The following is a 144,179-nucleotide window of genomic DNA, read 5'->3' as shown; positions in this document are numbered from 1 at the left end:
GCACCAGAGAGAGCCAAAACCAAGTTGGGTTCACCTTGGGTGCCAGTTACAGCTTGTATGTACTGATCTTACACCCAAGATAAGTCACAACATCTTTAGACCAACTGTCTATGAGTCCCAGAGGGTGAGATAAGAATGAGGGAAGTGCAGATGTTCCTTCTCCTTCACACATCTTTTGCTGGGGGTGGACAGTGGATCATATAGAAGTTGGCAGGTCTTCATTGCAGCTGTCTGAGTTTGGCCATTCCCTTTCCCTCCACCCCCACCTCCTTCTCCTTCCAAGTAGCAAATGGAGCATCTCAGGGAAACAGCTGACCTGCAAAGTCCACATCAGGTACAGAGGCTTTCTACTGGGGCTGCTCATTCCTCTGCCTCCTTCATCTTTGCCAAATGAAATAACTCCTGTCACATCTGAATTCCTCTTCCAGTGCTGTCTTGGCATTGCTAGCCTCTTAACCACTTCTTTCAGCTGTGAGAGAATCAACCCAGCTTCTGAGATTCTCAGACTTGCTCCAGGTTTCTTTTAAAAAGGGACTGCTCTTGCAACTGCTGTTTCCAGGCAAGAAGAGGTAGTAAAGCCTATTCCTTGAGTTCACCCTAGGTCCTGGGCTGGCTCAGAAATGGAAGCAGGGAATTCAGTCCCATTGTGCTCACCAGCTGGCAGCAAGAACCGAATGCAGCTGTAGGGCTCCTCACAAACATTCCATCTCAGCAGCCCTGACCAGAAACCTGGAGAAGCCACCTCAGCTGCCAGGCTTCCTCAGAGGAAGACAGCATCCACAGGCTGAGCATGAGCCAACCACGCAGGTTTAAGGAGACTGGGCTTCTGTGGAAGGAAAGGGACGTAGAGGCAACTGCCAGAAAGTCATTGATGCCCCTCGGCAGCTTCCTGGGCACATTTGTGTTGGTGCTCCTTTCTCAGCTGTGCTTTGCAAGTGACTTCACTTCCAGGTGACTTCACCTTGTCCACTGGAAGTAAAAAGCTGGAGGTCTCTGTACAACTCACTTAGGTTAGGCTGCTGGATAGAGAGGCCTCATCCCAGCTGGACTTCATTTCAGTGTGAAATCTGGGCATAATTTTTCTTTCCTTTCCTAGCAAAGGTGGTTCTGTTGGTGCAGGTGGAGGCAGTGTGCATGCTCTGATGTAAAGGGAGGACAGTGTGGGCTGTAGTACCTGTCAGTTGACATTAAACATAAGAAGACAAGAAGTTTTCCATCTTCTTTAAACCTAGCCTGTACTCATTAGGCTACCTCTCCTCTTAGAAAAAAAGACATTAACATGGAAGGTTTTCAAATATCAAATGGAAACACTGACATGGTAAACACTATGCCACTCACCACAGTTTTTTCCAGAGCAGAACTGGCTTTTAATATCCCCATGCTTTGGCAGATTTTCAAAGCAAGCAGAAGAGAGAGTTAAGGGCCTTCCCTGGGACTCCTCGGACACCAAGTTGTGGACAGGTCCATTCCAAGCTGAAGGGGATCCCACCATGGCTCATAATGCAAAAGTCAAATTTGAAAAGCAGCCACTTAGTAGGAAGGGGCTCAATGGGGACATTTGGAAGAGTGAACTGCACAATTTAAAAAATAACCTTGCACTTTGGTGCTTAGAACTGACAACCAGTGTATAATATCCTACCAGCAGAATATGAAAGGAAAAATTCTTCTTTGGGTGGAATGTGTGGGAAGTTTATGCCTCTGATTTTGCCTCTGAATCTTGAATATTCATTCTCCCTGACCTTTCCACATCATGCATGTTCCACAATCTGGAATCCTCTTCCACATCAATCTACCTTTGAACAAAAATTAATTTGATAATTTTTTTAAGTAAGACTATTAACTTACAGTTTGGATTTTCTTCATAAAAGAAGAATTCACAAGTTATTTTTTTCAGGCTGACCTTTGGCTCTGGGCAGTGATGCAAATAACCTTCCTGCCAACTCACTGATGTAAAAGGGGAAAAAGTGTGGAGGGTGAGGGGGATGGAGTGTAATACTACCGTCCTAGGAATTGGATCCAGCTGGCCTCCACGAATACAGTCAGCCATGGGGGTAGAGTGGAATAAAATAAACCAAAACAAATTAAACACTTAATTTCAGAAGTTGCTGTGCACCTACAGCTTTTCTGCATTTGAGCTGAGTATTCTGCATATGTGGAAGTCAGTGCCAAGAGAGGAATTGTTCTTGTCAATAATATTACAGGACAAATATTCCTGATTCACTGGTTCATCCCCTCAAGTTTTTCATGTAATTCTAAAATTCTTTTAGGTCAGACTATAAGAGTTGTTTCCTTGAACCTTTCTTTCTCAAGCATGTCATCGCTATCACCTGTGTCAGAGGAGATTAAGGTTGGATACTAGGAAAAGGTTCATCACCCAGAGGGTTGGGCACTGGAACCGTCTCTCCAGAGAAGTGGTCACAGCACCAAGCCTGATGGAGTTCAAGGAGCATTTGGATAATTCTCTCAGGCACATGGTACAATGCTTGGGGTATTCTGTGCAAGGCCAGGAGTGGGACTTTATGATCCTTGTGTGTGCCTCACAACTCAGCATATTCTGTGATTCTATAAAACCCCCTTTCTCTCTTCTCTTCTTGTTCTCCCCTTCTTTGTTTCAGCTACTGTTCTGATACTTATGGGGAAAGTAAAATCTCAAAGTCTTGAGGTCCTGGATTTCCCAATACATAAATGAAACAACTCTGTGGCTTCAGGTAACTTTTTTATATGTGGTGTGATGGTTCTTGTTGTGGCAAAGACTTGCATACAGCCCATGGTATCAATCAATCAATCCAGGCTGAGGAATGAACAGATTGGAATCATTTGAATGAGCAGCCTTGGGGAAAAGGATTTGAGGGTGCAGGTGGATGAGAGGGTGGACATCAGTGAAGAACGTGTGCTTGCAGCCCAGGAAACCAATTGTATTCTGGGATGCCTTAAAGAATCATGGCCAGCAAGTCAAGTTCTGCCCCTCCACTCCACTCTGGTGAGATCACAGCTCCAGGGCTGTGTCCAGCTTGGGCTCCTCAGCACAGCATGGACACAGACCTGTTGGAGAGCCCAGAGGAGGCCAACAAGGTGATCAGAGGGATGAAGCACCTTTCCCATGAGGATAGGCTGAGAGATGTGGGATTGTTCAGCCTAGGAAAGACAAGGCTTTAGGGTGGTCTAATTGCAGCCTTCCAGTATCTGAAGGGAGCCCACAAGATAGATGGACAGAGACCATTTACAAAGGCATGTAGTGACAGGACACGAGGGAATGGTTTCAAACTGAAAGAGACTAGATTAAGTATTAGGAAAAACATTCTTTACTGTGTGGGAGGAAAGGCACTGGAACAGCTTGCACAGAGAAGTTTTGGATGCCCCATCCCAGCTAGGATGGATGAGGTTCTGAACCACCTGGTATAGTGGCATGTGTCCCTGCTCAAGGCAGCAGGACTGGAACAAGATGAGTTTTAAGGTCCCTTCCAACCCAAACCATCCTATGATTCTATGATTAGCTTAGTTGAGGGCACCAAGTTAATTTCATAAGTCCTACCCTAGGACAGCCATTGCTGGGAATTGTTACTAAGTCTCTTTTTTTGAGCTGGTCATCTAGATGTGAAAACTTTTCTTGTCTGACTTCACTTACCAGAATTTGTCTCTGAAGTATCCAGCAGCAGCATTTCTGCCTTGGCATCAGGTGGCAGGCACTGAGAGCCTAATCTGGGCAGAGAAAATCAAACAGCAGATGAGGCACATTTCTGCTGACTCAGATCATAGCTGCAGGCAGCCCGGGAGTTTCCAGCCCTGCTTGCGTGCTCTACAGCTCTGTGAGAGGTGGATTTGGTTGTGGGAAGGAGCCAGGGGCATGCCCAGAGCTGGCTGCTCTCAAAGGGATTGGGTTTGCAGAAGGGAGAAGTGCACATGGATACCGTGTGCTTCTCAGGACAGCTGCAAGGCTGCCACCCTAAGGCCAGAGGGATGCACTAAAGCGTCATTTTCCTTCTACAGGCTCACACGGTTTTCCAGCATGCCTTGATCTTAGCAGGATCATGGGTCTGACCAGCTTCTGCATTCATTCCCACAGCTGCCAGCCTTGCTGTTGCATTTTAGCAAAGAAAACGTGGCTGTAGCATTTGAAGGGGATCCAATGGGTGTAGAAATATGCTCCAAGGATTTACTGACTACCCAAAGTTTGAGTTCACCAATATGACCCACCCCAAGCTTTAAAAATCTTGGATATGTATTGGAAAAGTGATGAGGTTGAAATAAAATCATCAAATGTAAAGATAATAAGTGATTTTTTTCATTTTATTTCCTTCTGATATTGCCTCAGTACAGCTGATTTCCCATGTTTTATTTCACAGCTGTGTTTTCTCATCAGTTTTTCAGGACCCTTAAGAAAGAAACATGAAAATACTGAGCAATAGGAAAAAAGATCTGGAGTCACAGACTCAAAGGGTGTGAATCACATTGACGCTGATGACTTTAAGAAAGGCAAGAGCCAGAATGCCCAGCTCTTCCCTCTTCCAGATGCTCAGGTCTTGGATGAAAACAAAGGATTTGTGATGTGGAAAACCACTGAGACCTGTGGGTGAGGAGTGAATTCTGAGCCTCTCATTCAGCTCACGAGATCCATCTGCCATTGCCCGCTGCCTGGTGCAGCTGAGGGATGGATGCAGTGCCCAGTGGGATGTGCAGCTCGGGCAAAGCAGGGACCTGCCCCTCTGCAAGGAACCAGGGTCAGGCAAGCCATGGTAGATATTGGGAAGCACAAACATGTCACCTCTTAGAGCTGGGTAAACATAGGTTGGAATGCTGTAAAAAGTGTTTTGTCAAATCTCTGTTAAAGAGAAAATTTTTTTTCACAAGCTCTGATTTTAGGTCTCATTTGACATTTGCAGAAGGCAAAGGTTGATCTCCTACAGACTTTGGCCCCAATGTTTATTTGCTTCATAGCATGCTATCCACTATATTTTATCAGTTTGCTCCAAGTAGGCATGAAAGGGCCTGTGCTAGATTCCATCTTAGTCCTTATGGTACCATTTTGTTCTGCACAGGTCTGACCAAAATTGAAATCTGAATTTTTAATGTTATACAAAGCTTTTATTAACTAAGCTCCTTTTGAGGGCCCTGCTTCCTAAAACAGCCCAGAAAGAATGAAGATAAAATTATTATTTCAGGAGTGAGATGAGAGGAGAGATCCTGTCTTTCAAGTTTGGTTTCCTGGTGTTCCATAAAAATCAATCCTCACATCTTCAAGTTTTATTTAGCATATATTATTTTCACTGAGGGGGTCTCATCAAACCATTATTATGAATGAGTGAAGTCTTTATTTTGCTTCTCTGACCAGAGATGTAATACTCTTTCTTATTTTCTTTCTCTCATGAAAGCCCTTTAAGTGAAATGCTGAGCAGTTGGACTCTAACTGCAATTTAATGTAACACTTATCTGTGCTGCTGTTCACACTGTACAAGGTAATTTCCAAAGGTCAGAGCAGCTGGATTCCATTACAGAAATGCAGAGAACTCAAAATAGCCTTTGTAAATATATATTTTTTGAGGAATTCAAGCAGCTGCCTTCAACACCCCTGGGTCCTTATTGTTTCAGAATGCTTTAGTATCAGCCTGGGGTCAGAAATTACTAAATTTCTCCTCCTCCTCCCCTAGATAAGAAATTTCCTTTGGATAAACATTAAAAAATAGTCAAAAGCAGAGTTATTTCTGCTTTTGCATTCTTAATCATAAGTTTTATTGCAATAAGCACTAAATCAAGAAAACTTTCTTCCATATGTGTTCAAGAACCATTTCCACTCTTTTTTTTTCTACACATATGACATATGTTTTACAATGCTGCAGTTTACAAATCAAATAGTTTCTCACAGAGATAGTATGTTTTTATTTCATTTGTCCTTTTTCAAATAGTCCAAACGTCTGTGGTTTTGTCATTAAAAGTCCAATTGGCAGATATATACGGAAACTTTATGTTTTCCAGCTGGGCAACTACCAGTTACACACGCTCATTATTATTCATATTATCATTACAGTAACCATGGAGGATAATTCATGTGGCTTACTCAGTCAATATTCAGTGATCTACAGCAGATACTGTCCTGAAACTGTTGGAACTGAATTCTCCTTCAGCTGTGAGGACATTTTGATATGCATCTGAGCCTCCTGACTTGACCTTTCTTTCAGAATAAAACTAGGGATGCCTCTGACCCTGAATTCTGGAATTTGCTAGTGGTTTTAGATGCTTTACTTCAGCAGGAATACCCTCAGTTTGGAATATATTCTTGTTGAGAAGGAGTGCCTGGTGCTTGTTTCTTCCATAGTAGTTTTACCCACCTGTAATTTCACTGACTTGAAATAATTTTTGACCACCCTGTTGACAGAGGAGGGGGAGGATCTCAACCCCAGTGTGAATGTTTTAAATCATGCTGGTTTTTCAGTGGGGTTTTCAATTGCCGTGAAAAGTTCTAAATCCCCAAAGCTTTATTTTCCCCTCTCTCCGTAGCTGTGAATGGCCACACAAAGATGCTTGCTCTTGGACACAAGTGTTGTGTGCCATGCTGTAAATCACAGAATGAACGAGTCTGTCAGAGAGGATGAGCAGACTCTACGCCATAACCATCGTAGTGGGTGGTACCATTATCCTGGGCTAATTTATTGTAAAGCTTCAGCAGACAGGAGCAGATTTCTGTAGTCTGACAGAGAATAGTTTATGAAGGATGCCAGAACTTTTCTATTTAGTTACTTCTGTAGTATTCATATTACAACCCTATCCTATATGAAAAACATTATCATGCAATTTTTGAGGCATAACAACCTTAAGGCTCTAACATTTGTGGCTACTTTTACTTTTTTATTTACCATTGTGGAAAGAAAGGAGATTGATGGATGGACACCTAGAGAGGGTTTTATTATTGGAATAGCAAAAGCAACACCAAGTGCCATGAGACAACATGAAAGCAAACTCTTCTGTCCCACGTGTGCACAGGCTCCAGTTCCATCGGCTTTTGTGGAGATAAATACTTGGCTGGAATGACCTGCTATGTAGGAGAAAATGGTGTGGATGCAGATGTATTTTTCCCTTGTTTGCAGCCTGGGAGGCAAGCAGATACATCCAGCTGTTCTCCTGTCCCCCAGGAACTGGGGTTATGCAGGCTGAGAGCATTGCCTTTCTAGATATCCCAGGGCAAAAATGAACCCTGTGCAAACAGTGGGGAGTGAACAGAGCCCATCCCCCATCAGCTCTGAGGGCCAGCAGCAGGGCGGTTCAAGGAGCTTTCCTGGTGGTATTTGCATCCCACCTGCAGCTCACCTTGGCTTTCAAGGACAACATTTTGAAGAATTCATAGGGTTAACAACAAGGCTTGCCTCTCTTTAAACATTTTGCTTCCAGTTCAATGTGTTACCCTCCGTTAGGTCAATCTACTGCGGATGGTGTTCTCAACTAAGAAAAATGTAAAAGGCACGATTTTGATGGACTTCCTGGCAAATCCTTTGATTACATTCCCTGACACTCAACAGATGTCTGCAACCCACATGGCAAACATCCATAGAGGCAGTAGCTCACTCTGGCCCTTGGTATGAAGAAGTGATATATAGTATTTAAGAGAAATAATCTATTATGCATGTAACACTCCCATTTTTTCTGGATAATTTTTTCAGCCAATAATTGAAGAACTTAAATTACATTTTATTATAAATCTTATCCAAATGCTTGAAATTTCATTACTGGGGACCTTTGGACTTTGAGGAACCGTAAAATGAGTAAGACATGACTTTTAAGCTCATGTTTAAAGATAAAATTGAAAATTAAACAATTGTTCATTGCAGCTGAGCATTCCAGGCCATGAATATAACAGGGAAAGTAGAAAGAAAAAAAATCAAAGTGTTTTCTGAAATTTGAATTCAAAACTGTATTTGCAAGCATTTTTATTTCTTTTTAATGAGCATTGCCTAAAGTCCAATTTCTGTGCAGTATCCATAAAAAACTTCAGCTGCAAACATGATTATCAGATCTGCCCTGGACGTGTGCTCTTGTTGCTGTTGTGCCTCACATGCAACCATAAGATAGCTGGCTGCTGGCAACTGCTGACTTTTTTACTGGTGCTCCAGTAATGTTCAAACCATATCTGTCACACAGCCAATTCCTAAAATTTGGCTCCCTCTCCCAGAGGAAAGCAACATCATCAGTGAGATGCGTTTACTAAGGATTAAAGAAAAAATATTTTTAACTGATTTCTACATCTACGCCCTAAAAGTCTTTACATATATCTCTATGTGTTTCCATTTACAGCTGATAGTGAACAAGAACCTCAGATACAGATTTCAGCATCTATCTATCAGAAACAAACCTTATTATGTGTTAATGGCTTTGAGGTCTGTGCTAATAAATACCTCTTGATCATTGTATTTGCTATCTGCTGCAACCAATGAGCAATGTTGTGGTAAAAGAAATAAGATCAAGGATGGAAACTGAGTTAATATTTATTAATTCATATTTGAAGGTATTTTTGTTGTTCTCATTCTGAGGATGTAAAATATGGTATGCCTAGCTAGAAATATACTCTTAGGAGAGAGGTAGAGCTAACCTGCTTGACTATGAATTATGATCATTCTTTCTTCAATGTTGTACCCATACTGTATCATGGCACTTTATTGCTAGCATTATTATTACTATTATTCAGCAGATATAGTAATATTTTAGTATTAAATACCCTCTTTCAGTGTGAGAGTGGGTACCCTTATCTATGTAGTAGCTCTCCGTTTTTCATTTGGATTCACACAAGAATTGCTCAAACATTGTGGAAAGAGTTCACAAATGTTCTATTTACTCTGCATAATACCCAAAACTTTGAGGTGCTGTAATTTTCATGTATTAGGTTTAGAAACAATTTCTAAGCTGTTTTGCTGCAGTTGAAAGGTATTTATGCAAAATAATCAGGGTGTTTACATTCATTGCATATAGCATTTCTTTCATACGCTCTCAGAAGTCCCCAGTATGTAAATTCATTACACTAAGTAAGATTTTGTTTAACAGTGAGGAGAGGAAGAGTGTTATGAGGGCCCATTTATGAGGGTAATAGTTGTACATGAAGATCTGGGAGTCAGTAATAGGAAAACAACTGTTAGTTCCCTCTCACATCTCACAGAGAGTGTGATGCTAGTGCACTTTTTCTGCTGCTGAGACTTACAGAGACAGCCCTTCCTGATGTGCAAAGGAATAAATTCAGCTTGTCACAAAAGTTGCCTGTTTTGTGGGTAATATCTTACTGCTGATCATATTTATTAAAACCAGGTACCATGGAAATAAATTCATCACTCTGCCTGTCACAGCCTCATTGAAGAAAAATCTCTGCTTTACACACATCTTGCTTCTAGATGATTTTTTTTCCCTTGGTGTTTCAAAATGTTGTGAAAGGATTAGACCAGATGTGTGAGGAATTTTGTCACTACCAGCTGTTGCTCTTGATGAGCATTTGAAAATCACGTAGGCATTCTAATCAAGTATCTTTGCTGGAAGTCCACAAGGAATTCTTTGTTACTCACACTGTTTTCTTCAAAATTTAACAGATCCTCATGGAATAATATTTAGGCTTTTTTGTTGTGTAATGTTTGTAGTATTTGTTTTCATTCCCAGTCTTAGAAAAACTCTAGCTTGACCTTTTATCCTAGAGTTACTTGTTATACAATATTCTGCATCAGTTCAAAGTACTGTGGGATAAATTCATTTCAAGGGGGCAAATAGTTCACATGTGTTATTTGGATATGTAACACATGTTTACACCCTATTCATTATTAACAGAGAACAGTAATTATGTGCTTGACAGCACTGGCAAAGCCTCACAGAAGCATGGAAGTTGTATGTAAGAGAGACCACCATGCCCTTTTCATGTTCCTCATTTCACAGCAGTAATGAAAACTTCCCAAAAGGGATTGTTCCATCCCTCAACAGCAGAGCTCTGCACTGGTTGTATGGTACTAAATAACTGTCCTGATCCTGCAATGCTGAAGTCAATGGCCAGTTTGATTTCAGGGGAGGCAGAACAACAGATGACGGATTCCGTGTTTCTCCATGTTCCTTTGGTTTAGTAAGCATTGAGTGAGATGGAGTCCTACGAAGAAATCCCCAGATCTCTGTGCAGGATTCACCCCTGGCTCTGACTCTGCAGAGAGAAGTCTGCACCAGAGCTAGAGCACAAGTATGAGTTGGCTGGTCTTACTCTACATACAGTTAATGAAGACCCAATTTTGAACAGGGAAGAAGCCAGGCTCACTAGACTCTTGCAGGTGAATTCCTTACAGGAAAGAAAATTTATGAGGTCATTTGCTAGCAAGCAATTCCATTTCTACCTGCATTGCACCACAGATTTCTTGCACCAGCATCTGTGTTTATGGTTCTATTATTTGTGTGAATGGCTGCAATGTTTTCATTCACACACAGTCTGGTAGGTGTTATGAATTCTGGCACAGCTAATTGATAAAGAAAGTAAGATCATTGAAATTGCTCCTTACAGATCTGTGATATGGCCAGCACCAGTTTTTCTCTTGCCTGTACCATTTTTATATCTTCCTTACATTTTAGTATGGAACAAAGTCACAAGTAGATTCCTGTTTTCTAGACGTGAAAAACTCCAGATTTTCTCCTGGCACCTACTGGAACCTAACATTTTAGTACATGCCTCAGGCTGCTCTCTCTCCTCTTTGATTTCTGCAATTTGGAAGTTCTTCCAAGGTTGGAAGCTATTCTAATGATAATATGTAATCATGTGCCTATCCTGATAAAGACTGAGAAACAGCCATGCAGATCTCAGCCTGAATGACACTGCCAGTGTTCCACTCTATCCCCGCATGTTACAGTGCACTTTTAAGTGGATCAAAGTAGATATAAAAACGCTGTAGGCTGGGGTTTGGGCAGTTCAGAATCCAATTCAAAGGTCCTGGCAAAGACCCAGCAGCTTCAGCCACTTTTTCTCTGTCCAGTGTAACAACTGTGGTCCACAAAACTGCTCAGTGAGTACTAACAAGGGATCCCGGGGATCCCTGACTGTGGAGTTTGTACATGCTGGGAATAGGGCTGACATTTCCTTAAGGTTCCAATATAAGAAACAGTGCTGTGGGACTTCCTACTGGAGATGAGCTCTCCAAGCAAAGCTCTCTTTGAGGCAGACCAGCTGGGCCAGCATCTGTTATCCCTTTCCCTACGAGCTTCTCTAGTGGGAAAGAGTGAAGCCTGATGATGAATGAGGTGGAGTGGGAATCAGGTCTCCTGAGGACTCTTCCAACAGCAGGATGCATGTGGCATGTGAGCTGTTAACAGGTGCTCTCTGAACTGGAGATACAGATGGCTCCATCTGTGTTTATGAGGTCTCTGAGCTCTGCTTGTCTCTGTCACATGTATTTAATTTCCTGTACAGCACTCACTTTAAGCCGTAAAGGTTGTATCTCTGTTCTTTTGGGAAAACACACTTGACAGCACCTGGCAGACCACATTCCCTCACCAACAGCGCTCCTGTGTCCTGGCAGCTTCCTACTCAGGTGTTGCAGCTATGGCTTTTTCAAAATGCTAGGGACACAGCACCTCTTCAGCTTCCCCTAGTGCTGGGCTGTCTCTGCTGGCGCAGGAGTGCCAATGGAAGGGCTCCCCAGCAACTCTCAGCATGCAAGCTTGCTCCCATGAGCTGCTGCTCCTCCAAAAGAAGAGCTTGAGCATGAAAGTTGAGGCAGGCCAATAGCAGAAATCTGTCTAATAACCAGTCCCACATGAAACTTGGATAACGCTGGTCAATCTCAGTGTGATTTTTGCCAGTCGTTAATTATTTGAATATGGTACTCTGGCTTTAATCTCCAGCTCCAGAAGAGTGGTGGAGAGAGGAGAGAGAATGGGGATATTATATAAGAGCTGTTGATTTTGCATGTGTCATCCTGTAACCACTCACTTCACTTGCCACTGTCTTTGTGTTTCTGAACCAAAACCAAAAGTGAGATGAAGGCAACTCTACAGAAGGAGGGAAATCCTGTTCTGGACCATTCACAAGCAAGTGTATTTCTGAAAATCATTTCAAAATCTTGGAGCTTCTTAAATTCACATGGCTACTCCTCAGAAGAGCTGAATTCATGACAGCCACTCTGTACAGTGACTGCCCGACAGAAAAACTACAAACCGACAGACTGCCGAAAAACTGACAGACTGCTGACAAACCTACATCTCCATCACTGCTCAGTCTTTACATACAACTTCTGCCTGACCCACAATCTGCCTTTGACATCAGCTTTTCCCAGGACTAGACCTGGTCTGCTTTGCCCTGCACGCTTCAACAGTGGAGAGGCTTTTCCCACCTGGTTTCTTTATTCACAGTTATATGGCAGACAGAGGTTATGCCAAAGGAGCACCTTGGTGTCTGGTCAGAGTAACCTGAGCTGCAGAATCCAGATGACTTCAGTCAGACTTCCCTGCTCCTCAGTATCTATTGTTTATCCATCCTTTTGTCAAGCTTTTCCTTACTTCAGCCTCATGGCTACTGAAGTCAGAGATCATATTCAAGAGTTTCTGTAAGTGTCTGACAGCCCTAAATGACCTTGTAATGTAAGTGGAAACCAAGATCTTTCTCTCCAAAAAACAATGAAAACTCAGCTCAGGATCAGAGCAGCCCACCAGGCTTGCAGTTGTTATTGGAGAGTAAAACACAGAGTGCTACATCCCTAAAGGCAGGGCTTGTGCCTCTACCACTGCATGTGCATCCCTGGTAAATGAAGCAGTGAAGATTTGCTAGTTCTCCACCCTGAAAAAAGGTATGTTTTGATTCTGAACACAGTGATATGAAAAAGTACTTATAAAATATTTTTTAAATAATAATTTGTTATTCTCAACTTCCCAATTCGGAATTGGCACATTTATCAAACAAAGTGGGTTCAGTGACATGTTTCAGTATGCAGAGACCATTATGTCTTCCATCCAAATATCTTCTGAACCACTTCAACCTTTATCCTAGTTATTTGTGGAAGGACTGGAAAGTAGGTTAATTCCTTTGAAATGGACATTAAAAAAAAAAAAAAAAAGTGGATTTGTTTTGTATATTTGAGCTTAACTTAACCATTTTTTGTTTTTCCTACACTTCCAGGAAAATCTGAAATGTCAGTCTTTTAAATAATTATATCACTGCCATAAAAATAATTCAAACAGTCTTCAATTTATTTGATTGGCTTAGCTATGCTTTAATTCAGGGATTGAAAACTGAAGCTCCACAAAAAGCAATCCCAGATAACAAACCACAGGCCTTTAAAGTGACAATTGGCTTACAATTACAATTTTCTTAAGTACCTTGCTGTGTGATGTACTAACTCAATCCTGCTGAGATCTTCACATCTAAAATCTTTTCCAAAATCTAATATGGGGTTACTGGGCCTGCAATGAGGCATTTGTATGTTGAAAATATTATATCTAAAGGGAATCAGAAAGAACAGGATGAAGACAACACTAGAGGGGATAGAAAAAGAAAAATGTGTCTTTCCTTACTGCTCAACTTAAAAAGAAAAGGGAAAAAAAAAAAGACTGTTATTCAACCATGCCACTGGGATTCTTATTTTTCTTCTAGCTGGTTATTCTTTGGTGACCCCACACTGGTAATATGGCAGATAGAAAATAAGAGAACACTTTAAAAAATACCTGGTCTGTGCCCCTTAGGAAGCTAGCCCCTTTCTAACTGAATGAGTGCTACTAGGGCAATAAGTTAACTAATAAAAGTACATATTTTTTCTAGAATTTCAAAGAAACAAGACTGTATGGTGTCATATGTGTTCATATATGTTTACGACAGAGGTGGTGGTGAGGTCATCCTCTCTGGCTTGCACAGCACATGTCCTGTAATTTCTCTTCCTTTACCAAGCCAGGAGCTTGCATCTGACTGCAGGATGCCTCTCAAGAGAGCAATCAGTGCTGGCACAGAGACACTAAGGGAGGGAGAAAGCAGCCTGTCCCTTCTTCTTTGTTCTATTATTTAATCAGCTTCACTGTTAAAAAAAAAGTTTTGTGTCTAATTTGAATTTACTTAGCTTTAAGTTTCCAGCATAGGTTCTTGCTGAACTTTTCTCTATTAGTTTAACAGAACTTTTAATGCTTTCTTGCCTCTTCTGTCTGTGAGAGTACTCACATGCTGTAATCAAATATTTTCTCATCAGTAGGCTCTTATTTTTTTCAGCAAAAGCATATTTTTCTTGATATTCTTTTCACTAAAACAGCCTGTTACTAAAACACACTCAGCTACAGGCCATCAAAGAGCTGTCTAATTAAGGAATATTAGATCATTTATCATCAGTTATGATAAAACATGATCTGAATAAGTCTGCTGGGGAATCTAAAACTTCATCTTTGCATTTTCGAAGGCAATTGCTCTGCCATATGAGTTAATGGAATATTTTTCTGGGTCAGCCTGGAAGGAAGGCTTTATTCCTTTACCTCCATCTCCTCAGTGTTGCCTTTTACTCCCTTAAAAGGGGAATTCTCAGTGGGACCTTCCTCAAAACACTAACAATCTCCAAAACCTTCTCAGGAACATGATATGACCATAACTCACCACCAGCCTAGAAGCTGCCCAATAAATGTCTGCAAGCCTGCAGCAAACTCTGCTTCTAAAAGTGTGCTTCAGGCTGTGCTGGCAAAGGGCAGAGGAGATGGCAGGGGAGAGGGCTGTGCTCAGTCCTGGGCAGGGAGCCCAGCAGCACTGACTGTACCTGCAGCACCTGGTGCACTGCAGGTCACCCTGTCTCGCTTTTCCCTGCTGTCCCAGCCCTGAAGGGCTCACAGAGCACTGCCAGCACTCCATTCTTCAGCTGAGGTGGGGAGGTGCTCCAATTCTTTTCTTGTTCTTGATGAACTTCAAGCAAAGAGAGTTTGCTTCAAAGGTATGAGTGAATGTTACGGATCCTAAGAGCCCATAGGAATCCTTCCAGGTTGCTTCCAAGGGTTCTTTCGGGTATATAGCAAGTCTGTTATGAAGTCAACCTAAACACACCACAGGCCTGTGAGCTGACACTGCTCAAACTCAGCTGATGTCAGCAGCTCAGGAGAGGAGTCTTTCTCTGAAGAACTGGTAAGGTTCTTCATGGGCATTAAGGTTTAGCTACGTATTTCCCCATGTAGAATCAGCCTTTCTGTGATGACTGAGGCTCTTCTAACCATGAGTCAAGATTTACTATTTAGTTATTGGTAATTCACTATTTAGTTATTGGTGATATACTAGTTCCAAAGTAAAAAGCTCCTATAAAAAAGAAAACTCTTAAATATTAAAAAACCCCACAGCAAACAACCAAAATCAAATACACCCTTCCCAAACCAAAAGCCTGTAGAAAAGTAGAGGTCTAGAGTTCTTTCATCACTTGCTCTCTTACCAGACCATGTGGACACCACAGCTTAAGTTTCTTTCCATACAAAAATTCCAACCTCAGCCGAACTCTGTCTTCCTCTCATATAGTGATATAAAAATGTTTAACTAAGGCTGATTCATTTACAATACTTAAAATCTTGAACATTTCTAAGAAGCAGTCATTTAAGGGATCCTCCTGAGGTCCATTAAAGTATGGAAATATTATGACTATTTTGTAAATGGGGAACTAAAGCATTAGGAGTTAAAGTGATGAAAAAATATGCTCATAGAGAAATGAATATTTTGGAGCAGATTTTGTTAATCCGAGTCCAGCACCTCAAGCAAGAGAGCACCATTCTTAACTTGCTGCTTGGTGCTGAGATCCAAGTTGGTCTTTTTCATAAACCTGTCTACATCCTTAAAGAAAGGCATAGCAATAAAAAGTAGTTTCACAATATTTCTCCTTTATGCTGAGGCCAGCACATCTGAACTGATTTTAATTTGTTGAAAAATTAAAAATATAGTCTTCCTTCTATTCAGAAAAATGAAGCTTTGAAACTGAGACAGAAACTTGATCTTTTGAGCACGGCTATAATGCTTAGAAAAACATACCATACATGACTCAGTACAGTTTATCTCTGTATTCAAAGGTATGCACCAGTCAAACTCAAATGACTCTGCTTCACATTCATGCATGATAAGTTTCTGCTTCAGTAACCATGCTAAATAAGTTTAAGAAATGAGACTGCTGAGCATGGTTTTTAGTTTGCAAAAATACCCAAGAAGTGAGTCAGTGTGCTTTTCAAGAAATTTAAAATAGAGTTCACCCAGAAATGGCAATAGAATTTATCAATTAGAATTACTAGAAGAGAATTTTAATGTTGAATAAGCAATAAATATAAAGATTTCCAGAATTACGAAGGCCAAAGTTCAATATATATTCTCTTTAGAGCTAGCAACATTCATGGAAATGTACTTTCCAAGCAAAAGTATTTTGTTCTGAGTCTTTGGCAAATTTCTTTTTCTAATCATTACTGCGCCTACTCACAGCTGTAATCCTTTAAGATGTACCCTGAGAAGTAAATTCTCAAACTGGATTTAGGCACATAAGCTTGTCACTCAAGATGTAGATCTGCCCATTTCAATTGATGTATTTTTCTCAGTAAATATCCCAAATGTTTAATATGCTCCAAGTACCCTTAGTTTCATGTAAGCCACCCCTAGGAGGTGAAAGCAGCAGAAAACCACTCTGGTTTTCTGCCTTTTTCTGGTGGCTTGCTCATGTTGACTAGTCTCACCTCCACATCAGGCAGAGGATGAACCTGATCACCCATCCCAGGTAGGGACACAGGGCACTGGGCTCTTTGGGAAGCAGAAGACAATGGCAGGTACCACCACCTTCACTCCATCCAGTAGCCATGTGCAGTGACAGTCTGATACACCTTGATCTTCTTTTAGTGTTTATTTTCTTGAAGCTTTCTTAAGTTTTCTTAAGTTTTAAGGTTCATTTTCTTAAATCCTAAGGAAAGAGAGACAACTAAATCCCAATGAAAGACGAAGTTTCATTTAATAATTTTGTGTACCTTTATGTATTGTTAAAAGGTAAGACTGAGTGTTCCACCTTCCTTGTTGACTGCAGATGCTCTTTCCTTCCCACTTTTCCCATTTCAATCCATTATCTTGGGAAAATTGCCTGTATCAATATTAAGCCAGCAAGAAGAGGTAAATTTTCATCTCGAAAAAGGCTTTTAAGTGTTTATCAAGAGGTATCTTAACTGGTTTTGTCAGCAGAGGGGAGGTGGTGATGGAGGAAAGACAAGTGTTGCAGGGGGACTAGGGGTCTGATTGTGTGCTTGGGAGCAAAGCTTCCAATTCAGGCAGTCAGTGCATCCAGGGAAGGGTGGCCTCAGTGACACTTCACTTGTGAGCTTTTGCCACTAGACAGAGGATCCCTGGTTTTTGCAGAGCTTATATTTACGTGTCTTAGGGTGCATGAGTGAGTACAGACATTTATATGCCCACCCTGCCTAAGCTCCACAAAAGCTTGTGGAAGCCACAGAGTCATTTAATGTGATCTTAAGATTGCCCCTGCACCTCAAAAGCCTGATTTTGGTGGAGGACAACTGGGTGTGTTTTCATTTGGTAGTGAGAGATGAGGAATGAGGTGCTCAGAGTATGCAATAGCTGATTTAAAATATATTGGTGTTATACAAACTTTCTTTCCCTTAAAGAAAACCTCTCATTTACGGTGACCACAGAGCTGACAAGGAGAGGGCTTGCAGCCTCGTTTACCTTTTTGGAGGTTTTGTGTGCGTTCATATCCTGAGCCTCAGGGGTGGAAGTGGGCCTAGAATGCTTGTAAGGCCTTGTAATCCCTTTGCATCTTCCTCATAATGTCCTTGCTTGAAAGCCTCTTCTGTGCAGGAAGCCTGCACGGGTCTGTGCACAACTTAAATCCCACTTAAATTGCTATGGCTTAGAGTCCCACTAAAATAGCTCCTGGGCCTCCCCCACTCCATATGGTGATGAATTCCACACTTACAGAATTCCTAAGCATTTTCTCCCTTTAATACTCTTTTGCTTGCTGGCAGGGTAAATTAGCCTCTTCTAAGGACAATAGGATGGCATTTAGCCAGCACTAGTACCCAAGCTTGTTTCCCATTTTAACATGAAAAGCAATTGTTATTAAAATTGGTATGATTGAATGCAATAAAAACCTGCCTTGCTCTCGAGAGGACAAATCAGTGCTGTGATTCACTTCACTTACTGTAAGATGAATTACAAGTGACCATGACTACTAGGAAGAAGAACTTACCAGAAACTGAAGTTCTGCCTGTTACACTTTGGAAATAATTAATGCTGGAGGTAATTTGAGCTTGGCTGGACTCACTGGATGGAGAAGCTAAAGCATATTATTGTCAGAGTTCACAGAGTTTCAATCTTAGCCCATTGCTACCCTTGCACTGCATCATGTAACATATAGGAAACATGTATAAAAAAAGCCTGAATTCACATGCATATTTGTGTGAATGAGTCAACTAAGTATCACCTGTTCATTATTTTTCTGAAACACAGATCGTTAATTGTCATCTTTATTTTTCCTCTCCTCATGAGATGATCTCTGCAATTAGTAGGCCAATCAAACTAAGAAACAACAGTAAACATATGGATTTCTTTTTCTGTGGGTAAATTAATCCAGGGTTGCATTAATTTATTTTTAAGGTTTGAGATTTCCTTGAAATACTTCTTTTTTTCCAATGCATGGTAATTCACAAAGATAGTTTGATTTTCTAATGCAGACACAATCTTTTGAGCACCTGCATGCACAGATATTTTATATATGTTAGAACAGTCTCATTAGAAAAAATTTTAGAAAATCCTTTTCTTCTGTAAAAGTATTAGTAACTCAGTCACCTACTGATGTCCTGTGGCTCAGCTGACCAGTTTCAGACTACAGTTAATTAAAGTTAGAAACAGTTGCCTAAGCAGGTTCAAAAGTGTCTGGCAAACCTCTGGAGATGGTGCCAGGGAGCTTTACGTGCTATAGGAAGCACAGGAAAGAAGAAAAACTTTGGTTTGGGGGAGAACACATGAAAACCCCTTGGCACTGCTAGTCCTGCCTGAGCTTCACCAGCTTGTCCCTGTGCAGCACTCCATCACTGGGGCAGCTCCACAAATGGGATAAAAGAGAGGAAATCCAGCTGTCACCATGAAGTGATCAGAGCACACCAGGACTTTCACACACTTGACCTTCCCCAATGTTATTTTTAATGCTGGTTGAGGGTTTTTTTAGATCCCTTGGCCATTGAATATGTATTAACTGTTATACAACACTTACCAAGTTTGTTATGTAAAATTCTAGAGATAAAACCTCAATCCAGGGCCCCCCTCTAAGGATTTTTGAACTTCCCGAGGGCTCTGGGAGCACATCCAAGGATTTTTTATTGTTCCCAGAAGATATATAGAGATTATTTGTCATTTGAAGAATGTGTGTGAGAGTGTACTGGGGGCTCTACTGAGCACACTATTGTGTTGCCTTCCTGGGGAGAAGGTGGGATTCAAGGGTGACCTAAAACAGATGTTGATAAAAGAGGGAAAGGAAAAAAATCAAAGAAAGAAAAAAGAAAGAGAGAAAACCCTTGAGATCAGCTAAGGATTACCAACATCATTGTCTTTTTTATGAGGGTGCCTTCAATATTACTCATCTGCAATAAGCTCCCATAGACCTTATAGGATTTCTTTTATTTTTGTGTATTAGCAATACAGCAGCAAGGAGCTGACACTTGTTTTCCATATCAAGCAAAGTTTTATAAGTAATTTTTTCTGGCTATCACCTCAGCTCACATTTTACACTGAACAGTAATTCTATTTTTATGGACACTTTCAGATACTTTATTTTTATGGAGTTCCTCCTTAAAAAAAATAAAATCAGATATTTAAGGGTCTCTTGGTGACCAGTCTCATCTTGGACATTGAACCTATGGATTCACAGGTGCAGATATCTGCTGGAGCACTAAATGCCTCTGAAGAGTGAAATCTTGGCCATGCTGAAATCAGTGTGAGTTTTTATAGTGTGACCAGCATTTCACCCTGTGCATTCTATATTTACCTCATCCTCAGCTGCACCCACTAGCACTCTATGTTGACCCAAAAGGTCCACTGGTTTTCATACTTACCCCTGTCTGATATGCCCAGAAGAGCTGGTAACTAAGTAACATTTTCCTTTCTGGTGATTTTGCCTTTTTTTTTTTTTTCTTTTTTCATCTGGCAAACGCTAATTTTTCTATCTTATTTGCTGGCCTGGATTGTGAGCAACTGAAGTGGAGCCAAGGGGTATAATTCTGAAATATCAGCATATTGTCACAACATCCCTGAGAACTCAGGCTTTCTAACCACCTCTTTGGGTAATGGAATAACTATTTTGGGGACAACATGCTGAAATAATGCTGGAGTCAGTATAATAACAGACTTTCCAAGGCTTTAATAATCACATTGGTGGCACAATGGTAATTTGTATTTGCTGTGATATATTTAGAATCTGGAAGAGTATTATGAAACAAATTCCTATTTCAAGATATTTGGATAGAGCAGCCTGCTAACATCATTTTAAATCTTAAGTGCACAGTGCCACTGTTTCCTGAACTTACTGTGATTTGTTGCTACATATTTAAACAAAAGGCATTCAGTTTTACTGAAAGTGGAATCAGATCCTGGATGCTGGACTGAAGTCAACCATCCCAGGGTGACTCTTGAGATGTTAGATAAGCAGCTTTTTGGAAGGCAAGAAGAAACAAAGAGAAAATACTGGAGGTCAAAAAGTTATAAATGCTCATTTGAGGATATTTACATTAGCAATGTTCCTTTTGTGTATCTGCAGGAGGGCTGCTGTGTCACATCAGGACAAACATGACAAAATCTCTATCAGTTCAAGTCATAGCAGCATTTAGGGAGTTTAGAGGGATCTGTTTCATGTGAGGAGTGCTCTGAGCAACCATTGGCAGCTGGGCACATGCAGGGTGATACTCCTCTCAGGACACAAACTCATCCATAATCTCTGGTTCATACTGCATGAGGCCCTATTATCAAATGTGATGTAGGACTGCAGTGGGGCTCACAGCAGCAGCCTGCCCTCCAAATGTTGAGTAAAGAAGATGGTCTATGCTCCTCTTATCATGGAAAACTCCAGTTCCAGAGACAGCATGCCAAGACTCACTTTGAGTCTCAAAGGAGTGATACTGAAACTCTACTCTTGCAAATGGCAAAAGGCAATCATAGCAATTATGGCACTTATCTGAACTTCGACCGTTATCTTCTACCAGCTTCTAAGACAGATGATGACAGATTTTCACTTTTTACTTGAGAGTTTTTATTTTATTTCACTGCATTAATATTTTAAATATTTCTCAAGTGAGACTATACAAAATATTCTGGATACTCTTGCTAGAATGTTCTTTTTTTCTGTAGTTTGTAGAAATTCCTCATCAGAGAACTGTCTTTTGATCTTTCCTCATCAGCTTTTAACTCATTACCCCTTCTCTCATGTTTTTGGTGCACAAGTTGAAGTTATACATGCTACAATCCTTATCACAAGGAAAGTCTTTGTGCAGTATGCAGGGGTAGCAAAGCCACTTGCTTCTGGAGCTGATGTCTCACATGCCAGTTGTTGCAGTGCTCAGGGGAGGACATTAGTCATCTCTCCTGATCCAAATGCATTAAGCTTTTGGAGTTGTTTTTCCTCTACCTCAGCATGATTCTTCTCTATCCCCTTGTTTCTGTTAGCCATCTGGCATTGCTCTCTCCACCTCTTCTCTGTGAGTTTCCATTTCCTTAAGTCACAAGCTCCAGCAAGTGTTGAGATCCAGCGTGCTGAGCCTCCTCTGTGCTGATATTTGGGAATTCTGAGGCCCAGTTGACTTCATGTATTGGGTATATTAATGTCCTGAATTTTCTCTTCCTGAAATAAAGAAATCTTGGTTATGAGTCTGTTTGTTTCACTTTCTGTGTAATTTAAGCTGATGCAACTTGTGATCCATTTAATCCAGGGTTATTTTCTACGACTCGTGCTTTCATAATGTCACAACTGCTTGCAAAAACAGAGTGGCTTTTGTGCTCATCTCTTGACTTGTGCTGTATTTGCATTAAGGCCCTGTGCTCAGGCATCGGGGCTGGAACCCGTGAGCCTCTCCTTTGCTGTGGTCCCCTGTAATGTATAGCTGGGGCTCGTGCACTGCACGCTGCCCAGCAGAGCAGGGGAGGCTCAGCTCTCACAGCGGGCATCTGTCTGCTGCCTGGCAGGCACAGCCGCAGAAAGAATGCTGCTTCAGTTCTTCCCTGAAAGAGATAGCCTTCAAGTGGCAGCTAGATGCTTGTCTTGGCTACCTGATATCTAGGCTTTCACCCAACAGCTGACATCAGCTAGAGCATGGAAATTGCAGATTCAAATATCAATGCGTTCTTCCGAAAAGCTTCTTAGATCTGTCACTCACTTTTTCTCACTGGTCTGACAGAGCCTATTTGTTGACTCTGCAAGTTATAAAGAAAGGCCCACTTATTTTCTCTCACCATTATATACTGAATGCTTAATGTTGTTCAGTCATATTCATGCAATTAAAAAAAAACAAAAACACATTGGAGTGGTCCTCCATCATGCCTGGCAGAGCATATTATCACAGTAGGAGTCACCAACCAGTGCAGTAACATAAATGTCATGTAAATTGCCATTTTTCACTGAGCAGAAAAGTTTTTCAAATTTGAAGAAAATCTGCACCTAGTTTTTCTGTCCTCTGAATAAATCATTATATCCAAAGTTTTTGTTTTGCCATCCTTTGGCAAATAACAAGTTCTTTTTTCTTATTGAGCCTCTGTGATTGCATCTATGGCTAACAAATCAAGCAACAAGATGCTGCTTTCAGCTGCTCTGAATGCTGCTTTCCTGCATGCAGGGTTGTTATACTGCTCCATAGCACAATAGAGTCATCTCTGATTTTTTGGCCCAAGTTATTGAGCCGTCTCCCCCAATGAGATTTGGATGGGTGCTTTTCTCCCTCCTATTTGCCCATCAGGACTAAAATATATTTTGCAATTTGGAATATGCCAGCTTTATCCAGATTTGGTGACTAGTATGCCTTTTTGGCAACCAGTTGATAAGGATATACAGTTAGGATGCTGAGACCAGCGCTGGGAAGGAACTGGAGTAGAATCCTCAAAAACAAGGCTTAGGTGTTCATTAAATCCTACCAATATTATTGAAAATGTATCATTTGTAATAATGAAAGAGCTTATTACTATGAATATGAGCAATTCCATCACTTGAACCTTCATACTATGAACCTGAGAATGGACCTGAAGAAAGAGTAGACCTAGACATGTTTTGCATATGAAATATTCTTTTTAATGAGTTTTCAACATAAGTGATCTATTTCAGTTTCATAGCACTGTAAACTGCTTTATAACTTTGTCCTGTTATAAAATGATTTGTGAACACAGGGTACCAATGGGGATCTCTGATTGGCTGGCAGTGATGTCATGCATGTGTCAATATTTCTCATTAAAAGCACAGGTATGACCTTTTTACCTTGGAGTTTCCATACCATAATAGCTATAAGGCACTCATGGTTAATAGATTTCTGAGGGATTATTGCACTCTTTGAGTAGCTGAAGTCACTTGGCTTTTGGCTGCTGCCTCATGCTGCACCTGAGGTGTGTGATAATCCCTCAGAAATGCACTGCTTGTGGAATCTCAGGCCTTAATTATAAACATTAACTGAAGTCAGCTACACATTAACTAGCTTACCCAGATGTTTCTGTACCTGATGGATGGATGGATGTTATGGCTGATGGAAAGAAATCATGCAAAAAACGTTCTCTTCTGGTGGCTTCATCTCCCATGGAAAAAGGGAAGGAGAGCAAGGCTATTTCACTACTCACAAACAAGAAAATGGAGACTTCTTGACTACAGGAGGATGCCCAAGAAAATTAATTCCTCTTTCTTTTTTGGGGGAGAAAAGTCTGTGCTTGAAATCCTGAGGGTCATCACTGCTCCCTCCTTGCTCCCTCCTCCACATTGCACTCCACTTGGAGCTCCCCTCAATGCAGACCGTGGCCATGCTGCTGCCCTCTGTGCACTCCTGGGGCTGGGATCCTTTGGAAACAGCATCTTGGCAATGAGCTTCTGTGATCCAGCAGAGACAATTTCTTCCCCATCAAGGAAAATACATCCCTTCGGAACTTAACCCTCTTTTTTTCTGACTTGTTTTTTCTTCCCTCTGTGTTTTTAAGTACTAAAACTGCTCTAAGAGGTCTGTGATATATTTTTGATAGGTTGGCATTTATAAATTCTAATTTTCTTCATTGGTTTCTTTAATTCAAGCAGTAATGAAGAACAATGGGAATAACCCTCCCCTTATGTGTTTTGGGGGTTTTTTACAATATTTTCTTTTACAGTATTTACCCAGACTGTAAGATTCAGGCTAATTTTAATTTCTCCTAGAAATAAACTCCTAGAAAAATTATTCACAACAAGGAATATCTTGGACAGGGAAAAAATCTTAGAGTAGCCTTTCAGCTCCAGTCCAAACACTTGGCTGAAATTATTTGTAAACCCACTCTAAACTCCACACTAAGTAATTGATAGCTGCCCTAGTGTAATGATATCTGCAGTGCAATAAGATTCATGCACAAAAATTACAGGCAAACATTAACCTAACATCTGCATCTCTTACCAATAACTTGCAGAAATTAGGAGTAAAGGTTTTGCAGATTGCCAAGAATCCCTTGACATTAAGGAAAGCCTCAATGGCCCTGCTAGGGCACTTTTCCAGATGTTTTGCTTGGGAAGCATGATACATCTGTGTGAGGAACTGAGGTGTAGTTATTTGGTTTCAATCAGTATTTGTTTTCATGCCTAACTGAATGTTAGTTATAGGGTTGCTATCAATGCTTCCATAATATTAATAAAGTCATAGTTAAATGGGCTGCATTTCTAAATAGTAAGTCTTTGTGCTTCCAAGTATAATGTAGATTAATTTTCTTTTTTTTAATGAACTTGAAAACAAATATTCCCCTATAAGCATTTCAATGTATAATTGCCCTTACAGTTTTGCAAATACCCATAAAAGATTTGGAAGAAGATTTTTAATTCAATGAACCACTTGCTGAATTTTTATTAAATTTTATTTCTATGGGTAAACCTTAAAGGTGATTGACAAATGACAGCTTTGGTGTGATTTGCTCTGTGTGTCAGTCATTCCTGCAAATGCAGCATGTAAGGGCAATGTAAAGATGGATGTTTTAGTGGAGTTGTCCTGCTGATGCACTTTTACTTCTCAGTAAAAGGAGACAGGCTGTGTGATATCAAGAGAGACCATGGTGTGCAGAGAAGATGCTGCAGAGCTGATTTCTTTCATACATGGAGAAAGGGCTGCATAGGAAGGCAGTCCTGCTAGCTCCCTTCATCTTGGGAACTAGCTGCAGTGAGGGGAAGGAATGGATGGCACTAAAAATGAATGAAAGAAAAGGCATCTTCCTGTTTCTCATTCTGTGAGCAAACACAGGATTTCTAACCTCACTGACTGGAGACAGATTACATGGGCTGTGTCATTATCTTAATGGCAAGACAGCACTTTTTACTGCATATTCTTAGGTCCTTTTAGGCCACATGCACGTATGGACCCCATGGACAGGCAAATGAATTTCTCCTTTCTGGTCTTTGTCTTTGAACTTGGGCACTGACACATACTTGGAGAAATTGCTGTGCAGCAAGTTTTGCTCCCTAAGGCAGTTCATCTCCCATCAAAATCTATTAGTGGGGTGAACACACTTTCTTTTCTTCTGGACTTGCCATTTTTGGGGTTTTTTCAGTTTACTGTTTCACTGTAGTCTTCATCTGGGGATTTCGCAAAAGAGGAACCATTAAAGGAAGAATCAGGAATGTCTCTCTCTGATCTCAACATCTCCAGGTTCCAGGCAGGACAAGAGAGAGAGATAGGGTACACACATAGGGGTGTGCAGGGTCTCTGCTTTGTTACTGAAGCCCTGGTTCTCCTTTTTCAAGCAGCACTGCCTCATGTGGGCTGCATTAGCAAGTTTCCTACAGTGTATCCTTTTAGCAAGAAATCATACTCAAGTACTCAAGTTCTTTCTAATTGTTATGGAACACAATGATCATAATTTTAAAGAAAAAGTCATGCCCTGTTTTGTTATCCATTCTGTGCCCTCTTTCCTCCTGCCCATGGAATACACTGCCAACATTCTGCACAGAGTAAGATGCTTTAGCTGTCTCAGGGTCTGGGTGAAGAGCACTTGGCTGCAGCTGAATCCTTACAGGGATTTTGAATTGCTGGTGAGAAAAAGGGGATGCTTTAAAAACCACACTCAGTCTTCTCCATGTTGTTCTAAACTTCCTGGTCTCCTGGCAAGCCAGGGTACCAACAGTAGTGAAAATACCTCCATTCTTCTGTATGCAGTAGGACACCTCCTTTTTCCCTCCCAGCCAGGCACACTGACTAAAGCAAACTACTCTTCCACTTTGGTTTTTGTTTTTTTAAATCTGTCAAAAACATAAGGAATGGTGTGTCAGGCCAGCCCACAGGCCCAGCCAGCTCACCATGCTCTCTCCAAGAGTGATGGATAATAGGATGTTCAAGAAAAAGTCACAGAACAGCAGCCATACCAGGACATACATAATTCATAGTGCCTCAGGACACTCTCTCAGAAATTTGTGGCTCAGGGACTTGCTGAGCTGTTTCTAACTTCACTGTAACTTTTCATGAGGAGGACACAATGACCATGGTATTTACAATGAGGAAGAAGCATGGATTTTTACAGTGGCATAATGATGATTAATGTTTTCTATTTTTTCTTAATTATTCCTGGCCTTTCATTTGTTTTTCATTTTCTTCTGTTTGTTTTTTTTTTTACCATCATATGTTGAGGTAGAGTTTTGTAGATTTTTTAAGGAATTACTTGTTCCAAGGGATACTTTTCCTATGTACTTTACTTTACATTTCTCTAACCTGAATTTGATCTGCTTCTTTATCTGCTGGACACTTTTATTAATGCACTTTTGAAACTGTATCTTCCATATATTTCTATAAATATTATTGACTTAATCCTTGCAATGCTTATGTCAGTTAAAAGTGTAGTAAGAAATCTGTGAAGATCTGGACTCTGTGTTACCAAAATTCTCCTTGAAGTCATGTTTTACATAGACAAGGCAGCAGTAAGACTTTTGGCAGGCATCATTGGAATATTTTTAGAATTGAAGTGGTTATCTTACTTTTATAATTGGGAATCAGAGTCAGAGCATTAGGCAGAATTTGAGCAATTGAATATTATCCTAGGAATTCATTCCACTACTTCGATGTTTGAAAAAGGTCTCTTATGAGCCAGTTAGCAAAGTGTGATATTCTTACAGCAAGACACTGAAGAAATCACTCTAAGGCTATGAGCGAACACTAGAACAAAATACCACTTTACAGTCTCCTGCACCTTCTCATTATTTGGAAAGAAGAGCTAAGTAAATAAGTAAATAAATAAATCAACCAACACACCCATGAAATCATAGTAACAAATTTTTTTTAAAGTCCTCTGTTTTATAATTTTGTATTTGGCCTTCATTCTTTTCCCAGCCAGCTGCAGCATTTCATCTTCTGAAGAGCACAACTGCCATCCGAGAGCCGAGAGCCATTGTGCTAATGACTCCATAAACAACTGCACCAAGTCCTGTACGATAAATTTCCTCCTGATTAGTTAAACAGAAATTATATCATGCCAGCGGAAGGAGTTTTTGTTGACACAGCATGTCTGGAGACACTAGTATATTTTCTTTTATTTTCTTATAATCTCTGAATGCTTAGCAAGTGGACTAGTGAGAATGACACAAAATCGGTTGATATTATTCAGTCCTGATGATCTTTCTTACTTTTAGCTTTTGTCCTTTATATATATATATATATATATAATTTTTAAAATAAAACTTCTATTACACAGCCAGATTCACAGCCAGATTCTGTCTTGTAAAAAAAGAAATCGAGTTGAGTATTTGAAGGGCAGAATGTGAAAATACTATTAGATCCAATCACAATATGCTTTTTTTTAGTCCATGATCCATTAGAGCTACTTCTGTGTTTCAAAAAGGAAAAAAAAGAAAATTGTACTCATTTTAATATTGAGGTTATTTTATTTTTAGCCCTTGAGTTTTACAGTAAATGCACCGGTGGGTCACTTCTGTGTATTATTTTTATGCCTTTGTAGTAGTACAATTTCCATGAGCATGTTCATTTTATAGTGGAGTTTCCACTTAGGGCTGTTAGTAAATCTTCCCACAGAAGCCAGGCCTTGATAAATGACTATTGTTAAAGAAACGTTACTGGCTATGATGGGCACAATAAATGTGGGAGAGACCTGGCTTGTGGTTATTACTCCTGTATCAACTTTCCCGTCATGGCCGGAGGACAGGGCTAATTGTGTCCTCCCTTCCCCGCAGTCTCCACGCTTCCCTTTGGCTGGAGGTTTTCAGGGAGACACAAATGACACACAGAGGGGTGTAATCAGCTCAGACAGAAAATATGGACCCTTGGATAGACTGTCAGAATAGGATGATGCGTTCCAGATAAACAGCAATTTACTGTAACGAGAATACGAATCCAGCGTGCGGCGTTGTGGGCTCTGAAATAGTAATGGTTTTTCCATTACGTGTTTGGAACATTTCTGGTGTTAGCTAACTGCTGCAAGGAAAGTCCATGTATGTGAGCATCTGATCAACTGAATTTTACGGTCCTGTGTCATAGAGGGCTCTAATTACTGTGCTTTGAATATTAGGAAACTCAACACGCTTTTAATCAATCCCATGGGCTCTGCTATTTCCATTACTTAGTCTCAATCCCTGTTTAAAAAACTGGTACTGAGAATTTGTTTCACGTACTCAGAGAATCCCTAAGTGCACTGCTCCTGAAAGCAGAAACTCACACTAAATCTGGATAGTTTATATTCATTCTAAGTGAAAACAGCAGAACAGTGGGATGACTGTGAGAAATTATGACATAAAGCTGATTCAAGACCCGTTCAGACTCTCTCACTTCAGCTGAGGGCTAAAGGGCTTTTATTTATGTTCAAGTGTGTTATTTATGAAGGAGCAGACAGAGTCTATACATAACCCTCCACAAGGAGGAGTCAAGACTGTTTGAACATCTTCCAGTCCAACTCCCTTTCTGATCAATAGCCCTCTATTATCCTATTAAGCTATACTGTTAAAATATGTGTAAGCAGAGCTTAAATAATCATAACTGCTGTCTACTAAGCAAAAGGAAAGCTTTGGTAACTGACAATTAAGCAATTGGAGATTAAAACACAGGTAGAAGCAGAACTGTTAGAACAGTGGTGATGATTTGAGAGGAGGAAAGAAAAGGGAGGGATGCAAGAAGATTTGATGTCAGTGTGGAGCACCCTAATGTTTTCCGAGCTGTGTAAAATAAAATATGCTGAGTTTTTGTTCCCCTGTGATGATGATCCCCAGCTGCACCCAGGGACTTAGTAGTTCTGGGAAATTTCAATACTACTACAGAGTGTGACAGCAGACTAGGGATGGATTCAGCAAAGCAAATAACCTTGTGATATGGTCTTCCTTAATACAAAATAATATTTGAGTTTTGGAATAGCTGTCCTTGGGTGATGTGCTCATAATATGGTATAACATTTTGAGGTGGCTCTTTTCTTGTTCCAACATGAACACAGAAGTTTTATTTCATATTTTTATTTCGTGCCAATTCTTTAAGTAGTTATTCCTCAGCAGCTGGGTGTAGTTCATTAATTTTTGACTGGGTACTGCCTCATGTAGAAAGTTCTAAGAGCATCAGCCAGTTTCTAGAACCACTTCCAAAACTCAAGATATATTAGGAGAAAAATATCCAGGCATGTTCACTGCCTGTATGCTTGAAGCCACATCTCAGCTGCTTAGAAGAAGGCTGTAAGATGATTACCTCTGAGTGATCTTAAGGAATCATCACTAAAGGAGAAAAGAAAGGGACATTGCATTCAAATCCATGACCTCCCTGCTACGGGCAAGAGTTTTTACTAATATCTTTCCATATATTAAAACTTATCCATTAATACCCAGGCAATTCCCACCAAACCTGTCCAGAGTGACAATCAGAAACCAATCAGAGGCACATTGGGTTAACCTTTCTTAGATTTGACAAGTGAAAAAATGCATGGTGATGGGATTGTATGGGAATATTTGGGAAGTATACAAGCAGCTGCCTTCCAAATTCTTCCATTCCAGTGGGGGATTAGTTGACTTCTAGAATGCCAGGTTTGATGGTCAAAATCTTGTAGGACCAGATTCAAGAAAGAAGAAACCAGAAAGACCAGAAGCTTTCCTCTGGGTGATACTATTCCAACACTTTGGATGGTGCTCTGAAGAAGCTGGCCTAGTTGAAGATGTCTCTGCTCATTGCAGGGAGGTTGGACTAGAAGACTTAGCAGTCTCTTCCAACCCAATATATTTTATGTTTCTGTGACCCTCTGATTCTGTGGTTCTATGATTCTAAGTTTGTCCCCAGACACAATTTATACCTATTTGCCTATTTCAGGCTACAGAGAACAAGGGTGCTTGTCTCAGTCCAAAGCAGTAACCTAAATTTTCCTCATGGAATTTAAAGTTAAATTTCCATTTGACTTCTCTGAAGTATGAAGATCAAATGATGTGTGGGTGTCTTATTTGGAGAAAAGTTAGAAATTGTTGACCTGTTTGCAACAGATAAAGTTTTTTGGAGTAAATTACATGGAGGGAAGAGAACATGATTCCTACTGTCAGAAGCCCTACATGTTTTGTTCTTAATCAGATGCTTTTATGTATGAAATAGAATTGATGGACAGTTTTATTACTGCTGGTGTGTTTTCTTTGGAATATTTTTATGTAGGACTTGCAGAAGAGGCAAAGTACATTTAAATGTTGTCATCCATTTTAGAGCTTGCTGTCTCATTTCCTACTTTCTGAGTAAAAGCCCTAGTTGATTGACAGTAATGAAATTTTCAGAAGTTCTTATCTGAAATGAGTGTTTTGCTGTTGATAGCCATAAAACAGATAGATTATTTCTGGGAAGCATATTATCTTGGATATGTGGGCCTATTTCCTTCTGAAAGATGAATTCAGTACCGGTATCTGTCATTCTTGGCTCTGAAGTGCTGTCCTTCATTTATTTTATGAAGATGAATATTCTTCAGTGCACTCCATTTAGACACATAATATTTGTGAATCCATAGCCACCAGGGGATCTATTTGCCAAAATTAGGGATAATGAAAAGTAACAAGAGTAATTTGTAGAATTTCTGATTCAGAAATTTTCTCATTAAAAACGTCTTTGTTCATCCCTGGTTTTAATTTAAGTTCTAACTCACAGCTCATTAAGAGGAACAGAAAGGATTTCACTGAGCTTTGTGCTTGGTATTTATTGATCTTTAAGTGGGAAACAGAGGTCCTCAGGAAGCAAGTAGTGAAGCCAGGGAAAACATCTCTGTTTATTTGTATTCGTCAGCTGATCATTTTCACTTTCTCATTGCAATGCAGCTGATAGTCTTCCTATGAATATCAAGAAGTTTGCTTTTGAAAAAGCAAACGCTGGAATATATTCCATAAACATCATGTAAGTTCTTGTATAAAGTTACATTTTATAGGAAATTTTACTGGCCTTATATCCATTAGCCAAAAATCTCAGGTGCTTAAGTCTGTGGAAAAATAAGCTACTGTCTGTTGAAGTTTCGATAAAACAGTCCAAGAAGTTGATGTTAAAGAAAAACTTACAAGCAAAACTAATATTATTTTAAAGACTCAAAGGATTTTTTTTCTTTTTTTGGTTTATATTAGACACGTTAGAATTCTTCAAAAGTTTATTTCTTTCAAGATCCTAGATATTTTTTATATTAATTCTCACTTTGAAGTTCAACAAAAACCTTGGTTCAGAAAGCTGTCCTTTTTGTATTTGTTTTAAGGATAAGATTTTTTTCATGATTGTTTCTTGTTTTGTTTCTTTTTTCCCTAATATTTTCTCTAAATATGTGCCTCATAAATGGTGACACCCCCCTAGCCCCCACAAAAAGCCTGTTGAGATAGATAGATAGATAGATAGATAGATAGATAGATAGATAGATAGATAGATAGATAGATAGATGAAATCAAGATAAAAGATAAAATCAAATACTTTCAGGGATTAAATAGGGAAAATATTACAGATCACTGCTTTGGTATTTCTAGAACACATAACTGCTGAATGTTGATATCTGATCACTGAGAGCATTTCTAAAATATCTTTAAATCTGCTTGCTTTATTTAATTACAGTTCAACTCACTTAAGAATAGTAACAAAAATGGATATTGATACCAGTAATTTAGGTATCATTCATGGGTTGTGGAGTCAGTTTTTAGGATGCTATAAATAGCCACTGCTTGCAAAAGACAGTCTACACAAACAACTGTAAAATGGCTAGCACATAAACCTTCTGTATTATCATTCAGACCTCTTACACTGAAATTAGTAGAGAAAAATAAGAATTTTGGCAAACTTTTCCCTCTTGTAACAGGAAAGCCTTGTTTTCTGCCAGTGCCCTTGGCAGAAAACAGAAATCAAACAATAACGCAGGTTCTCTTCCCAAGCAGCATATTCCTGCTGTGGCAGCTCTGAGGGAAAGGGAGGGACAAAACACAATAAAAAATCCATTTTTTTGTCATTGCTTTTCCATTACTTCACATCAGGCTGACAGCATTCAGGGCTCAACAACCCTGATGCCATTTTACAGAGATCTCCATCCTCACCATGAACTGAGGGCACATATTGGCTTTTACATGTTGTAACATGAGTTGTCTCAAGCCATTACAGCATTACAGATTCAGCCTTTTCCTGTGTTCCCCAAAAACATTACTCCTAAGGCTGAGCATCTTTCCTCTTACTTGGTGCCACAGATCTTTTGCACAAGTGTTTTGGATATATTTTGCCAGGCTGGATTGTTGTCAGTTTTTGGTTTAATCAGGTGAAAACATTTGCCTTTGACTGCTCTCCCCAGTAGATCTTGCTGAACCAATTTTTTACTACATCATATTTATAACCTGCAACTAAAAGGTGGTGTTCACATTTGTGTTGCTAAAAGAGCATGAAAGCTAACATATGCATTTATCTTTTGCTATTGCAAATAATGGAAGTTTTTAAAAGCTAATAGAACAAGACTTATTTATACCAGCAAACTTGGGGTTTTATCCTGGTTCCCACATCCCTACAGCTCCCCTATCTTTATGTAATGTAGAATCAAATATTTTCATTGGGAATTATAAAATCTAAAATAATTTAAATTACACATGTAAAATAAAGGAAACGTAATTTAATGAGTTCCATCTTTGGGACCCATTAATGTGTTTCTTCATGTAAGACCCAATCGAAGACCACTGAAATTAATAGAAAGAGTCCCAGAGATTTCTATAGATTTCAGATCAGTCCCTTGTTAAGATTTCATTCCACACAGTTTAACTCAAATAAATCACATGTGGAACTGGTTGAGAGTGGGTTTTATTCCCTATGAAAAATTTCAGGCAAGAAAACATATGAAAGAAATGTATTTCCGTTTGCAGTGAAAGCACCTACTCACCCCAAACTTACTGTTTTGTCTGTGTCTTTGGCAACAAGGAAAATAGTTCTGGTATTTCTAGATATCTAGCAAATAATGTTATATTATAAAGCCATCTTAGAAAGCCCTAAAATGGTTGTGATAAATTTGTTAACACACTTAGATGAAAATATTCAAATATACTATTTCTTCTTAAAATTATTATCTCAATTTCAGTGTTCTTAGGTGTTAGTTTAAACTCAATACGTTTTTTCATGCTTTTCCTTCTTGTTTGTATGATTTCCACACTGATGTGCTCTGCATTAGCTCTCCCAAGTTTCCAGGTTAGTAGGCAAGATCCCTTATACTTTCACACGGACCACAGTGATGACAATTTCTTCCACATCTCAGTTGTGTACCTCAGTTACAAAATCAGAAAAAAACCACAAATCTCTACCTTTGAAACTTCTTGTCGCTCTATTGATGTCAAAGATTTACAATTTCACACTACAATGGAGTTTCTGTAGGTAAGCAAGACAGACAGGCTATGATGTTCTTTGGTGTTTCCTGTATTCAGAATTTAATGGTGAAAAGTTCTATCAGGCACAGGACAGAGTTCAAGAGCAGTTCACCATTATAAAGTATTAATGTAAAATTAATAAAAATGAAACACGGGATGCCTCATTTACAAACATATTGGCATTTCTTGTTATTCATGACTGTTTCAACTCGGCCAAGTCTGGATATTAAGCTGGGTTCTTTCTTGTTACCTTTCAAAACACTTAAAATCATGGACCAAAGAACTCCTTAAGCTATGCCATCACTGACAAATATTCAGTGGCTGTGATGTAGATCTGACTCATAAATACAATGGTACAATAGATAAGGTACAAGGATCTGGAATGTAAAAAGCAGTAATATTCTCTTATGTTATATTGCAGCAATATAACATAATTTAGCTCCTTGTTTCATCTCTGAAAATAAGGAACATGTGGAAAATATTTTCCTGTTGGTTCTTAGTCTCAGGTACTGATACGATTACTAATTATAATGGAAGAAATGGAACCATTTTCTCGTAAGCAATCATTAAGTGTTGAGAGCCATTAATATGGAGAAATATCTCAGCTCCTAATCTTTTACTGATATCTCGGATCAGAAAGGTGAAAGACATAGAATTAAATCCCATCTTTTAGTGCAGCCACCAGTAGAGCTAGTCAGTGTTTTCTTAGAGAAAATGCCTGTGCAGTAACTAAGTGTGATACTCAGTGTTCTGGTACTTTCCATCTCACTGATATGCCCACTACTGCACTCGAACAAACAGGACTTCTGATGGCTGCAGGCATAGACTCCATGATCCCAGTGACAAGATTTCAAATGCTCAGAGACGCTCATGACTAAGTTTATGCTTTGGTTCTGATCTACTTTTATATTACTACAAAAGTGGCTTCCCTGAGGTTGCTGGGGAGGGAAAGCTGGGAGGGCACAATGCGAGCAGCCAGGAAGGTTGAGAGCCTTGCCCAACTGAGCCATTTGCAGACTGACCAATTTGTACCAAAATGAGGGTGTTCAAAGTTTTTGCTTGCATTTGCAAAGGGTTGTGTATGTTTCCACTGACTCATGAAGAAGTCTGACTTTGGACAGCTATTTTAAATTAAGGACAAATATTCCAAAATACTGAGAATATTCAAAATTGAACTCGTCTACCTTCTGTAATAGCCATATTTTCCACCTCTAGAGAAGACTTGCTTGAATTTCAAAGAGAGAGAAATAATGACATCCAATGGCATTTTACTTCCTCAAACAGTGCCCATGTTTGATACATTCCTCAACCTACCTGCCCAGGCACAAAAGCAGAAAATGCTCAGGGAACAGACCACTACTCAGCATGGTTCAAAGTGCAGATGTGTTCCATTTGCAAATGGTGGAATTTTCATGTAAACCTCTCTATTTGCATACTCTGCTCACTAGGCTTGCTAACAGAAGGCTAGAGATCCCAATTTCCTACAAAGAAGTTCAGCATAGTTATTTGTGACTTTGGTAAAAATATTGATTAGAATATTTAATTAGAATATCAATAATAAATGGCACTTATTTTCCAAAGAGTATAAGTGAATATTACATATATTTATAGGGCATACTTATGTATTTATTTTTAAAAATGGGAAAGAAATCCTTCAAGTCCTGTATCCTGCCTATAAATGCATAGCTATATGGTGTAAATGGGTATGTATACCTGCATTGTCAAACTCTTACTCTTACTTAGAAACATTTTTGGTTCTTGGCAGAATAGAATTAATCATAAAAAGGTTGTGATGCATATGTTAATTAGGTTAGTCTTTTAGTTCAGCCTTCAAAATCTATCTCTCTTTAGCTTAGATTCTGGTTACTTTCTGTAACTCCTTATTTCAAAATCAAAGCTTTCCTTATTCATTCTTTGTCTGACATTTTTCTGACCCAGAAATGTCAGTATTTCCATTCTGCTGTTCATTCTCCTGAGGGTATTGCTGTTGTAGCAACACATGGGAACCTGAGTGAGGGACTGACTTCCATTGTGCCAGGTACACAGAACAAAAACTGGTTCTCACTCCAGGTCTTTAAGCTTGTTAAGTGCTCTGGGCTAAAAAGTTTTGAGTGGATATAAAATATTACAGCTCGTTTACAAAATTTGTTTAAAAAGATAATCAGGTTCTAAAGAGAGCTGATTCAACAATTGTGTGTAGTAATAGCTCAGATTTTACTGTGGTCCCTGGTGACTTCCTAATGATATGTGCAACACTTAATCCTCACTTATACTAAAGCCAGTTTGCATTGCTTTTACAATGAAAAGCTTAAAGCAAATGCAAAAAATGGGCCCAGGGGATGCATTCTTTTCCTTCTGCTATGGCCAACGCTAGGGTTGAGAAGAGATGGATGCTTGGAGCAACTAGTTCTCCTCAGGCACAGGAAAGGGCCTGAAGAGACCAAAGAATCCATCTCCTGCTCATGATTCCTGCAAGAGTTGCCACCTTCTCTCTTCTTCTCACCATCTTTTCCTGTCTGCTATGATGCTCTCTAACTGTCCTTCTGTGCTTGCTTTAAAGTTTCCACATGGAAAGACATATTCATCTGTCTAAACTGAACCATATAGAATTATTCAATTTATGAACATCTGGAGACTCCAGGAGATTTTCTGGAATTCTTTTCTAGCAAAGCTTTAATAGTTGCGCATGAAGTCATAGTCATCCAAGGACTCTCAGACTGGATTGTGCTTATCTCAGTTGTTAATATCTAGAAGATATTATAATAATAATAATTTATTACATTTATTAACCTAGTGGTTCACCTACTCTGCTCTCTCATTTCCTGCAGGAGCTTGTGGTTACAGGGAGAAGTTGCCATGATGCTTCTCCAGTACATCCTAATAACTTCTATCAGACTGGGGTTTATAATTTTTTGAGCCTGAGATTGTATGCTGGTGTTTTTCACTCTCTTCAATGATTCTTTATCTCAATAATTTGTCTAATGTTTTTTGAACTTATGTAAAATCTTGGCATTCTATTGCAAAGAGTTTCATCACTTAATAGCCACGTGCGGAGTGAACAAATAATTGTGCATTTTTCCTTATTTCAGAACCTGACATCTGACCAGTTCCTTGGGTTCCTTTAGCTCCTGTGCTGTGAGAGGTGATGAAGCACTGGCCCCCACTCACTGCCACTTGGAAGATCGTCCCCATGTCCCCACTCTCACTAAACCCCTGTTGCTGCAGCCCAGCTCTCCTGCTGACAATGAAGTCACTGAGACCAAACCATCTCACAGAGACATGACAACTTATGTTAGGGCTGAGCCACTTTGGCAGAAGCAAGACACATGACCAAGACAACTTTTGGTAATAAAGTTGTAACTTTTCATGTGGTTTAGGTTTAAAGAAAATTTTGTGTACCAAAGATATCAATTACATTAAGTAGGTAATTGGGGTTAAAAAAAACCAAACCAAACCAAACCAAACCAAAAACTCAACATAACCATTAGTTTATCAATGGTTTAAAGAGCATTTACTGCATCAGCAAGGATTTACAAGACTGCTGCTTAGGTTGGACCTCTGCTGCTGTTTCAAATCAAGTGAAACGGTTATGGTTAATGCCATGGCTCTCACAAGCAGGATGACAAGGCACAGAAGGAAGCTGGCCATTTAGCCACCCAAAATATTATCTGTTTGAGACTCCCCACCCCTAAGTGTAGAATAGCTTGAGCATTAGGTATTTTTAATTTGTTATACTTAACTTGTGAGCAACTGGCTACTCTGGCAACTGCAAAGAGCCTGGGACTGTATCACAGCCTAATAAAAGCCTCAATAAAAGTTTTAAACTAGTTCATACATCTGTCGTCTGATGGGGGGCATTACCTAATGTGTGCTGTTTCTGTTGTGCTCCCTGCTATCCGCTTGGTTGTCACGGGGGAAAATGTGTTTCTATGATGTCCCCCAGGCAATTTACAACCTTCTCCGAGCTATCACCACCATCTTCAGATAAACCTCGTGAGAATTTATTAGACGGATATAGGCAATTCTCTGAAGGGCCTATAATTCTCACTTCTCAAGCTTCTTTGAAAGTATTATAACCTACCTCCAGTCCATGGATACCTTCAAAGCAAGATAAAAATACATGTCTGGTTTTTTTTATGCCTTGGATAAAAGTAATCAGGGCAGTCCTTTGGGTCTATCCAGTGTTTTAAAATGTTTGTCCTTCCAAGTGCTATGGTTTCACCACACAGTCTACAGAAATAAAGTCCTTAATTAATTTCCAGTATTTGAAAATGGGGACATTTAAACCTCTTGACATCCAAGAGGGTGGGGAGCTCTTAGAAGCTCTGAATATCAGTATATAGCGAAGTAGATTGAGCTAACAGTGTTGGCAACCCTTTCTTCTCATATGTAAAGGTGTTATGTGTCCAGTGGGATTTATAGTGGGACTGCACAGCTTTTTATGGAAAGAGAAGGTGTGTCTTCAGATTTTGCCCAACAAAGGCAGATTTTCAATGGTCAAAGGCTATAAGAGGGAATTCAAAGGTGCAATTTTTTGTTTTAAATGTAGCGATACAGCTCCTTCACTCAGCCCTTAGGCTCATACCTCACATGTTGCATGTGCTTCCCAGGCACCATGCTTCCAACATGGCAAAAAGAGCCTGAAAAGCTGGACTATAAAACCACCCTGATGCCCTTCATTTACAGAGCTTCCTATATTTAAAGACGCATTTAAAAGATGTACAAGCTGCCTTCTTTCCCATTTTCTTTCCACTCAAAGGGAGTCATTACAGTAAAATGCTGAGGGGCCGAGGGGAAGCAACGTCTGGCAGGGGCTGGTTGAAATTTCCTTTGAACTCTGATGAAGAACATTTCCACTCTGTTTATTACTAAATCCACCGGCCATAGATGATCCAAGGCTCATAAACTCAGGTATGATGGAACTCTCTAGGGAACTATCAGAGAGAGAGAGAGAGAGAGGGAGAGAGAGAAAGAGGACCTGCATGTGGTGCACGTGTGTGTTTGTGTGTGTTATTTCTCTTTCATCCTGGCTGTGAGAAAAATAGTGATCAAATGACAATAATTGTTCTGTGCTCTCAGTAAAGTAATGGTACATGGCAGATATTCTCTCAATGAGAAGAATGCTCTCTCAATGAGGAGAATGCTCGTTAAAATATCAACATCACCTCTCTTTTCCCCTAGTTTTTCTGATCTCTCTGGAAATACCTCCTTTATACTTTAGATCCATTTTATGGATTACAACAGATTTTTCAGCAAATGTATTTAGGACAAAAAATCTGTCTGGCATCACAAAGTAAACCCAACCTGCCAAACTCAGGAGGAGGGAGAAGTCCTAATGCTTTTCTCTTTTCTTTTCTTTCTCTCCTCAGCTACTTTAATTCATTTCCTCACATATTAATTATGTTTATCTTCTCTTGAAATCCTTCCCCATATAAGTTTCAGTCCTAGGTGAAAATTATTATTCTTAGTCTATTTTTATGTCAATGGGAGCTGAAAGATCCAATTGAGTAAGACTGAAAGAAAAGTGGCTGATGGTAATCCAAAACTCTGATCCTGAAAATCCCTGCTCAGTTGCTACTTCTCTGTAGAGATCTTTTAGCTTCATTAGCACAACATGAAATGCCTGTGACATCAGTCCAAATAGGGAAATGTTAAGCTACTGGTAATGCCATTCTCTGTGGTAGGAGAGAAATCACAGTTCCCAAGGGGGTTTGGATGATATTTTATCCCCTGGATGCTAAATGCAAAGCAAACTATGAATCAGAAATTGGCACCTGGGTCTCTTTTTCCCACTGAGTACCACAGAGAGGCAGATACAGGAGAATCTCTCCAGCCTCACAAGAGCAGGGACCCAGGAGCCCCAAGGTGCTGGTAGGTGCCAACTGCAGTAACTTCAGACAAAAGTGGGAGCTGAGTGAGATCTCCTGAATTCCTGGGAATCCTGTAGCTCCTGGATGCTATTTTAGAACAAAACAAGACTCTACTTTGCCTTGGAAAGGGTAAACAGCATTCCTTTCGGACAAAGACACAGTTAATCCCCCTTTGACACAAAAGCTTCAGAGAAAACCTGAGTTCAGTCCAGATCCTCTTCTCAGTGTCTTATTCATACAAATAAGAAGGAAATTTCCTGGTCAGCATGCAGGTTGCTTTGGAGTGCTTCTTTGGAGCAGAATAGAATGGTCACTGAAGGGCTAGGCACAATCAAAACCTCCTGGGAGTTACTCACCGACAAGAATTTGAAGCTGATGCTCCAGGAAATGTTATTTAGATCTGCTCAGTACAAACACTTAAGAAAACAGGGTAATTTAAAGTGACTTAAATACATATCTTTGCTTAAAATCTAGCTAAGGACTGCTGAACCAAAACCTGAACTCTCTGGTCATCAGAAGTCTATACTTAGTGTGACTGAAAAATAAAAATGTCTGTCAATTGCTTTGTTTGTAAGCCTCAACCACCACAGACTAAGCATTAGCAAAAGTTTCACAAGCTTTTTTGTCAGCTTTGATGTCAGTTTATAAAAAAAAAATTATGAAAAATAGAATATAAACTTTTATCTGCCTTGTCAAGTCTTTATAATCCCCTGTTTGTGCTTACATGGTCCCTTGGAAATAGAAGAACCATTCAGAAGAGTGATTTACTCAAGCAGCTCCTTCCAAAGGTAAAGAAATAATAAATGAACACAAACCAAATAAGTTTAACACTTGCAGTTGCTCTTGTCAACAGAACAGGTTACAAAGAAACAGGGAGAGTTTATTCACACTAGTGCTTTTTCTTAGATGTGTCTTTCCCTATTGTGTGTATGTTAAATCTTTTTCTTTGTTTTTTGTGGAATAAAAGAACATATAACATGGCTGAACACAGGATTTTATTATTACTGTAATTATGTCATCTATTACCATCATCTTAGCATCCAATTAGGATTGGGACGTGCTTGGCATGGTTCAAATATAAACTAATGAACAAGTCTCTCATTTAACCAACATATGCTGTCCACATATTGGTAAGATACAGGAGACAGGACTGGAACTCAGCTGAGATGACAGAGAGGGAAAGAGTGACGGCTGAAGGAATAGTCAAATATAATAAATACCTATTAAAATCAATAACAGCTTTTCCATCGGCTTAAGTAACTTTTGGACCAAATCCTAAGTGTACCATTTGGAGGATTTATAGGTTTCTTTTAATAGACACGAACAAAAGTCTTTTTTATTAAATTATGCCTTTGCTGCTGTGGCTTATGGAAACGGCATGCATATCTCCTAGCAGTGTGACGGACCTCAGCTCTGACAACACTTGTGCATTTGTTCAGCTCCATGTGGTGAATAGGCTTAGTGTATGAAATTAAGCATGTGTACAGGGCTGAGGCTTTTCTTAATTGTACGATAATTTTATCTGGAGATGTACCAAACTCAGACCCTCTTTGCTCTGACATTTGTTGTCGTTTTCAATCCTGAGTCTCTCTTTCTGGTCCCTTGAACTTGCATTTGTGTGTGGAGAGCACCGTGGGGAGCTGCACCCGGGCAGATCAGCGAGATGGAGTCTCACAGAGAGGCAGCACAGAGAGGAGTGGGGCCTCTTGCTCTTGAGCCTCTCAACTGTATGGATGATAAAGGACCACCAAAAACAAGAAAGCTGTGTCTGCTGAGTGCTTTGGAAAAATGGCTATGCTCTGGAGAGTTTTCTCAACCTTGAATCTCAAGTAAGCAGACACATCCCTTGAGAAGCTTACTTGAGATAAAAATCATGTTTCAAAATCAGCTCATTTGGGTTGTCCTATTGGACAGGTTTAGATCACTGTGCACTCATCGCGTGGGCTTTCCAACTTCCCTTTTCAGTCACCAAACAGACTCAGTGTGCTGAATGGACAATCTCTGTGCAGGGTCATGTACACAACATGCAGGTGATAAAGTATCTCAAAATACTGTTTCATGGTACAGTGAAGTTCATCTGTCACTGCTCTTTCAAAGGAATGGTGTCCCCCCCGCATCACCTCCCACTCCAGCATTTGCTGTAAAGCACAACCTACTTATTCTATAAAAAATATTATCTGAGAACTTTGCTCTACAAAAACAAGAGATTTAGCTGAAAACGTTCCTCAAACTGCTGAAGGAAAGACCCAGGGTTTTTTTTCCACAAAGCTGGAATCACCAGATCCTACAGCTACTTTATTTCAGATTATCATCTTAGCTCTAGAATGCCTACAAGCTCCATGAAGTAATGCTTCTTGCATGTTAATCTAAAAGATAAACCTAGAAGATATTGCAGACTCACTGGTAATCAGAATATTCAGAAATTTTAATTCTCCCATGCACTGCTGTCCTTTGCATTCACCTGGCTTACTCCTTTAAGTTATTCACGTCTTCCAAGTTTAAGGCCTGCCTGTGAAAAGCAAGGATTGTTCCAGATGAATTTAAATTATATAAGTAAGTAGGACAACAGAATAGAGAGGTGCAATGTGCCTTGTGGGGAGAAAACAAGCAAGTAAGATAAAAAAGAAAAAGAAAGGATTTGATGTAGAGTGTCTTTGTTAACCTCTGCCAGAAAATTGAAGGCACTATAATTTAGAAGATGACTAGAAAACAATCCACTAGTGAAATTCTTTCAGGGTTCACAAGCATGTAGTTATGTCCTTGTTTTTTCAAATTCCAGTACTGTACAATTCTGAAGTCCAGCCAGGAATAAATGTAGGTGTGCCAAAATACTATGAGGAAGATTCATTTCAAATGTTTCTGGACTTAACAGAAGCTAGAGGTGGAAAGAAACTCACAAGAAATCCATATTGCTTGAGATTTATTGACAAATTTGTAGATCCCAGATGTTTTAATGATTTATGTAAGCTGCAAATATTTGAGGCCTTATCCAAAATCAATTCCAAGATTTTAAAAATTTGTCTCTCACTTGTCTTAATGGACCACTGAACATGAAGTGATGAATTAAGCCTGTTTGCCCTCAAAACATAGAACAGCTGATGAGGACAATGGGAGAACCAGCAGGGATGGGATACTTGCTCAGATCTGCTCCTCAACTGGAGACCCACTCAATCCATGCAGTACAGAAACACAAATTGGCCACAGATGGGATACCTACATCCCCAGCTTCCATAGCTTTATTCTCAAGATGAGAACCTGCGTTGAGGTTGAGCTCCAGGATGGCAGCTGTGTCTGTAACTTTCCTGCTCCCTTATCCTCTGCCCACAGTCAGCAGCCATGGCACTGATTCTGCAGCCACAGCAGCTGCCCTCTGGGTGATGGTCTCAAAGTGGTAGCACAGCAGGGCAAAAAATCAAGTACGCTTTAAGAGTTACTATCAAATTTACTTTACCTCTCTAAAATGTGGAAACCCTTATTCTTCTGGCAATAAGATGGAACAGTTTAAAGAACAAAATGCACTCAATATTTTCAGGGAGTGACTTCCATCAGACCTTGAGGGAAGTTTATAAATCAACAGGAACCACTTAACTGCAGCATTTTCATGGATCCAGAGGAATTCTAAGCAAATAGCAGATTTGTAAGAATGAAAACTCACTTCTAGTATACACACAACCTAATGTTCAAAGGAGTGTAAAAGATGCTTAAGTGTTAATATTTTATGCAGCCTTCGCTCTCAGTAGTAATTGCAAGCCATTAAAAAGAATGTTAAGCCATAGCTGTTAGCACTGGCACAGCCCCAAGTAAACACTGAACCCTCACGGAAGAGGGTTAATTGGTACAAGAAGAGGTAATTTACTAAGGAACACTGAAACCCTGTATACACCCAAAGATCAGACCAAACTGCAAATGTCCTGTGTGAATATTGAGTCTGATAATCAGATTTTTTCCTACACTGCACTTTAGCGTCTCAACCCTTGCAGAAAACTGAAAAACCAACATGTTTTTTCTATGTGGCTCTAATAAACCTTTACCTGGTGCCCATCAGTCTGCCCCTTCCCCACCCCAATCTCCCCTAGAAAGTCTGTCACTTGCTGGGAAGAAAAACCAACATGACAACTAGACCAAGGGTGTGGGACTCATGTTACTCTCTTTCACTAAGCTTGGCACACTGTGCTAGAGCTTTAATAGTCTTGCATAAGTCCATTTAACTTCTTCAGGATTCATAAGCTTATCTTTTTATGAATCTTCTCAAAAAAGACTTCTTTCTACAAGTTTTCTGACCCCTTAAGAAACAGTAAGGGAAATGAAAGTGTATAGCAGCCAGTTCTTCTCAACCCACTGTCCCATGGACTCCTTTTTTTAAATGGTTCCTCAAAACCCCACAGTTTAGTTGTTTAAACATCAGGAGTGGAGTTGTCCCTTTCAGATCTCTGCGTGCCACTGTAAATCTGGGATGCACCCTCCTTCCAACAAGCCTGGGAAGCGTTGTGCTCCTTTAAGAAAAGCCACCTGGAAAATCTGCAGACTCCAGAGCCAAACCCAGTCTCCCAGCTGAAAGAAAAGGTATCAACTTCTTATGTTTCCCTCTCCCTGGCACAACCTCTTCCTTGGTCTGCAGTGCAGATGTCTCCTGCATATTTGCTGTTTCAGTTTTACGAGAAAGGTACACAGAGCACATGGCAGACGTGTGCTTTGGAAAGGTCAAACTTTATTATTTAGTATTTAGAAATTTTGTACGTAAAGTCAAATTCAAAGCCCATTGAGGTCACTGGGAATTATCCCGCTGTGCTCAGCAGGGTTTGGATCAGGACCATGAACTAGAATATCTTGAAATCAGTGTTTAAAAGCCCAGACAAAATGAAAACAGATTTGTGAAACCCTACCCCCTCCCATTCTATGTTTTGCCTCCCATGGAAAGGTAGCACAAATGCAGGAAATAAGGAATCTGATGGCTGCAAGGTTTTATAGCTCTGATCCCCAAATTTTCCTCTTGATCTCTAAATTCTCTAAAGCAAGTATGGTTACATCTGTTCAAGACATTTTAGTAATTTAAAATAAGAGTGAAGACACTTCTCTGACACACTAAAACAATTTGTAATTTTATCTCTTTTGACATAGTAATTTTGCATTATAATTGCCATTTTTTGGGATGAGACCCTTATTTCTCATGCTGACAATTATTTGTGTCTAAAATTGAGCTTAAACCTATACCTTACACTTTCATAGATTCTACTTAAAGAAAAATTAATTTCACTCTGTGTATCTATCATCCCCACAGCTTTTTACTGCTGTCATGTACTTCTGGTGAACTACTATAAAATTGGTGTCAATGATAGAAAAAGAAAATCATATTTTAGCGATTATGAGGAGTTCAAATTTTCTGATTTTTGGTTCTCATATAGTAAGTCCAGGCCAATACTTAGTCTCAAGAAAAAAGCTTTGGGAGTTTTTACAGAGCACTTTTTTCACTTGTAATTGCTCCTTCGTATGACTTAGCAAGGATTTTCTGCGTACAATGGAAGCAGCTTTAAATTATATTCAAATTAAAATACAATTTTGAAAAACAGTCATAATTTTAGATTTCTTTTACTAATTCAGCTATTGTCTTAATTTATTTTCTAAGATTTCTTGTTTATTTATCATTTTTACTGTTTAGCTATAAGCCCTTGAAGCTTTCAAAGCATTGTTAAAGTATTTGTCACTCTTTATCTTCCATTAAAATGTCATCCACGACTATATTAACTAATTCCAGTCTTTATTTTTCACTTCTCATATGAGCAGAGCTGCTAAGCTCTGAATTGGAAATAAAAGCAAGTAGTTTTTATCTCAAAATAAAGGCTGATAGAATCTAGAGGAAGAATAGAATCTAGAGAATCCCTACACACACAGACTTCCAAGTCAGAAAGTTGCTAAGAATAGTTGTAATAGCATATATTGAAAGTATTATTCTCCCGAATAAAAATATATTATACATTAATTCATGGTCATTAATGGAAATTCTAGAACTTTCAATGTTTCTCTGATTTTTAAAATTTTTTTACAAAATACTGAAAAAACAGATGTCTTGGTTTCCGTGTTTTGGGGGTTTTTTGTTTGTTTGTAGTTTTTTCTTGGGTGGGTGGAGAGATCGGAGGATTCAACAATGGCTCTGTAGCACAAGGCAGCACTAATAAAGATTATTCTGTCCTGTCTGATCCTTGCTAGGTAGGTTTTCTCCTAGGATATCTCTCATAGCTTCCCATTGTGCAATTCCCACTCGACATACTGTGTAGTTTGCTAGGTGCCTAAAGAAGTGCATTGTGGAAGAAGTGCATTGTGGAAGATGTAACTCATCCAAGGAGGAGCTCAGCCACAAAATCTTTGCTTTTTTTTTTTTTTTTTAGTGGCCATGCAACTAAACAGGCAGATATGGTTCAAAAAATAAGTTACACAGAAGGCTTCATTTCAGCGCAACAAAATGTCAATATTCACATTAAGCGCACGCAAGTCTGAAAGTAGTCTTTCCCTAAATATTGTGACATTTCTTCAAAACAATTATTTATTGAGATAAAGTCCAATTTTACACAAAACCATTCTGGACTTCTAAAATTCCCCAGGTGTCAGGAAATTCTCATTCAGGTTGCCTGTGTCTTGTAACATTTTCTGGGACACATATACACCAAGGTGGGACTGAGCAGATGTATGCAACAAAGATCAGCATTTAATATTTTTACAGGACGGCAGGATGGCAGATACCTTGCAGAGTAGTACAACAACAAATATATAATATACTGTACATACAAAATCTAAGGGACAGGAAAGAAGCAACTTCACACAAGGGTTTTACCATGAGCTTGAACTTCCATCCAAGGAGGTGTTCAGAGCTGCATTTGCATTCAAAATACAATGCACCTCCCATGACAGGTCATTTACACCTGTTGCTAATAAACCTATTTAGAGCTGGAGACATCTTTAGGAATTAAAACTGAACCTTGCATGCACCACCTGAAGACAATAAGATACTTTTTATCAAGACAAAGATATCAAGGATAAAACTTACTCAGTTTACTACTATCATTCCTAATGATATGAAGAGTTATTGCTTTAGCAGCCAACAAAAATACATTTTCACCAGAACCATTCTTCAATACCTTACTTAGATTTGTTTCTATTTCAACTCTTTTGTAGGCTGAAGTAGAAACAATATTTTCACTAGGAACAGTATATCATGATGTACAATGTTATCAAGAGCAGAACATGCCTTTCAAAGCAGATATAACGCTCCACTTGCATTCACCATATGAGTTCACTTTTGAAAATAAATCTTCAGATAACCCACAAACAGGGAGGCAAAGCCAGGGAGAAGGCAGAGGCAGCAGAGTTAGTGGATATAAAGCGGGCTCTGGGGAAAGTCCTTCTAATGTTACTTACACAGGCATATATCATGCACTTCTGCTGAAACATAAAGATTTATCTCTTTTATATGCACATATGGCACAAACCATATGAATGAAAATATGGCATATTTCATACAGAAGAAATAAATAAAAAGATGATTCCTAAATTTCGAATTCAGATGTTCAAAAAGTAAGAGACCCTCCTAATGACCTAATGTGCTCTGCTTTTACTCTCTTCTGATCCTCTCCCTCCTGGAACTCCCTGCACACATCTGGGTCCTTATTTACATGATCACATGCTATCCTATACAAAACCTTTGTTTCAGTCCATGTACATTCAAGAAAGAAATTATGGCAAAATGCTGTTGAACTACCTTCTGCATCATCTGTTTTAGATAAATCTAAGATTTTTCAAAAAAAAAAAATTATCAAAATCGAAATCTGATCAAAACTGATCCAAAAAAAGGATCTGCATTGACTTAAAAATTTTGCTTAAATGTGTTCATCCAGCTATGCAGCACGAATGCATGAGGAGAGACAGAAGACATAAAGATTTATTGGCACTCATTTGGAATGATGTACATAATTCTCTCATGTTTTCACCACTTATAATACAGTCATCCCAAAATGATGCCACTAAAACCTGTGTTTCAGATCATATCATCATGTTCTTAGACTGCATGATTCACTCAGTAATTTACAGAAAATACAGTTTGAGAACTCCACTATACAAGACATGTTCAGATTTCAGACCTTTTCCTTACATATGGTCCATGCTTAAAAGACCAGGTGCTTTAGCTACTGGCTCCAGCTAACTGGGACTCAACAAAAGACATTAAAACTTCAGATATGAATCTCAAATCACTTTCCTAAACATAAAAATGCCATGATTTTAAGGCCTTTTCTTCCATGAGTCTTCTGAACTAAGAGCAGGCCAGGTGGGAAGCCTGGGAAAGATTGCTTTCCAAATCCTGCATTTTTAGTCTGACAAGCAGTAAGATAAATATCTGAAGTACATCATTTATCTGAAATGAAATACTGTCCATTTTGTCCATAATACTGTGATGAGAACTTCCAGATTCCAAAAAGATGGGAAGTGATGATATATATATAGGATGCTTCAGATTCCTTAATGGCATATATTAAAATAGAGTAATAGTTGCAGGATGTTGGGTATAATTTCAGTAATACTAATTAGAAGTCATCTTTTAATGGAGAAAACTGAATGTGATTTTTATTCCATAACTAATTCTCATAGATGAAGTGGGAGACTTCCACTGTTATGGTTCTGGACAGGAATTCAAGATCCCAGTTTTTTGCCCTTATCGCCATTTCAGCTTTTTTTCTTGTTACCTAGCTGAAGGAAGTGACTCACAAGTAAATCTTGTTCCAGCTTGGATCAGTGAGAATTCTTGAGCTGGAGCAGAATTTCCCCTTTAATCATTTCGTGTCAGGTCTAAAGTGAGCACCTGAGAAAAATGCCCCTGTGGTATCTCTTTTTTTGAGGAACAAATGTTTTGCTGTGTTCATGGTCGCTATTTGGAGGTGAAAGAAAAGAATTTTCAACCACTAATAAAACATGGCTGCCCCACATCCTTGGGATCCCAATTGCTGATCCAGTTTGCATGGACAGAATATCTCAAATGAAATTTTGAGAATTGTAGACTAGATTAAGTATATGAAGAATTAAAAGTATGACCTTTCCAAGGTATCCCAACTTTCACCAGGTAAAAATGTTTGATACATATTTTTGGGTTAGCAGTAACGTATTTTGCTTCTACCTTTTTTTTTTCCTTTTCTTCTTCTTTTTTCTTTTGCCAGAATGTCCTTAAATGTAGATAAACATTTCTATCTCCTGATCTCTATATCCATCATATTCCTTGATAGTCATGGCAATGGTAAGGAGACATGCTCTAATAGAAAGGAAAGACAACAGTCTTCCTAAAATGCTTTAATCTGGATGATGCTGTAAGGGGTGGAAGGCCAAGCTCTGGGACTACTTGGATTAGAATAGAGCTGATGTTCTAAGGGGAAAAAAAAAAAAAAAAAGTGCACTGGGATTGCAAAAACCACTTTTTCTTTAACATGCTAACATCTGACCTTCTTGTTTGGACAGCCTTTGACACCCACCATAGTGTCTTCTGGGAAGAACTGAAGTCTATTTGGTTTTTAAATAGCAGTTAAATTACAGAGTCCACACTAGACAGTCAAACCTATTTTCTGAGTATCTTTAGGGTGTGTTTCAGCCCAGTGGCAAGATTTGTATGGAAAGATTTTGCAAGAGCAGAGGCCTTGAAGGTGCAGTATTATCTCAGTCAGACCCAATGCAGCCTGCTGCTGGAAACACCCGAACACTGCCAGGTTCGTGTGCCTTTGGTGAGAAGACACATGTCAGTCCCTCCCCTCTTGAACACTGACTCTGTAGATGGGAAACATACTCTGATCACTGTAGAAACATTTTTCTCAAGGCTATTTTTCCAGCTTCTGTAAGGAATCATTGGACAGTCACGATCAGGATGGGGTTGATAAAATGGAAAACTTCCTGTTTCAAGAACTGAGGTTCTGTGCTCTTTATTTTTGGTGACATTTTCTCAACTAAATCAGGAAAAATAAAATATTTTATTCCTCCTTCTTCACTAGATGTGCAAACCCTAGATTTTCTGGATATAAAGGTAGAATATGAGCTCCACATCAGTGAAACATGCCTGTGTATGAACTCAGAATTCCCAGCAGGCTTCAGGAAGACTTATTTTTCTTTCAGGGGATACCATTTGTTTCCCATTATAACCACCTTCTGTTAACATTTTTCTGAGATGAGACCTTGTATCTAATTGTATTCATCCATAGCTCAGCTCATGACTGACTTTCCTGGCACCACATGTCTGTGTTTGTCCTGACTCCATATACTCCAGGAACTCCGTGACTGTCTATGGTCATTTCCTTCCCACATCCCCAAAAAAAAAAAAAAAAAAAAATAAGACCTATCTGGGAAGAGATAATTGAATTCCCTCCTACCTGTAAACCAGTAATAACTTCGTATGGTACCACTGAATGATCTTGGGCACTTGTAGAGCGAAACGTCTTCAAAATTAAGTGAGACATCTCTGGGTTGCTTGTGCAACCCTTCTTCTTAAAATGAATTGTTTCATGTCTCTAAATTTACCTTCTCTGAGGGAAGACTGAAGATGGGAAAGGATTTCCCAGTTTAGTCCTTTCAGCTTTATCCATTACTGCTTCATATTTTCCTGCACAGTGTAGTTTGCAAGTGTCTTTTTAGAGAAACTGCTTGAAATAATTGCAATCTCTCCTGCAGTTTCTGTATTCTTTGTTTGCTGTTCTTTTCTTGCTCACTTACCATTGTGAGAATATGAAACATTTAATAAACATTTTCTTTCAAATCACATTTCTCTTCTAAGCCCTCAGCCTGTTCTTCCCTACTGATCAGTGTTGAGTGTAAATCAGCCACTGGTATAGTAGCTCTCTTCTGTCTTTGAGAGAAAACATTTTCAGTACATTTGTCATAAAGATTTCAGCTCCCACCTCACCCACTAGCTTTAGTAGTGTTCTGTTTTTTCTCTTCTTGTTCTTAGATATGTTCACACTTACAGGCACACAGAAAATTAATTCCTCACGTTTTCCCAAAAACATTTTGATTTGTCCAATCCAGTCCTTGCAGTCACAGGAAACAACAACAAAATACAATTCTTGCAGCAGTCCACAAAACATATTGTGGGATTCGAGTACACCACAGGTAATGTGTGTACAGATGTATGTGTGCAAATATATGTATATATACTAGAACAAATACCTCTAGTAAAGGCTCAGCTGTGTTTCATAGAACATGAGCAAGAGACTAAAAAGGCACCATGAATTACCATGGCAATGGCAGCCTCTTGATAATCATAGAAAATATACACATCCTTGGACCAAAACACACACACAGAATTTTTTATTCTCTGTCCTTCCAAAATGAGCTAATCCCTTCTAGAGATAATGTTTTACTGTGATTTGTCTCTATGCTTTGATTATGTGATAAAACTCTGTCCATTTTGTTTCCTCACTCCCCTGCTCATCTCTATTTTTTTTAAGTTGATGTCCAGATATGTTCTTTCCCTTGTAAGAACACACAACCCTTATCTAATCCGTGACATTCTGAAATATTAAAAAGGGACTGATTTGAAGAAAAATATTCACTTTTGCAGCAGGGGCAATACTAGTTCTTGACAAATTCTGTGTTTATAAATAGGATGAGCATCTGAAATTAATGGCAGTCTCCTTGCTGTGTTATCTTTCTGCATGGACACTGAATTAAGGAATTCATGCTTGAAACACTTGAAAGTTCCCATTCTGAACAAGATGCCAAAACTTTATCTGATCAGAGCAGTTTATAGGCCATTTTCCTGGGAACAGAAAGGGATGGATGAAAATTGGAAGTCTAACTCCAGACAGTTCCATCAGCAGGACTTGCAGAGAGTGCTGAGAGGACAGAGCCAAAATTAATCAAACAATCCTCATTCATTTTGAAAGAGATAGTTTTCCTCCTGGTGGACTTCAAGAACTGCTTCACTTCACCCTGCAATGTATATACTTCTTTGCTGCCTGCCACAACCTGGGAAACAGTCATCTCTTCTTTTTTAAAGTTTTCCATTGTATCAGTATGACAGCAGGGAAATTGCTTGCCTGAGAGGCAAATCTGAAGGCTTGACGAGTGCTGCCTGAACAAACCAGGCCCATTTTCCCTCTTGTGTCCCAAGGCCCTGAAACTCTGAAGTTCTGGGCCTGAGCAGAAGCACACCCGAGATGCTGACCTTCGATATCCGCACTCGTGTGCCAGAGGAGAGCTCCATGTGTTTGCCTCCTTCTGCAGTGAAAAGCACTTCCACAAGCTTGGAGTTCCCCCTCTATCTCAGACTGAAGGAACATGAGTCCATAAATTGCAAATAGCCTGACATTCATTTTAACTTATCTGTGCACCTTAATAGCTTGAAAAGGAAATATTTTTCGTCCCAAGGAGTTTCTGGGATAATTCATCACTGTTTGCTTGATGTTCAGATTTTTCTGTAATATGCACTACATAAATATGTAGACAGCTTAGTTTCATTACATAGGTATCACTACCCATATGTTATTAAAAATACTTTGAAGGAGAGGTCATATTCTTTGAAATACACTGTAGCTTCTTCTGTCAGTTACTGAAGAAAGGTAAATTTACCTTCTATTGATCATTTCCTACTGACTTAGTGAAAATACTGGGAAAAAGGGATGAAGACTATTAGAAGGATTTACCAAATTTGACCCTGGTTTGCAAAATCAATGAAAACTTGCTATGCTTTAAAAGGTAAGCAAAAAAAAAACCATAGAAAAAGAAAAGGAAAAAAATAAAGATGCTAAAAATAAATTGGTAAAAGAGAAAAGTTCCTGTAATTTTAGGTTTAAAATATGAGCCTGAGTAATCAAGGAAAGTATTTTTACTGCCCTGTCAATATTTTTCCTGGAAGCTCTGGTAAATAGACTTTCTTTAGATCTGTAGTGTGCGTGCCTAATGGTCTTAGGTGTCTCTTACCGCAGAAAACTTTATCCTTAAGAAATATAGTAAACAGGAACTCTGTGGTTACGTAGTTCCTGAAAGAAAAAAAAAAGAAACATGTTCGCTGCCATGACACACAGACAATTTAGACAATTTATACTGATTTAAGAAGAAGCTGTTCTCTTCTATTTTGAATCTTTCATGTCAGCCTTTGTTTCCATTGCATTAAAAACTTCTGTTTTTAAAACCTATCAGTGAACTGGATCATGTTTTCTCAGTCATTTGAATTAACATCCCCACAACCCCAGGAGCCCCACAGAAGTGCTGGAAAGCAGAAGGGAGAGCTTTTTTTTTCTGCCTTTCTAAAGCTCTATTTATTTACTTTGCTGGAGAAAAAGATCAGCCATCTTCTATTCTGAATCAGCAACTTCTAGAAGCTGGGACCCATCCAAGAAGCTGGGACCCATCAACTAAGCTATAAAAATTGTCTCAAGGCTGCTTAGACACATAATTCTCCCAGATTCTGTGTCACCTCAGTCACTTCTTTTTTTTACCATGTTCTTTTCTTCAAAAGCTGCCACTTAAAGAAATGAATTAACACAATATCTTCATAGCTCTGCACATCTCCTGGTCAGCTGCAATTTAGCCCTACAACCTGGTTCCCTGAGTAATTTTGGCTCTACATTCACAATCAATCTCATTTTTCCACTCTCCCTAAAGGATGCACAGTTTAGCTGGCTAACAAAGGCACTGGCTGGCATTGCAAAGGGTGTGTTAGCAGGGGAACAAACCTCAGCACCTGGTGTTGCTGCTCTGAGACTTAGAGCAGGCGCTCTGTCATCATGCCTCATTGCTGTGAGCCTGGGCCATTCTTCACCAGACAACTGATCAGGATAGTCAGGAAGGGTAAATCCTTCTCATCACTCCTGTTGAAAGTAGCTGTAATGCTAGGTAGAACCATAAAAAATGTGACTGCAGCATTGCACAGAGATACAGATGAACTGCGATAATACTACCTGGAAACCAAACAAGATCAAGACAATAATCAAAAGAGCAAAATTTCATTTAGATTCCGATGTCCATTTCCTCTAATGACAAATTCCCATTATGTTAAACTCACTGCTTTAAAATTTTAAAATATCACTTCATTTTTTTTGATGATCACTCATTTTGTCATCCCTGTTGTTGATGTAAGGCAAATCCTAGGGAATAGGAATCATATGAATGCAGGGTAGGCACAGCCTCAGGCCTTCCAGGCTGCATTCTGGTGAAGAAGATCAAATTTGGACAAATACCACATTTTCTGTCATGCACTAGAGGTGGCTGCTATGTTGATAGGATGGATAGATGGGATCTGTGAGATGTTAAAGCACCAGTGTAAGGCATCAGCATGTCCTGCTGCTCTCGTCACCCCAGCGCCAGGGCTGCTTCTCCAGGGAGAGAAGTGGCCACCATGTGTTCAGATAGACCTCAGCAACATCAACCCTGTCTTAGGCATTTTTTAAAAGGTGACTTTTATGTACCTGGGAAGTTGAAGAAAACCATTAAATGTGAAAAACACTGCAAAGGCTGGACTTGTGCTGCTTTGATGGCAGCCTTGTGCCATCACACTACTGGCAGTGTAAAGCAAGAAATGATTAAGATACAGATAGATCAGACCAGTCCTTTGCCACCACAATGAAGGTAGGGTTTCCTGCAGGTTTCCTGTGTTTTAGACTGTTTGATGCCAATGGTCTTTGTACTCTTATCTTGCTCAAGAGCTCTCTATTTTTTTAGTTAGCATTCTACTTTGGCTCAGATATTCAATTGTTGTACCTGAGGTACTGCAATTTCTCTGTGTATCTCTTGTTCAGGTGATTTAAGTATTGTGCACAGAAGCTGAAGATGTTGAAGGACATCTATTACACTATTGGACTCATATCTATGGCTTTGTTGTCTCTTCTTAGTTGATTTCATTTTCCCCAAGCACAACTCTCATTTTTCTCAATCTATTTCCCTGAACACTGCAAAAAAAAAAAATCATTCCAGTCTGTATAGTCAGTGAAAAATATCTTCATAAAAAATATCTACATAGTGTCATGGGAATTGTTTCACTAAAAAAAATTGCCAGGTTGCCAAAAATTGGAGTTGAATGAAGAAGAGGAGTCAGGTTTAAGGAATTTTCACTTATGAAGAAGTTGAGGAGAAAAACCTTTTCAGTAAAACTTTTCAAAATAGCCTATCACTTTCGAAGTATTTTTTTTAATTGTACTCTGAAACAATCTAATTCAAACACCAGAACAAACACTGGGAAAATGGAGATAAAAAAAATTAAAGCATTAAAAAGAAACAAACCAATAACGAATTGATGACCATTTTTAGGAAGAATTTTCAAAATTTTACATATCTAGCCAGATTTTGTAAAAGTGGCAGATGCACAATCTAAAATTTCTCTTCTGAATCCAAAACAAAAGTACCTTCTGCCACTTCCAATCCAGTGTCATAGTTAGATTACTGAGCTAGACCCTACGGCTGCTTTCAGTGACCTAAGATAAATGAGAAAAAGAAACTTTTCTTGACTCAATCACTAGATGGTCCAATGAAAAAAGGGCAGAATTTTTGTGGAATTTGTTCCTCAGAGAGTGTTTTACAATGTGCATTGTATTTTCTGTGCTTCCTCGGGATCCTGTAGCCAATGAACTCAGATCCCTTCAAAGAAAAAAGAAGGATCCACAAATCTAGCACCTTAAAGGTAGAGCATATCAATAATTAATGGGCCTCCTACTTTCAAAATTCTCTCTAAACAATTCATATCTCCATTTCAGCTCAAACTTAATTAAGTCTTATTCTGGACTGACGAGAGCTCAGTCATTTTTATTACAAATGAAACTATTTTAGAGCAATTATGAATGAAAAGTTGATGTCTCAGCAGTTATTTCTGGCACAGTTAAAGGTGTCACAAAATCACAGAATGGTTAAGGTTGGGAGCTACCATTGGGGTTCATCTAGTCCAACATCCCTGCTCAAGCTGAGTCCCCTAAAACACATTACTCGGGATTGTGTCCAGGCAGCTGATCTGTTATCTCCCCGTGATATCCTTCATGGGATATCAACTTCAGTATCTATCAGGTCATCGATACTGAACTTCTCACAGAACTGAACTACAGTGCTTTGGGTATAGAATAACACCTCTGAGGTCAGGGATCACTCCTGTTTAAGTGGGATCGTGATCAGTGGCACAGCATAAGCATAGCTTTGGGGACACCTCTTTTGGAGTGGTAGGAGGTCAGTTCAGATCTCTCCAGAAACTGTAACTTGTCCTGAAAATTTCTAGGGAATCTTCTAAACCACAAGTAAGATCTCAGGAGCAATATTGCAGCATCTCTTTCCAACTTTCCTTTAAAAACTTTGTGGGTGATGATGTTTATGGAGGTGAAACAGAGGTGGAGGCATGTGTGGATGGAAATGCTCCTCTGGAATTCAAAATATGACACGAATGACACATGATGTTCATCTTTCCCCATCAGCCATGAAGGACAAGAGCCCTACAGCCCCCCTCCTTGCTAGGGTGACCCTGCTCTGGTTTGCAGTATGAGTGGGTGCAGGTGAGCCTTCCCTGGGTTCATGTGCAGCAATCCCACTGGTGCCCAAACACTCACAGCTGCTGTGCCTCCCGGAGCCCCACTCCCACCTCTCCATGGATGTCTCCCTGAGCACTGGCACGGCCCCCTCAGCGATAGCTGTGCCTTTCCAGCACGGAGCAGCAGCGCTCTGATCCACCCACCAGCACGAGACCAGCTCCTATGACCAGGGTTGTGCAATAAACAAAACATTCACTGTATCCGAAAAGCTTTTCTCTGCTCAGCTTTCAGCTCTGTACTGTTTATTTTTATTCAACAACAAAAACAGATGTTTTGTGGTGGTTTTGCTTCTCCAGATGCACCACTGAAAGCACTGTCAGCTGTTCAAAGTCGCTGCTGATTTTTGGAGAGCAGAAAGAGCTGTGGGAAGTTAGCTATCTGGCAGGCAAAACTGAATTTTCTAGGTGCACAGTCTGCTTTTTTTCCAGTGGACACACCATGATTAAGGATTCACTTAGGACTTCTTTGAAGGGTCCCAGTGTGCTCAGGCCCTCAGTGCAAGCTGCACACATCTCAGCAGATTGGACCTTGGCGCGAGCAGGACGTGCATTCACACATGGATCGCAGCTGCCAAGGCACACAAATTCTCTGGGTGATCGCTTGGATTTCTGGTCTCACTCACTGGGGAGGAAATGTCATGATCACATGGAGACTTAGCATGAGAGGCCACTGTAAAAAACAAATAAAATGGAACCATATTTTCTGACTGGAAACAGAAACACAGTTTACTCCCAGATTTTTGCTGCAATAGTGTTATTTCAAAGTATAAGTAATGTTACATTTTTCATACAAAGAAATAAGCAAAGGTGTTTTGTTTGGGTTTTTTTTTTTCTGGTTTGGTTTTGTCCAATAAAAGCAAAGGCCAAAATGGTCTGAATAAATTCTGCGTTTGAATTTGGAGAGCAGTTTCCTCAAGTGAGAGTATGTTGTTATGATTCCATATTTAGCTCCATCTTAAATCCCTAATGTGTTGGACTCTACATGTTCAGCAAGGTAGAGGATATTTATCATAATTTGTAGCTGGTGTGAATCCATCACATCTTAAAAATATACATTTGACTTTTAAACTTTCAGCATGGGAGAGAGCTCTATGAGCCAGAAGATGATAGTCCTGATAACTTGAAAAAACAGAGTGTATTTACTTCCATACTCTTGCCTGAGGATTTGAAATCAATAGTGTGGTTTTTTAATTCAATTTACATGTATGTGTATTTAGACTCTTCCACTGAAACTTAGCAGTCTCACGTGTCTTGCAAAGAACTGCTCTAGAGAGGAACCTGATGAAGGCTTAATCCTGAAATTCACATCAATTATTCAATTCATATCTACACTGGAATTCAGACTGAAAACTTCCCTAATTCTTAAGCAAATAAGACCATTTCTGCTCTGTAGAGTGGATTTCTATTACATTTTCTGTATCATCATGGTCTGTAAAAGCCATGTAAATCAATATAACCTCAGAATTTCAGATGAATGGTTTTTTTGGCTTCTATATTAGCTGTATCAATCATGCCAATAATTTTATTGCTTAAATTAATTCATTATTTTTGGCCATACTGCTTTGAGGAAAGAGCTACAACTTGCAGGCTCATCCCCTGACAGGCTCCCTAGAAGTCTTCCTAGGTCAGGAGTTAGGAATACACAGCAGGAGTAGCCTCATACCTGACCTCAAAGAAGTTCACAGGGCAGATTGACTGGACTTCCATTAATTCTACTAAAATGTGAAAACAGTTTTGTCTTCTTCTGAACAAAAATAAAACAATCTAGATGAAATGGCAAAGAAATACAAAATGGAAAATTACATCATCATGAGTTTAGAGACTCTCCTAGGTCTTCTTTTTAACTCTTTCTCTTTTAATCCTAAAAGGGAGACATGGATGACTTGATGCAGTGATAAACTTGATTGAAAAGGAACAAATGTAAAACTAAATAAGCAAACAATTTCTTTATGAGTGTTTCCTCCTAGAAAACACATCACCAGAAATCGTCATGGAGGCCAGAAGTTCCCAGGATTATGAAAGGCTATTTGCCTGGCTAGTGAAATCACTGTAAACTCCTGGTTTGGTTCAAGCGTTACAGTTGTGGTAGGAGAATTAAGTGTTCATAAAGAAGCACTCAGGACACAGTTCGATTGCTCTTGATCTGTATCTCCCGACACAGTGAACAAAGAGCATTCTTACTGAAGAATGTGTATGCCACCAGAACAGAGTCAGCTACGTTCATAATTTCTTAAAAGCCTTTGTCTAGACTATTTTCAAAAATCTTCAGTAACAATCAGAGTCAACAAGCAGTGTATCACATATCTGCTCTGTCCTCACACTGATGAGCCTTTTCATAACATGTAAGTGAGCATCTCTGCTGCTACACCATAAGTACATTTTAACTCACTTTCAGTATGTAAAAGTTTCAGTTAACCTCTTCACAGGAGGCTATTCTATATTTGAATATTGCTCCTGTGTTGTTCCTGCCTTCAAACACCTTATATAAAAACTATTTTGTTCAGTCTCTTTTCCTGAGCTATGCAAAACAGAGTGTTTCTCATGATGTTCCTCATGAATCAGTTTGTATGGCTTATTTGTACAGTGTTTGTCTCTTCATAAAGCCTCTGTAATCACTCTGAGATTTTTCAAGTCCTAAACCAAAACCTGCTTGTTTAATCTCACAAAACTTCAAAATGACAAGTGACTAACCTGTAAATAAGATTTGATGCAAACTTGACTCAAACCAAAGAATTTCTTTGTCATCTCTTGCTTGTGAATCAAGGACACACCATGGAAATAATTTATTTTTGTAGCAGAAACAGCATAAACTTTTTAAGGAAAACCACTCCACCAGCTGTTTCCTTTACTCTCTTATTCCCCATTTCCATTCCAAACATGTTCTCAAGTTGGTCATGTTGTTACTACAAAGATTTCAGTATGGGGTTTTGTTTGTCATTTTATGGGGTATGTTATCTAAAGGTTTTAATTTACTGGAGAAGCTGAGTTCTTTTAAAAGTCTTTTTCAATAAATGATCATCTTATCAACATTGGTCCATTATAATGACATTTACTACATTTCATTACCATAAAACTTTCAGAGTGGAGAAAACAAGGGTTGATGGATACTAAGCTAAGTAAAGTTTATAACATTCCTGTATTTTATCAGAATACAGCAAACACAAACCAGTATTTTCTGTTGTTCCTTTCCTGGTAAAAGACCCAGTGGAAAAATTAATTTCAAAATGTGATTCCCTCTACATGCAGTGAAAATATTTAAATCATGAGAAATTCAACAAACTTAAAACCTCATTTTCCCAGTGTAATTTCTTCTCTTAAGATAATTTTTGCAGTGGTAGTAGTATTCACATTATGCCTATTCTATACCTAGGGAGAGGTGCCATCTGGATCAGAGGATAATCATAGAATCAAAAAATCATAAGACCTTAGAGATCATCTCGTTCCAACCCCATGCCATGGGCAAGGACACCTTTCTCTATATCAGGTTGTTCAGAGCTCCAACCAACACTTCCAGGGATGGAGCATCCACAACTTCTCTGAGCAACCAGTTCCAGCGCCTCACCACCCTCACAGTCAATAATTTCTTCCAAATATTTAATCTAAATCTCTCCTCTTTTAGATTAATGCTGTCCCTCTCGTTCCATCACTATTTGCCTGGGAAAAAGTTCCTCTCCTTCTTTTATAAAAGCTCCTGTTATGTACTGAAAGACTGTAAAGATCAGGAATGGAGCAAGGCTCCTCTTTACAAGGCAAATGTTAGCAAATATAATAGCAGTAGTGATGACGACGATGATGATGATGATAATGATGATGATAATGATGATGATAACAACAACAACAGCAACAACATCAACAGTTTGGGATCCAATATGACATTCTGTCCAGGCAGCACACTGAGAACACCAAGAGAACACATGCTACACCGTGGTGTGTTGTGCTGGTCTGTGCTCTGTCAGACGTACAGAGGTGAGCGACGGCAAGAGCAGGAGGAATGTCATCAGCCCTTTGGCCATTCTTGTCTGCTGAACACTGGCTTGGAGTCCTTTTTGCTGCTTCTTTCTGATCAACAGCTCCAAACAAAAGAAAAAAATTCCAAGCAGTAAATGTACAACTATAATAATTAATGAATTAATCACTATTTGATAAAATCCGCTTTCCCTAAAGCCCTAGAAAGCAGATAGAAACATCTACTATGAAGCCATTCCTTGATATCTTAGCTGGGTTTTTTCCCATTCCAAGTTTGCCTTACTCTCTGAGAAATGGTCATTTATTCAAGTGACAAGCCAATTGTGAGAGACTCAGACTTTAAGTGTGCTTCAGCTAAATACCTAAAGATTTAGATAATTACTCAATGCTTGTCCAAATAATCTGAATCTATTCAGTCAGCATCCCTGGCTGGAGATCTCACAAGAATATGGAGGTTTTCTTGTAAGATGTCCAGTACTTCCTGTTTCTGGCTAATATTTTGGCCTTTGTCTGTTCCAGTCTCGGTCTTTTGGCTTTTATCTGTTCCTGTCTAGGTATTTTGGCTTCCCTTGTTTCTTGTTCTAGCTGGAAACCAAAAGTGCAGATGCATGTTAAAATGAGAAATAGTGAATAATATAGCTAAACTGAATATTTAATATTCTAAATGTTTGACTAATGTTCAGATTTAAAAATTAGATGTAATTTAGTTACCTCTTGGGTTTGGGCTTTTTTTTTTTTTTTTTCAAAACTCGTATGTTTCTCCCTGCCATAAAGGCTCCCAGTATAGTATTTATTGCTAATTTGTGGCAGCTATTCTACATGACTTAGCACTGTACATTTTTTGATGATTAAACCTCCCAAAAGATGACATTGAAATCAGCTAATTTTTTCTAAGAAAGCAATTGATCCATGTCTTCAAGAAGGAAAAAAGGAACAGGGGGGAAAAAATGGGTCAAGAAAGTTCCTACATGAATTTTTTAGGATAATTAGTGGGCTAGAGTTTCCTTGCAACAAGTGGGTATTTTCCAGCTGGCCATGGGCAGCAGTTATTTCAGATCCAGCATGTCTGATGACTTTCTAATGAAATCCAAACAATGTCTGCCCTGGCTCTTTGAAAATAGAGAATTTTGTGCTTAAACCCTGGAAAGCTCTAAGGCATGAACTCTTCTGTGTCAGCTTGGAGATTGGCAAAGGTTTGCAAGAAAAGAACTTCTCAATGGGTCCAATATAGTGACCCTCAGAAGTGCTTGTTCTTCTCATCACACTTGGACATATTTTCTCCAAAAACACCCAATTCAGCTCAAAGCAAAGGTCTGTTCACAGGCTCTCATATCAAAGATCCAAAAGTTGGTGAATCCTAGTGATTCTGGAAAGGTTCTTGGGAGCATCAAAGCACAGGCCATCTCAGATCTTGGGAGCTCCCTTCAGTGAGGGGTGACCAAATAAATAAGCAAAGAGATGAGGAGTTTAGAAATTAATTGTATTTCAGTGAAAAGGCTGCAAGAGCCTGTAGAGTAGGGTTTTTTCTAATATTTATAATAGCATTACCATAAATTTAAAGACCAGCTGCAAAGCTTTGGGAATGGACAAGTAAACCAATAAAAAGAGCCCAAGTACTAATGCGAGGCCACCCAGGTTCATTCCCTCAGTACTTACCAAAGTAAACGTGGGATGCAGGAGGAGGTGTGTGTTCCCAGAACTGTGTCCTGTCTCAATCAAGGATTTCAGGCACCCTTCAATGCCAACTGTATGGCTTGGAAGCTCTGGGCAGAGTATGGGGTGAGATGGAAGGAGCAGCTGTGCTTCTGAAGGCAGAAGAAGCTGCTGTCTCACAGGAGCAAGAAAGCAAGGCCAGATGCAGGAAAACAAGTTCAGCCTGTGGTGGCACCTCGTTTCCACGATGGCAGCAGATTCCAACTCCTTCCAAATCACCGTAGGCCATGGAAAGCCCTCCTTTCATGGTGCCTGGTAGGGCAGCAGCTCCCAGCCTCCCAGTGCACCCTCAGTACTGCTCTGTGTGGGCACTGTTCCTCTGCTGAGTCACTCTTCAAGGGCCAACAACATCAGATTCTCAGGAAATTTGCTTAAGTCTAGAGGTAAGAGTACCCCCAGCACAAGGTATGGTTGTTTTCCTGGAGAAAAATGGCCAGAAGTTAAAAAATTTGCAGTTCTTCTAATTTTTATTTTTTTTTAGCAAGGATGAAAAGCAGTGTGACAGTAAAAATGTAAGAGCTTTGTTCTGGCTATACAATAAGTAGCTAGTTACCTGTGAGTTGTCTAATATTCTGAAAAATAATATTAATATAGTGAAAGGCAGTCAATGACTACAAAATGGGAATCTGGCTTCCAGTGAACGGATCTGTTCTGGCTGCCAGCAAGTCAGGACACCACTGCAAAATCTGGTGGTGTAAAATTCAGTGCTGGGGGAATGCATACTGATATTTAGTTATTATGACCCCTTTATTGGAGGACTGAGGTTTTGGCAATGGAAAATAATTTTCTGGAAGGAATGAAATCTCTCTTGGGAATAAGTCTGCCCTGTGCAATTATGTATGTATTCACATGCTACTGGTGTCAGTGAAGGAGAGAAATGAACTGTTCACTGAAGGTTGTCTGGATTCTTCTTTGTAATGATTCATCATCTCCTAAGGTGACAGGTATTTGATGCCTTTTTCCATCCTTCTCCTTTAAAGGTTCTCATGTATATGAAGAAAAAAAAGGAAGAAAGAAGAAAATCATTCAAGTGAAAATCTGAGTAAGCAAATGCATTTGGCTCTCACGTGCATGGAAAGTTTATTCTGGAGCCAGAGGTGGTTACTGTGACCATAATTTTACACAGACATTTACAAGCAGTTATCTTGGTGGGTTCATACCATTTTAATGTGAAGTACTTCAGTGTTTTACTTTTTAGCATTTTTCAATAAATAAAGCAGAATGAACTCCAATTGTACATGCTGCCAACTACTTTCCCAAGCACTGCTCTTTACAGAGGATAATTTATAATGATCAAAGATAAACTAAAGTATTAGGCTTGAAGAAATATGACTTCAGGTTTAAAAGTTCATTTTATGAGGTAGATAATATTTAATTTTTTTTTCAGGCCTCGTAAATTTGATTGCTTTTTCCTTAGTTCTTTAATTGTTAGAAAGGAGGAAAGTTCAGAAACACAGGGGGTTTTTATTCCCAGGAGTTTCTGGTCATTGCTCCACTTAGTTGCAAGAGCACAGACCAGTCTTTATAGACACTGAGGATGTGTGGTTGACCATTGCATTTGTATTGGGAATACTTATTTAACACTTCTCTGCCAAGAGAGAATCTGAGCACGTGGTAAATTGTCCTCCCTTTTTAGGGAGAGCAGGGTGTCTGATGCACTTGATAATGGTTCCTGAAAACTAGCACAATGTGAAAGATGGGAGTAGTTATTGTTTTTACAAAGGCAAGGTCTGTGTTAAACTTGTGCCAGGCACAAGGCAAAGGAAGCTCTTGAGTGACAGCAGGAAGGCAAGGGACAAAAGCCAGAGCTCGTGTTCTCACATGCAACTCCCCACCAACTTCCCGCGATGGATATTTGGGATGAGGTGTGCTCATGCACACACCCTCACTTTTGGTCTCCGTTCACTGCTCCAGAGGGATCATGTCATATGTGGAAAGGCAAAATACTCCTCTCTGCATGCAAATGGTGAAGATTTCACTTATGTATCTTCCTGTCTGCAACACATTCCTTTAAAGACACATAGGTTCAAAATACAGAATTACAAATCACTCCATCTTCACATGTTTAATTAATTATTCATAAAATACAGTTGTATCAAAAGACATTTTCCTAACCTCTTCTTGAGTGAACTTATGTGTTTTTAATGTCCTCTCACATGATGCATTAGTACAAGGAGGGCATGAAGAGTTCAAAAATTTTTTTCTGTTGAAGAAGACGCAGCAAAAAATTTAAAAGCCTAGATATTTCAGATTTTTGGTCCTGCTTGCATCATATTTAATACTAAAATGTGATTTAAAACGTATAAGCCTTATATTTTAACACAATTGAGTTTCAGAGCTCAAGACACACAGTAGAGACAGTGGCTGTTAAATGGAGCACATCCATGGCCTTCTGGGGACTAAAGAATAAAAGCTGCAAAAATAAATGCTTAATATTACACATTTCTGTGCATATCTCGATCATTTTGTGGATATATAAGAAGTTATTACCTCATAGTTAGTAACTCAAAACTGAGATGGAACTAATAAAAGTAGGGAAAAACAAACTACCACTTCACTCCTTACAAGTGAATAAAAAAGAAATTAAATCCTGAAAAATATCAATGAAAGGTAAATTCAGCCCTGTTGCAATCTCTTTAGACTGTGAGTTGGAAAGTTGTGTTCACAGAAGGTGTATTACTCATCATTTTTAGCAGACCAGATTTGCTGAATTTTGTGCATCTCTGTGCTATGCATGAGGCTGCAGAATGAGAAAATCACCTCTCCCTGCAAGAGTGTGGATGCAGGGAGAGGCATGAAGGTGGGATTACTTCTGTACAAGACCTTAACTTCTAAACACTCCAGAGGGGTGTATTTTTTCTGCAGCTGTTTCAGTACAACACTTCTAATCTTTCACTTTTATTGCACGGTGTCTTTGGAATCTGCATGTTAATTAGCAGCTCCAACTTCAGTCTAAGAGCACCTTGACAGCGAGCTCATTAGTGACCAAGTAGCTGTGAAACAGCATCTGCATCATGCAGGTTCAGAAAACATTACAGCATCCTCTGAGGCTGACCGTTTCTAAAAATTTTTCCTAAAATTTTTGGAACCAAGACTCACACCTTTGGGACATGAAGGATCTGGTATTGTACTGTGAGAGGTAATATGATCCAGAAGAAGACTTTCTCTCTCCCCACACTGAGAGGGCAATAATTTAAAACTTCTTGTATTTCTAACAGGCTACAAAATGAGAAAAAAAAAGTTGCCATTTTTCTCATTAATGTAATATATAGTTCTACATTGTCCCAACATAATTCTACAAAATATTCACAACTTTGCGTTGACAATGGCATTAAGCCAATGGAGCTTCCCATTGTCATTATTCCCACCTTCTCTTTTGGCAGCTGTGGAGAATGTTGAATTGTTGAAATAGCATTCAAAGTAAAGGTAATATCTTCACTTTCCCAGGAGCTTAATGTGGGCTCTGTGTCTGCGTGTGTCTGTGTGCCCCCTCATATGTTTGCGTGCACACAAGAGCCAGGGAGGACAGGAGGGCGAAGGTGAAAGAAAGGGGGTGAGGTTATGAGGTTAGTTAGATCAACAATTAGTGACAAGCCCTCTTGTGGCACCTGTGACAATGAAGATTGATCGGGTATTTTAGAGCGCAGAAATGCAAGGCATTTGGCAACCTCTGATCTCCTAATTCAATTGATTCTTTTCCAAGAGTTTTTCAAACTGATGACCTTTCCAAACCTAATTAGATGGTAGGAATCATAAAGAGGACACTGGAGAATTTTAATAAAATGAATCGAAATGTTTCTTCATCTTCTCAACCTGGGATTTATGAGGGAATTGCACTGACTTTGTAGCAATGTAAAATAAATAGACATTAGATGATGACAGGGAAAATAGAATTGCTGCCAAAGCTAAAAAGAGCTTGGCAAAAGAAGAAAGAACTACTACATAGTCAGTCATTCTTTACTGTACAAACCTTTTCATAAGGCACAGAAAAGAGATATACAGAAATAATGGACCCTTACTAAAAGATGTAAAGGACTTTCTATAGCTTACATTTTTCACCAGCAAAGGCTAAGATGCATCTCAGTTGCTACAAAATCTTATTGTTCTCTTTCGCCATTCAGAAAACTGATTACAGCTCTCAAGGAGCATTTGCTGCCTGAACTTTTAACATCAGAAATAAATAACTGAAACAAGAGGTCAGGAAGAGAACAGAGTTGTTATGAGCATAAATACATTAAAGATGTATCAGTCAAACTCCATTCTCATATATTTTCTTTTTAACTGTGCCTTGCTGGACTAGGCAGAGTGATTTATCATGCTGTGAACTTCTTGTAAAATCATGTTTCCATTCATACTCAAAAACTTTCAATATTTCAAAATTGAAAGACGTTGGAGTTGGAAGTAGCCCCCTTCTTCATGGTCTAAGATATTTCAAACACAATTTCATCTCTTCTTCATCCAGATATAATATAGGAACTACCCTGTATAATTATCAGCAAAGAAGCAGAATCACTAGAAATTACTTCATTCAACCTTTTACTTCCTTCTTCTGGCTTCTATCATAAGACAAGATGTCCAAATATTAGTAAGCATCACAAGAAAGAAAGGTCATACACAGCTTGTCCTTCTTGCTTTAAGGGGGCCTGAGAGGTGTGTTGAAAGCAGGGGATATATTTGTCACTTTGAACCTGTTCCACACATCAGTCAGTTCCAAACAAAATTTAAAATGTGGTAAAAGGCTTAAAGATAAGTAAAAACCTAGAGTTTTAGTGAAAATGGTCAATTTAGTAGAGGAGATACCAAGTCTGTACTGAGTCTCACTGGTGGAGAGATGATCAGGCATTCTTCAGGTGTTGGATTTTCTGCCCAGGAAAAGCCAGGGCGGGGAATGGTCACTGCAGACTTCAGGACTAACTTCAGTGTCCTTGTCTTGTGGCTAGAGATGCATCACAGACATTCAGAGCAGTGCTTGAGTTACTGGAATGTGACACTATTTAAAGAAAAAAATGCTGCAAAAAAAATCTTTCCATTCAATTTGTCTTTCCCCACGGTCTCTTGTGGAAATAATTTGAGGCAGTAACATTTCAGTCATTGCCAACACTCGTTGCATTTTAGCAACATATGTAAAAGTCATAAAATAAGGTTTAAGGCAAAGAGGAGTCTTCTTTTCTGAGGTGGGAAATGGCAAGTACAACAAGAGAATGTATCCCTACAAGGTGTGAGAACACAGATCTTTATATGAACTGTGTGGGTAAAATCTAGGTCTAGTGAAGCAATGGATTTTGCCACGAACTACAGTATACATGGGATTTTGTCTGATGTAAAGACCACAAATCTCAATGAATGAGAAGGGCATAGCTTTTAATATTAAGCAAACGACATCAAGTTCTTGGAAACAACCTATTTAACCATTTTAGGATTCCTACTCTGATTGTCCTTTCTTAAGAATTACCTGCTTCATTCCATTATTTATCTTTTAAAAGAAAAATTATCTTCCTGATAACAATAAAAGCTTTTCTCACAGAAAGCCAGAGGAATATATATGACCTGGTTTTGGAAACAAGGACAAACGCCCAGAGCAGAGCCCAGCAGCTGTTAATATAGAGGAGCTGTTAAGGGGGATCTCCTGGTATTGCATTGCGAGTTGTCTTTTTCTGTAGTAGTGGAGGCATCCATTGATGTAATGGTCTCAGGAGACAGGGGGCTTAAGTAGTTTTTTGAGACGTGAGGGTATTGACCTGACCTACTCACAGCAGTTGAATTGTTGGGAATGTTGATTCATGATTTTACAAAGAGCTCACTATTCTTATTCTCCAGAGTGATTATACACCTGACAAATGGTAAAAGCAACATTACTGGACCTCAGAGAGTTATTTTACTTTTAATGCATGCCATTATTAAGCCTGATAGCCTCTCTTATTGCTGTTTTGATAGCTGCCTGCTGTTTAAATGAAAGCACCACGTTTCCTGACAGCTCATGCACAGGTGGTCCTAGTCTCATTCTAAACAAGTTGAGGAGAAATCAGCCTTGGTCAGGATGAGGGTACAAGAGAGGTGTCAGTCCATGTCATCCCAAGTTTGAACAGAGAATTTCACCTGGTCACAGGAAGAAAGAAGGAAAAGGGCCTACAAGAGGATGCTGCCAGCCACTTCCATGTTACTGGTGTACTTGATATGGGGCCATCTCTGCTGAGCCTTATGCTGTCAAGACAAGTCAGCCCTATTGTAGCCCTTCTGAGATATCCTATAGGTGCAGGGATTTAAAGTGAAAAGCACTGACACCATTATTTATGATGTCTTTATGCAAGCCATGGACAGAAAAAGGGATTAAACTATTGCCATAGCTAAGTTACTCTTCCCAGCTATGTCAGGAAAGCCCATTTCATGTGTCCACTGCAAAAATGAATGGTGACTAGAAGTAACCTGTGCCAGGGGACAGGCCCTGTTCTTGTCAGCTTCATGGCAAACATAATGAAGGTTTGGCAATGAAAAGGAAGAATTGCCCCTTGATCTGTAAATAAGTACATACACAGTTTTAAATATTTGGATTTAAGTTCAAGGTCTCTCTGGGCTCCACTGAAGAACCACAAAGAAAACTTTGAACTCTTGAGGACTCTTTTGGGTCAGGCAGTGTTTCTAAGAGAGTTATGAGGCTTTGGCTGGAAGAGTCAGTAGAAACTGCTTCCTGCTGAAGATACTCTGCCCTCGGGAGTCCCACCCCCCCTTCAATTCTGAAGAACAAGATCTTCATTGACAGGTATTTATCCCCTACCAAATTCTCAACAGCTGGAAAAATGCAGCCCACAGACAGCAATCTGAGCTCCAGGGAGAAAAAACACCCTTCTCCAGCAGTTCCCTCTTCTGGGAAACATTTACTATTTGCCATTGGGATCACACTTCAGTGATACCAAGGACTCCCTACTGAGTCTCTAGGAAGCTTGGGCCCCCACCTCTTCTACTTTGAGTTGCTGTGCTGCTCCAGCTGATTGTTTTAGCATTGTGGCATCTAAGCTACAGATATTCCAGTGGGCAGATTGTCTCCTGTGAGCCTCAGACAAAGATTTTGTGTGGGTTAGAGAGCATCTGAATCTTCTCTGGACACTTGCAGACTTATGCACCTGACAGCCTGGATCTGAGACACTGATCCCATGGGGAGAGTGGTGGTGCCATCCCCCATAAATGCAACTGGGCTCCAGTGCTTGCCTTGTTCACCCCTGCTTCCTCAAAACTCTGGGAACAAGCAGAGATAAACAGGTCCATCAGGAACAGGGAAAGGTTCTTTTGTTCTTTTTCAGGTGTTTATTTAGCTTCCCTCCAGCACTGTCCCACCACAAACACAGCTCTGACCTTTCCTTATTTTACACAGCAAAGTCTTACTAAGCCTCTTACAGCAGCCTCTACACAGCAGTGAAGTTTAAGGGTGTGTCTTTGTCCACAACTCTAATTATGGCTTAGGGTTGTATTAGTTGATTATTTGCTACAGCTTTCTGCTTTTCTGGCTTGGATGAGAGCAAAAGTGGCAGAAGATACTGGAAAGAAGTTCATCCTTAGAGAATTTTTTGGACCAGAGAGAAACAGTGAGTACTAGAAAGCCTGTGGGTAAACACAGCAAACCTGGAGAGGTTTGCTACCAGCCTTTGTAACAAGTCTGTGAATAATTTTTTACCTTGTTTAGAATGGTTACAAATCTTGAGAAACTTTACTGAATTAATACACTTAACTTTGCCTGAAGGTTTTGTAAAAAGGATAAATGTTTTTCCTGTGATATGTATTTGGTAGTTGGTGGGACCAGCTGTGCAACCTGTTTGGCCATTCCCAACTTCTCTCATAAGGAAGCAGTAGTACCTTGGTAGGTTGCCTCTATGTAAAAAACTAATTAAAAAAAAAAAAAAAAACTGTCTCAAAAACCCCTTAACACCCTTTTAGCAAAAGGTAAGGTAGCATTTATAAAAAACTTTTCTACAATGACTCAGTTCTGTTCTTGTTGAAGATTGACATAAAATTGCTAATGCTTTCAAAGTGTGCAAAATTGGAATATAACTCAATGTGTTTGATAACCCTACACCAAACATATTCCTCCTGATTACAGCTGTACACTCATAAGCTCCACATTAAAAACTGGAAAAAATAGATGGATGAACGAGGCTTTTTACCTCAGCACTTGCACTCCTCAGCTGAAGCCTAGATGACTCTGCAGGAGATGGAAAGAAGAATGATATTTCCTGCTTTGAGAGCTTGCATTTTAAGCAGTCAAGACCAACAACTAGCAAGAAGATGGTTCACTCATGGCCATTTGGCAGGCCAGTGCTGATGCTGAATCAAAATCCAAAGCTCCTCATGGGTCTAGCCCAAAGACTTATTGGTGGCCAACCCAGGGAAGTCACCTCACTGCTCCTAACTACTGTGAGAAGAAACCTTTTCCTTTTTGCCTCAGGTGTTTCAGTAAATGTACAGAAACTGAACAAGGATAACTATAGTTCTTTATATGATCCCATTTATAATGGAAGTTAACCCCTCTGTAATAGCCTTTTCCTTCATTTTTATTCCAAAAAGATAGTAAAATAGGGTTTGTCACTACCCTTGAAGGCTGAATACTTTAGAAGCTGAAGAAAAATATTTTTGCCATATCTGTCCAAAACATGAGAATCACCCCTTTTAGGGACTTTCTATTTAGCTCAAAGGGTTCCTTTTGCCAAGACACTTGGTTCTCTTGTCAGGTACACAACTGCTCTGAGAAGGACTCCCTGTAACTCTTGTTCAACCTGTTTATGTGGCCTCCATAGAGATCAGAGGATTTTCTGGCTGCATGAGGATCTCTTCTTGTGAGTTTCCCTTTCAGTATTTGGCCTTCTGCAGGAACTAAAATTCCTATTGCCTTTTGTTTATTTTGAAGCCAGGCTCAGGGACTGATTCTGATCTGTTTGACGCTGAGGCAAATCAGAAAAGTCACAAGGAAGAGGCAGTACTATCATGGAGAAGGATCAGAAATGAGCTCAAACTCTGATTCACCCCAGCCATGATATATTGAGAATTCATAGATCATGTTGTAAAGTGCAAAAAAAGACCCATAGTGAAAATGGATATTTTTTTAAAGAGTTTCAGCTTTGCAGAGGAAGTTGGGTGAGGAGCACACAGAACCAGCTACACATGCATGCATGTGGCAATAGCCTGGCCTGGGACAGCAGCTCTACCAGGCACAAAGGGACTGCTGTCCTGGGGGTGTCTGGTCAGTGGGCAGGGACTCAGCTCACGCAGAACCTCCTTGGCTACACCCGTGCCAGCAAACCAAGCAGTGCCAGCACACAGACATGGGCACCGTGGCCCAGCCACCTCTGCTGATTCACTGCTGGAATGCTGCACTGCTCAGGAAACCACGTAGTAAATAGAGTCCCTTTATATCCATATTACTAGGGTGTCATGGGCTAGCTAGCATTCCTGGGCACTGTTCAAGGGAGAGCATAAGGCAGGGAATGTTCCCAGAAGTCAGGATAGATGAGTCCACGATGTTGAGGAGAGGTAATGAGAGTTTAGCCATATGGATGCAAGCCAGTCCCTTTGCTCTCGTTCTCACTGCCTCTGCTATGTGGTGGATGTTTTTATTATCCAAGAGAAAATTTCAACGGTATAACACCCTAGATAATGTGAGGCAGTGATCCATACTAATTCTGTTATTAGGTCATTACCAGTTCTTAATAAACATTGCCTTTAATATTTTAAATAGGGTCACTTTTGTTTGACAGAAAAAGCTCTCCTTGGCTGCATGTAAACTTCATTACTAATAGCTAAGCTTCCTTTTTTTTTTTTTTCCTTGAAAGTATGCAGCTGTTTCGATTGTTGTTAGGTCTGCATTTGGGGATTAGCACTTTTATTTCTGATTAAAATATCTACACGGTAATGTCATTGAAGCAATTGTTCCAAAGTAAATGCATTGGCCATGGTTTTCATTATCAGGATAATCTTGCTCTCTCCCTCACACCCAAGCAGTGAAATCCTTCCCTCTCTAGCAATATAAAACTGCATCAATGAGCACAGCAGATTTTAAACCATTTACCGCTCACTACCCATTAAACCATTTTACAAACAACAATGAAACAGGAAATAACAAAGCATGCCCTTTGAATTAATACTCAGGATAAAATACTCAGAGTTTCTTTGCAGTCCATAAACTGCTCCAGCTGTGTGTTCACAGTTTATGGCATTTGAAGAACCATGCTCCTCAACAAAATTAAACCTTGTCCACCACTGGGGACCTGTTGCAGCTCCATGGGTGAGGTGAGGTGGCAGAGGTGCCCCCGTTGCTGCAGGATGCCAAAACCCAAGGTAGCTCCCCTGCTGAAGGAAAGCTCTCCCAGCACAGGAGATATATGGAGTATTTATTTCTCCTCTGCTGTAAATACAAATAAATCAGAAAAGAAGGTGATGATACTGGTGCTGCAAAGATGAACCTTGCAGCGGGATGCGGCACCTCCTGGGCTGGGAATGGTGGAGGAGTACTGCCACCTCTTGGCTTGATCCTACAATATCCACGTCCAGGGAAAGACCGTGCAGTCATCCAGACAAAAAGCAGTACCTAGTGTTGTCTCCTAACCTAGTAGGGGGGGAAAAAAAATCAAAAATGTCTACTCTGTTCCATAGTTAAATAGCCCTTGCACATGTGAACTTTTATTAGTGCTCACCGGTTTGGTTTCCCATCCGCTGTGTCTGAGGCACTAACAAAGGTGCCAGAAACACACTTTATAGAATTCATTATCTCACAGCAAGACCAACAGCAAACTCAGCTGATGTAAAGCAACCCCTCCAGCCTTTCAGGCCTGGCTTATCCCAAGGCAATGGCATTCGTGGGGAGATTTATGGCATTTTGTTATATGATGATGGAGCCCTTCCAAAGGAATAAATTACATATCAGCGTTGCACTGACGCTAGGCAGGTAATGATAGTCTCAGAGGGGACCCAACAACATCTTGCAAACAGCTGTGGTCATTTGTGTGAGTGCCAATTAACCTGTGGTGGGTCAGGAGATGGGGAGGGCTCTGTCTTTTCTTCTGAAGTTAAGGCAGTTTTGAGAGGAGATGTTTCCAGACGCTGGCATAGGAGCTCTTCACTTTTTTCATGGAAAAAAGAAACTCCAGAGTGCTCTGTGCTACTCTGCAAGCCATCAGCTGTCCAGCCCTGATTGGTTTCACTAAGTACAGGGAAGACAGTAGGGCAAGAGCACAGTGGCAGGGGCTCATTCCTTTTTTGCCATTGACTCAGAGAACATCTTTGAGTCTGGTTTTGCACATATGCTTCAGCCTCCTCTGGTACTGAAAATCTGGCTGCCTCCCTAAAGATCCTTGAGATGTACAGTCAAAAGAGTTGTAGTTAATTTCTAAGAGCCACTATGTCAAGGCAGCTCCATTTCTTGGGTCCCCAACACACCCAGGTCCTTCTGCCTAAAATCTGCTGTTTGCTTGGTGCCTGGCAGGAGAACACCACCGTTGATTACTTAATTAGAGGATCTATGTTTATCAGTCACTCAAAACATCTTTTTGAAGTGAGCTGACAAATGGAATTGGAGTTGTTTCTTTTTTTTATTTTTTTCATAAATAAGAGGATCTATATTTATAGCTAAATACTCTAGAGCAAAGATTTGAGCACTTTCCTTTTATTATTTTGACATTAGTTTTTCTGATCGTTGGCAAAATCTTCAGGAGGGGTTTTGGTTCTGTAGGAGGACTCCAAGAGTTGCTTGGGCTTTTTCCTTCCCCTTAGTAGCAGTATTATAAAAACTTGATCCCTGTGACAGGAAAAAAAATGAGTATGTTGGGAAATGCAATAATACTTTGTCAGAAAAAGCAGGCACACCGTATCCTGAAGGCCCATAGACATTTGCCTTCCAAAACTGCCATTAAAATGAAACTTTTCAAGACGACAAGCACTTACCAGAGTGGAAATTAAAGTGCTGAATGTCCACAGCTTTACATTCTCTAATGAAATAGAAAAGTCTTTGCAATTACTTGTTTCTCAGAAACCATCCTTCTTACTTCAGAAATATCTTATGGTAGCACAGTCTTATAGTAGATTTCCCAGTTTGTTTTGTATAAATAAAATTTGACTTTACAAAATATTTCTACATTCCAGTCCAGCTCACAGAATAATTATAGCATTAAAAACTAAATTTTTGCAAGAACAGTTCTTGTATGTTGTAGAATCACTTGGCTTTGTGGTGCTTTGGATTATTCTCAGTCTGCATGGATGCAGAACAATTTTAACCAATTTTCCCTACATAAATATTTTGCAATAAAAAATGGGGCCCAACTTTTATGTTTGTGTGTCAGACATAGATCCTTGCTGCATCCTGCCAAGATTTTGTCGCATTTAAATATAGGTACATATCTATATAGAGGTATATAGATATATATTTAATAGTAATAATTACCTGATGAAATATTCTCCCACTTCCTATTCTCCCCCCTCAGGGCAGCTGTTTTTAGCATGTACTGTGGTGAGGGAGGGCACAAGGTTCAGACCAGGAACAGGGTGTAATCAAGGCACCTACAAAAAGAAATCACTTTGTAAAGGTTTCTCAGGTTTAATTGAGATCTTAACAGGCACAGTAAAATGTGATTGACAAAATTTGACCACATCTTTCTGAAATAAAGTGTATTTTGTTTCTGGGCAGATTAATTTTGTCCTTTGAAAATATCAAGAGAACTGGGAAAAGAGTTCTGAAAAACTACAGAGCTTATACTTTATCTTTCAGTTCTGGGAACAGAACTTTGGTCTTCTCTGCTCAGATGTATGGTTACTTTTTTCAGTAACTGAGGTTTCATCAGTACTCAGGGTGATGAAAGTAACATGATGGCTTCACCTACCAACTTCAGAAGGATTCTGTGATAATTTCATTTCTATAGCATACTGTATTAGATAAAAAAGAAACTTCATTCTCTCAAACATAACATTTTGAAAGTTTTTAGTTGCTTGATCAAGGGGTCACACCTGTAAAGCAGATATTCACTCACAGCTGCCAGTATGCACTGTCATTCTTTAGCCCAACCACCTGAGTAACTTTTGCTTCTTTCATTAGGCAAAGGTGCTCTGTTCTACAAATATGCTTACACACACACTCCTCTCTCTGCCTGAGTCTGGTTATTGAAACCAGAATAATTTTAAGTTGTAGGTGTTTTTTTCTGCCACTTCAGACTTTTGCCTCTCCCTGAGCCTGAGCAGGAGATCCAGAGTCAGGAGCCTCTGTGGCCAAGGGAGCCCACCTGGCCCTGGGGCACTGCCAGGGAGAAAGCCTGGCATGGAGCAGGGTGTGCATGGGTCTCACAGCAGCACCTTCCTCACTCACTGGGACCCCTGGCTGAAAATCTGCAGTCTGTGCATGAAGAAGGAGAAAAATACCCTGAAGAGGTCATTGCATTTTTCTTTGCAGTGTTGCTGTCTGCACTGTTAAGGTTCAGGCATCACTTGCTGTGTGCCTCATTCCTAAGTGCCTATTCACATTAAGTAGCACAGTTGAAGTCAGTGCTGCACAAATAGCATTTATAAATCACATGGTAAAAAGCCTACAAAGCCCTGGAGATCAGTATTCTTATTATTGCTTCTGAGTTATAGGTGAGGGAATCAGCACAGCAAGGCTAATAGAAGCTCTGCCATTCAGAGCCAAGTCATCTTTTGTTTTACTCCACCTCTAACTCTCCATTGTCCAGTGACTTTAGGTAATTGCCTTCCTAGACTCCCTGGTGAAATAATTTGCATCCTCTGACCCCACCATCAGTGCGTGCTGGTGCTTACCTGGCACAGCAGCTTGGCCACCTTCTGCTCCCTCCTGTAAGTGCAGCAACACAAATTTTCCCTTCTTCTCCACTGACTTAGTCTCTTCCTCTGCCCTTATCCCTAAACCACTGAAGGCAGAGAGCCTATTCCACAGAGTTCTGAAAAGGTACATCATGCCCCAGGTTACACTGTCCAAGCTTAGATCACACTAAAATAATAAATGCCAAGGAAGTCTTGTGGGAAAATGTTAATTACAACAAAAAAAAAAAAAAAAAAAAAGGGAGCTGAGAGGGGATAGAGAAGCAATATCGCTTTGTTGTAACTAGTAATCCATCTATGGGGAGCAGAAACTTCCTGCTGGGCTTGATCCTGCCATTTCCTGAGCTGTGCAAGGATACCTGAGACTCAGGCAAGTTCCTCTGCTTGGCCAGTGCCATAAATCTGTGAAACCAAACACACAGGGCTGGACCTCCTGAATCATCAGCCTTGCTGACACAGGCAACCACACCATACATTAGCCTATAAATAAAAATTCTGGAAAGATGTTGTTCAGCAGATCTCTTTGTAGAAGGCACATATATAGCAAAAGACAAATAAGGCAGCTGGTGAAAACAGTGCTCAGAAAGAGCTTCTGGCTCTGACACACTAGACCTCAGGCATTCTGTGGGCCACAGCTGCTGAAATAAAATAGTACTATTTAATTTCAATTAAAAAATTAAAAAAAAGTTGAGACATTGTTACCACTTCACTACTGCTGGTCCTTTGATGTCTTTTTTTTTTTTAATATCAGTACGGATGTTTGTTGTCTTCCAAAATAAAAAATAACCAAAATTATGAAGTCCTGCAAAATAGAAGTTATGGCATCTCACAGAATTTCTCCTCTCATAAAATCCTACTTTTCTTTTTTATGAAAGACTCATGTGAGAAGAGAAAAGAATTACAGTGTCCTACAGCTCTAAGTATCAGGCTGGTACAGCTTCACAGGAAGGTGTCACATTTCTATTGTGTTTATTTATTTTCCTGATGATAAGGGCAAAGTTTTATATGACTCAATTTAGATCACTGAGATATACAGTAGTTAACATTTGATGCTACTAAAAGCAGTGTTTCAATCACCTGGAAAAGTCCATTTCATTTCTGGAGATAGTCAGCTCTGCTGGTGACATGTATGTTCTACAGTCTTTCTGTAATATTTATGCCTCACCTTGTGTTTTCAGCTTCTTAATTAAAGTGGAAATTGAACACACTATTTTAAAAAGAGAAGAAAGTGAAATTGATTGATGAAAAGTTGCTGCAAGAATTGCCACTCTCTGAAATCGCTTGATTTGGCTGTCACAGAGGGCTTTCCAAAGGCTAAATTAGAAGGGTAAAACAAAAGAGCATTGTATGTTGAGACTGCACATGGTAGTCTGAACCCTGGGGTCTAGGTAGATTAATTTCAGTATGAATTTATAATGTTTTTAGGATATATTGTTGCTGTATTGATAGCAGTGAAATTAAAGAATCACTGAGATTGATTTAAAAATATAGTAAAAACGAAATTTTGCAAGAGAGACTAAGACTTCAGAGAAAGAAGTTTTTCTTTTAAGGGACAGTTTGAGGGCTCTTTTCCCATTTTTTGCATATCCCAACTGTCTTGTTGCTTTCAGGAGCTTTGATACGTGGCCAATACTTGAGCGCAGAGTAATGAAAACAAAAACCCTAAAATCCTGAGTTGTATCTTTTTGCAAATGCCTTTGAAATATCTGGGGGCAGCATTTCTTCTTTCAGGCTCATCTATTTTAGATGTTTGTACAGAGCTGAATATAATTTGACTGAGTCCTATTGTCTGATGGTTTAGGCCTTAGGGTCAGAGTGATACATCAGTGCCCTCTGCACGATGTTCATCTCACTGTATCCCATCTGAGCATTACTGGAGAAAAGGAGGAGGGATCAGAAATGCTGGACATTGGCTTTCTCTGTTAAGTCTGATGAAGCAGAAATTAAATGTGAGATATTTGTGTTTATATGTATTTGCAGGCATTTGAATGACTGTAAGCTGACTACTGCGCCTAATGTAAAAATGTTCTGAGATGAAGGACAGCCAATATTCAATCTTGTCTCAGCAGCAGATTTAAAGTCTTCTTCAAATGCAAGATTCATGGGGATTATATATATTGCATTTTTTTTTTTTTTTTTGTAGAACTGCAGTCTGAGTCCCTGACACTGCACCCTGAACACAAATACCAGCTCTGCTCTTAGTTGTAGGTGCACCTTGTAGTAACAGTGATCTTATCTAGTGGTGACAATATACAAAGAAAACATGAACTCTCACTCTTTCCCTGGGATGAGTTGGCAGGAAATTTGAAGAAGGCTACTATGGTTCAGATTTGACCATAAGGACACAGGAAATATTTATTTAGAGTTAGGATTAGCACCTGCTCCTTTGGTGCTGCGGTAAGAACTCTGAAAGGTGCCATTCAGGAAATGAGTGGGTGGAGGTCTGGGAGGTGACTGGAAGGTCTGAGAGCTGGCAAAAAGCTCTTTGCTAAGGCTGTGTTTGTACTTGTGGGGGCACGAGAAAGTACAGGGTAAGTGCCCAAGGTGATTGTGTCTATAGAGGCCTTCACAGGTTTTAAGCAAAATATAATTGACTTGAAGGGCGAGTTTCCAGTCCTTGTGAGGGTCTCCTGCACAACCATTCCCACGTGATCCACATTCACCCTCAGAGAAGAGGATGCCTAGGAAATTTGTGATTCTCCTAGATCTAGGACTGATTATGTACTGAATTTCTCTTGGTGGTGAGGGCACGATGGACTGTTCCATCAGTCCATACTTGTCAGCTCTCAGAAGAGTGCCTCTGGCTTTCCAACAGGAACTTTGGCTACACTGACAAGGGGGAGTTACCCCTGCAAAATCTTATGTGAGAGAAATTCTTATCTAAGGTAAAATTCTTTGCAATAGTCCTATAAAGAAAGGAAAAATTTAAAAAATCTGGTGCTCTGTACCTATAGAGTGAATAAAGTTTTGCAAGATCTGCTCACGCTCAACAAGCTTAGATTTATATGGTTATTTTGCATATGCCTAACACTAGAGAAGACAAATCCCAACCTCTGACCATATATTCAAATTTTGAAAATGGATAGCTCCATCAGACCTTGCAAATCATCTGAAGAGAAGAGAAAGGAGTCGGGACCTGTGTTCAGGGATGGATTACAAATGTTTGCTTCCCAACTCATATTGAAGACACTTTATTAGCAGATTTACCTGCTAATAAAGCTCCAGATTTGGCCTAGGTTTGTAAATGTACCTTCATGGAGCCCATATTTCCTTTTCATACTGACAATTGTGCATGGACAATTCATGTTCACTGCTTTGGCTTTGCAGGACTGACTCCTCCAAGGCACCTGAAAAGGAGTGATCCCTTTCAGGAAAAATGCAATTTACTCTTCTCTTACCAAATGAGAAGAAAAGACCAAATTGTGTTTCTCAAAAGCTGCATTCAGCCTGTGCCCTGGGTCAGCCATCTGTGTGCTGGCCATCCTTTGAAGAAGGACACAAGGTACTCACTTTAACCATTATTGGTTTGTTTTAAGGGAGCTTGGGTTCTGTAAACAAGGCAGAGAAATGTTTTCTTCAGGCAACCCACACATTTCGCAAGAGCTTCCACAGCTCTACCAGGAGACAAACAAGTAGGCAGGAGAGAAAGCAAACCCTCTTCAAATGGAGAGAGCCCTTTCCTAACCACAAGCAGGGGGAGTGCTTCTTCTCCAAGCAGGGGGAATGCTTCTTCTCCAAGCACGTGGTAGGGACACGCTGAAGGGTGAGATGGGCTTGCTGAGGCAGAAATCCTGGTGGAATCTTTCACAAGCACCTCTGCTGAACAATTCTACAATAAAGCATTTGTTTCGGGGATATTCACTGTCTCTGTGAACTGTTATTCCAAGAGCATAAACACAAACCATGTTGTATGGAATTAGACCCAATGTGGTCTAGTAAGGTTTTTGACAGTGCTTCTTCATAAACTATTCTTTTTTTCCTCTGCACTCCTTTTAATTGCTGCCTCCTCTTGGTGTCCATCTGGAAATTCAGAGACCAGAACTGTGCCTTCCCCACTGCAGCAGCTTAACAAAACTGCCAGAACATGCTGGACAATCCTGGTGGCAAGAGTGGCCAGAGAAGAAGGCTGAGTAGCAAACAGCCATACAGATGGATAATAAATCTGATTTGAACATTTTGGTGTGGTTCTGTTGTGGCTGCCTTCTTTAGGCAGCAGGTGGGCTACTCCTGAAACCAAAACCCCGTGGCTGAGGCTGTGGACTTGTAGCTTTTACCATGTCTGTGGAATAGGTTACTGCTTCTGCCTGCTGGGGATTGCTGCCACCACAGCTGACAAACTGCACATATGAGTGCATCTTACCCTGTAAAAGTCAAAATGTGCTGCATAGGCAAAGACTGATCATTTAAATCTGAGCTCCTGTCCCATTACTACAGTAACCAAGTGGAAGGTAATTGCTCCATAGTCAGAATAACGTTACCTTAAAAATGGTTTGCTGCACGGCAGAGAAACAACAGTAGAGGCAAACACCAAGAGATGTGGTATTCATCTGCTACAGTAGTCAATTTTTACCTTCAAATATTGGATTAAGAAATCTGATTCTGTGGTATAGAATTAACCACCATGAAGACAAGAAAAGCCTATGTATCCACCAAGACTTACTCAAGTCCTAAAATATATGACTCAATTTAGACTTCAGAGTTTAAAATTCAGGGCTTAAGAGGTGGATGCACTCTTCTTGCAATAAAATAAAAAAAGATGGTATGTAGTGGTTTTTCTTACTGTTTATTTTCTTTTACTGTACCACATAGATCCATTCTTAAATGGAGTTGGTCAAAGAGATGCAAGAAACACTTCTCTTCCAAAATCTCTAGCAAACCACCACACCCAGCTCCACTACAACCCAGCTCCCAGACAAAATGCCTGTTATATCTTGAAGAATGATATTTTCTCCTGCTACTTGAAGCAGGTTCCCACAAACAGTAACGTACCTCAGCTATGACACAGGAGTTCATCAGACAGTGATCAGTGTTCTCAGTCAAAAAAGCACTTCCCTAGAAAACTATGTATATCAGGACCATCTGGAGATCCCCACCATTACGGTACAATAAAATATACTTTAAATTTATATTGTGACATTCTGCTTATTAAAGCTCAGTTCTTTCAACAGATGTATAAACCAATAATTTTATTGTGTTAAATATTCCCCAAAGAAAAGTAAATTGACCTCCTCAGGGATTTTTCAAGGATTAGAAAAATGTCCTTTCAGTATCTGCTTTCCATTATTGTAATTACAGAGGGTGATCATAATCCTTTCAGCATTATTGTTTCGACATGTGCATGATTTATAGTCGGACATGTAAGTTCATTTGATGCCATTGTTGAGAGCAGGGCATTGTATCTGAGATAAAAGGAATGAAACAGACATGTAATCTGATAACTAACTTCACTTGTGAGTAGAATAAAAATGTGGTCTTATTTAACATGATTATAAATAACTGCTTAAATTTCAAGTCATCAGTGGAGTGTAATTGCTCCAAGAGAAATATTGTAAATAAACAATCTCAAAAGAGTGCATTCAGATCAGCTGATAATATTCCAGGGAAGGGACAAAAAGTTTCTGCTGTGCACCCTGGCATTGGGTCCTGCTGAAAGTCCTTAGACAGGCAAAATACTCAAGGAGATCAACAGCAAGTTCACATAAACAAACAAAAGGAAAGACTCTTAAAGCATATCTACTGAATTAAAAATTTTTTTTTCTTTGTGGGGTGGAAGGGGGGCTCTGGTAAGTGTGCCTATCCAGGAGCTTGTGCATGCCAGCAGGATGAGTACATGCTTCAGTGATGGAACAGCCTGTGCACAGAAGGCATTTTCTGCTCCTGAGACAGGGGGAGAGTCGCCAGCATCAACCCCTGCCCATAAATCATTCCAAACTAACATGGGTGGGATTTAGTTGCCATGGTGGCACTGAGTTCCTAATACCAGCCTACCTAGAGCCCTGTGGAGAAGGAAGAAAACCAGTCAGGTATCCCAGTTCTTTGGGGAGTTGTGATTCTGTGCAGGAGCTTTACGAGGCCACAATGTCTGCAGCCAAGCTGGTCACCTTCAGCTCCCCTTGGTAACTCTGGTGACATGTTGGCAATTAAAGGCCTTGTGCTTGGGGATGAGATGAGCTGTGTCCTGGGAGGCCCTACTGATCTCCAGAGCCTAAGGGATTTGCATAAGGGGACTGCACTGGAAGGTACCAAGCTGAGACCCACTTGCAGTGCTTGACAGAAACCAGCTTTGACTTCATGATGCTGGAGATGTTCAATGTTTCCTACTCATGTAATTTTTTTTGAGTAAAGTAGACAGTGGCATGGAGATCCATTTTAGTCTGGAAATACTGGAATACAAAGAAAATCAGGAACAGTACATACTTATTTTAAAATGTATTTATTAAAATGTGTTGAATCCTGGTACAGTTATCCTTGCTTGGTAAAATTACCCTTTCTTACAAAGAAGTAGGTTTATCTGATTTCAGTCAATTTAACTTAGGAATTAAATTTTTTAAGTGAAATGATGCAGCTCAGATTCTACAAACATTAAAAATATGTGAACGGAATATAGTTTAGGCAACACAGAATGACAAAGCTGATGATAGAAACCCAAAGTCCTGCATCTCAGCATTATGCTGAGCTATTTTCTCAGAGATTTAATTTATTTTAATATCTGTGTCTAACTGGAGCATATACTTAAATTGCAATCACCATTACTGCTCCATGGATGAGTCTGAGCCTTTCTGATAAATCTATTCATGTCACTAATTGGTGCCATGCTGGCTGATACCACCTGGAAAGTATAAGCTATTATCCACCTCTATCTGGAATTTGACTGAAAAATTACTGATGGAATTATTTCCACTGCAAATATGAATTTATTTAAACCAGCTTTTTTTCAGGAAAAAAAGGTATCTTTAAAAAATGGAAAATTTCTCCCTTAAGGAAAATCCTATGAAAAAGAATCTTATGTCATTCACAATATTTCATTTTGATAAAATCATAATATTTGATTGACTTAGCTTTTTTTGTGTATGTGACATGAAATATCTCAATATTTTAAAACATCTGATTTTAAAATTATCCCAAAGCAAATAAAGTAAATATAACATTTTGAAAATATTAGCTGATAATTACTAAACCATCAGAACATTTCTTCTCTTTTCAAAGCTTGGGAACAAAACATATTTCAGCAAAAGACAACTCAGTTGTTCATAGTGGTACCAGTGAAGAGTGTTACAGTCTGGCAACAACTCTTTGTCCAGGTACCATTGCAAAATTCTCTCCTGTATCTGAAATTCCATGTGAAAAACCTTTAAGAATAGAAACTAGGGAGGAATAGAGTTGAACTTGCATTATTTCGTCATCTTTTCCACCATAATGAAACACTGATACATTCTATTAAAAAAATGCACTTATCCATATGTCCAGATATCAAAAGGATACTTACATGATGAGCTGCAATATTTATTTAATTAACCCAAGAAGGTAATTTAATAGTCATGGCTAATCTATAAATAGATATATTTCTTTCTCTTTTTCTTTTTTGTTAATAGTGAATTGCGTTCTTGAAATTATCCTGAAAGCAGCTGTGTGTTTGACCCACAGCAGCAACAACAAACAGTGCACAGCAGCTCTGACATGCTATCAGAGTAATGGATCATCTTAAAGAACCTGGAAATGATTAAACAGGGGTGCTGCTGTTTGCAGTCTTTAATTGATTGATTTGAGTTTGCGGTCAGAAAATGACTGTCAACTACAGCTTATCTATAATTATCAGTAATCAAAACCAGATTTTTCACTCTTCCTAATGCTGTAATGCTCTTTCAGTGCTTGTGACATATGTGCAGCTCAGGCATGCATCTGCAGTTGCCTCATAGCGTTAGACTGAGCAGCACCATGCTCTGATACACACCCAACAGAAAAAGAAATACCTTTGTGCCTCTGAAATAGTCACTGTGAGAAAGGAGGAGAGAAACTGGCAGAGAAAGGTCTGAGGTTTAAAATATTCTCTTCATGTTCTTCTGATGAAAAAAAGACAGCAGAGAAAAATCATGTTCTTTCTTTCCCCTCTACCCTTGTTTCTGTATGGGATGAAGAGCAATCAGACTTTTCCTGGAGCAAATTTTATTCCCTACTTTTCAAGAGAAGTCAGAAAATCAACCCTTTGACTTAGACATCCCTTCTGGAGTCATTAGAAGGATATTTGCTTTTGAGGGAAGTCCCTGAGGGTTATTCTGAAACCTGCTTTGATTGCAAGGCCTGAACAAGAAGATGCAAACTCTGCAAAAGCTACTGAGAGCTGTCATCAGTGTCCCTGTTGCTCCAGAAAATTAAGTGGCCCACCCTGACATTTGTTTTGTCTATGTTGAGAATACTGATGCATATAGGCTGAAGGGATCAGCCCACTTCTGTCAACTCCCACTGGATGATTTATGGCTATAAAAAAGTGGGAAAAAATTGGAACAAACTGATTTGGAAAAAAAAAGAAGAAAACAACTTGCTGAAATCACATTCAATTTAGAGAATTCAAATTACTTGGTTACTGATTCCAAAGAATCAAGAGTGTAAATACTAAGTGATGGAAGGTACTACCTGCATCCAGAAGTAGGAGAATAGGTCAGAAGCTGGTTGGGATGCAAGCACCATCCCTTTGCATCCTGCCTTGTTTGGAATGGTTTTAGAGAACTTGCAACTCTGTTTGTCATTGTGAGCCCTGCTATATGGCCAGATTCCTGTGAGTCCAGCTCAAGGAGTAGTTGACCATGCTCTCATGTGACTTCCTCTCACTGCTGACCACAATGGGATTACTTTCGACAACATGTGAGAAGCGCATGAGAGTTGACATGTGTAACAGTCAAGTTGAAAAACATGGATCCTATTTTTCTGGTATGTTTCTTGGTGGCAAAAAAGCATGGAAACTCAAAGAAGGGGAGGGTTTCTACTCTTCCAGCAGAAAGGAAGAATAAAAAATAAAAGTCAGGGAAGACGGTAGTGCTGAAAATGGGAAAAAAACAGATTATGTTGTTCCTATGTGTCCTATGTGTTCCAGGTACAGCCTGCCTGCTGGTGGTCATCAGGTCAAGTAATTGAAGCTGAAGATATAGAAGGATTCTCCAGAAAACATGTTTTCAAAAGCATCCTATCCCTTTAATGTCTATCTCCATGTAAACACCAGTTAGGTTTTTTTAGATGTCTGGAAAAGGGGAAAAGGTAGATCTCATTAAATTGAGATGAGTTAAAAAATAATCTGCTTCATCGGAGCAGTCACAAGAGTGTGTGGATACAATCTGTATGTATAAAACAATATACTTATTCTATTTGTTAAGGAGCGGCTGAATAGTATCTCTTTTTCAATTTTTGTGTATTTTCATCAGTCACTTTGGTGAAGATAACTAAAGAATCTGCTGTATTTTTCCATAGGCCTCTCTACAGTCATTTGAGCACGCATCCCATAGATGTGGTTTATAAAGAGGAAATATCATCTCCTGTTAGCTCGTGCTCGCAGAGCCATGTGTGCCTGCACACTGCTTCTCTCCAGAGCACAGAGATTCTGCCTGCACTTCCTATTTTTGGATTTATGTGCTGAAATTGCAGAGCCCTTTCTTGTCTTTCAGCACGCAAGCTCTCTCGCAGAAATTTTCCAAAGGAATTGTGAGGAAAGATGATATGGAGCACTCGGGACAAGGGACTGAACAACCAGAGCCAAAGTGCTGGGGCCAAACAGTTTTTACAAATCAGAGAGGTTTTCAGCCCAGAGCAGCATCCTGCAGCTCTGGGTCAGCTCTGGGATTTCCACCAGATCTCCTGCTCCTAGCCAAAGCCCAACAGCAGCAGCTCCACATGCTTCCTCTTTTCTCAGAGTGGGCAAGAATGAAAGGTGAAGTGCTAAATCAGGCAATGTGTGTCCCTCATTTGTCTTGCTACCTGTAAAATGAATGGTCAATATCACCATGGCTTTTGGTTTTCTATTTTAAGAAAATCCTTATAGCAGAAAATACTGGGGGGGGCAATAATTGGGAAAGGCATGTTTGTGCTTTGATACCTGCAAAGGGAAGATTCCTGCTGTTCCATCATTTCCCATGATTTTCAGGGAGGTGTTGCATTGGATGAAAATGCTACCTACAGGAAAATGTTAATATGCTGAAGAGTAGTTGCCAATGGAAAAGATATTTTGGCCCCCTTTGAATTTCTATCTGAAAAGTACTTCAGGGAACTGGAGTTGACAGGATGATAAATTTCTACTGCAGTTTTGAGAGTAAAAGTGCAAGTTGGCACACAGTGATCCCCATTCTTAATCAGTTCAAGATGGATTTGGAAGGGGCTCATCTTGGTCCTTCCATGTCTTGCACAGAGAGGATGTGTAGAACCATGCTTAAATTTCACCTCTGGTGTTCTCAGGTGACTGCATGCACCACTGAAAAACTGACTACAGTGCTGCCATGTTCAGTCATCTGAAATGCAATCTATATGCTGATGGGATCATTTGCACATTGCTAAGAATGAAGTGAGAGCTGGGGATCAGGTCTGTTACACCCAGAAGAAAAACTGGAAGAAAATGAACCCCTGGAGTGGCAGAGGAGTAGAATTAGTGACAGCTGGAACTGCTGCAGCTTTTTAGGATGCAGCACCTGCCTTTGGGTGGAGTGGGAAGTGAAGTGGGAAAGGTGAGCTTGTGTTGTATCAGACCCAGCTGGTACATACATTATGTCCCCAGAAGCAGTATTTTCCATGGAAGATGCATGTACCTGTGCTGATGGCTTTTGCTAAGATTCAGCTCCTGAGCTAATGGGAACCAAAGGCAATGGAAATCCTCCTGTTGATGCCAACACTGATGGAGCATCTCCTGGGAGTTCACATCAAATAAACAAAGATGTATCCCCTGTGATTGCTGAAGCGATGACAGAAAAAAAATAAAGGTTCATGGCTTCATAATTTACAGCAAAAAAACCATTACTTGTGCTCATCTAATGTACCACCCTGTACATTGTAAACTGCAGGATTTCTTTAAAATATCTGGCTTGCATTTCAGCCTCACTCCTAAAAGAACAGCTCACTTCAGCTAAACTCACTGTAAAGGTCTGTTTCTGGTATGTTTGACATATCTCATCTTCAAATGGATTGCTTCTCTGGAGCCTAAAATCTCCTCAGGAACACTTCATAGCTTCATTTTCCATAATGTTATTGACTAACTTTACCCAGAATTCCCAAGACCTCAGAGACTTTTATATTACATTTTGGTTTATTTTTTGTCTTATTGTAGGCTGTTTTCTTATATTTCTCTGTATGAAGATGCAAGCTCCCACACAAAGAAACCCACAGACCACAGTAACCTCTTGGATGGGGGGAAAAAATTCTCCAGCTGTTATGTCCATTTTTGGAAAGTGTGTATGAGCTACTCCTAATCTGAGTTCATCCAAAACTATTTTTGAAGTCTAACTGTCAGCATTTTTGTCTCAGCAATGTTTGTGTTCTTCTCTGAAAGTTGCTAAACTTGGACATTGTGGCATTAAACTTTCAAAAAGAGAAGGCAAAAACATTTGTGTTGAGTTGAATGTACTTTTTAAATGGGAATAAAGGTGGGGAAAGCTTATCTAAGAAAATAAGTAATGATTTCATTATATCCTTGATTTTCTTATCTCTTATTGTAAAATAAGTTAGATGACAGGTTTGGGTTTTAGCCATTTCTATATATGAGTCTGCACATTTAATTCCTCTGTTAGTCATGTCCATAAAATGTATGATGAGAGCACATTGGCTTTGAGGGCTGATAGTTGCTACTTTTATTTAGTCTCTGCCATTTGCTAATCCTCTCCAGTTCTGCAACCTGACAGGCTCTTGAAGGAGTTTCTTTTACTTCCTGTGGATCCCATTGGCCCAGAACCTCTGTTTATTGATACACAAAGGTCACTTTCCTTTAGGGGTCGGGTGAAAGTCCAGAAATGTTGGTCATAACATGTATTTTTAAGTCTCCTCCTTTCCTGAAAGAGCCCTGTACATTCCCATGTAAGCAGTTCACACCAGTTCTTTTACTATTTCTTTCTCAGGGTCAGAGATATTAACAATAGAAGTTTTAAACTTTTTCACTCAAAAAGTAGATGAAGATATAATGTGTTTCAAAAATTACTGAAAGTTGTTATAAATATAATAAATCTCTCATAACATTTCTTTTGAATCCTCTACAATCAATGCTATCTGTTAACAATTACTAGATCTGTTAGGAATCTTTTTTCCATGTAAGCCTGTATTATGTTTACAATTCCTTTTTATTTTCTCACTAAAACTCTAAATAGTGATAATCATATTCTTCAGCAGAAAGTTACTAAATATCAGCTTTCAGATCTACTGTAGTAAAAAACTGTTCATAAATAGTGTGGAAAACTCATTTTGCTTGAGTAATAATATTGACTCATATAAAATTATGTTATCTATATATTGTCTCATAATAAGTGAGCTAAAATCTTACTATTTGCACTTGATGATAATATGGGTATATAAATTGTAATGATCAGTACAACCTCAAAAACTTCAGAGGTTTGTAAAAGGGGCATCTTCATCCCAATTGAGCTTGCTCTAACATTGGTTTCCTGGTATGATCTGATTCTACAAAGACCAAAAAAAAGAAAATTTCCAAGATTTAATATCTCTTCTTAAAATAAATCTCTGCTGCTAAACATCAAAGATTATTTTTCCATGAAATGAGACTCATGTGTTGCAAACATTGTTTCACAAAGGGCCTGGAAAAGGTGGAAGTAGAGGTTACATGCACATTCCTCTGCATATTCTACAACCACATCAGTCGCTTGCTGAAGAATGACCCTGGGACAAAACAATATAATATCACCTCTTTATAGGAGCAACATCAGAGGCAAACAAAAAAAATGACAAAAATTTAAAGCTTAGACGCAGCACCTTACTAATCATAGCAAATAACCTGAAATTCTATTAAAATCTCGGAAGCAGACTCTGGTAGCAATTATGATAAAAATGAGGAAATGTGATATTCTACTAGTATTCTGGTATTGTAAGGTTTGCCCAGCTAGAAAAAGAAGCTATTTAGGATCTCCTGGAAGAGGTTATGCAAGTTGCCATTCACTGCCTAGAGATGGTTTTAACACACTCTTTTGGAAAGTCAAATTGACACAGAAAATGAACAAGATTTGACAAATTATTTGATAAACCTACTGAGTACAGCAGGCCAGTTACTACCTTGTAAAAAATTTTCACTTAAAGTGCTATAAGAAGATCAGTTCAAGAAATGAAAACAGAAAATAAGTGGAGTAGGGGAGTGATATTTGGGACAGTAATCTCTGTATATGCATACAGGGCTTCATTACTTGCCTTCCTCCTATTTAATTTAAATGCATCCATAACACAGGGTCAGGCAAACACCAGCTGGTTTTCCATATAAATAAAGGACAGGCTAAAATAATTAGGCATTGGGAAAAAGGCTGGGGACTTCGGTTAGGCTGCTAGAGTGAGATGGAACGTCTTTTCTTTCTTTCTTTCTTTCTTTCTTTCTTTCTTTCTTTCTTTCTTTCTTTCTTTCTTTCTTTCTTTCTTTCTTTCTTTCTTTCTTTCTTTCTTTCTTTCTTTCTTTCTTTCTTTCTTTCTTTCTTTCTTTCTTTCTTTCTTTCTTTCTTTCTTTCTTTCTTTCTTTCTTTCTTTCTTTCTTTCTTTCTTTTTCAGTGCTTTATAAAAGCTACGAAGAAAGATGGATTTGTTAGCAGCAAGAAACAGTGTGGCCCATGGTGATGTAGGAAAGATAGTGCACTGGCTAGTTGAGAAAATGAACATGAATTTCTTTCAAAAAGCTTATTCTTTAATGCATGTTATTCCTTCTGCAGGGACCTAGTGGAATTTATTATCCTCCAACACACAGAGGCTTTCTCTTCAAAAATGAGGATAAGAGAAACTGGTTAACTTGCTTATTCTAACTGGACCTTTCAAGGGCATTTTATAGCGGCAAATGTTTGGCTATGACATTTTAACTCATAATTATAAACATTGGTCTTTGGTGACCATCTACTGGATGGCCCAAAACATGAACATTCAATAGTAGTGGTAACTACACCCAGTAGGTACATTCTGCAGTTCATCTACACAGCAAAGTGTTCTTTGCAGTGGGGACACCCAGCAACTTCACATTACAAATAGAGAAATGGGAGCAAGAGGAGCTGAAGAACTTCCAAATAAAGATAATTGGACACCTCTGATTGCTTGCCTTTATTTTACCACCATTTATACAACATTCACCAAAATAAACTTGTCTGTAGAGCTTGGATATTCCCATTTTACTGTAACTAAAAGAAAGAGATGAGATAGAAGATTTTAGAAGATTTTATTCTTTCTTGGTAGTTTAGACTCAAACCTGAAAAACTAGGAAGTGCTCTCAAGGCATTTCCTCCTTTCATATTTCAACAAACATATTTTTTACCTCTATTCTTCAGGGATTTCATTCCTGAGCTATGACATTTTACAGCCTAGTACAGCTGTCATTAATTAATGCTTTAGTTCTCCTACAGTACTCTAAATGACAAGATCTGTGGAACATAATCCAGCCTAAGATACAGCAACATAAAATATTATCACAAAACATTCTTTTATTTTCCATTTATCAGCAGTTAAACCCAACAAGATGCTTACCCAAGTCCATATCAATTGCTTACAGAAGACATTCGGATCTCTAATGATTAGCATCTGATTCCTTTTACAACCATCAAAATGCACTTAAAGCATTAAAATGGAAATTTCATTTTACCTAGGATTTGAGGTAAGATAGGCACATAAGCCATTTAAGTTCTGCAAGGATAGATATACAAGCTGCAGAAATAAAAAGCCACCACTAAAAGGTCCCAACTTTTTCTTTAAAGAAATAGGAAATAGGAACCAAACTTTTTTTTTCAAATCCATCACTTCTTTATCTGATGGTGAACTCCAGCTCACTTCATTTGAGGATCCAATTAATCAGGAATGTCATGTGTTCTACAGCTGAAGTATTTGTTCCTGATTTGAGAAATGGAATGTCAAAGAGTGGTAAGCAAGCTCAGCTCTTGGAAGCTAATAAAACCTAAGGGTGAGCATAAGAGAATTAAATGACTTCTGTATAATACCACTAGCTAGTTTTTTGGGGGTTTTTAACAGATACTTAAAGGCAGCCCCAGTACATAAATATGTCTCCCTTACTTGGAGTAATGGAACCCAGGCCACGGTAAGCCCAGTGCTACCCAACACCTGGTTTTCTGGGCTATTCATAGAGATGATCTTTGAAGCAGCAATAATATGACCCATTTTAGAATGACTGAGAATTTGGCTCAACTTCCTTGCCCCTCCCAAAGCTACAGTTGTTAAAGTTTCAAGTAATGGAATCCAGTAGCATGAAATACTACATTTATTTTGCTTAGACTCACACACACACTCACACACACATGGTCATCATAATTTCCTATGACATGTAAGAGAAGAAAACTCTCATACATAATATTCTAAAGGTTGAATATTTGGCTACCAACTTTTTCCAAAATAACTATTAAAGCTGTAATCGAAAGTGTTCCAGGCCACAGGGTTGGGTGGTTAAATTACACACTGAGGGGGACATGGGCTGTGAACACTCAATGTGAGCTTTATTTACACCAAAAATTCTTTCATTAGGAAAACCCAAGACAGGCAACTCAAATTTATAATAAGAAAGTGCTCTTTTTTTCTGTTGAACTGACCATTTTGGAAACTCGAAGGGTTCCAAGCATACTATTAATTTTTTACAATGTCAGCATGCTTTTTATAAACTGTTTGATTTTTGGTTTTTTGAGGGTTTTTTTCTGAATTTTAACAGTCATCCATTTTGGAAATATTTTATACCCCAGAGGAAAGGCTTTCCCTGAAGTGGGGAACAGCATCATATTTAAGCCATATGATCTATTTTTAAAAACACTGTAAATATGGATCAAGCTCTTTCCAATTTGTTCACATTATGAACAGCGCCTAGCAAGGACTGTGTTTGGTTTTGTCCTTAAAGGGGATTTCTTTCCTGGATTTTCTGTGCAAGTGTCAGGGTGAAGGCTCAGCAGTGCTTCAGCTCCGTGTGGGCTGGGAGGACTCTGGCACAGAGGGCCCCGCGGGTGGACATACCTCGGTTTCCTTGTGACTGCCTCCCACGCAAGTGATCCAGAGCCCACTGAAGCCCTCCAGTAGCTTTTCCAGCAAGGGCAGTAAGCTCTGATCAAGCCATCTGGATAGACATACAGTCAGGGAAGACGCTCCAGCAGGCAGTAACTTTGGAGAAATTGGTTCTGTCCCTTGGGACTGACTGTGATCCTGTTTTTGCAGAATTGACGGCCATCGTGAGTCACAGATAAGGTTTAAAACATGTCTGTCAGTTGTTTCCTCCCTTTCTTCCCTGAACCATCTCAACCTGAAGAAAAGCATGGAGGATGTTGTTCTGAATCTTTAAGTTTGAAAGGTCACACCTTTATAACCTACTCTGTTACAGTGGAAATTAAAACATGAGGACTGCAGTCTTTCAAAACTCACCGAATCTTAGAAGAAGTTTGCATCCCACCTCATCCATATAATTCTATGCTTTCAACTTTGAGTATTTCAAAGAAAATGTTTCATGCCGTGTTATAAATGAATTGAGTTCTTCCCTGTTGTACAGGTTTTCTTTGCTGCTTTTTAAGGTGGGGTGATGGTAATCAGAGTTCTTAGAGGAAAATGCACCCATCCTTTTCTAACTGCTTCCACCACCTCCAAAGCAGATTAAACCACATTCCCAGAGTGAGTAATTGCACAGAAAGAGCACCACGAGCTGCAGGGAAGGAGTTGCTCAGCCACTGTGGGGTTTGTTGGAGAGCAATTCAGCCCTGCCACACTGCCTCCAAGCAGCCTTGGCTCTAGACCTCCTGGGTTCCTGGGTTTTCGCCCTCCCACTCGAATGTTCCTTTTACCCTTGCCACAATTTAACAGGCAGATGGGTCCTCATCTTTGACACGGAGCTTCTTTACAGGATTTTTTAATTTCATTTTATTTAGAGGTGGCATATAGAAGGCACAGCCTGACAAAGGGATAGAGCTGAAGAATTCAGTAGCTCTCCAGAGAAATCAGTTACAGGCCTGGGACTATTCACTACTAACCCAAAGGAATTAATCTCCTTCTTTCACATAAACAAGCCTTATGCAGAGCCTAGGTAATAACATAATTACAACCACACTTCACATGCACATTACCATCTGCTCTTCTCTGACAGCAGTTCTTCCTCAGGGTTATGTGAAAAGGAAAAAAATATTAGCAGGGAACAAAAACATATCAGTAGAGAATAAGGCTTGTTTCCTTATTAGAGAGACTCTGTCCTCCCCTCCCTCTTTATTCCAGTACATACAGAACTATAAAACACAGAAATGTTCACAGGATATTAAGTATTAAAGCGCTGATGTCAGCAGGCCAACAAAAATGCAAAGGACAATATACAGAAGTGTTACTGGGACTACCACTGTAAAGTATTCATTTTATGGCAGACTTTAAAGTTAACCCAAAAAACGGCAAGCACATAAATTGTTAGATTAACTAAATTACATTAATTCCATACATTCTGCTCCATCAGAAACAATTTCTTAGCAACATCAGACAGAAATACAGCTGAGTCCTGACATATTTATAATAAGCACCAACAGCCTTCATGTTTTGCTATTCTTCTTCATCACCTTGCTAACAACTTACATATTTTATAGTATTAACCAGGCCCAGACAGGCATGGAGACAAGAAACTGATTATATATATATTAAATATGCAAACAGTTATTCGGTTGGTAGCATTCGTACCCTGTAGTTTCTTCAGGTTATTTTACCAGCTGGGCTTCTCCCTTGTTCTTAGGGAAATAGCAAAATCCCTGCTTGCCTTTGACATCAGGAGCTTGTTTACTACCAATCTAAACTTTGCATGATATCATTGATAGTGCATTGTCATTACAGACACAACACCAGACATTCTCACCAAGGAGTTTGTGTATGCGTGCATGGTCACGTGTGTGTATAAATAAGTGACAAAGAGACAGAAAATGTGTGTGCAGTCTTCTCAGAGCAAACAAACTGGGAATCCTAGCATTTTTAATCCCTGAAGTGTGTGCAGTGCACAAAGATTGACCTGTGGGTGAGTTGATGTAGAAACAGCACATTCCTCACTCTTTCCTAGAAAAATCCTGCCAAAAACCTTACTAAATGGTGCAGAACATTTTTTTCTTTCAATTGGCCCCCAAGGAGTCACAAGTAAGAAACAGAGAGACAAAGGAAGGTAGAAAGAAAGCATCTATGCACTGCATGTTCAAAAGTGCATTTATGAAAAATAAAAAAGGAAGGAGGTGGGGGAAGAGAGGTTTACAGTTTGGTTGTTTTATCCCTTGAGTGCCATTTAATGTTCCAGGCTGTGTGTATCTGGGACCATGCCAGGTGTTTCATGTCCTTTCCACAGTGTTGCTGAACATTCCTGCTAATGGCCAGATCCTCTCAGACCTAAACTTGCTGACTCTTCCAGGTAAGAAATAACATTCAAGAAGGTGTTAGTGATGTGGGCTGAGCAGGAGTGCTGCAACACAGGATTTGTGCAGAGCAGGCTCTGCCCTTTGCTCACTGATGAAGATCTAAAATTCTGTTTGAGGAATGGAAGGTGAGATCCTGCTGTGCAACATACACATCCTCAGCAGCCTTTTTCCTTCTTACAGGGGGTCATATGGACAGTGAGGAACACTACCAATGTTTCTATGCAGGGATTCAGATCTTAGGCTCAGCATAGTCTTCGAAGGTCTAAGGAAAAAAAAAAGTTCTCTGTAAAGCAACAAACTGGGCATTGACCTGCTGACTTACCTGACTGCAGCCAGAGTACCTCTTCAATATTGTTTTGTGTTTGAGATCCTCAAATCTCTGTTGTTCCCTTACCATAATCTCTCTTGCGTTCTGTTTAATGTGGGGAAAGAACATCACAGTTTGCAGGGTAAAGGTAAATGCAATTCTCTCCCGTGGAAGAGTTGAACAGAACAATTCCTGGACCTACAGCAAACATGTTCCTGCTATATACATTTCAAAACATGTTGTGATGGTCTTGTTGCTTCCCTTAAACAGCTGGACACAGTTCACTTAATAACCTCTCTCTCTACAATGTGCTTCATGTTTCCTGATAATCCAACTTTTTTCTTTGCTGCTTTAACTTTGACTGTAGTGGCCTACGTTTTAAATTTACCATTAATGTTACTACTATAAAAAATGGGGCATGAGACTGACATCTTCTGGACATCAAGACACGTAAAACTCCCACTTTTCATTTGTCATTATGTTTGGCCTGTTTTCCCTAGAAATAAGGAAAATACTTGATCTGCATTTCTGTCTCTAACTAAGTGATGTCCATAGAAGGAAAAAATTGGAATCTTTGTTTTTAATTGCAATTGCATACCATGCTTTCAATTACTTGGCAATAAGTTTCAATTTTTAGGTCATTTTCTTGCTTCTACTTTTCTCAGCACTGGACAAATATGGTCCTCTTAGCTCCTACGAAACTAAAGATGGTTTTTGTTCCTGTGTTTGTCTTGAATATCTAGGACTATGCAGAAGCTGCTCTTTTGCTATATAATGATACAATATTTCAAGGGTAATCCTCTGGAAAAGACACTGAGATAATGACAAACCCAGCAAGAAAAGACCATGGTGCATATGCTGCCCAAATTTTCCCTCACCTTCTCCAGCCCCCTCAACAGCAAATCCCCCGCTAAACCCTAGAGATCAACATGAAGCATATGTGAAAGCAATAACTTGCTCTGGTGAATTGATGTCTTTATGCAACCCCTTAAATCAGATAAATCAGTCAAACAAATAATGTAAATCTAAATTAAACTAGTTGGACAACACCTAGAAAAGCCCAGTGTTCCTGGAAGTGCTGAAATAACATTTTCTACCAGCTAGCAAAAGATTAAAAAAAAAATAAAATCCAACTGGGGCAGTGTGGCAACCTTATTTACAGAACATAGCTGGGATTTTTTAAATACTCTCCAAACTAATATTTGTTTTTAATGCACTGCTGTCTTTCAATCTGGTATGCATTTAGCTGGAGGAATTGCCATACCAACACCCAGGAGCCAAAACAAGAACATTTTAGTAGCTAATTAGAGCAGTGTCACACAGCCCCACAGCATCATAGGTAGGTCTGTATTGCTGCTGAAGCAAGCACAGGCTTCTGCCCCAGTTCCACCCACCCTTATTCACAGTGACCCCTATAATTATAATTATCCTGAAGTGTTTGGTGAATTATCCTTCAAGTGGCATATCTACTGCCTCTCAGTTTCCTCTAAAGACCTTGAGATAAGTTATGTAGTGCCCTTGGCAGCATGTGCTTGTGTCCATTCACTTTCTGGTGATATATAAAGTAAGAAATTTAAAAAAATATATCTATATATCCCCAGTACCATGTGTGTGGCAACCCCACACAGATGCTGGCAAGTGCAAGAAAACCAAACATGCCCTTTAAACATGGTAATACTCCACGATGCCATGTGGAAGTTGTACAGCTTAGCATGCAAAGGCTACAGCAGGAGAATTTGCAGTCGGGGGAAAAATAAAAGGAATAATTAAAAAAAAATTTTAAAGTGCTTCTATTCATATCCATTATTATTTTAAAGCACAGATTTGAACAACACATCTGAGAATAAATGAAGAAACTCATAGAATGGTCTGGGTTGGAAGGAACTTTCAAGATCATCTATTTTCAGCTCCTTGGCACTTTCGACTAGACCAGGCTCCTCAAACCTGTATTTGAACACTTCCAGGAATGGGGCATCCACAGCTTCTCTGGAAAACATGTGCCAGGGCCTCACCATCCTCACAGGCAAAAATTTACTCCTGATATCTGCTGTCAGAATGGTTGCTATTATCTTCCAAGACATTTCAAAAGTCAAGGGTGGTCTTGCTGCTAAATCACAGGAGTGGGAAACAAGCCTGCTTCCAGAAAATGCCAAAACTTCCCTCTGATCCTCACAAAGTGCTTTAACCTTCCAGCTCTCTTGACTTCCAGCTTTCACACAGATAAAATACCTAACCCATTTTAGCCCTGCCTGTCCTCAATCTCTTCCAGAAGGGATTTCTGAATGTCCCTGAGCCATGCTAGTAGTGTTCTTTGAGGGCTGGCACTGAAATGTTCTAGTTGGAAGTGCAAACAATTAGTAAAACTGAAGGGGTTTTGTCAGCTGCACATTGATATTTTTTGTGAGGCTTTCTCTAGCTGTGAGTTGCCAAATGGTCCTATTTTGCAAAACTTCAGTGGGAATTTCATGTACATTAAACCCAAATCATCAGGTCAAATGCAATTCTCATTTGCTAAACACTGAGCACTACTAGAATGAATCCATACAAAGTGCAGCAATAATATGTTGAAGTTCAAGAAATATACCCAAAAAAGGGGGCTTTTGTGCTAGAAAGTGTGTAATAGCTAAACTTTACATTTGAGATGCTGGTCTCCTGTGAACTCAGTAGATATTTTCCGTATGTTCATGTGTTGGAAGTTTCATAAAATGCTGAGCACGTATATTTAAAATAGCTCTGACAATGTATTAAAAAGCTCTAAAATATTATTACATGGCCAACTTCCATGTTTTTTAAAATCCATGACATGACACAGTGTATTTTATGTGTGGAAATATACATCATAAATATTGGCCAATGTCATCATATTTTTAATGTTTTATATGTTGTCAAATCTGCTTTAAACACAGTATGTGTGCTATACAGTTACCGAAACATAACTCAGAGAGATGCAGGAAATCAACTATATTCTTTTTCCATGTGGGTTTACCATATATTTTACAATTTTGTTGCTTCTTATTGTACCAAGCTTTTTTTTTTCTTTTTTCCTTCTTTCTCTTGCCTTTTTTCTTTCTTGCTTGCTTCTTTGCTTACGTTCTTTTTTTTCTTTCCCTGCTTTTTCTTATTTTTGTTTTCTTGCTCTCTTTCTTGCTTTTACTTCTGCTTCTCTGGAACCAGACGAATGTTGCTTGATAAACAAGAAGAGACTTCATAACTTTCTGTTCACTTTTCTTTTAGCTATGCCCATGAACCAAGTGGCTCCAAGTCATCTACAGGTATGATTAAATTGACCTTGGGTTTAAAAACCAGGGAAATCGTTGCCTTTCCTAAAGCTCCTGCAGTGTCAGAGTTCCATCCATCTCAGCCCGGCTGTAGGGCCAACAGAACATTTTATGATGCCTTGGGGCAAGGCAAGTACCAGCGGAGAAGCTGAAGTCATGCAAGCCCAAAAAAATGCTTTTCTTTTTATGTCAATGCTATTGCAATGCAATCAAACCCTGCATGGCAGGGTGAAAGTTCAGCACATCCAAGGTGCTGTGTCCCTGGGCCGTGGTTGTCACCTCCTGACTTCCAAGAGGCCAGGCCAGCTCAGGTGTGGACTGGCCAGGTGTTGTCACTGCTACTTTCAGATAACTACCCCAACATCAGCGGACACTACAAATAATTCAAACGCAGAGTTTCCCTGATCTTCATTCATTTCACTGACCCACGACGTGATTGTGCCCTCAGGAGCACAATCTTCCACATCCAAAGGCAAAATAATAATGCAGAGTGGAAGAGTTCCATCAGCAAGGAATGCTATGAGACAATTTTCTTGAGAAGGATGCCCCAAAAGAGCTATGTTATCACAGTTGTAGGCTGAAGTCTTGACCCCAGAGGTAGACAGGAAAATCTTCAGGGTTCAAAAGGCAAAAGGTTTTACCTCTATACTTCTTCCTTATCAGACATGAACATGAGTTTCTACTGCAAACACCTTCATACAAAAAATGCCTAGCAAAGAGGGAGCAACAAGCAGGTCACAGAGATGACTTTTTGAAAATGCTTTAGTAGAAAAAGAATGTATATATAATTAATGATGTTCTTAGGGTGAAAGGGAGTGGTGGAGTAGTTGACCAAAAAAAAAAAAAAAAAAAAAGACCACAAAAAGAATGAGAAAAGAACTCAAAATATTTTAAAATGTTGTTTCATGGGTTTTCTTTTATTTTTTCAGGTTTTTCCCTTTCCTTTTTTTATTCTTCCTGCATTTTCCCTTTAGAAATGGAAGGGAAGCTTAATTAAAACAAGTTGTTCTGCAAGCAGCAGAACTAATGAAACCTTGTTTCCTGTGGGTTTTTGTCCTGTATCCCCTGCTGTGATAACCTTAGCTCCATTCTCATATCCTCTATGGCTGCCGTTGCAGGTCCCTAAAACAACCACTCAAATTCCCACACTCCCTATAGTTCCCACCATGTTCCTAAAATTCGCACTCTACACATGTGCGGTCATGTCCCCAGCTCCTTCCTAAACCACTGGCTTTCTCAGAAGTTGCTACAACTTCATTATCCTTGAGATTGGCCCCAAGCCAGACTGCTCACATGTCTTTAAATCTGGTATTTAATCTTCACTCCAGTATCTTCCATTAATCTTAGTGTCACCCTATAATGTTAGACATGCAAAAGAAACATGAGAAACTACTAATGTGAATGAAAATACAGGAAATGCATTCCAGAGTAGCGCTCCATAAGGGTTCACATCTATACCTGTTAAATATTTAACTCTGAAAAATGTTGCAACTGCATTGGCACAGACAGCCCAGCTTGTGATCCAGGCCATGGGCCTGCTGTGTAAATTACTAATGGATTCCCTGACAGGGGAAGGAAACCTGGAAAGCAAAGCCTGGGAATTCAGTAGGTGGGCATCAGGCAATAAATCAATAAATAAATATTCCAAACAGAAAAGTGCTGGTGTCTGCAGAAGCAATAACCCAGAGCTGAAGACCCCCCATGCTCTGTGTCTGAAGTGTGCAATGAGATTCCTGGGATCACCAAGATATGGACCAGACGATGAGTGGGGGTGTCCTGCCCAGGGACATTTAGGAGATGCTGCTGGGATGCCCAGATCAAATGGGATACGCTGCCTCCTCCCCTGGTTTTGCTTCTGAAGAACACGCAGCCATGCAGCATCAACCCAGCCCCACCAGCATGGCTTTTCCTCAGGAATTGGAAGGATTTTATGCATTCCACTTTCACAGACTGGATAGCTGTTGAACCTGAGTGCAGATATTCTGCCATTTCCAAAAACCCAGCCTTTCGCAGGTGTTTCTCCTCAGTCATCCAAAAATCACAGAGACTGGCAGGCACTGGTCACTTGTGGAATACTCTGGATGGGAAGGAAGGTGCCTGAGCAGGATCAGCCTTGACAACTGAAGTGTATCCTCACCCCTTACCTTCTTTCCATTAATTTACTTTACTCTGCTTTCTAAGATACCCTTTCATGAGCCAAAAGTTACTTCAGTCAAGTTAGGGAAAAAAGTGCATAAAAATATGAGAGAGAGACAGCACATTTTTAAATGGATTTCTGCTCTACTGTCAGGAACACATTCTTGATAGTGTGGGCCAGTAATTCTGAAATGGGATGGGAGAAAGCCAAGGTAGGAGCACTTTGATTCTGGGAGGTGGTCAAGGCAAAAAGGAGGAATAAACAAAGAAACTACAGATTTAAGAAATACTAACTAAATATAATTGCTGTATCTACAGAGGAGGTGCTATAATTAGCAGAAAAGGCAGTTTTGCTGAAAACAGCCAACTGAGACAGTATGGGAACCAAAATGAGTGCCACCAACCAAAAGCATGAGTGAATTTTGGAAATATTTGTGAAGTCTCCTACAATGCTTATCATTTCACATTAAGCCATCTACAGCAAGTGTCCAGAAATACTGTGGAGGAAGGAAAAAAAGAATCCTTTAATTTTTTTGAGAAAAAGTACTCTCTTCAGCCTTGCTAGAAAGTTATTTCTTTTCTTTAGGGAAAGACAAAAATATTATGTTTCTAAGAGATGATCCTTGGTTCATTTTTTATTGCACAAGTTAGCTGAAGACACTTGGATCTAAAACATATTTCATTTTTCCATAAGTAGCCTTCTAGCTAAAAATGGTCCCTCTACACCCATGGGGAATGTTTCATTGTTCTCTAATAATGAAATCCATGGACAGATAGCAGTGAGAACTGTACAGTACAACAGTCCCTTTACAGGGTGAGTTTTCCCAGTACAGCAGCTTGGTATAAATTAGAGAGAGACAACATAAGGACAGACAGCAATTCTCCAGTTAGAGGTGGAAGGAGGAAAACAGCCTTCCATCTGAGCCTCAGAGGGACACCTTGCTCCCAACAGGATAAAGACATGATTCCTGACTGCCCAGAGAGAAAAGTGGAGGGAAAAAACAGAACCTGAGTAATTGCACTTGAAAAGAGAGCAACTGCAAGCAACCTGGGTGCGCAGTTCAGAGGTCTGGTTCCTCCAAACTCTCCCCAGGTACTTTGGTACAGCAGGAACAATTACAGCTGCAGTGAGAGCAAGAGTGCAGGGAAGGGGTAGGAGAGGGACTGCCAAAAATAACCATCCCTAAGCTGCAGAAGAAGTGATTGAGAAAACAGTCTGGGCTCTGACATACAACCCTGTGCCTGAGTCCCAAACAGAGCACTGAGTGTGGACTTCAAACTGCAGAGCTCTTCGTGGTGGGGGAAAGACCCCAGCCCCTCTTAGTTGTAGTATAACTATACTTCCACTTGGCACATCTTATATCCTGCTGTAATTGCGTCCCAGTGAACCATGCCCATGTTGCATATGTACTTCCCAGCCTGCCCATACGCTTCTTAAGTGGTGAGCTCATCTAAATCACCCCTCTCATTTACCTCCTACAGAAACTATTCATGGACAGTCTATTTCTATCCTGACCAGATCGTTGATGCTTCACAGGACTTTGTGGAGCCAAACCTACCAAGATAATTGTCAGATTTAGAACTGGTTGTGAAAAGCTCTTCCCAAGAATATTTATTTGGTTAAAAGAATCCCAGAGATTCTCAAATTCCTGTGAACTGCAGGTGATTGTTTTTGCCAACATGCAGCCTGGATTCTTATGATGGCTTTTTACACAGCTGTAAGCACCAGGCATGTTAGCCTCTCAGAGGTCATGCTTGTGCCAGTCCGTATCAGGCTGACAAAAGCTGATAAGCAGACCCAAAGGTGAACTCAAGATATCTTAGAAGTCATGTAGAGGTTCACTCATGTCCAGAAGTATTCAGCACACGCAGTAGAGAAACAAATTGTCAAAGTTGCCCATGGCCAAATTTCCAAGAACTCAGTTTCCCCTGCAGAAGCCAGATATACTAAATATTTTCTAGGTCTCTAAATAATGGGCTGTACTTTTAGGCTGCATCAACCCAGGCAGCTGAGGTAATATGACTGTGGGGCCACTTATTTAAATACCCAAAGAGGTACAAGGTCCCTGTGAAAAACCACTGCTAAAATGTTCTTGTTTCAAACACTTAACAATGGGGTATGGAAAGGTGAAAGAAGCTCAGCTCTTTCCAACACATGTTCAGAGGTGATCACTAACATAATTCAAAGTCTCTCTGATTCAAGGCAGTATGTATGCCTGTATTTAGGATTTTCTCCTAAGTTCATTTTGGTGGAGGACATCAGTGTTTCGCCTGGATGTGTGAATGGTGTAGGTAGGATTGATTGACATTGTCAAAAATTTAAAGGCAGCATGAATTTTAATGAAGGAGGGCTAGAATAGAAAGTCTCGTTCACATACAGACTTCTTGTCCTCATGTGGCACCTGCCATGGTATGAGCTGGAACAGCGCACCAGCTTTCTTATCCTTCTATTCTTTTCCTTGCAGAGCAAAAGCAAAAAGAGACAATCAGATACGTCACTACACAGTGTTTGGGTGAAGATAGTAACAGATAGTAGCTGATAATATTTAATAGAATCTTTTTAATGGATTGATAGGTGGGCTGTGAAGGCTGCCTGTTCTAAAAGAGTGAAACATTTAGAGTGGCCCAATGGGACACAGCTATGGACTATGGAACAAAAGCACAGGAAGGAAAATTCAAGATAACCGTCAGGAAAAACTTCCTAATGGTGTGATACACAGCCTAATACTGTGGAATAATCTTCTAACAGAAGAGGTGGAAGCCCAGCAGAATGAGTAATTTTAAAATTAGACTGTAGGAAACAATTCAGCATTGGCAAGGGGAATGGACAAGATGACCTCATCAGCCTTTTCCATCTCAGATTTCTATGGTTCTGAGGACAGAGAACAATAAAAACCCCTGCACAGGTTCAGTCCCAGAGAGGGTTGCAATGGGATAAATGGGATTTGCTATTAAAAAATGTAGATTGCAAAAGAGACTGTAAATGAGGGACAGTAGCTGTGAGGAGAGATGAAGTCACCGGTGAGTTTAGAATGTGGACTTGGAGGCAATGATAGGCAAAGTCTTAGGCAAGGAACATAAAATCAGATGAGAACAACTTCAGAGAGATAAAAGGCAGCAGACATTGGGGTAAGGAGTCTAGACAATTTACATGGAATGCATTTGCACCTAGCAGGTGCCAGGTGTGCACAACTCTCACTCATTAAGAGCCAGCAAGTGTCAGGGCAAAGCCAGTTTTAATACTTAAAGATTATGTGGGAATTTCAGAGTGATGTCCAGGTACTTGGAAATAGAGCAATGTGGGTGCTGTGCTTTTGCTTCACAGCCACGCACATCTGCTGGTCTCGCCAATGTTTGCAACAAAATGTCCCCACTCATTTGGCTAAAGGGCTCAGGCTGTGTGGGCTTGGCTTCTGAGCCAACGTCATCACCAGCTCTTTTCTCATCCAGTTCTGAAAATTAAACACACACAGATTTCCTTTTGCTCATGCCAAGCATGAATCTTTGGTTCATTAGCATTTATTAGAGAATAAAGCACTGCAAGGAAGCCTAGCATTCAGAATTCACCTTGATGCAGCACAGGTAACTAACAGTACATTTATTATCTACTTGGGAGCTGAAAATAGACATAAGCTTCACAACCAGTGCAAATGTTCAAATTGTCTTTGTGAAACAGAAAACATGTATTTTGGTCATTTTGGGAAGGGTTGGAAGCCAAACTGTCCCAGTTTTTTGCAAGTGGATTTATGCTTTATAATTTTTCAAACCCATTTTGAAGCAGCTTCCAAACTGTACATGAGATGTGTGCTGTGTCACATGTCCTAAGGTATTATTGACTGGATGACTTTTTACTTTGTGGTATAGGAAATGGCATGTCACAGACTCCTGTTCAAAGTTCATGAAAATTCCAAAATGCTGCAAAATTTCAAATAGACGTTTTCATGAACATATAGTGAGCTTTGAAGTATTTACAGAAAACAAATATTGTGGGCCTTCCCATCACTAACAGATACCAAGAAGCTAATCAAATGAGAACAATTCATATATTGACCAATTTCTTCACGTAGTTTCAAGATATAAAAACCAAAAAGGTATAAGGGCCTAAAAATGTTATTCAGTCTAATTAAGAACTTAGAAGTGCATCTGAGAAGGATGAATTTCAATAGTAGCAGAAAGTGATGCCATCATAGTTGCTAAAGCACCTTCTTAACCTGTAAGAGGTAAAAGTCACTCTACCCCATAGAGGGGAGTCCCTTATTGGTTTAGGCAACATGTTAACAGCATATGGGAAAGTTCATACAAAATAGGAAGTCAGTTCCCAGACTGTAGAAGAGTACTAAATGAAACTTAATTCAGGGAGAGGTGCATTTACTGCATTTTTCTGTGTTCCTTTTAAGTACTAAGTTCCTTTTAAGTATGATATTAGTATCAGTTGCAGGTATTCACTTCCAAAGCAAAACAAAAAAGAACTTCCTGAAAGCATAGATTATGAAATATTGTCATACAAACAAAAATATGAAAAATTTTATGATTTATCGCAGAATATATATTTTTCCAATATAACTTTTTCTGTCCTAAACTTCAATATAATATCTGAGACAGAAACTAGCAAATTCACCTGCTATTAAATAACTGTTAAGATATGACTTATTCCTCCCTAAGCTCTTGATCTTCATATAATATCAGGTTGCTATTTGGTATTGTTAGTTTTTCTGATTGTTATTATGAATGTATTTTACTTGATACCACAAATGCAGATATTTTATATATAATTTTTTTAAAAATGCAGGTTTGTCTTATACAGTACTTTAAAAAAAATAAATCAACTTTATCTTAAGGAGCCATCTTGAAATATTTTTGGATAAATATAGGAATGAATTAATTTCCCCATAGGGGTATACTGGCAAAATGAAGCCTAATTCATTTCCAAAAGTTCTTTGAGCTCCGATTTTGTAGAGTGTTTTCTCTCTTTTATACCAATTTCCCGTAGTATGATGAGCCACTGGAACAAAAATGCTTGCTGCAATAACTAAGTTGTACTTGAGCTGAGATTTTTCTAGGATGACAAAAGGTAAGGTAGTGATGTCACTGTTTCATTCAGCCCTTGAGCTGCTGTTACAGTACAGTGCAGTTGTTGCCAGAGAGAATAATTTTGTAAACCTGTTGTCTGAAGAGACATCCTGGAACCAATAAGGTTTAAATATTGGCAGAGCAGAGCAAGTTCTTCACTCTTCTATGGTAGCTCTGTTTTACTAGCTCCTGTTAGTAGGCAGTTTGTTGAACAGGGGGCTTTAAACTCTGCCCTTAGAACCCAGAACTCATGTGAAAATTAAAGCTTCCTGGTTACTTTCCATGAGCCCACAAGACTGCTCCAGCGTCATGGGCCAAAGTTTCCCATTCATCCCTTTCTGGGTTTTATGCTGTTCATTCTCTGTCATCTGCTGTGGGGATGGATTTGTGTCAGCAATGCTGCACTGTGAGAAGTAAAGCACTGTGGGAGCCTTTGCAATGAAAACTGCTGCACTGAAGTTAATCATAATTATCATTAACACATATGTGAGCCACTTCCAGTGTGTTCTGTCCAGACCACAGTTACAGCTGCAAAAGACTAACCAATTGACTTACAATTTATAATCCTGTTCTCAGCTCACTCTGCAGTGCTTGGGGACTGGTTAGTACCTCATGCATTTAATGCTCAAGACCTGTGGTGATATTGCCTATTATCATGATTTAACACTGACTAATACCCTGCTATTCCTGGCAATACCAGCTATTAGTTGAAAGTGAGAAAGGATTAAAAACATAGCTGTGGCACTCACTACTAGTTTCGTGTTACTATGCAATGAATTCTGATGGTAAATACTCTTACATGTTTTATATACTTAAAAAAAATAAAATAAACCTTTCTGGCTAAAAACATATTTTTGCCCAATGAAGATATCTTTCATGTGGCTATACATTAACAATCTGTATAGATGAGCCAAAATAAATATATGTAGAAGAATATGTCTGTGCACATACCTGTGTGTATGTATGCAAACACAATGCCCATAATGCATTTATAGCAAGTGTCACCACAAGTACACTCAAGTGCTTCACTGGCTGATGGGTAAGCACAGCCAGTGCTGAAACACACTCTCAGGTGGAAAGCAGCACACATTCTGCACCAGCAACTCTACACAGCTGTGTTTGCAGAAGGGGAAGCAAAGTCTTCCAAATTAAACTGTTGTAAAATTTAGATAGGCAAAATTCAACTACCAGAGGAGGACTTGGCTGGAATTCTGAGATTTTAATCCTTGCTCTTGCAAAAGGTCCCATGGGACCCCTACAGCCACAAATGGGGTGTATCTGGTTTTACATCCCATTCAGGAGACAGTAGCATCTGCATTCCAGCAGAGGCGTTCACCTTGCACAGCACTTCTCTGACACAAGAACTTCAGCAAAACACTTTCCTGTTCTGTCTGTTTCTTCTAACTCCAAGGCTGTGTTGTTACCTTGCTTATCTGCAGTCTTACCCCCCAGTCCCACCACTTGTCACCCCTGATATCTTCAGAAAGTCCAACCAGTTGCAAGGCTACACATGGACTATTATAGGAGGATTTGATATGGAATGAGACAGGAGAGAAGATCTGACATCAGCTTTTACAGGGTGGCAATAGTCCTCTTCACACTGAGAGCTGAGTCAGAAAAACAAGCCTTGCAGAACTGTGGAGAAAAAATGAAGGTGGATTAACCCGTACTCTGCTCTACATCTGGGAGTAATGAACATCCATGAAAGGAAGACAAGATAACATCTGTATTTTCTCACAATGGCAAATTCTTGAACATTCCAAATTAGTTTACCTTTGAGGGGATATACATAAAACTGCGTATAAAAATTATCTGTGAAGCTACTGCTTCTGAATTTGATACATGCAAGATATGTTGTTTCCAAATTAAAAGAAAGAAGTGTGGAAGACTTCCCAGAAGACATAAAGTGTATGAAAAAATCTAAGAATGCTGGGAAGAGCCTGAGCCTGTTCAGAAGAGATGAACCTGCAGCCTCATTCATTAGGATCCCAAAAAGGCCTTCAATGAACCCATGCCTGCAGAGCTGGACTGTGGTGAGCAAAGTTCCCCTGGAAATCAGGCAATCCAGACTGGCACTTCCATTTACTCTAAAATATAAACTTGAGTCGAAATCACTCCAGAAAAAATGATACAAGTCAGACTTGCACATACCCAAAATGCAGATATTGGACATGCATAGTCACAAAACATTCAAAGCTCTGGTGCTGCCAAGGGTGGCACACACGCCTGCTCACCAGCACAGGGAGTTTCTCAGCTTCCTGAGGATCTTAGGAATAAAACAAAATACAATATTTGGGTTTTGTTGCTGTTGAGTAAGAAATTACACAGACCCACTAGAAGGCTGGTTTGCACAGTATCTCACTTTACTTCAAAATTCTCTCTTTTATACACTGTTCTGATGCAGATAGACCAGATTGGTCAATTAATCAATACATTTCACCTGATTGGCTAATTAACAAAACGCCTTTCTTATAAACAATCTTTGAGAAAAACAGGAAAACAAAGAGTAGGAAAACCACACCTCCATATTGTTTATAATAACAAGTTATCATGATTTATCTTCAACTCCCTAAAGTCTCACAAGCTGATTCTGGGAAAACTTATATCGTTTTCTTGCTCTCTGACCAGGCTGTTTCATCCACAGGGTTTAGCCTCTGTTATATTCCTAGAAAGTTCTTGGCCAATTTCAGTTTCTACTATCTAAGAAAAGCCCAGCAAGAATAAAACTTTTTGGTTAATACAAGAAACCTGGCTCCTGGTGTTGGAGGTCTGCACTCATTTCTCAACACTGCCACTAGTATTCAGTGTATTTGGGCAAGCCAATCCCACATTCATTCCAATGTCAAGGGGTAAAATTTCTATATTTACCTTGTAGTACTTGCCCCACTTTTTATATAAATCCTCCATCTGGACTATGATCTCCAAGAACTAAATAAATATCCCCTGAGCCTGTAAAGTGCAGAGCACAACAGAGCCTGTTCCACACTACTGTGACAGAAACAAAGGACTAAGATGATGTATTTTCAATAAAACCAATGTCTTCACTAGAAATGCCTCCAGAAACATCTATGCACTGCCAGAAATTCCTCTTACCTGCCAGAATCTGTTCTACTGAATTTGGAAAGGATTTCTTTAGAATGGAATTCACTGTGAAAATGTCATTTTGCTATTCATCTATTTGTTACTCTACTTACAAGAGTTTATCAAAACTCTTGCTCTTTTTTACTGGGTGTGTGAGAACAAACAAAAAAGGAAAAAAAAAACTAAAGAAACAAAATTCTAAAAGTTGGAGATGAGCAAATATGCTTTCCTTGCCATTTTTGCCATCACACAACCAGAGAGACTATCAAGGCACATTCCTCACTGCCTGATTACAAGGCACCACATTTCAACTGACTCTGTTCAGGAAGGTTGTCCTAGGTACTGCTCAAGAGCAGGACACACAACACCTCATTCACAAGCCAAGACAATCACAACACTCTGTACATCCACTGGTAATAGCCCCTTCCTTAAAAGAAAAATATTTATGTATTGAATGGCAAAATCCCTCCATTTTTTTAGAGATATCTTAAGTCTCGGTTTATTGTATTAACTGTTTTCCTAAATTCACTCATCAGTCTGGCCATTGTATCACTCTCTTATTGCTGTGCAAAGCTGAGCTGATAGTTTTTTGAAGCTGCCATTCTGCACAATGTTTAGGAGGAGGGAGGAGGAAAGAATGAGGAGCCAAGAGCTGAAGAGAAGGATGTAGTGGAATGAAAGATGATCAGGGAAGGAAAAGGGAGAGTCTGTTTTGTTAATGCTGTTCTGGCCACCTCTCATGTCTTCCTCCAGAATTTTTTAAGTTCTTCAGCTGCATGTATTTAGCTTTCTGGCTGCTTTTGGGTTTTGGCTACCCAGCCTCTCTCCTTGCATCTACTCACTTTCCTTTTTTTTTTTTTTTTTTTGAAGAAACTTGCTTAAGCTTTTCCGGCCACATCTCTCTCACATTGTGTGGCCGCTTGTCAGCTTCCTTGCCAGGCTTCCAACCAGGGCTGCTTGGCTTAGGCTTCCCCCTGCTGCTAATGCTGTTAGGGAGCTGCAGGAATCCACAGTGAGGGATGGACACAAGGCACCAAACACCTCACACAGGCCAGTGGGGTGCTTCATCTCTGCTAACAAGGCAAGGTGATGAGGACCAATCTGCCTGGCTGCCTTCTCACCTCACAGATCACATGCCAAAGCGTGCCTGGAGAAAATTGTTCCCTCCTAGTTCTGCCTCTCCTGGGGTATTAATAAACAGTAATGGATAAAGCAGCCAAGGGCAGGCAAGACAGCTACTAAAACACTCTCCATGCCAGCATAGAGTTCTCTAACAGGCAACAAAGTTTAAGGTAGCAATCTCCAATCCTCTGCCGGTGAATTCTTTGGATTCAAGACAGTTCACGTACATTCATACGCATTTGTCTCTCCAGTAGCCCGTCTATCTGTAAGCGCCTCACTGCAGTAGACACAAGGTGTACTCCTGTGATACAAAATACCTATATGAAGCTTCAGTAGACACTTTTTACACTCATCTGTTTACATAGTCTTAAAGTAGAAAAATGCAAGAATGGTAAAATCAGGTTTGTAAAACTGCTTCCTGTAGCAGTGCCTCATAACTCAAAAGCCATTCATCAATGTAATTAAAAAGAAGCTTAACCTTAAACATACACTTTGGCACAAGAATGGTGCTGTTTATATGACTTGTAACATTTATTCTGAGGTGCAAATGCAGTTCCTACTCTAATGAGAGTGGCACAAAAATCATTTACCCAGTAGTGAAAGAAAACAATGGAACAGTGATGTCAATGCTGCAAAGTTACAATCTTACTTTCAAGTGTATAATGGCAAATCCACCCGAGGAGCCAGGAAAGGAAGAAACTCCTGATTCCTGTATGTAAAAAGCTGAGAAATAGCTCATTGAACTTTTCATTCATCTGTATATATTCACAGAAGCATGAGTTGCACATACTGTTTATGAACTGCACTGAGGAACTAAAGTGTTGAGAGGCTGAATTGCCTCTTTGCTCCTACCGTGTTCTGCCGTTCATTTAGCCAGAGACTGCTCCCAAACCCTCAACAGCCCCTGCAGCAGTGTGGTCTACAGAAGTCTTCTGCATTCATTGGTCCAAAGTCCTGGTGACTAGGGAAAGCAGGGCACTCTTGAGGAACTTCAAATTCCTCTTAAATATCTGATTACTGCCTCTTTTTTCTTTTCTTTTCTTTCCTTTTCTTTTCTTTTCTCTTTTCTTTTCTTTTCTTTTCTTTTCTTTTCTTTTCTTTTCTTTTCTTTTCTTTTCTTTTCTTTTCTTTTCTTTTCTTTTCTTTTCTTTTCTCTTTTCTTTTCTTTTCTTTTCTTTTCTTTTCTTTTCTTTTCTTTTCTTTTCTTTTCTTTTCTTTTCTTTTCTTTTCTTTTCTTTTCTTTTTTCTTTTCTTTTCTTTTCTTTTCTTTTTTCTTTTCTTTTCTTTTCTTTTCTTTTCTTTTCTTTTCTTTTCTTTTCTTTTCTTTTCTTTTCTTTTCTTTTCTTTTCTTTCCTCTTTTCTTTTCTTTTCTTTTCTTTTCTTTTCTTTTCTTTTCTTTTCTTTTCTTTTCTTTTCTTTCCTCTTTTCTTTTCTTTTCTTTTCTTTTCTTTTCTTTTCTTTTCTTTTCTTTTCTTTTCTTTTCTTTTCTTTTCTTTTCTTTTCTTTTCTTTTTTCTTTCCTTTCCTTTTTTTTTAACCAAGTTATAATAGTTACTAAACATAAAAGAAAACAAAAAACCCAACCCTGTTCCTTTGGCTGGGAAGCTCTCAATTCCTGTATTCTTCTGGAGCCTCCATTGCTTTTGTATGGAGTTCCCAGCGTTGTCAGACTTCTGATCTTTTGACATGAGCAAAGGGAAACCATAGACCATACTTGGCTATCACTTCTGATCTCTTTCACAAATCAGAATCTCCAAGTGTTCTAACTTATTTGTGTGCTGCTTTAAAACTAAGTTGTACCAACCAAAGTGTGGGGGGAGGGAGAGGAGGGTATGGGGGAATAGCCAACAAAAAATACCAAACGGGTGTAAAAGTAAAGTTTTGCATGAATGTGTAAAATTTAATTTTTTGTCTCCATTTGTGTAAGAGTAATTCAGGTTTTTACAAGTCTGAGTGAATTAAATTAAAAAGAGTTTGCTAAGGAGATGTTTTGGCTGTTTCAAATAATTTCAGCTGAGATTGCCCAGTCATCTTGGTATGGCAAAGAGTGAATGGTGGTGGTACAAGGAACTGAACTTGATAGAAGAGAGGACTGTGGTGTTGCACAGAGGACAGAGCATCTGCCCTGACTGAGGTAGTGAAACATCTGGAAAAGTTGAAAAATCTAAGCTTTTTATTTCAACCCAAAAGGATTCAGTGAAGAAAAAAATTATCTTGAAATTTGCAAAGTTTGACTGCGGCCCATGATAAAAAGATTTGGAAAAGAAATTTTAGGAGAGAAAAAAAGAAAAGCAAGTCATACACCCCACTTATTGTTCATTGGTATAGACATGAACAGTCATTTTTTATTCCTACGTACATATGGAGCAGGAACAGACACTACTGCTAAGTTTAATTCCACTGTATGTTTTTCAACTACATTGAGAAAAATAAATTTCTAATGCGCGTATGTACCAAATCAAACAAGTCCACAGAAATCTTAGTAATCTCTTTCGAGACAGGCTTATTTCATTATAGCTGTACATTTCTCTGACAATGATAAAAATCAGACAAAAATACTATTTACATTGATACAAATAAGAAAAGAGGAAAGTCTATAGATTTTATTATTTACCTTACAAGGCCATATTCCATAAGTTGTTGTTCTGTACAGCTAATGGTCAAATATTAATAAAATATTAATTAGTATCTCAACACTTATTATTAAATTGTAAGCAGATAAACATAGAATTTTTTAATGTAATAACATCACAGAAAAACTGCCTGTTTTGAAGCTGAAACACTTAATGAGAGAATTTTGTATGAAATAAACTTTGCCAAGTGAATGCTAAATTCCACTAGTCTTTCAGATGTTCCTCACTGCTCTTCTTACAGGATTTTCTAATTATCCTATTAACAAGTATTACTTATTTCTTTGTACTTTGCAGCTTGTATGTCCTTTAAAATTAAGACAGCATGTTGAATTTAAGCCATTCTTTTACTTTCCACAACAACAAATTACTGTCATTGTGAGTAAAGGATTGTGATTCACCATCATGAGAAAATGTAAGATGCAGAATAGGATAGGCACAGTGGTGCTTTGCAGCTGAACATTCTCTTTCCTTCAGCAGAGCAGTCTTTTTTCACAGCAGGTCTCTATGGGTACTGGCACAGAATGCCAAAAGCTGAGCAGAAAAGGTGGGAGTTTGAGGCTGATTTTCGCCGTGCAAGAGGAAAATCAGACACGTGTATCCTTGACCTCTTCCTCTAAACAATGCCTTAAAAATCTAAACCATTTAAAGTTTATTTTACCTACCAGTTTAAAAGGGGGAGACCCTTAGGAGGCACCCAGTTAAAGCAGCAGCAGTGAACAGATTGCACTTTAGAGGAAGCAAAGTCAGAGTTTCCTTCCATAACTGCTTCTTGTATTATTGCAAGATTAGCTTTGAGAGGTGTTGAAATGGTCCTGATAATGGCTATCACTGAATGCTCTTTGATAGCTGAACTATAAGTTCAGTGGTCTTGCTTCCTGTACAGTGAATAACTGCATAAATTAAATAAGCAAAGATAGCAACTGTGGTATTTATGTGCTGCTCTGCTGACAGTCTCACTAGGGATGCAAATGATGATTAAACAGATATACACACTACACCCTTCAACTCCCCCAGTGTTTTTCCTTTCAGGTTTGGACTACCACACCTCTGTAGGGCAGCACAGGGGAACTGGAGCACTTCTGTGGAAAGGCAGAGGATTTTGATCTCCAGGACTGTGATTCAGACATATTTTACAGCCACTGAATTCAACATGCATATTTAATTTATTTTAATTTAATTTTAAATCTTGAATCTGCCCATTTTAGAACAGTCCACTAAGAAAGAGTCAATTACAGAGTCTGTACAGCTGACAGGGCCAAGGATCCCAGTGCACATTAAATTGTGGCTGAAGAAGCCATTAGGAGAGGGACTTCAGACACAAGTCGGAGCTCAGACAACTTGACTGCATAATTTCTTTTGTAGCTGAATCTCTTTCACTGCCTCTCTACTGCTTGTTGGTTCATTAGTCAGAGGGAACTCTCATCACAGTAATTATTTCTGCAATGGAGCTGCAGAAGGAGTTGTGTCTGTTTACAGATTTTAAATATGTCTGTGGATCTGGACCTAAATTCCTAGATATATTACAATATAGCAAGAAATTCTAGTCATCCAGGTAGAGAACCCTTCATTTTTTCAAATCGGAAAATATTAGCATATTTATAGCCTTTCCAAAGGCAAATAATTCCAGGAGTAAGGAGAAGGAGAGCATTCTTTTGAGCAGCAAGAAACTGAAATCTCTCAGGAGCCTCTGAGTCTCTTTATGTGTGTGACATTGTGGAAAATGCTGTGAATTATAATTGACAGCACAGACTGTAAAATTATGGTCCCTTTCTAACTGCTGTCTCTGCACTTGAGCCCTGTGGTATCATTTCCCAGGAACATGCATTTCTCATCCTTTAATCTGGAACCACTTTCGTGCCCTGCACAGGCTCCATTACACACCCATGGAGACTATCTCTTCCACGAGGATGCTGTCCAGATGTCTGGGACTTACTGCCTGGGGTGCTCATGGGGCAGGAGACATCTGACACTTGAGACCAGAAATTTATTGTCACTGCAGAACTATGACACCAATAAAAGTTACTTAAACTTAATTGAGTATGTTCTGAAGCGCTGCTAATAATACAAAGTGGTGATAACCAACCTCGTAATCTGCTCACAAAACTACACGTTACTAACTGACCACAAAAGAGTTTTTCCCATTGTACCATTGTGGAAACTTCATGCCTACAGGCAAATAACTTTGGTTAAGGGGGGAAGGTCTTGAGAACTTTCATGGGTTTGTGACAAGAACAGCTTGTCTGAGTCTAATTTTACCCAATAGTTGCATAAATGAATTTTTAAAGCATGATACATATTCTTAATGTCTAATCCAGGACTATGCGGTTTCATGCAGGGCTAATCCCATGGAGTAATATATGACTTAAAGCCTTGGATCAAAACACTACTGAATATCAGTTATACTAAAATTGTGGTGCCTGACGATAGCTAAAATAAATAGAAGAGAATGGCACGCAAGCGAAAAAAAATAGAAAATACAGATAAACAGTATGAAAATGTTTTTATCGGAAACATTGAAATTCCCGAAGATATCACTTAAGCACTTGGAACAAGGACTATGTTAGTCAAAGAGGCAGATGTCAATTAAAAACCTTCATGTTGGGCAAGCCTAAGAGAAAGAGAAGCTACACTTTATCAGAAGATTAAGAGAATCATAGCAGAGACACAAAAATACTGGGGGACACAAAAACGTATTTCAGCAGGCAGCTGCCTCTTGGAAACATGGTCCTGCACTTCATTAAATTGGTGAAAATTTCAACAGAAAGAGCCTTCCAGGGCAGGAAGTCCTCTAAAATCACCTGCTCCCAGGAGTCAAAAGGCTGTGCCTCTCTGGACTCTCTCAACTCTTTGTTTTGCCTGACAGGAGAACTTGCCAACCTGCTGCTGTCGCCCACTAAGGCTTCATCCACCTGGGCCAGGGCAAGGACTGCAGTGGCTGAGATAGTGGGGGGTGTTCTCTTTCTGGGTTACTTTGGGACTTGACTCTGCTCCTTCTCCAGGACAGCAGTGGGTCACCCTTGCCTGTCATCCCTGGGGAATCCTGCCTATGTCAGAATTTCCAGGCATGTAGGTCCTTGCCTTGTTGCTCTAGTTCATGCAAATATTTTGTTGATCATACCTGTAATGGATTAAGAGTTTCTCACATGACTCCAGCCTGCCTGTATCACTTTGCTTGTATCATGAGCTACCAAATAGACCCTAAATAAATTTATCTACATTGCACATGTACTCACTTCAAGAGTGACAGAAAATTGCCTCCTGAGTACACTCTGCAGAGCCAAGGGATCCCTCCCATGCTGTCCCTTGGTGGCAGGGGGGATGCACTGCCATCATTTTGGGGGACAGACCTTTGAGCCAACATGACCTGAGCACCACCAACCCTTGCACAGCCCAGGGCTCACAGCCACAGAATTTGTGTCAGCAGACCCCTCCTGTCTGCCCTGTCCCTCCTGTGCTACACTGGGGGCAGCAGCCAGAGAGCCAGTGGAACACAGCTAGGAGAGAGGCAGCTCCTGCTGGGAGCACCTGCAGTGCCAAGGAGCTGAGGAAATGCTGCTACAGTGGAGAGGAGTCAGCAGCCACCAGATGTGAGGGATGATCTCCAGATGTTAGGGGAATGTCAGCCTCCCACGACTGGGAAAGCTGCTTACCACCACAATGGTGGAGTTGCTCTGTAATCCCTTCTTTTCTCTCCTGTTTACTCCTGCCAAAGCAATCAGCAAGTTCAAAGCTGCCACTGAACTCAGACAAGAAGGGGATGATTACAGAGCACAGCAATATTGTGTGTGTAAACCAGAGCACTTCCCATAATGTAATGCAATGGCTTGCATGGTGTGCTACCCACAGCTCATGGCAGCCCGCTCAGCCCGGCTGCTCTGGCCCTTTATCACAGCCTAACCTCATGTTCTGCCTCTGGAAGTCTTCAGTCGTGTCCCTGAGCACCAGTGCCAGTTAAGGAGGCAGTCATTATGCTCCCTTGGGTTTCTGCTACAATGATGGTCCAAGTCTCCTAAATGACACTTGTAAGACAGCAAAGGAGCATGTTCCTAGATTTAGGCAGCCAAATCTATCACTGCTTTTCCCTTGGATCTTGTGAAATATTATCTGAAGAGATAATCCGCTGTGATAAACAAATCAAAACAAATGACCCCCTCAACAGATGGTTTCACTATTAAAGTCTGAAATCAGAGCTGAGAAAAACTTTATCTGCTATGACACAACATCTCACCAAATGCTGACAGATTTTTCCTGTTGTTCATATTTATATGATGAAAGCAATCAACATGATATTTTTCTTAAAAGGCAACCAAGAATCTCAGCCCAGCCTCAGACAAAGCTTTTATTTCCAGATGTTCTTCTCTTTGTAACATGAAACATAAGAACTCTTGTAACAAGGTCAAGTTAAAGATGGATCTAGTCTAATGTCCCAACTTCAAAAGAGTACAGTTTAGGGTGTTTTAGAAAGTGTATAAAACATCGCAAGTACACCAGGGTTCTTTGCCTAGTTTATCCTCCTGGATTCTGGTGTGTTTTCTACTTGAAATGATTGTCCTTTTTGCAGAGCATTAGCACTGCATGCTAGGCAAGATTCAATATAATTAAAAGAATATGCATCTTGGATGAGTGGATTAAGTGAAAATTACTTACCACAAACATTGAAACACATGCAAACCTAAATTCCATGTGTATGAACATTTAACCAAAAAATATTATTTTTTACAATTAAAACTGGAACCGGAAGACAAGATTGTTCTCCAACAAAAAATAGATTACTTGAAATGTTAAAAGCTTTCTCTTTCACTGTAAATATTACTCCTTCAATCTCAATGTTATGTATATCTCTACAAAAATGTTTACCCTTTGTCTTTTCAGTTCTGTGTCTCTCGTCCTATTTAATTTACCTTGCTGCTTCACTAAAAATAAAAGGCAAATTCCCTGTTTGCCACAAACAGCCACTCAGAAAACATGCATGATCAGGATACACAGACACATTGCTCCAAACACCATGCTCTGTTCAGTCTATATTTGTAAAAATAACCATATTAAGTAACTTCTGATTCATGGCAGCACAGTCAAGACCGGGCAGGTTTGCCTGGCTGACTCCATCACAGATATAAGTCCTGAGAACAAGTCTCTGTCCAAAGGGGTCCTTATTTCCAGTATGAGATCCCACACAGTAGCCCCCATATACAAGAGTGCACTGAAAGGCTGTGAAAAAAAGCTGGCTAGGTCTCTTAAAAACACATTGTGAAGCTGGCTAGGTCTCTTAAAAACACATTGTAAAGCTGGACATTTTAGGTTAAAAACACAAAATAATTTTTGAATGATAAATTGGTCTCTGCTTATGAATTTTATGCTGCTGGAAACAAAAGAAACCACTATGTGCACCTTATGGTAAGGTTTAAATAAATATTAGTTAAAAAAGCAAAAGTGCGGTCTCCTTTATTGCCAATTACAGGTTTACAAAGTTAAACAGGGAAAAGTAATACTATAGCCAAAACAGACTTCCAGAGAGCCCTCCAGGGTCTCACTTGCTGTTCACTGGACTAACATTAGTTATATTTTTATACCACAAGAATGGGCAGGGAGTATTATTAGGGGTTTGGTAGCTTTATGATCAGCTTCATATTCAAGATATTTTCTTCCAGAAATCTCCAAGTTTATGTGCAATCCTTAAGGAATATACCAATGAATTGGAAGAAGCAGTAGTAGTGTTTGTGAGGAAATGAAAAAAGCCAGGCTCGGGGTCAGTGTAGAAGTAGATATAGCTGTTAAAATTTGGTTCAACACATTCAAAGCAAGTTGCTGGCTTTCTGCTCTCTGTGTTCCAGGAAGAGAGCATTCTTTGGCAGGCACTTCATTCAGAGGTTTCAATTTATGGGAAAGAGGCTTGCCTCAAAGATGTTATTTTTCTTATTTGACCAAGGCTTGGTGTTTTCCATCATTAGCACTCTTTACCTCAAAAAAGAAAAAAGAAAAAGAAAGGCTAATTTTCAACAGGTTTGTTTTCCTCCAGATAACCAGGAGCTCCTAGGATTTTGTACAAAAGCACTCCTAGACCAAAGTGAAACCTACAAAGCTGGTCTTAAATATGTCAGAAAACAAAAATATCTTAACCAGATGTGTGTGATCTTTGTGGACACCCGTACTGATCCTACTGCCATAGCAGCACACCCATGTGTGCCCAGGTAAGCCAGGGAAGTAAGCTGGCTGCATTTTGCACACAGAAGCCAAGGCAGTCCTGGATTGCCCACAGCTGCATCATGCTTGCTGCAGAATCCCCAGTTCAGCCTTCACTTCCTGAGTAATAATCCAGCACTGCTAGCCACAAAAGAAAAGAAGGCTGTATCTTAGTTACATTGTCTAAAGATCTGGCCCAATACATACTGTGAGATTTCCATAAAATATAGGGGTTCTTGGCCTATCTGGTTTCCTATCTCAGATTTCAGAATTTCTTTCAAGAAGAGAGATTTTCACTAAAATATGTATTGTGCATTTTCCAGAGTTAGTGTGCATGTAGCAATGGAACCTAATTTGCCGTAAGGATTTACATGAGGTAATGCCATCTGCATCACATCTCTTTCACTATGGAGAAAACACTAAAATGTAATTTAAGGTCAAGATTGTAGGGATTAAGATTACTGCTTCTTTTAAAGTACACTATAAAGATGGAAACTTTAAGTGGGCTTATAAAATGAAAGGATCCTTATGTCAGGCCATATTTTCAGCACATTGCCTGTTATTGCCTAGAAGAGTATTTAAAACTGAAGTAAATGTCCCCTGTATTGCACCTTGATGTTTGTACCACACGCCCTTTACCTATTTGGTTGTGTTGATCTAGGAATCCCTATGCTCAATCTTAGAAAACATTTCAGAAAGCAAAGTCATACCTTGAATCCCAGCACAGGATGAATCTCCCTTGACGTAAGATTTCTACATGGTGCATATTTTAGTTTTCCCCTGTGGCCCTCAAAGTTTTGCATTCATTTTGTCTCATCATTTGAACTAAATTTGATACAGCACATAGAAAACCTCTAGGCTGGATTTCTCTTTCTCTAAAAGGAGACAAGACAGGCCTCAAAGAATTCAGCTGGAGATCTGGGAGCATAAAGGTTAAGCCATCTCAACCACAGAAAATGCTCAGCAATACCTAAATCCAGACCTCCCCTCTGTGCCTGATCTCTGTATTTGTGTACCATCATTCTCCTTCAGCTTTATTTGCCTCACAGAAATGGGAGCATCTCTTTCATTCTCTGCATTTGACACTGCTGCATGGTCTTGGGATTCCAGAGAAGTCCCAGCTGATTGCAAGATGGGATTGTCCCATTTTGAAGAAGGACAAAAGTAGGAACTTGTGAATGACAAGCTTATTAGTCTCACTTCATTTCCTGGTAAAGTTATGGAGAAGATTGTTCTGGGAGGTGTTCAAAAACACCTCAAGGACAACACAGCCACTGGTCACAGCCAGCATGGTTTCATGAGAGGAAAGTCCTGATGATAAAACCTTTTATGACAATATAACCCACCTATCTGATCAAGGGAAGCCAGTTGATGTAATCCTTTTGGATTTCAGTAACACCTTCAAGCATAGGATCCTTCTGGACAAAATATCCATTCCAGCTGGATAAGCACATCATGCCATGGTTGAGCAACTGGCTCCTGTGTCAAGTGCAAAGGATTATAGTGAATGGAGTGTCACCAGACTGGTGACCTGTCATTAGTGGGGTTCCACAGGGCTCCATCCTCATCCCAGTTCTCTTCAAATCTCCATAAATCACTTGGATACAGGACTGGAAGGGGTAAGTTCCTAAGAAAGACTAAGCAAGTTCCCAGGGAATACGAAACTGGGAGGAGCTGTTACTCTCTCAAAGGTAAGGAAGCCTTGCAGAGACCTCAACAAATTAGAGGGCTTGGGCAATCACCAACCATAGGAAGTCCAACAAGGGAGGATGCCAGATTCTGCACCTGGGAATCAGGAATCTGGACTGCACAGAGCTCAGGACTTCATCTAGACAATCTGTAGTAATGGGACTGCTTCTATATTAGTGGAGATGCAGACATGCAGATAAGCATATGTGAAGATACATTTTTAATGCCTGTGTTTATATGTTTTGGGTATTTTTAATTTGGGCTTTAAAAACATTTTTCAGACTGATAGAATAAAAAGAGAACATGCAGCATTTCGTAAAAGTGCATTCTGTTGAACTGCTCTAACACCATCAGAGAAGCTCCCCAGGTGGTGAACTAAGCGGCAAGTTTCTAGACTTTCACATCACTAGTCCAAAAACTCCCCATTTGGCAATGGAGCAGAGACATCTGCTGAAATTGAGAAATTCTTATTAGCTGAGTTCAGATAGAGAAGCCTGCAGCTAATCAATGACACCACTACCACCATCATCACCCAGAGCTGCAAGTGCAGCCCAGATGAATTCAGAGGCAGGATTTCAAAAGACCTCATGATAACAGAGCTAAGCACTGAGGACAAAAAAGATTAGAGACTGTAGGGATCATGGGCCAAAGATTAGGTAGAGGTCAATCTAGCCATAAATAAAGAAATGGATAATTTGTCCCTGCAGTGAGGCTGAGTAATGAAAAACTGAAAAACTCCATATTACTCAAATTAAAAGTACACAAGGCACACTACTTCTTTTTGCCCTCAACTACACCAGTGGACTGGACCAAACTAAAATTCCTGCTTGTGGGAATGTTGTCTCTGGACCATGTAGTCACACTTGTTGAAAGGGACAACAAAACACAGCTGTAACAGAAATCTGACCAAAAGCTTGAACAGGTGAAAACTTCTATCACATCTAGTTCTTCATGCCATGTAAAGCGCACTTACAGCACAGTGGTGGAGCTATTCTTACACGGACACAAAAGTATCAGCATCAAGCAGCTGAGACCCACCAGAGACTCCAAATTTGCTGTCATTATCATTTTTTGCGAGAAACTGTATGTAAATATATTATTTAAATAGTTGAGTTAGAATCAAGTACACAATAATTCAGAACTCTTTTTCAATTGTATTTAGGAATCTAATTATTTTTTTAAATCTTATCTGACCAACTTTACATCTTTCCAGGATCTTTCATAGATCTTTCCAGGAAACTGTTATTCCCTTGTTACAGGAAAGTAACACAAAACAGAATCCTACTGGTGCCTGACAGTTAAAGGGTGAAAACTGAATTTGAAAAAAATATGCATAAAAATAAAAATGGTATTTAAACTGCCTTGAACATACACAATCGATTGTGTGAATAATAAGGGCAAGAGCACCCCATAACACCATAAAACATTGAGGGTTTTTATTTCAGGCTGTCTTGACAAGCTAGAGTAAACTGACAGTGAGATCAGAATCAGGCCCAAATCTCTTATACACTCTCTGATCCACTTCTGTTTTTGTCATTATTTACTTAGATTGCCTTGTAAAACTCATTAGTGCCACTAAGTATGGCTCATAACTCCTAAGGATACAAATATTTATTGTGTCTAGCCCCCATACATTACACATTATGACAAGAATTAAAGCACTTTTTTTGTGCCCTTGAAACAAGATCGAAAATGTGCTTTTCAATGCATTTCTTTTAGGGCAGGGAGGAGCCCTTAAGATCCTGGCAGATACTCGGCTGGCAGAGTCCACAGCTGAAATGCTATGCCTTTCTTTCCTGGTACCTTAGAGCTCCCATAGGCAATTCTTTGTTTTTCAATAAGCATCCGAGGAGCCTGGAAACTCCTTGAGCCTTCACACTAGTCACTGGAAACTCAGACTTCTCAGGGCACTGTGGCACATAGTGTGGGATTACACCTTTATCGAGTGCTGGGATTAGACCTTTATCACGTGGTGGGATTAGACCGTTATCAACAGGAGTCCTGCACTGGCTTAGTGTGCCTGTCTGGCTCCATGTACTTCTGACCAGGGCTGGCCCATGCCAAGGGGAATTCTCTCACCAGCCAGCACAGAACTCCTCAGGTCACTCCCATGTCCACACAGCTCTTTGCTCCTTGCCCAGGCCCTGCCTCGCATTTGGAGCGCCTCGTTTAAAAATAAATAAAGACTGCCTAAATGGGTTTTGCTAGCTTGTAATGACACATGCATGATTACGTGCCTGGCAAATTTTCACTGGATACACACAGAGGGACCAAAATGTGTGAGTGCTTTTTCCTACTGTGCGTATGATGAGGTATTACAATGCGAGGATGCTCAGTTGAAAGCAAGGCTCTGGTTCAAAGGAAATGCAGGTGGTTTCAATTGTTTCCAAAGAGCAGAGTGCCTGCTTAATAAGAACAAGCAAGTACATGCAGAATTCAGAGGATCAACAAACTGTTCTCATTAGAGGCTTTCCACCACAATGTGCCTACAGACACATGCACACAAAATTAAATAAATGTCACAACATAAAAATGTGGGCTATCAGCTATTGTATTTCAGTTCACCCAGGGATAATTGACCAAGCAGTGCACTCTTTAGTGATGTAATATAAGAAAACTGCCTCCTAATCGGCAATGGTAAGTAAGTAATATGATAATAAAGTATAATTTATATTGTAGATGCAATTCAGAGTGTATGTGTTCTGTTTACCAGGCCACCACAGAGGCTGATTACTTTGGTCAGCTTTTTTTCCATAGATTTTAATATAATGGGTTAAGTTGTAAAAGATTCTTATTTTTCCACAGCTGCCACCTGTCTGGAGTACAATAGACACATTTTAACTGGCACCTTTTCTTGCTGGAAATAAATGCACTGACTGCAAGGTGGTCCTAATTATAGGAAACTGGAAAAATATATTGTTTGGAAGTTTTATTCTGTTTTACATCTTTGCCAAAGACCTGGAGTGAGTGATGGAGTGAACCTTCATCATGCCTGCAGATGACACAAAGCTGGAGGAACAGTTGACAGGTTTCAGGGCAAGGCTGTCATTTTAAAGGACAGAAATCGGCTGGAGAAATGGGCCAACAGGAACTTTACTAAATTCAAAGGGAATATATGCAGAATCCAACACCACAGAAGGAGAAGCCTCTTGAAATGCTGCAGGCTGGGGAAGCAGACGTGCTGAAAGGAGGCTATCCAGCACCACTCTTCCAAAGTTTCCTCTTAATCCATAGTTCACAGACCTCTAGTATTCCACATGCCTTTCTTTCCATTTTTTCTGTTTAGTCTGTCCCAAAGTGTGGCATAGGGCTACCAGTATTGACTACTGAGAAAAGATTATTTCACTTGTCTCTAGTCTATACATCTGTTCATACTTTCCAGTATGACACTTGATTCGTCTAATGTAGTGTTTCTCTCTGACCATGGCTAAAGACCAACACACTCCAGACAAAGATAGAAGAAACAAGCAGGAGTCAAGTCTGGAATTATCTTTTTGCTATTTTTGGACCAGGACTAATATTTTATAGCCAGGATGATAACCTCATTAGACAGGATAGGCCCAGATCCACCTTGTCTTCTTCCCTTTTCTTTCCCAACTCATTCCTCTGCCCACTCTTACTCCTAGCTGTGGAGTCCCACTTGTAGCCTTTCCTGTCTTACATTAACTGCCCAATAAGCCAGTTCAACTCAGAAATCTAGCAGATGCTACTTGTTTTATTTGTAGTGTTTATTTTCTTCTGTCTTAACAAGTACCTTTGGCTTCCAATGAAGCCTTAATCAAAGATAAGAAGGAAGGGGGGAGAGATGTAAAAGAAATAGAACAGTTTTGTCTTAATCTCTATGGCACATAGCTCATGCACCCTTTCTATATTTTTGGACTGGAGAGCTTCCAGTGAATGCTAATTAAACCTCACAACACCCCTTAGAGCAAGACTTGTCCTCTTTAATGAGTGAATAAAGAAAAGTCCAGAAGGAAATGGCCTTCCTCAATGACGTTAGGAAAGGCCGGAGGAGAGTCAGAGGCAGGACTAAGGTAAAGGCCTCTTGTCCAGGCTCCTTATTTTCCCCTTTATCCCCATGCCACAGTGCTATTTTGTAAGTTTACAACAGCTAAGACTTTTCGTGTTTAGAATATTATTACTACAAATAATGTCCTTACAAAAAGATATGCCAATAATACAGATTTGGTCAAAGCCAGGCAGAAGGGATCAAGAAACATATAAAATAGGTGAGTATTTTAAACCTAGAAGATGCAAGGTTTTATGGCTTCCACAACAAAATTCCCAAGGTATTTGCCATACCTAGCAGCTTTCAACACAGAGCAGCTAAGCAAAACAGGATCAGAAACTAAAGTGCTGTTGAGTGTTAACACACTGAGTTAACAGCTACCTAGAATGAATCATCATTCCCCCTGCATTATTTCAGCCTTTTATCTAACATTTGTTTCATGTAAAGCACTTGTTTGACAAAAATTCATGGCTCCAGCCTTCTTTCTGGTCATCTTAAGTCACAGAACTTGTGACTTGTGCTGTCAGACAGGTATAGTGAAATTTTGTCATATTTACACAGCTTCAGGACAAGATGAAGGAATTGTGTCCATCTCGGCCTGTTCAGTAAGATACCTTCATAAGAAGTGTGCTAGGAGAGACTGAAAGAACCAAAACTGAACTTTTTGCTTTAATGTTACTCCATCACATCATGGAAAAAAATTAAATAAGAACACAAACATGAAAGTACAGGAGGACAATTTCCCTGTTGTTGCATTATAAGTGGTAGTTTCCATTAACATTTTTTGAGCAACATAATCTTCCCAGAGGGGTGAAGTGTCTAGTCTGAGGAGTTCAGGGGCAGGTATAAACATGGTGCAAAGCTGCATCATCCTCTTGAGGCTGGAGAAATGATGAACTCAAGCAGAAAAGTACTTCAAGCTGCCAGGGAAAATGGAAATCCCAAAAGTCAGACCCATATCTATCCGGCTATCTATCTGAAGTGTCAGGAGGATTTAGTTACCCAGACACTGTCAAGTCTCATATTTCAAAACTAGATTAAGAAAGGACTGAACTCTGTGTGGCCCTTTCTGTACACTTTTTCTCCAAAGAACAATTTGGGACATAGTCCTTAGTCCCAAACTTTACATCCTGGGTCTCTGACCAGAGGTTACCCCACCTCCTCAACTGCTTTATTGCAACATAAAGCCAGTGTGGTACCTGGCTACACACCCAGCCTTGAAGCATCAAAGCCCTCTCAAGTCTATCAATTCTCCAGATTAAGCTTTGGTCTTAATTTGAACATCCTTTTCCCCTTTGTGGTCTCATTTTGTGAGTGAAACCTTCATCTTCTTGCAAGTAATCATTATTTTGATATCAGGAATATGTACCCTTCATCAATATTTATTCTTGATGAAAAGGGTATGAGGAACTTTGCAAGTACATTTACTGTAGAGAATATTGTATATGCAAAGACATCCACACAAAGGTGGATCCTACAAGAACTCCACATACATAAATCCCATTTCATTCAGACTGTGTTGCACATGTTCACTGTCAAAGCACCCAGAGCTCCCTCTTGGCAAGGCAGAAGCATTTTTAATTGTCATGGTAGGTGATTCTAACAGGTATAGAAGTGGATAATGAAAAATTGTATGTAGGTAAAATAGCAGTCACAGTTCCAGTGAGAACCATCCAACTGTACATGGATTATAGAGGTTTTAAGAGACATCAGCACAACACACCTGGTTTTGTACAAAGGATTAATTTTGACAAAAAATGGCACAGAGACAGCAAGGATTTTGGGGCATACTGTACTGCATATATCCTTAGGGAGGCTGCTAAGATGGCTGTATTGGAAACATTTTGGGCCTGATCCTATGAAGCAGATAGAAAATCCTGTAGTTTTAGCGAGCAGCAAATATTGTCAGAAACTCGAAGAACTCACGTGTTATCCTCCATGCCTGATATCTGAAAATACACACAATTTCCAAGATGAGGCCATCCCAGGGCACAGCAGAGCAGGACAATCCCTTCCCTTGCCTGCCTGGTGATGCTGTGCCTGAGGCACACCAGGCACTGCTGACTCATATGCAACTTGCCATCAACCAGGACCACCAGGTCACCTTCCCAATGCAGCTCTGCAGTCTCCTTTTCCCCGGTTTATACACACAATCAGGCTTGCCCAACCCACGTGCAGAACCCAGCACTTGCCCTTGTTAAATGTCATACAGTTGGTGACTGCCCATGTCTCTAAATAATTTGCCAATGTCTCTCTGCAAGACCTCATTGCCTTCAAGGCAGTCAACATCTCCTCCAACAATAAAATGTTGGCTAACTCACTCACCATCCTTTCAGTCCTGCATCAAAGTTGTTAATGAGAATGTTGAAGAGAACTGAGCCAAGAATGGAGCCCTGTGGAACCCCAATGGTGACAAGTCACCAGTCTGGTGTCACCCCTGCAGCTCTTTGTGCGAGAGCCATGACCCAGTTCTCACCCATGGCATGATGTGTTTATCCAGCTGTGGGATGTATATTTTGTCCAGAACGATCTTGTGTGAAAGAGTATCAAAAACTTTCCTGAAATCCAAAAGGATTACATCAATTGGCTTTTCTATATTAACCAAGTGGGTTACTCTGTCACAGGAGTTCATTTTCCACAAGCAGGACTTCCTCCTCATGAAGCTGTGGTGGCTGTTACCAATGACTGCATTGTCCTTCAACTGAGGACATTATTCTTCCCAGAATAACCTTTCCCATTATTTTACTGGGCACTGAAGTGAGACTGGCAGGCCTGTACTTTCTGGGGTTCTCCATTTTGCCCTTCTTGAAAGCAGGGACAGTGTTCATCACCTTCCAGTCAGCTGGGACCCCTCCCCTTCAAGCCCTTCAAATCTATAATGATACAGTAGGAAATGATAATGTGAATTTGATTTGTTTGTTCCTTGGGTGAAAAAATAAAGGAGGACCCATGTAAACCTTTTTTTTCTATCCAGACACTGTAGAGGTGGCTGAAGCGTAGATTCTGAGTATAGACCTCAGCTCAGCCTGGGTAGGTGTGAGAAAAGGCTTTTTCCAGCTGTTTCATGTTTTGTTGAGGCCTCATTCCTATACCAGGGATTTTGAGGAGAGGGATTTCACACTGAACTGCTACCACCCTGTATGAAACCCCCCATCCAGACCCACTGGCTTTAGCTGAGGTTCAGCTGCCAGAGCCTTGGCCTAAGCCCCTTGCTGTGCAGTCAAACCCGTCACTCCTGATCTACTTAATCTCACACTTATAAGAAGTAAATCTACATTGTGAAAAAAAAATACCTTTTTTTTCCAATCTTAGAATTCTGCTTTTAGCAACCAAGATAAATATGACATAAATATCCTAGACAAATGCGTGTCTCTGGAAATATTGAAACCCTGGCCCCATGACACGGCTGCTGGGATTCCTGCCATTCGCTAAAAAGTTAAGCTGGGAAACACTTTGTCCAATTACTAAAAACAATGAAGATATAAAGGAATTATAACCTAAAAACAGAGGCGTTGAAAGAAAGAACACAGACCCACGTAATAAAAAATATTGATTTAATTAAGGCAGCAGAGTAAAACATTCACAAACTTGGATGGCCCTGGTGTGTGTGCTTAGGGGGGCAGGTGGGTGTGCATGCTTGCCTTGGAAGTGGCTTCTCACCAAATCCTAGCAGAGGTGTCACAGACAGGAGGGATGTAAGGATTAGCTCCTCCGCTCTAAAGCTGATGCAGAGAGCAGAACTGGCACGGACACTTACAAGCAGCCATGGTGTAGCCCCCATCCCTGCAAACTGGTGCTGGCTTTGCCTGGGAAGATGGACACTGAGATGGGCTTTTGTGGCCTGAACTTCTGAACCCTGCAGGAGACCCGAACCACCGAACCGCACTTTGGTTGTTTGTGAAGAGAGTAATTTATTGAGCTCCATCCTGGAAGAAACCACAAGACATTCTGGAGAGCTAAATACAATACCTAAAAATACTCCTGCAGAACTGGATGAAATGAAAAAGACTTCAAGATTGAGACAGACTGTTTCCAAGGGCAGTATTTTCTCCAGCTCTCAAAAAGTAGTATTTTAGTGCTTTTGGTGACTGGAACAAAGACACATTCAGCCCCCATTGCATGTCAAAATGACCACAGAACAATTTTTGGTTGTACTGTCAGGTGATAAGCAAGAGCAAAAACAAGTTTGGGAGTTCTCATTTCTCTAACGGGAACCTGCAAGCCACCTGTGAATGACTTGTGCTGGAAAGGTGAATAAATAGCACTTCAACCGAACCTGAGGTGTTCTGCAGAGAGCAAGCAAGAGCAAGAGGAAAGACAAAGAGGGAAACTTTATGTGTTTATCTTGGAAATTATGTGTCTACAGGCAAAAGCCTTTGATTCTTTCCTTTGCCCCTTAGTTTCTGAGCCTCTCAGGGATACCTGCACCATATTCTGAAGTTTTCTTTCACACACATGGAATTTAGAAACTGTCTTTAAAACAAGCTGCATGAAATTCAAGATTATTATATACTCTAATACTGCAGTGGGGGATCTAAAGAAATCACTAATTATCTTGGGGTTCAGAATGAAGTGTTTGCAAAGAGTCCCTGTGAAAAGCAGCCACCTAGTATCAGAGTAGAGGGAAACTATAATGAGAATCACTTTATTTAAGTATTGCCAGAAAAACTAAACTATTCTCAACAGCAGATATTTTAGGGACCTTTCCACTATACTCTAGATTTTTTGGCTGGTCACTTTCTAGATGATTCAATTCCTGTTCCTTTGGACGTATGCTGAAAACCGCAGAAATAGCCATAAATCTTTGGGAATGCTGAAGTCTTAAGCATGTCAAAGCTCCGAAATGCATTTCAAGAAGTCAGCATTTCCCCATAGCAGCTCAGTGACTTTTGTGTCTAGGAAAGAGTAGTTATAGACACCACACAAAACAGACTAGAAAAGCAGACATAAAGCTACAGTGCAGTTCCACTGTGAGCTGAATTACTTGGGGAGAGCGGTTTTGTGATGTCCAGTGAATTGCTAATGCTTTGCTGTGAGGAAAAGCATTCAGGCACAGAAAGCAGCCAGTTTATGTTTAAGGCCCTGAATGGAGCTGTGACTCTTCACTGTTTCAGCAACCACCTCACTACAATGTAGGGAAAGTATAAGCAGGAAATGGAAAAACAGGATCAAAACCTTGTTCAATTAGTTAAATGAAATTGCCAGATATCTGCACATTTAAATATATGACTAATTTATTTGGGTGACACTTTGCTAAACTTCTACTTTATTTTCCTGACAGGGACACGTTTGTCCCTTACACTTTGGAAAAACCGTGATACGTTTCTCAGTCAAGGGAAAGTTGATTACATTGCTTACTGTTTTAGGAAAATACTTGCTACTGTTTTTGTCATTTTCAGTTTACTTTAGGACAGTATCACAAACAGAAAAAGATATTAAAGTCCTTCAGATTAGTGAGAGAAAGGGGAAGTATAAAACAAGAGGTAAGAGGAGTTACATGGGTGGATATTCTACATAGGACATAACCCTATCTGCTTATGCTGCATCTGCAGCGATGGCATTCAATGCCATGAAATTTGTAAATGTTAAGAAAATACAAACATGATCCTCTAATTCAGCCATTGCTAGTAGAGTTGCTTGCTTTCACAGAACCCTTTGGATCGGAAAGGGCTGCAGAAAGTTGTTTAGTCCAAGCATTTCTTCAGCATAACCTTTCCATGCCATGTCATTATAGCTTTTACTTTACACATCTCCATGTACTAATCTCTCTTGCTGTGACTGACGTTTTCATTCTTTCAGAAGCCTCACAATTATGGCCTGTCACTCTTTTCATCCATATCTTTAGTACCTTGAGAGTCACATCTCATTTCACTGGCTCTCTGCCTTTTCCTGCATTCAACTACTCTTTCATCTACACTCTGATCTCCTTTGCACACCATCACTGTTCTGTTGCTTTTCTCCAGTTCCCCCAGATGACACTTTGTATAACCTGCTTAGCTATGGGGCTATATATTCCTCTAATATTCTCAATGACACTGCACTTTCAAAGACTCTTCTTTGTCCAGGAGAGACTGTGCTATGCATCTAATTTTATGCTAGGAGAGGAAAATCTGGCGGGCAGGCACACATACCCTTCTTTTAACAAAAAATTCCTCAGATTCAACACAAACACATGCCCAAAGCAAGCATTGTTAAAAAGTAAGAAGAATTTTGAAGAGATGAGGGAAATGAAGGTAGCCAGGGAAAACACAGCTTCTTAATTTTGCTTCAAATTATTTTCCAACACTTCCTTCTCCCAAACCACCTTGATGGAACAATCCCAATTCAGCCTGCCCTGTGCTGGGTCAATTGTAGTAAACATCCAGCTGTGCTTGGCATGCAGATGTTTGGGTTTTGTGTTGTCAACTACAGGTGGACTGATTGATGTTGCAGCTGATGAAGCAGCCATAAAGGAAGGAAGGTAAGGGAAAATGGCTGGGCTAGGCATGTTCTTCCCTGCAAAGCTCATGGCCCACTGGCATAGCAAACCTTCCTAACAGATCCAGTGCTGTATTCAGAGCTCGTTTCACACTTCCCTCTGCAGCCATGAGTACTGGACACTGACACTTTCCACAGCCTGCATGCTACCTCTAAAATGCAGTTCCCTTTTGCGTGGGATTAGGTGGGCAGATGAACTTTTGTTTGCTACCACAAGTCCTTTTGAAATACAACCTCACTTCTGCAGCCCTTCTCGAGCACTTACCAGTTCAGGAAGAGCAGGTCAGGTCATCACAGCAGGATGTAGCTCATATAGCTCAGGAAACGGCTATTGTCCCAAATAGCATCTGCTGCTGCCTGGATTTTTTTTTCCTGTCATTTTGGATTAAATAACAGCAGATAATGCCTCCTGAGTTCCCTCCTGCCTTATTCTATCTTATCAGTGCATTAGAAAGTGACTGTATCTGAGGATGTGTGGCTGTTAGTGTAGGTGATAGGGATAAATTTTGTTGCTGGCCTTAGCACTCTCAACCTGAAATGTTTGTTTGGTTGAAGAAAGTTAATGAGGCCTTTCTGCAGCAGCTGTTACTTTAGAAACAAAGGGGTCACAGCCAATGTATTATCAACTTACAATTAGCAAAAAGGTTTAATTCAGATTTCTCTGAGATGTGATCCATTCACATGAAGTAGGGCTATATATATATATATATATATATATATATATATATATATATGACATTTAGCATGGGAAATGTACAAATATCTCTCCAAAGGTAGCTCTGTTTCCAACTTCCACAAGCTAAGCAACAAGCTGTTGCTTTTAGGATGACAGAATTGGGAAATAAAATTATATACACTGACATCACCATTATAAATGTCTGATTCAATGTGTTTGCATGTCCTGGAACAGAACAAATGCTGTAGAAGCTTGCTGTTCTTTGCAGTTATGGAGTGGCACTCTCCAAACAAATACCATTATCCTCCACTTTGTGTTGGGGCAACTTCCACATATCTTCATCTTCTCTTTTCTCTTTCATTTCCATTTTCATTCACTGCCCCCTCTACTTTATTCCCATGAAGGGAGAGAGGATGTTGACAGCCCACCTCCATGCCTTGTCTCCTTGCAGCTCTCCAGCAGAAGGGGCAACCTCATGTAGCCCGCTGTGTTTATCTATTTAATGAACAAAAGCCAAAGTAGTGAAGCCATGGTATGAGCACAGTTCTCAAGATGAAATCTGCTGTTTGCACGCTGCATTCCCAGCACTTTTACATCAATTAATGCTTTTCTGCAGTCAGGTGTTTTTCATTAGCGAGAAAAAAGAGATTCCAGGTGAAGATTTTATAAATGTGTTGACAAATGCCAACATTCTTTTACTCAAGTTATGATTTAAATGATTGTAACCTCCTAGGGAAAATGCTAGGAATGCTCTTGATGTGGTTAGGAGGGAGAAAATTTGGCTGAGGGTGCCAGAATGAACTCTTTGATTCTGCAGAGAAACTGGACAACAAGCCAGAAGGTAGTTTGTCCATTCACACACTGTGGATATGTGGCTTAGAAAAGTGTACTCACATAAAGGTTAATAACTGAACCACGGATGTGCCTTTCTGATCCAGCTTACATTTTAAACTAAATACTTAAGTTCAACCACCCTCCCCAGGCTGAAGCCCAAATCCCACCCTTCTGATAGAGATACTGATCCCCATTACCTGCATGTCCTTCTCCTCATCATTAGCAGCTTACCAAGCAACACAGCTGACAATGGCTCTGTGCTTCGCCTCCCCCTTGGAACACAAATGTACACGTGTGTCTTTAGGGTTGTATTACTCAAGGCTACAAAGAACGACCCCTCTCATTTGATCAGCTTGTCATACAATTTCTGATAACCCTGAGTTCTTGGTTGTATTTACAAGTCTATTCAAAATCTATGTCTTGTGTTACACTATCTACAACCCTTGCATACACTACTGAGAGTAAGTGTGTAGCTTAGCTCTGTTAATGACCAGATCAGGCTGTTCGCTGATCTGGCTCCCAGGAGAAGCTCTGACTGTGTGAAATTATTTTCTGCCCTAACGCAGACAGAGCAACCACCAAATCACAGAATATACTGAGTGGGAAAGGACTCTCAGGGATCACTGAGTCCAACTCGTGGTCCTGCACAAAACCATCCAAAAGAATCACACCATGTACCTGAGAGTATTGCCAAGAACTTCTTGACCTCTGTCAGACAATTTCCCTGGGGAGCCTGTTCCAGTGCCCAACCCCCCTCTGGGTGAAGAACTTTTTTCTAATATCAGCCTAAACATACCCAGATAGAGGGGCCATTCCCTCAAGTTCTGTCACTGGTCATACAATGGTAACATGAATTCCAACTTGATTCCTTCATATAGTGAAGGACTGCCACTGCTGTCCAAGAAAGATACCTTATCTGGCAGTTTTTTGACAATTCCAACAAGCTAAAGAAGCAGCAGACAAAACTTTGTAGCTGGGTTGCCACCAAAACAGAGAAGGATTCCTTCCCTAAAAAAAAAGAGCTCCCTCATTTTGTCTTCTTGATTTCTTTGCTCCTACAGAATATTTTTACTGTGACCCCTAGAGTTTAGAGAGTCAGTATTTGGCTGACTAACCCTTCTTACACTGGGATTGTGTCATCAGTAAGGCTTATGTTTTGAGTGCAGGATCTTCAGACCAAGGGGTTTCACAAAGAGCAAAAGCTGCTGAGGCATCCAGGGTTCAGAGGGGTAGGGTTCTGCAATCAAGTACCAAACACCAGGTCCCGCATCTGTCACACTGCGTGTCCCTAAAAAGCCTTGTGTGAGATGCCAGTGCTGCAGCAAAGCACATTCCCATTAGCAATTGAGAGATGGAATCTATTCTACAACTACTACAACCCAGCAATACTATCAGCCCAGCACCCTGCTTATGTGCACATTCCCAAACTTTCTATTAATAACTGAGCTATGAAACAGATTATTTTCCATGGATGAACACCTAACCTGATAAAGAGCATACTCTAAAGACAGAGTGAAATAACCGTTAAAAAAAAAAATCTGCCTAAACTAAAAAAATACTCAAATTAATTGCCAATTGCTTTGAAACAATAGGGAGAAATTAGTAAATTATTTTTCAGTAGAGGTGAAAAAGAATAAAATCACTATGGAAAGAATTTTTACTTTCAAAACTAGACAGATTCTCTGTTGTGGTTTTAAAGAAGAAGGGAGGAAATGTTGGTTTGGCCCATTTTGATCTCTAAAGGCTTGTAAATCAGTGATAATAAGCTTTCCTAGTCTAGCCTGGGAGAGACTGTCCTGGAGTGATTCACATTTCAAAGAGCTCAGGATAAACAGAGCACAACTCTCCAGTTTGTTCCCGTGGAGTAAGCAGGACAGTACAAACTGGGGAAGGCTGCTATTTAGGGTGGACCAAATCTTCCACTGACCTCAAAACGAGAACAATTAGTACAGTGGAGCTCAGCTGCTTTCATATTCCAGCCAAAATCACTCCCTTGTTAAACTCTGGTAACTAAATAAAGGTAAATAAATAAACTAAAGAAAGGCAAAGGATGACTGTTCCCTGGGTTTTGTTACTTAGTTGTGTCACAGGATCTGCTTCCTGCAGGACCCTCCAGGATTTTGTCCTTTTGACAAAGTCTGTTTATTTGGTTGGACTCTGGAGAAGGATATTGGTTCTGAGAAACAGAATAATTTATGGTAAATATAATTCATCTAAAAAAGGTAAACACCCCAAGCCCTTTGTGTCCAGTGAAAGGCCATCAAAAAATCATCTCAAAGTCAGTCCCACAGTGCTAGCAAGAGAGAAGGCAGTGAGACACTGGGACTCACAATGATGGCAGTGGAGAAGGGACCATGGGACAGCAATATCAACTGCTTTGGCTGCTCCAAGCAACCCGGCACTTTGCAGAGTAGACCAGAAAATCCTAGTTATTGTGTTTGGAGGGGAATTTTCCAATACAACCTAATGACATTTATACCTGTAAATTAGTATGTACTACCCATGCTTTTATAATAAAATCTGATTTCCAGTACAGCAGGAGGCCCAAGTCTGTCTCCAGTTGAGAAAAAATAAAATTCATTTATATCAGCATAACTAACAATTAACATTAAAAAAAAAAAAAAAAAAAAAAAAAACAAAAAAAAAAAAAACACAGAGATTTTCTATGGGTTTAGCTGTGAACTGAAAGCAAAACCTCAAAGACTTTGCAAAACTAAGTAGACACTGCAGGGTTTGAAAAGCAGCCACTCGACATAAAGTAGATCTAGGGAAAGCAAAGTAAATGGTCCAGGTTCTCTGCCATGAAAGTACAGGGATTTTAGCATCCCTGGAGCAGAAACATTTTTCCAGGAACAATAAAGGCATGTGTACACCACAACCTGCAAAGACTACAGAGTTAGTGCTGAATTACAGGCTGTACAAGTTATTACTTCACTGTCCCCTCATGTCTCTGGACTTTATCATATAGATCTGAACACCACAGGGCAAGGCCCAGGCTTAACATGCCCTGCACTACACATCTACTCATACCAGAACTTTGCCTTAAATACCTGACCACCTTACTCCAATCTTCACAGTAGGATCTGGAAAACTGGCAGATGCAAAAAACCAGTTCACAGAAAAAACCTGTCATGGTAGTAACTGGGTGAAGGCATCGAGGAGGTGATTGGTCATTAACAACCAAAGGCTGTGATTTTGCATTCTGTTTGCTCTGCCTACAGCAAAAGGAGTACCCTGGAAAGAATGAAACTCTCTCACTCCCCCATATTTGCGTTAAGGTGTGCCTGGAGACTTGCAGTCAGCATTGGAGCTCTGTTGTGCTAGACGTTCCACAAACACAGTGAGAGATAATCTGCCATCTGAAAATAATTTGAAGTCCAACCAAAAATACAAAACAGAGGGAGGAGAAACAAAGACCCAGAGATGGCGGGAATTGGCAGCAGTTAGATGAGTCCATGGAAGAGCTGGAGACAGAGCCTTGCCTCCTGCCTTTTGAGCGCCCTCACATCTAACTCACACTTGAGCTTGGAGTCAGGCAATGATGTGCCACAAACCTATTGCTCATAACCCTGTACCTGCTGCTGCTCCCTGAAAGGCTCTGCAAAATCACACTCCTTTCATGAAGGTATAAAAGAAAGATCAAAAGACAAAAATAGATTATATGGAAAGCTGTTGGTTCACATTTTGGAACAAAATTATTCAGAGCAGGAAAAATTTTAAGGTAGCGAACAAAGCTGAATTTTAACCATTTTGTTAACCATTAGGTTATATCCACAATAAAAAGGCCTGCCTCTTGCCTTTAAATAAAATCTGTTGAATAAAAGAAAGCAAAAACTGATCCACCTTCCTCATCTCTGTTCTGGTGGGTTTTTTGTTTTGTTTTGTTTTTTTCTCTCTAGAAGAACAAGGAGTTTATTACTGAATTACAAGGCAATAAATTCTGACACAACTACTTCATGGGCATATACTGAAAACATCTTGTGGAATTTGCTTGTAAGGGAGGTCACGAAGTCAAAGAAAGGTTGGTCTTTAAGGAAGGGCTGAATAACTTCATGAGTCATTACCAGTAACTCTTGGTGTCATGCAAGGAAATGTACAAAAATCTTATGTTTAGTGCATAAGACGATTCTTTACATATCTCATTTTTAGCAGAATGAAAGACTGTGAGTAAAGAACTAGAAAGAAAAGTTACTTTCTGACATTTAGGTTTTTCTTCTATTTTTCTGTGCTATTGTGTGTTCCTGGTGTCCTTGCTGTCTATGATTTGCCCTTCTAGCATTAGGATAAAATCTCTTTTTAGAAGAGGTTTTATCCTAATGCTGACATCCCAACACAGAGGATGTAATTAGATGCTGGTTAAAATATACACTCTATCTTTGCATTAAAAAAAATCCAGGATTTCTGTGCTCTACAATTGCCTCAAATCTATAATTTCAATTTCAAATCTATAATTTCAACATTTAATATTTTGTGACTATGAAGACTTGGCAGCATTGTATTTTACACCATGTTCTCATTGACTATAGCAGCAGCACATCCCTTAAAGTTATGCAAAAATTAAATGTCAGGTATGAGGTTTTCCATTCTTACAATATTCGCTCAAAATATCTACAGAAAGTAAAAAGAGACATTTCTGTCATCTATCATACTCTCAATGAGAAAGTTGTCTGCTGCCACCAAGCCCATTGTAAACATTAAAATGCTATTATTTGAGTAGTTTTAAATACAATTGGTTTCAAGTAAACTCTGAAGATGATGAAGAATGCTGTATTTCTAGACAGCTCGCCTAGATGCTCTGCAGTGATGATAGGGGATGTCCTTTTTCCTACCCACAGTCCAAGAAAAATTATCCCCCATAACTTAAATGGTCCTGAACCTCATGTTCTTTGTCTGTCTAAAGTGATTTAAAGTAAATTATGCAGATACCCACGGATGTGTCTGCTGCTACTTATTTTACTCACACAAGAAAAATGACTATTCAATTTTAAAGTAAATCAGTCCTGTTAGGTCATTCAGTCTGCATCTTATATAAAACAAGGCAGGGAATTTTCTTGGTTCTGTAGTGAGTTCTGTGAATGTTACTTGAAAAAATCTTGCATTTAAACTTCTCAGTCTGACTGCCTCAGGAACAGTCACTCCAGCAACCATCCATCAACACAGATTTTTATCTAGACATTCACTCCTCTTCCCAAACTATTTTAAAAATTTTGGAAATGACAGCACTTCTGCATTGTCTGCAGAACTGTAGTAGAAACAGACCCATTCTGTGATGTTGACCCAAAAAATATAAAGATATGGAGAAATCATTTCTCCACTTCACACAGAACACCAGTTTAATCATCACCATCATTTTAAAAGATGGAATTTATTTCTAAGACATGAATTCTTTAAGGGCTCAGCATGTGCTGTAACAAAGTTGTGTAGCTTTACATTTTTTACTCAAGTGAGTTCAAATTGTGCAAGCTAAATATCACTCATTTCTTTGAGTGCCACTTCCCTGTGGATCTCAGGGGAGAAGTAGGCTTCAATACCTTGAGGTGGCCGTCTTGGAGTCTGGGTCACAAGAGGGACAATCAAAATTACAGCATCTTTCCTATCACAGCCCCTTTCCCTCAGGAAGCCTCAAGTTTTCAGAAACTCTGCTGGAGTGAATTCCAGCTGGGATGTGCTGCAGCACGGATCACGCCACAAAGCTTAGTCCAGTTTCAGGGATGTGAACCCAGTGAGTAATTTCAGACAAGCTACAGCAGCCTAAACAAGAACAAAGGGCTGGTGTGTATAAATAATAACTGCATCCTCTCAGACTGAAGACACTGAGAGATGTTAAAGAAAACATACACTTTCTGAGGTTTACACCTTAAATAGAAAGGCTAAGACATCACAGGCTGGAAAAATAGAGTCATCCTGCCACAGGACAGAGGAAAAACAACGGCTTTTAGCTGACCAGAACTCAGAGATCTGTCCTGTTCATGCAGCAATTTGGACATGAATCCACAGCCAAATCTTTGCTCATGGTTGGTATTTGGGTTAGCCATTGCTGGATGCTGCTGAACTCTGGCTTCTAATCTTTTTTCCCCCAAACCTGGGTCTGCCAGCCTCCTCAGCTCGCTGCACAGTCCCAGCTCTCTCCCTCCCTGGGCAGAGCAAACAACACTACTGTTGTTAGCTGGGGCAGTAGATAAAAATATGTATTTAGGCAGTCTGTCTAGGGTAAGAAATCACACAATCTGAGCATTTCCATTTCAAAGGCTTGGGTGTTTGGGTTTTTTCCCATCACTCAGTTTTCTCATCTTTTTAAGATTCCATTTCCTCCACCTGGCTTTTGCTTAAGACAACAGTTTATGCTAAGTTTGAAAGCAAACAGTTAACACATTTCTGAGAATGTTGACACAAAAGCAGGAGTATAAATTTGCTCTATTTTTTTTTTTTTGCAACATTTTTAGTTTTGAACAGTTCAGCATCTCAGCAGGAAGTGGAAAAGTGTTAAAACTTGACCCTAGGTCAAAAATGGTTTTGGATGATCCAGTGAAAATTCTCTTTTCTATCACCAAGTCTGAAGGATACAGAGCTTGTGCAGCTTGTAGTTGGTCAGACAGACAGGAGGTCATTCTGGTTTTCATTGTTTTAGTAAGTCCTAGGCCCATAAAATTGTTCTTAACTAACTCTACTCTGAATTTTCATGTGGCAAAATTTGTTATTTAGGAATCACTTAATACTACAGTGTCCCTTTTTATTGCTGTCTAGATAGGACCACTCAGGAGAATAAAAATTTCCAAATGGTGTGATGTTTCAAGTCATGGTGTGCTTTCAAGTTATGTTAAATTTGTGAATGGATGATTTAATTTAAGGTTGAAGTTGCTTTAGGCCAAGATGTAATCAAATTAGAGCAAAGTGTGATAACCTTTTCACTAAAGAAGGTAATTATATCAATTTTGCCAACAGATCCTCCTCCAGTTCTTTTGTTTAAGCTGGTCCAATCTTTACCTTAGCTCATGTCCTGTGGTGTTCTGTAGAAAACCAGAACCATGCTTATTCAGGGCACCAAATGTTCAGCGGGAAGAAGGGTGGTTTTGTTTGCTGCCTTGCCTTGTGAGAAGAACCTACCACTTCACAGCTTTATTGCTCCCCAGGTGCTCCCCTGGAGGAGCTGACACACTCAGAACACCAGCTTTGCCATCTTAGGATCTGCTAGTGAAATGCAGATAGAAATAGCAACTTGCACCCGGCGGGAAGGAACTTGTAAACACGAGATAAAGGAATGTGTACAAAAGCACTGGCAGCAGCGTGGGGGTTGAGAAAGTTAGCAGTTTTCCCGGCTGGAGGAGCCAGGCCAGCAGATAATTCTTTGGAGTGATTTCTTCCTCTTAGAAAGTACTCTGGTGACCTTAAGCTGCTGAGCTGGCAGCAAGCGCAGCTCGAGTTCAGCGGATGCACATGTCTGAGCTGTGTGATTCCACCACAGGGACACAAGACCTTGGGAAGCAGCTTTAATTGAGTAAAGCCATCCAGGGCATGGACAGCCCTTGTGTTGAGTTGTTGGAACAGCATGAACTGAAAGAAGCGCTACGGCCTGAAAGCCATAAAACTGGGCTGACCGCATCCTCCAATCATTTTTTGGCACTGAATTACACAGAGTTGTCTTTTCTTGTTGTGCTGCACAGATAAATGACACAGATTATTCCTTCATTTTTCAAAAGATCATACATAAAAATTATCTTCAGAATGTCCCTAGATGTACTGCTGGAAAGAGCAGTATAAAATCCCTTACAGAAAAGGTTTTCCTTTTTCATCCCTTTTCAAAAGAAACTCATATGTCTATCTCTTCCGTTTGAAATGAATATTTGTTGATTGACTGGATATGTACACACATATATATAATTTATATATTCATGTATATTTTCATTAACCCTGTATTTCTAAGAGTTCTGAAAATTATGAAAGAAACTACTACAAGGAAATCTTCCTCACATTCTTATCTTGAGTTTCTCTCTCCTCAGTATAGCAGCCTCAGATTCCTATACTATTTGGATTGAGTTTGAAGTTTGGAATTCATTTGAAATATCATTGACTATTGTCAATGCTCATATTGAGCATACTGACTGCAGAATTGTCAGTAAAAATAACCTTCCTTTGCTCAAAGGCTGTCAGTTTCCTCTCTTTTTATTTCAGATGGCCCTAAACTTTCATTTTCATAAAACACATTTTTTATACGGTTCAAAAGCTAGGATAAAGAATGTCCAAGCCCAGTTCAATCTGATGTGGTTAACATAAAGTAGAAGAAGCCAATTAAATTTTACATCTTACTGTCTACACCAACACTACATGAAAGGATTAGAAAAGTGTTCTATGGACTTGTTCAAGACAACAACTTTTGGGCCTTCTTCTGAATGTTATTTCATGAGGGAAATTGCATAACATATTGTAGAATTCTAATTAGCAAATAATGTGCAAAATAGAAAGCTTTTTATCAGGCAGCTGGCATTAAAAATAACTAGAAATTCTGAATGCTTTCACTACTATTTTGTCTTGCTTTACTTCACAAGTTCTTGCCCCAGTGAAATGAAGGCTAACAAAAGGAAATAGGACAAGCTAGACCAGTAATGTAAACCAGCTTATAGTTCCTCTGTCACTAAATAAAATCATGTGAGGAAAATGAAAATGTTACCTGAGTTTATTTAAATAGTATTGTGGATCATACATCATTCATGTTTAACTTCAGTGTCAAAATACTTGCTGAAAATTTTGCCTCTACACTAATCCTTTTGGCACAAGACAGGCTCTGTGATGCTATTCCAGCAACACTCAAGCAAAAACCCTGAACTGTTTGGATGAGTAAAAGCAGCAACAGATGGAGCTATCTCATGTGAGCTTCTCATAAGGCCTGAGCTTCTTAAAACACAGAACAGCTTGATGAAACCCTGCATTATAGAAAGCAAGTGAAAATTCGTAACAAGAAGTGAAATGCTGATTGTAACACCCTGAATGTGTTGCAACCCTTACTCGGTGAGATACAGGAGATTCCATGATCCTCAAATACAGTAGCAGATGGTGTTAAGGAGAGGCTGGATGCTCCTGAGTATTGATAAAAAGCTGCTGCTGCTGCTGCTGCTGCTGGCCCACAAGTGCTCATAGAGGCCTCTTTCATCTACATCGCACACCCTCCAGGAGTCTTGCAAGGCTGAGAGTCTCCCTGAGCATCACCCCAGAAATAATGATCAAACTGCTTCACCTGAACCTTCAGGAGATATCTCAGCATTTTAGGAGGCTGGCAGGTTATTTAATGCAAACATTCTTTCTCTATACAAATTGTTTTTCTCTGTGAAACTGCTCTTTGTCTCTGTCCCAACTGTCTTCAATGGATAAGTTAGGGAAGTTGTCATTGGATAATTTCCTGCTTCATCATAAGGCTTTAAAGCTTAATTTATATTTATTACTATGCTGCATATAAAAAATTGTGGTAATGAAAGTTAACCTGTAACATTTCAGCAAAGTCAGCAAATATTGTTTCAAGAATGAGTATAAGCATTTCATAAAAACACTTCCATAAGTAAAAAATTACTCATACTTTAATGGCTGCTCAGTCAGGCTTTAATTCCAAGATTGTTACTGAGGTGCCTTAGAAGCTGTGGGTTTTAGAAGCATATTTTCATTTCTTTCCCATATTTTTCTTTCCTTTCCTCTAAAAACTTTTTCTGCTCAATGAAATATAAATAGTTGATCATTATCAGAAAGAGACAGAAAGATATTCTGGAGAGCACCTAATGTATTTTCAAACCACAATTACTTTAATGAAATTTCTTCCCTGGCTCCAGTTTTTCATCTTATTTGCCACACAAATACAACCAAAAATTAAGAAAAAATTATGCAAAAGCATAAAAGTTTTTTGGGTTTGTTACTGTGTAGCGTTACATGAACTATTTGACCCTAGAATAATTGTAAGTGAGATGGAGTGAAAACAGAATATTAGCTCTCCTTTTGAGAAATAATCTGTCCACTGCTTTTATGTGTGAAAATTGTATAACCTCATTTCCCCATATTCCATTATATTGCACGGCTTCTTTCACAAGTAATTCATGTTGCCAAATGCTTTCAGAAGATTTACAATGCAACTACACAAGTTTTCAAAGCAAATATGGTAAGTCCATTCCTAATGGCACACTTTTTCCTGAGGATTCATGTAGGTTGGCTGATGATTAGCACTGCCAGAAAACAGCAAATGTTTGTTTAAATGTTGATGGTGCTACGGGAAATCTAAAGGGAACAAGTGCATTTAGGTTATAATTCCAAATAGGAAAACAACTCAAACAATGAAGACTAGACCTTTAAAGTACAGCTCTATAAATCACCAATTTGTCAGTTTGATCTGGTTGAACCTAATCTAGGATTTACCTCCTTTCCTGCCCTAACATTAGTTATCTGAAACAGTTTTTCAGATATTGGGATTTTAATAAGTAAGATTTCAGAAACCCGTCCTCAGTTTGGGATCCTTTCCAGAAGCAAACCACAGCGTTGACCCTTACGGAACACATTTGTATGCAGTGGTAATTTGGGGGGAGTTCCTGCTTAGATTTTATACACTCTTCCTCAGGAAAATGCAAGCTTTTTCCAGACACATTAATTAAACTGATAAGCGGCTAAGGCAAAGATATCTTTAAGTTGAAACTGCAACTATTTGTTACCTGGTCTTGCCAGGAAGCTACACTAACTCTCCTTTTCACTTACAGAGAAATGTTGGCTACTTTGGCCTACATCTGAAAGTTCTGTGATGATGAGTAAGAAAGACTCTTTCTGTCAGCCTCTTGGCCTTGGAGTAATCCTCTGGTCAGTAAGTGAAGACACAACCAGCTGTCTTCCATGGGACATTTGAGGATCTTCTCTTGTGCCCATTACCATGACACACCAGCCTCTATGGGGGTTGCAAATATTTCAAACTCTGTCAAATGACATCAATATTTCCCTTTTTGATAGAGATGGAAATTAAAATGTGAAGAGACTGTATATTCAATTTTAAATGCTAAGGGTTTAAATACATACAGGCATTTCAAGTGGTTTTGTTTCTATTACTTAGTCTCTCATATACTGCAATAAGATAAGTAGTAATGTTAAAAATTTATAAATCTGGTGGTCATTATGAGAGTTCAGGGTGTGGTCACCATGAGCTTCAGACTGGAGTGGAAAGGGAATTACACAAGGGAGAAATCTATGCAATCAGAATAGACTCTCTCAACTCCTTCCAAATGCATTGATGATAGATCGTGTTCTCTTTTTTATTCATGTATGTGGTGATCTCAGCTTTATTCAACCCTGCCTTTTGGGTGCCAGCATTTTAACCTAATAGATTTTAAATAACCCAAAGGAGTAGGTAGCTCACTAGTCTGATAAATTGTCTCACTTTTGATAAACATTTTCTAGTCTTTGAAAGGGATAAGGTCTTAGAGAGCTAGGATAGTGAATGATTTACTCTATCACTTCTCTATGCTTCAGATTTTCAGCTTTCCTTTCAAATACAACTGGTGAGAGTCTCATTTGCAGCCTTTGCCTTCTGGTGAGTGCCAAAGATCTCTAGCAAGGGAGCTGTACTGTCTGAAAGGGCCTGTGTGAAAAACAAATGTCACTGCTGTTGCCACTGCAGAAGACTTTCTATAAAAGATGTGTAGGAAGTGAACACAAAAGGTTTGTTTGACAGCAACAACAGGTCTGCTTACCAGCTCATGATGCATTCATGTCATATATGTTTGCAGATGTTCTACAGCCTGAAGTATTTACGAATATCTTGATTTAAGGGGCATCTGTTGCAGGCAGTAGAAGAGGGCCCCCTTGACTTAGTTGCTGCTGCTACATCAGCTCTGGAAACTTAAAAAAGCTGTGCCTGCTGCATTCTCCCCAGTCATCTCTCTTGCTATATGTTTCTACTTTCTAATTTTAAACTTTAAGCTGTCTGCTGGAGAATGACTCAGAGAAAGGATGGGTGACTTAGTATGGAGGAAATTAGAAGTCCAGTCACAGTTAACCCAGACTTCTGACCCTGAGCCTGAGTCACACTAATTGTATTTGCTGTAACCCCCCACACACAAAAACATGCACATAATCAAACAATGACTTTTTTTAAAGTGTCTGAACTTTCATAAAGGTCTGACTCTGGCTTGGTCTGGAACTGAAAAGGAGACAAAAGAAGAAAAGGCTCTCCATGCAGTTTTTTCCAGTCCTGTTTAAAGAAAAAAAACTGCACAAAAATCTTGGCCTTGCCATAACAGCAACATTGTGCTTGGCTTCATTGGGCTACTCAGGAGTCCAA

Source organism: Melospiza georgiana, chromosome 3, assembly GCF_028018845.1.
Source record: "Melospiza georgiana isolate bMelGeo1 chromosome 3, bMelGeo1.pri, whole genome shotgun sequence".
Taxonomy (NCBI): Eukaryota; Metazoa; Chordata; class Aves; order Passeriformes; family Passerellidae; genus Melospiza; species Melospiza georgiana.
This window is presented reverse-complemented; position numbering follows the sequence as displayed.